This window comes from Castor canadensis, chromosome 14 (assembly GCF_047511655.1).
Source record: "Castor canadensis chromosome 14, mCasCan1.hap1v2, whole genome shotgun sequence".
NCBI classification, from domain to species: domain Eukaryota; kingdom Metazoa; phylum Chordata; class Mammalia; order Rodentia; family Castoridae; genus Castor; species Castor canadensis.
In genome coordinates, this window is record NC_133399.1 from 40793234 (window position 1) to 40915129 (window position 121896).

Here is a 121896-nt window from a genome sequence, read left to right on the forward strand (position 1 = left end):
TAACAGCTTCACTCGCAGGACACAGCTCCTTCTCCGGGTGACACCAGGTCACACCGCCTGCACAGCGCGGATTTGCCGCTCCGGACATCTCACTCGCCAGTGGATCCTGTGGACACAGAGAGGATGGCGGCTGCATCCTGTCCCCACAGTGCGGCTCGTCCCGCGGGGGACGCAGATGTCAAACGCTGTCCAAAGAAATGACCCAGACCGTGCCACATGGCAATGCATGCCGCAGTAAATGACCAGGAGATAAAGTGTGTGCGGGGCAAGGCCTGTGCCCATCACGGCGGGGTGACACCATCGCGGGGAGAAAGCTTAAGGAGAAACAGGGCAGTCGCGGAGTCTCCAAGAAACTGTCAAGATATTTGTTCATTCAGAAAAGATAGAGGTAAGTCTCCCAGAGAAAGCTGACTGAGCACCCGGTCACGGGATCAAGGTTAATGTCACTGCAGAGACACAGTGACGCCGTGTGCTGCTGATTTGATGCTGTGACAGTCAGAGAGCTTCGTCCCCGTGGGATCAGCAGGGACACGGAGCTTCCAGATGGTCTCCACAGCAGTGAGGGGTGCCCTTCAGAAGGGTCAAGGTGGCCGGGCACGGCAGCACACGCCTGTAATCCCAGCTACTCGGGAGAACCTCAGTTCAAATCAAGCCCAGGCAAATAGTTCACGAGACCCTAATCTCAAAAATCCCATCACAGAAAAGGGCTGGCGGGGTGGCTTAAGTAGTAGAGCACCTGCCTAGTAAGCGTGAGGCTCTGAGTTCAAACCCCAGTGCCTCCCCGCTCCAAAAAACAATATATATATATATATATATATATGTAAAACCTGACGAGTCTCAGTGTGACTTTGATCATTCTTGGTTATGTAAGATGTTAACTTTAGGGGCGGCTGGGGGGAGGGTACATGGGAGCTCTGCGCTATTTCTGTCATTTTTCTATAAGTTTAAAATAATTTCAAAACAAAACATTTTAAAAAACCCCAGATCCTTAAGGCACTAAAAAAAAAATCTTTAAGGCACTAGGAAAAACTAAGTCTGGGACAGAGGGAGGAGGTGGGCAGGGACGCCCCCCACATGGGGCAGGACCGGAGATCCTGGTGCAAGAACAGCCTGGGCAAAGGTCCTGTGGCCAGAGGACCTGTGGGGACTGAGGAAGCGGTGGGGACAGTGTGACCGGCAGAGAGTGAGGAGTGAGGAGGAAACGGGGCTGGTGACAGGGCTATGTGAGACCTTGATGGGTGTCTGTGCCACCTGGAGCCTGGCCTGTTTGTGTCCCCACGTTTGGGGACCCGTGGTGTGCGTAGGAGACAGTCCTAGCAGGGCTGGGGGAGAGAGGAAGCGGGTTTGTGGAGGAGCAGGCACTGCTGTGGTGGCCAGGGACGGCCTCCGAGGCGAGGCGCTGCGGGGAGCACTGGGAGCGGTGTGTGACAGCCCCTGCCCACAGGAGGTCAGCCAGCAACACTTGGGGAGCGCAGCCATCAGCAGCAGGGACCCCCAGAGCTGATGGCCAAACCCACCAGGGCAAAAGGCGACAGGACTCCGGGTCCCCACGCCAGCCTCTTTCCAAGTGCTGCGCGGCCACGTGAGGCGGGGGCGTTGGGTGGCACCCGTCTAGAACATCCCGGAAAGTTCTAACGACAGTCCCATGGCAGAGATGTTAGTGAGACCCTGCGACAGCCCCGCCAGACGGCTCCTCGCGAGGTGAGGGCGGCTGACACAGGCGTCCAGGCGGGAGGCGATGGAGGCTAGGACTGGTGCAGTAGCAGGTGGGGAGGGGCAAAGCCACTGAAGTCCTGACCACGGGGAGGGGACGGGATGTGACAGGTGAGAGGCCAAGGGCAGACCTGAGGACTGGGGTCCACGGGTGTCCTGGCCCCGGGCCCAGCTGGACGTAAGCTGTGGGCAGAAGCTGAGTCCCTGTCCCCAGGCTCGGGGACACAGCTTTGCCCAAGCGCTGCCATGCGCACGCGTGCGTGTGTGCGGGTTTAATTCGGGAATGAGTGTAGTTCCAATTCCGCCGACTTGGGGATGGAAGCAGCTGTCTAACGAGTTAACAGGAGGCTTTAAATAGCCGACATCTGTTTGCTGTCTGAGCCAGAGCCCGCCTGCCGGGCCGCTCCCAGCCGCGGGGCTCACAGTTGGAGGTGTCCTGGTGGCAGCTCTGGGGACTTTGTGAAATATGACAGTGGCAGTCCCGAGACTCCAACCACCAAGGAATTTGGCCGCAAGTAACTTATTTTTCATGGTAAGGGCTTGGTATGCAGTCGGTGCTCAATAATTGCTCACAGAAACTCAGACAAGAACCAAAACTCAGGTGTCATTTCTTCAACACCCAGAGCCTGCTGTGGCTCCCTCTTGCCCGGGGATGGAAGCAGCTGTGACTTGAGAGCAGAGGACGTGTTCTAAGGCAGGACTTTCCCAAACGAAGACGGCTAGGGTGTCACTAGGCTGCGCGAGCTTATGGGGCCACCAGCAACTGAAATGTCACCGGGCAGCGCGTGACTGTAAGATGCAGCTGTAAACACATGTCCTCCCGAGCAGCACGGTGGTCACGTGTGCGAAAGGCGTGCTGCCAGCACTGAAAGCGTGGCTGATGACTGATCTGTGCTCACTCGTCACCCTATACGACCTTGGGAGGTGGCAGGGTCTCATCACACTGCCCGGGCTTGGCCTTGAACTCCTGGGCTCAGCCCATCTTCCTGCCTCAGTCTCCCCAGCACCAGGATGGCAGGCGCCTGCCACTGCGCTCAGCAGTGTGCAAGCCAAATGCGGCAGCTGCCGCCTGTAATCCCAGCTACTCAGGAGGCAGAGATCAGGAGGATCGTGGTTTGAGGCCAGTCCAGGCAAATAGTTTTATGAGACCCGATCTCAAAAAAACCATCATAAAAAGGGCTGGTGGAGTGGCTCAAGGTGAAGGTCCTGAGTTCAAACCCCAGTACTGGGAAAAAAAAAAAAAAAAGGACTCCAGAAAAAGTTCAGCGATCTAGAGGCCTCTTCTGACTGCCTCCGGGGAAACTGAGGCCATAGGACCAGGGAGCACCTGCTCCAACACTTGCCATGGCGCCCCATGGCCTTAGAGCAAAATGGAAGGTGCTCGCTGCCCACCGTGGGCCTCAGTTTCCCCAGAGGCCCACCCTCTTCCCAAACCACCGCCTATCTATGCTCATGAATTTTGGGGGCGGCCATGACACCACGGGCCGGGATTGGGATGTGGTCACATTGGAGCAGTGCCTCCCAGGCTTCATGCAGGGCTGGTGGCGGCTGGGACAGGGTCCTGGCGGGTGTGCGAGCTACGGTCTCCTGGGCGCTCCAGATGGGGACGGAGCCAGGTGGCCAAAACCCAGGATGACACCTGGGGCCACAGGACCCCGGCAGAGGCGGGAAGGACCCTCCGAGGGCCCTGGAGGGGCACAGCCCTGGGGACCCCAAAACTGTGAGGGGGACGTCAGCTAACAGAGGATGTTCAAGGTCACACAGGTAACAGGGGTCACCGTGGGGTCCTCACAGAGGCAGGGGGGGATGCTGAGGAGGGAGGACGGGCCGGGCCGTGAGCTGAGGGACACGGGAACGCCTCTGTCCCAAAACCTTTCAAATGGATCATTTTGTGCTATGTGAATTTCATCTCAATTAAAAAATCAGAAACTGAAAGAAAACAGACGCCCTCCAGCACTCCTGTCCCTGATGGGCGTGGATGCTCTGTCTGCCCAGCTCCTGTCCCCTCCTGCCCACGCACACGTTCTGGAGCCGAGTCCTCGCCTGTCCCACACCTGTCCTCACCTGCACGAGGTCCCACCCCTGGTGACAGCTGGGCCTCCCGGGGCCTCCGGGTCTCTGTAGTCCACCCTGAAGCAGAGGCACAGGACAGAGGCTGACTTTGGTTTATTCTGATTTCCAACAAAATCCTGAAGACAATTCCCAATGTCCCAGTGGGTGTTAGGATGCCCACTCCGAGTCCCTGTCCCCTTGTCACCCCCCTGGCTCCCCCTGCTCCAGCCACACGGCCTCCTTTCTGCTCCTCCATCATGCCGAGCTCAGCTTGCCCCAGGGCCTTTGCACCTCCCCATTCTCAAACCCCAGTTCCAATGTCACTAATAGTCACTCTATGCTCGGGAAAGGGAGGAAGAGGGGCCGGGGTGACAGGCAGGATGTGCGTGGGGCTGTCCCGGGGGACAGCAGGGCTTGCAGGTATGGACATGGCCAGGTCGCGGATGGGCCCCAGGGGTGCCGAGCTCCCTCCCACCCCTCCAGTCGCCCTTGGCTCTGGCACATCAGCACTCTCCAGAAATGCGGGAAATATTTTCTCTGCGGCTGACACTTTTTGCAAAATACAGTTCCTCCGGCTTTTCTCCCTGCAAAAAACACGTCCATCAAAATGTCCCCGCGGGGCCTGCCGAGGGAGAGGCCGCTGGATCCTGTCCACCCGCGGATGGCAGGAAGCCTCCCCACCTCTCAGTCCCACCCTGTCTGCCCTGGGAGGGTGGCGTCAGCCCGCTGAGAATGACAGCCAGAGAGGGCAGCGGCAGGACCCTCCGCTCCGCGTGCCGCTCCCTGTGCCTGCGCCACTCCACCAGAACCCCGTCCATTTTCAGGTGAGGAAGCAGAGCTCAGAGAGGGAAAGACATTTCCCCAAGGTCACACAGCACAGCAAGCACCTAAGTTCAGATCGGGTCAGACTCGTCCCCCTGGAGCAAGCAGCGGGATGGGGAGTGGGGTGGGAGAGGAAAAAGAGCAGGTGCCCAGGGATCAGAATGTGCGAGGGTTTCCAGCAGGCTCTATTGGACCCTCCAGGGGTGGCCGGCAGCCCTGAGTTAAATGCGCCTGTGACTGCTTCTTCTCCAGCGGCCCTCCAGACACCCCGTGTAGGCTCACGTCCAAACTCCACCTCACCCTGGGGTGAAACCGGCCTTGCCATCTCACCTCTCTGAGCCTTGAGGGGTACAGCGTAGACGCCAGACACTAAAAGGTGCCAGCAAGCTGAGGTGAAGAATGTGGGATGTGTGCTTAATAGACCAGGTTCAAATTCCAGCTCTGCCACTTCCTCGCTGTGCAACCTTCAGCAAGTTACTTGACCTCTCTGTGCTCCTTTTGCTCTTAGTAAGAGGGCCGTAACAATCACTCCTGTGACGACGACGGCGAGACACACACAGTAGGTGGTGGGGTCAGGTGCGTGACTCCTGAGCAGAGCGGCCTGGGACAGGGCGATGGCTCTGGTCCCAGAGCGTCCCTGGTGAGGCATTGACTTTTCTAGCTGGCGCCGCCTCCCAGCTTCCCTGGCTCTGCACAGCCGCATAAATCCTGCTTTGCGGCTGATATTGACGGGCGCAGGGAACGCGGCCCCAGCCAGCCCCGATTAATCTCCCCGCTGGCATCTGTGTGCGGGTGACCGAGCTCCCGGAGGGCGGGGGCCGCGCCAGCGGGGACGGGCCAGGCTGAGAACAAGGTCGTGGTTGTAGGTACCATGCCTGAGCACTATTCAGGAAGTCCGGGGTCCTGGAGCCTAGCAACAAACTGAGTGGGGAACGGGGTTTCTGATTTAAAATCGGGACGAGGATGAGTGTGACCCAGAGCAAAGGCACAGAGGAGGTGTGGCGTGGGACAGGGCTGGCAGAGGCTCAGCCTGTGCAAAGGCCCTGGGGCAGGACGAGCCTGGGTGATGGAGGAGCAGCGAGGGGCCGTGTGGCTGGAGCAGAGGGAGCGAGGGGGACGGAGGGAGCAGGAGGCAGGGAGGGGACAGGCAGGTCGTGCAGGGCCCTGTGGGCTGCAGGGAGGACTTGGGCTTTGAGCCTGAGGGAGGCGGGAGCCATGGAGGGCTGTGGGGGGGGGGGGGGGGCTGGCTCATGGGCGCCCCCTGGTGGCTGCTGTGGGGAGGACAGTTGGGGACTCAGAGCGAGTTGAGCCTGCCCGTGCCTGCTCAGGCCTGGCTGCTGTTTATTTTGTTTTATTTTGTATTTTTGGTAGCACTGGGGTTTGAACTCAGGCCCTTGGGCTGGCTAAGCAGGCACTCTTACTGCTTGAGCCACTCCTCCAGCTGGCTGCTGTTTAAACGGAAACTGGCTCCTGTCAGTGGCGCCCTGGTCCATGCAGGAGCTCCTGCAGCCTGTGACATCCCGGCACTTCAGAGCACAACTGTGACTAGAACTGGCAGACTTTATTTAACTTTTAAAATCGTGTTGACCTACATGTAAAATTTCCCATCTTAGCTGGGCACAGTGGTGCACAGCTGTAGTCCCAGCTACCTGGCAGGCTGAGGCAGTTTGAGGCCAATACTGAAACCCTGTCCTTTTCCTTTCCTTTCTTCTTTTTTTTCTTTGCTGGGAAGGAACCTAGGGCCCCACTGTGTTTCAGCGCACAGCTCAGTGGCGTTGAGCACTCCCATGGCTGTGCCACCGTCCCTCCGTCCACCTGCAGAACCTTCCATGTCCCCACACTGAAGCTCTGTCACCCACAGTGTAGACCAGCCCGGAAGGGAATGCCTCCGCGGAGTGTGTCAGCCAGCTGATGCTGCGGAACGAAGAGTCCGGACCGCACAGCTTCAACCAGCACGGCCATCAGGTCTCAGGTTCTGTGTGTCTGCAATCTGGGAAGGCCTCGACTGTGTCCCCTGCTTCAAGTTTGTCACAAAGCTGCCATTTTGGTGCCAGCTGGGGATACAGTCCCTTCAGAAGCTCAGCTGGGGAAGTTGGGTCATTGGCAGGATTCGTTTTCTTGTAGGACTGAGGAGCCAGCTCCACTGACCATCGGCTGGACTCTGCCCTCTGCCTCTGCTCATGGCCGTCCTGGGGGACCGTCCACATCATGGCCGCTTGCTGAAAAGAAAGAGTGGCAAAAATGCCAGCCAGGCACCGGTGGCTCCCGCCTATAATCCCAGCTACTCAGGAGGCAGAGATCAGGAGGAGCACAGTTCGAAGCCAGCCTGGGCAAATAGTTCACAAGACCCTGTCTCTAAAAAACCCTTCACAGAAAAGGGCTGGGGAGTGGCTCAAGTGGCAGAACACCTGCCTAGCTAGCATGAGGACCTGAGTTCAAACCCCAGTACCACCAAAAAAAAAAATTATATCAGCCCCCTGAGTGAGATGTGATCCTCTTCCTTGCTTGATACATTTGGGGAAACTGAGGCACCCCGAATGCCTCAGTGGCCAAAGCCACAAAGAGCAAGTGACTGAGCAGACTGGAATCCAGGACCAAGGGACACCCAGCCTCTTCCTCCCCCACATTTAGGGCCAGGAGGCCTCTGAGCCTTGGGACCCCCAGAAGGCTGGGCTCAGCAGAGCCCCGCATCCTCACAGGCCGCCCCCAGGGCAGGGGAGGGAGTCACCAGGCGTCCAGAGCAATCTGTGACTGCGCCCCCCCCCGCCAGCCCATTGGGAAAAAGCCAATTAAGAGCAGATCAATTAAGACAACACTGTGCAGAAGTTTGCACAAACGCACTTGAACTTGCAGAGTCAGGGACTAGGGGATCTGGACTGGGAACCCTGACGGCCAGGGGAGCCTGGGAAATTTGTACCAGATGCCCTGGGGGAGGGGGACCCCCTAACGCTGTGAGGAAGGCTTGGGGACAGCAGAGTCTGCTCTGCCCAAAGCCACTCATTGTGACCGAGTAAGTGGGGCAGTGGGAACGAAGGCTATAATTTGCTCATTTTAGGTGTCATTCAAGCCATGGAGGTTGCTGTTTCTTTGTCACATTCTATCCAAGCAATTTGATACCTGCCAGGCTCTCCTGCAGAGCTCAAAACCTGCAGCCATGTTAGGGCCTCTGCGAGGAGCAGGACACAGAGCGGAAACATGAGAGAAGGAGTTCCTGGATCAAGCCATTCCTGAAGCCCACCTGCCCCTGGAGTGTCCACTTACAACCTGGGGCTGTTTGTGTTTATGGTTTCTGCATGGGAACATCACACTCTCACCGAATATTTCTGGCCACCACTTTCTGGGATATAGAGATGAGATTAGATTAGGTTATAGTTCTGGCTGCTGCATCCCAAAGAGAGGTGGGGATGCTTGTCGTGCAGCAGCAGCTGACTGCTACACAGCAGTAAGAGGCTGCCCTTCCTGGCTCCTGTGATTGATTGGTTTGGGCGGGGCCACATGACCACTCTGACCAATGGGAAGTGACATTGCCAGCAAGAGCGCCTGGAGAACTGTGTGCAGTGGGAACCTGTGATATTCCAGACCACAGCTGCAGCATAAGCCAGGGTCCTGCAGAGAGGTGACACAGGCAGGTCCCCAAAGCAAAAGACCACAATGAATGTACAATAAAATGGGAGGAAGAAATAAGACTGTGGTGTTATTGTTAGCCTGTGAGACCCTATCTGAAAAATCACCAAAGGAAAAGGGCCTGGAGGCGTGGCTCAAGTGCTAAGAGCGCCTGCCTAGCAAGCTCAAGGCCCCAAGTTCAAACCCCAGTACTGCCAAAAAAAAAAAAAAAAAAGGGGAGGGAAACTGAGGCAGACTTGCCCAAGGTTATACAGTGGGCATGAAATTGACTTTCCTGTCCCAAGGCCTTCAGGGCCCTTTCCTGTGTTCAGCGTGTCCTGACACCCTGGTCCCCTGCCAAGCTCATCCAGAACCTGTTTGGTGAAAACCTGATCACGGCTGTGGCTGCCCGACATCGACGGAGATTAGCGCCGAGCCCTTGACTCGGGGTAATTAAGAGCATTTTGGGACGCCTTGCTTGATTAAAAGCACATCATCCGTTCGGAATGAAAATTCAGAAGGCAAATTGCTTTTGTTGCCACCACGATGCTATTTTAAACCTGCGTGGCTCACAGCTAATAAAGCCCGTCACTCGAGCTGTCAGGGCGCCAGGACGCCCCATTTGCATGGCGCCCCTACTGCCATCCCCCCTCTGCCCGCCTCGCATTCTGGAGGAGCCCTGTAGGGATCAAGCTCCACTGGCCTCACAACACCCTCATAGCCGCTCCATCTCAGGGACCCCCCCCATGTCTACCTGTCCCCAAGCTCAGATGCCAAGCAGGCCTCCTGCATGGGTCCCCGCACCCTTTTCCACCTGTCCCCACTGCCCCACCTCTGCCTGGACCCTGCCGCTCCCAGTCTCCCGAGCACCCTCTGCCTCACCGTCTGTCCCCACTGCTCCACACTCCACTGATGGTCGCCAACCCTGGTCCCCATTTTCTGACCACTGGGCTCCTCCTGAGGCCTGTGTGGCTCCCCTGCCCCCATGTTGTAACCTCCTGGTCCCATGTCTGTGTCACCCCTAGGAGCCATGGGTGGACAAGGGCCAGATCTGTCCTGGTCACTGATGTGTCCTTGAAGTGTAGCTCAGGTGAGGGCATCAAGGAGGAGAGGTGTGGACTGACATATGGACAGATGGATGGACAGAAGGACAGACGGATGGGTGGGTGGACGGATGGGTGGAAGGATGGATGGATGGATGGGAGAGTGGATGGGTGGATGGGTGGATGGGAGAGTGGATGGATGGATGGGTGGATGGATGGGTGGATGGGTGGGTGGATGGATGGGTGGGTGGGTGGATGGGTGGATGGATGGATGGATGGATGGGTGGGTGGATGGGTGGATGGATGGGTGGATGGATGGATGGATGGATGGGTGGATGGATGGGTGGGTGGGTGGGTGGGTGGATGGGTGGATGGATGGGTGGATGGATGGATGGATGGATGGGTGGATGGATGGATGGATGGTTGGATGGATGGGTGGGTGGGTGGATGGGTGGATGGCTGGGTGGATGGGTGGGTGGATGGCTGGGTGGGTGGGTGGATGGGTGGATGGGTGGGTGGGTGGGTGGGTGGATGGGTGGATGGATGGGTGGATGGATGGATGGATGGATGGGTAGATGGATGGGTGGATGGTGGGTGGATGGGTGGGTGGATGGCTGGGTGGGTGGGTGGGTGGGTGTGTGGATGGGTGGATGGGTGGGTGGATGGGTGGATGGGTGGGTGGATGGGTGGATGGATGGATGGGTGGATGGGTGGATGGGTGGGTGGATGGGTGGATGGGTGGATAGATGGGTGGGTGGGTGGGTGGGTGGATGGGTGGATGGATTGGTGGGTGGATGGATGGGTGGATGGGTAGGTGGGTAGATAGATGGTTGTATAGCTTGATGGGTGGTTTGGGAGAGGTGCCAACTCCTATTAGCACAGCAGTGGGAAGTCCCTCCTGTGTCTAACCGAAAGCTGCTATGTGTGCACATCCCATCCACCACAGGGCCTGTGAGTCACCATCTCCGTGTCCACCTTCAACGAGACTCAGAGTTAGAACTTGACACTATTGCCACTGAGGTACAAAATGAAGGGGACCCATTGACAGGGCTGATTTTTAAAATACACGTAGGGCCTGGCCTGGCAAAGTCACATCTGAGAATTCACACCACTAACATGGTGTGAAGTAGAGATTCTCCCCGCACAGTAACACTGCCCCAGAGGACAGCATTTGGGGACATGAGTGGCTGGGGCTCTTGGCATGGAGTGGGCAGAGGCCCGGCGTTGCTGCTCAGCGCCCTGCAGGGCCCAGGACGCCCCACAGGGAACGACCCAGCCCACTGTTCCCAGTGCCCTGGGGACAAGTGTCAGCTGACACTGTGAGGGCACTCCCTCCACCCCAAGGTTTTCCATTCTAACTTACTGGGTGGCCCAGAGCTGCAAGCCACGTCCCAGGCCGCCATGAGGACAAGGAATTCAGTGTCTGAGAGGCCCCAGCACACAGTAGGTGCTCAGGGAACCCAGCCGATGAGGCTGGTGCCATCGCACCCAAGCTCAGGAGGCGTCTGGATGATTGACACTGCTGGAGTCCCCTCTCAATGCACAGCCAAAGAAGCTGCTGTTGTCCTCTGGTGTCCCCACACCCTCGGGGGCAGCTGAGGGAGGGTTTGGGGTCCGGGGGCCACAGCTGAGGCTCTGCCCCCTATTGTGGGCACCACAAAGGAGCTGGTGTTGGTGTCGCCTTTGTTCCTAGAGCTTCTATGCAAAGCGACCTTCCACCTTGCGGGGGCCTCGATGCAAATCCCCTTCCTTTCTTGTCCTTCGAGGGAGGAGCGAGGTAAACACAGAGGCTGAGAGAAAGGGGCTGCTCGCGGCTTTCTCGGAAGGGGATTTCGCCTGCCACTTTGAGATACTGACAAAAGCGGACAAGGGCCAGGGCTGCATTGAGACCTTCAGAGAAACAAATTCATCGGCCGTCTTTGTGCTGCCTTGACTGGCCGATGCTCTCAGCTTGTGCCAGGGAGAGTGTCATTCATCGTGCATGGGAAGGAAGAAGCCAGGAGCAGGGAGAGGCGACCTCCCCAGGGAGAGCCTTTTTCTCACCCTTCCTTGCTGTGTGACCGTCAGGAAGTCGCCTGCCCTCTCTGTGCCTCCTGACTTATAAGCAGTCCCTTCTGTTCCCACCCAAACTCGCCTGAGCAATTCAGAGGGTCTTGGAAGTCATATAAGGGAGCGTCCTGGGGAAAGGGGACAGTGGGAGCAAACCTGGAAGGGATGGGATCAGAGGCCACATCAGCCACTTTCTGTCTTTGGGACTCTCTGTCCCCTAGTGCAATGACCAGTAATATTTAACATCCTTTCTCAGATGGGGAAACTGAGTCAGCCCAGGGTCAACTATAGCCAGGCCAAAGTCACAGGGCGAGGGTGACATGGCCTCTCCGGACTGCAGTGCAGATGCAGCAGGGCAGGCAGCTCCCTCCTGGCGGCTCCACGGAGGATCCGTGTCCCTGTCCCATAGTCCCTCGGCTCACAGCCCCGTCCTCCTCGGCAGAGCAGCAGTGCAGTTTCCCAGTCTCTGCCGCTGACCTCCTGCCTGCCCCTTGTGGGGACCCTGGATGACCCAGGGTGACACAGGGTGACCCCAGCTCAGGGTCCTCTGCTTGAGCCACACCCACAGGCTCTTTTGCTTTGGTTATTTTTCAGGTAGAGTCTCAAATTTTGCCCACGGCTGCTCTCAGACCACAGTCCTCCTACCTATGCCTCCCACATGGCTAGGATAACAGACATGCACCCAGCATGTTTGTAAGATGGGGTCTTGCAAACGTCCTCCCCCACCCCGGGCTGGCCTTGAACCATGATCCTCCTTATCTCTGCTTCCCAAGTACCCAGGATTACGCCACACCCAGCGAGTGGCCCCGTTACACCTGGGCAGAGAGATGGCCATTAGACAGCCAAGGAAATCGGTGACCCTTATGAAACAGCATAAAAGGGGTCAGGAAGGGCAGTAGGGCATAGAGCCGTGAAGGGACGACGTTGGGAAGGGTGTTCTGGAAGGTGGAATAGCACGTGCAAAGGCCCTGAGGCAGGTCAGTACTGGGGTCTCTAAGGTCCAAAGAGGAAGCAGGGGAGAAGAGACTGGGTAGAAAATGCTGAAGGATCCCAGGGAATAAAATTGGCCACAGCCTGGGCAAAAACAGGAAGGAGGGCCAGCCCAGAACAAGGGAATGGGGCAGGTCACAGTAATGGATCAGGGTGAAACTGCAGCCACCAGAAACTTGGTGTTGCCCAAGGCCTAGAGGGGTTGTGAGCTTGGGGGACCTGGAGGAGAGTGGCCAGCCTTGTGTTTTAGAGCCAGCCTAGCCAGGCACAGTTTCTAAAGTCTAGCCATGGTGGTACATGCCTGTAATCCCAGCTACTAGGGAGGCAGAGAGAGGTAGAAGGATTGAAATCCAAGACCAGCCCAAGCAAAATCACAAGACCCTACTGAAAAATAACTAAAGTAAAGATGCCTGGGGGCATGGCTCAAGTGGTAGAGCACCTGCTGAGCAAACCCACACTGCAAAAAAAAAAATAGAAGAGCCAGCCTGCCGCCCTGTGCTGTGTGATGTCAGGCAAGTAGCCTCCCCTCTCTGGGCCTCATTTCTCCATATGTAAAACCGGAATAAAGAGATTCCGACGTCACAAATGTGAGGATGAAATGGGCCAATGCAGGAAAATCAGTCTGGTGTCTACAGACCGGGCAGAAAGTCAAGTCTCTGTGACTCGGAGGCCAAACAGCTACAAAGGATCTTTATTGTCCCCAGCCCTTCCTTTCCTTTGACGACCCCTGTGCCGGTGTAAGTTGCCCTGCTCTTCCCTTGAGAAATGAGAGGCGTTCCCATCAGGGACCTGTCCTCATTTTATTTAAGAACAGAGCCTTTCCGGGCACTGATGGCTCACACCTGTAATCCCACCTACTTGGGAGGCTGAGATCGGGAGGATCATGGTTTAAGGCCAACCTGGGCAAATAGTTCTCTAGAGCCCATCTCCAAAATAACCAGAGCAAAAGAAACGGGAGGTGCAGCTCCAGCGGTAGAGCACCTGCTTTACGAGTCCAAAGCCCTGAGTTCAAACCCCAGTCCCAATGAAAAAAAAAAGGAAAGTGCAATGGGGCCCTTGCTGTTTGGCCTGGTCCAACCAAGGAAACGGCTCGGGGAAGTGGCAGTGGCTGGGCTCATTGTCCACGTGGGAGACTCCAGGTGACCTCCATGGTCTTCCTCAATCTTTGTGCTGGGCTCAGCCTTCTGGACCCACTGTGATCCACCGAGAGCTTTCCATCTTTGGGGCGCCCTGACCCCAGTGGGATGGGAATAACATGTGTTCCCCTTTCTCACTGGAGAAAACTGAGTTGGCTCAGAGTCAAGTACAGCCAGGCCAAGGTCATGGGCGAGGGAGGCAGGGAAGAAACTCATCCTGCAGACAGACGGAAGTCACTGCAGGGCTGGGGTCACCGTACCGGCCTGTCCTCTACTGCTGATAACCCAATACCTGGACGGGACAACCTTGGAAGAGAAGGGGGGAGTGGAGTCCAAGGTCAAGGTCAAGGTCAAGGGTGTGGAGGTCGCCGTGGCATCACTGGTGAAAGCCAGGAAGCACACGTGAATGTGTGCGCGTGTGCGACCAGGATGCAATGTTGGGGCTCCCCACGACCTTACTGAACCCTGGCCACCCCCCAAGGTCCCCTGCAAACACCATGGCCGATGACGTCTCCACCGTCTTCCTACCTCACGATGGGGGATGGACTCAAATTGGTCCACGGTGGTCCTGCTCCCCCACAGACGTGCAGCTCCCAGTATGCCTGTCTTCCGTAAATATTTATTGAGTACCTACTGTATGCCCGAGCCCTTGCTGGGCGCCGGGAGACACAGAGAAGACCGAGGCAGACAAAGAAAAATGCTTGGCCCAGCGTGGCGGCCCTGTGGTGAGCACACAGGAGGCCGAGGCAGGAGGATGGAGAGTTCCAGGCCAGCCCCAGAGCGAGATCCTGGCTCAGAAAAACAAATACAGAAAAAGCCGAAAGCGCCATTTATTTGAGCAGAGCCTATATAACGAATGGACACCCACACTTCGCGCCACTCAAGGTACAGCAGAGGTGAGATACATCCATCCACCGTCGGGCATAAAGTGGGCACCTACTGTGTGCTGCCAGGCACTCTTTAAGACATTGTAGACCAGGTGGAAACACACACTGAATAAATGGCAGACGGTGATCAACTGCAGTACAAAATAGAAGGGTGAAGAAATCTGGGGGCTTTCAGAAGTCGGGGAGGTCAGGCAAGGCCATCTGGAGGATGTCATATTTGAACTGAGAATTAAAAGAAGGGATGGAGTTGGCCAAGTAGAGACCTGGGGGGTGTTTAGGGCAGAGGCTCAGCCTGTGCAAAGGTCCTGGGGCAGGACGAGCCTGGGTGATGGAGGAGCAGCGAGGGGGCTGTGTGGCTGGAGCAGAAGGAGTGAGGGGGACAGAGGGAGGAGGAGGCAGGGAGGGGACAGGCAGGTCGTGCAGGGCCCTGTGGGCTGCAGGGAAGACTTGGGCTTTGAGCCTGAGGGAGGCGAGAGCCATGGAGGCCTTCTGTCCCTCTTGAGTTTCTGTGACTGTCACACTCTCCCACCTCATATGAAGAGAACCTCAGAGCAGGCCCTGGGGCTCTCTGGGAAAACAAGACATCTCACCCCTCAGTGTGGCCCTGGACAGACCTGGTGCCCCCCAACTCTTTACCAAACCCTTGCCTGTCCCAGGTGGACCCACTCACCGCTGCCCTGAGGAGCAGGACAATGGTCCTGTCTCCCCCAGATGGCCTGGCTGACCCACACTGTCCTGCCTCGCCCATCACCCACCCGTCAGGGCTGATGTGCGGGGACCCAGGAGAGAACCCACAGGCCCTGGGTCCTCTACCCAAATTATGGCCACACTTGCCCTCAAAAGCGTGAAAGGCACAGGATCTGAAATTCCAACAGTGGCTCAAGTCACATGGAACTAAGCCCCCCAGCCACCAGCCCACTCCCAGCCTCAGTTGCTACATCCATCCTCCCCTGTCCCAGACTGAAGCCCCCACTCTAGGGACCTGCCCCACGGCCCCACCCCTGCCAGCAGCAGATCCAAGGGGGCTGGGGTCTCCCCATCTTCCCCTCAGAGCCCCAGGATTGGAGCCGGGGCAGCTCCCGTGAAGGGTTTGGCCTTGGTGGCCCCAGCCTTGGAGGCCCCGCCAGGCCTCCATCTCCTGCCCAGCGGGGGCTGCATTAGCTGCTCAAAACCCATTCTGGGAAATTAGACCAGAGGCCTGAGATGATCACAGGTCATTCTGGTCTGCGTTCCCAGGCTCTCCCGCAGAGATGACAGCACAGCAGCGGGTCTGGGGGGGACACGGGGATTGGGGGATCCCAGCCGGCCGGCTGAGGTCTGAGGCTGTTTCAGAGTCAGCCAGGGAAAGAAAAATGCCATCACTGGGGAATTTAAAGGGCTCATTTCTGGGCTCCAACACCTCCCATGACTCCCACTTGATAAAGGTTTCTAAAGATAGGAGCACCAGAAGGGGAGCCACCCCTGCCAGCTCTCTAACTTTCTTCCTATAGATTTTGTGGATGTTTTTTTTTTTTTCAATATCCTGCAGCCTTCATGGGTTCATGTGGCAAGGCTGGGTTTGCATTGATTTCAGAAGTAGTGTGGACTTCAGGAATGGTGTGATCCAGCCTTTTAAATGGATCAGCAGACCTGGCATTCATAGTCTCCCCTGAGATCTGGTTCCAGCCTCTTCCCCCACACGCTGCATGTTTTTCTACCTGCAGGTTTTTGTGCACACAGGGACTACCACAGGACTGGCAGCTCCACCCCTCCAACGTCCTGTCCCCAATTCCTTGGCCTGTGTGTCATAGCGCAGTAGGGCAATCCTGGGAAGAGGGTCAGGATTTGACTGCTGTGCGCCTCTCTGGGCCTCCGTTTACCTATCTGGAAAACAACAGGATTCAAATACAGGATCCATCGAATTTCTTTCTGGATCAGTGAGTCTGGGGTCCCCAGAGAGGGTGCTGTTTGGGGATTTATCCCTTCTTGGTGGCCATTTTAGTCAACAGCCAATATTAGTGTCCACTTGCTACAAGTCCTGCCAGGTCCTTTGGGCTGGGACACCTCTGATCCTCACCCCCAGTGGGGTCCCTTTCACAGGTAAGAAAACTGAGACCCACAGGGGTCTATCCTTGTGCTCAAGGTCACACACACAGCAGTTGGTGGTAGGGCCAGGGCTTGGTCTCCAAGCCCCCACGGCACAGCATGTCCAGGCTTCCTGACCAGGATTTCTGGGTCCCCACCTTCAACTGAGGCAGCCAGAATGGAAGGTGGAAGGTCATTGTCCCACAATGTGTGCTCAGGCTTGAATGCAGCCAGGGGCTGGCGTGCAGCTCGTAGTGAGCACTTGCCTAGCATGCAGACCCTGGGTTCATCCCCAGCACAGAAGAAAGAAAAGAAAGAAGAGAGGAAAGGAAAGGAAGGAAGGAGATAGGAAGGGAGGGAAGAGGAAGAAAGAAAGAAAAAGAGATAGGGAGGGAGGGAGGAGGGCGGGAGGTAAAAGGAAGAGAGAAAGAGGAAGATTGAGGGGACTCAGTTTACCTCCTGGGAACCGCCTGCTCCTGCAAGTTCTCCCATACTGCTGCAAGCACACATCCCTCTTACAAATGTGGACACACGCTGGCTCAGATGGGGCAAGTGCGTCTGCTGACGCTGCAGGGGGCAGCGCCATGGTGTCTTACATCAGTCAGCACAGGCTGGTTCTGCTTCAGTAACAAACAGCCCCCAGGTACCAGCTTCCAAGATGGCCCAGTGAGCCTCACTTCCTGGTATTCGAGACCTTGGGAAGTCTCCCCTGGACTGAATCAGGGTTGACCCATGCACTCACCAGAACATGGTACTAGGACCGAGCATGAACCATGAGAGGCTCTGCAACTGCCTCTTCCCTCTCTCTTGATTCAGCACCTGATCCACTATGGGACAAGCTGGTCACCATATTTGAAGAACACCGAGTGGTGCTATGCAAAAACCTGCAATGCAGGGAACCGGGTCTCCTGCCCGTGGCGTGTGAATGAACTTCGAAATGACCCTCCGTCCCCAGCTGGGATTACAGGCATGAGACTCCACACCCAGCACATACAGACTTTTAAAAGCTCCCACTTGGAAAGGAGACATGTCACTTGTGTTCACATTGTGGAGTCCAGAGCAGGCCATGAGAGCACTTCTTGTCCTAAAACAGATGCCACAACAAAGTAAACTCAACTGTATTTATTTATTATTTATTTATTTATTTATGGTACTGGGGTTTGAACTCAGGACGTACACCTTGAGCCACTGCACCAGCCCTTTTTTTGTGATGGGTTTTTTTGAGATAGGGTCTCATGAACTATTTGCCCAGGTTGGCTTTGAAGCGCAATCCTCCTGATCTCTGCCTCTGAGTAGCTAGAATTACAGGTGTGAGCCACTGGCACCTGGCACAACAGATACTTTTGTACCCACAGAAGATCAAGGTATTGGCAGGGCTGTGCTCCCTCTGGATCCATGAAGAGAAAATCCATTCCAGGTCTTCCGGCTTCTGTGGGTTCCATGGCTTTTCATGGAATCGTCTCCATGAATCCTAGGATTCAGGCCTTTTTTCTTTTTATTTTTTTGCAGTACTGGAACTCAGGACCTTCACCTTGAGCCACTCCACCAGTCCTAGTTTTGTGATTGGTTTTTTTTGAGATAGGGTCTTGTGAACTATTTCCCTGGGCTGGCTTCAAAGCACAATCCCCCTGATCTCTGCCTCCTCAGTAGCTAGAATTACAGGCATGAGCCACCAGCCATCAGGACTCATGCCATTAACTTTCTCCTCTACACAGACTCTCCCCCAAATCCCCGTAAATCCCAAAAAATCAAATTAGTTTATTCCTTATCTACAACCCTCCCATTTTCTTCTCCCACCTTTGTTACTGTCTCATAGAGCAAGGGTGCAATGTCACCTCTCACCAGTAGAGGTCGCACTCACACATCGCCAATCCTCTGTTTAAATCTGCATCTGGATCTAGGCTTGCACTAGATAGGGCTTGGAACAGCAGGTAGAGCTGAGCCCCCCACAGGTGCTGCTTCCGAGCTTGTGGGTCATGTGACTTTGATGGCATTTTGTAGACTGGAAGGTTGAGAGCCTGAGTTGGAGCCCCTGGCTTCCCCGTGGGGCCCATCCTAACCCTCAGTCTCTGTTTTCACCTGCTTGATGTCTAATCCTTGAGGAAATTCTGTCTCATCTACCTTCAAAACCCATTCAGGGAGGCTGAAAGCACTCAGAGGTGAGGTCCTGGGTTCCATCTCCAGCACCAGATTCAGTGGCTCACAGCTGTAATCCTAACTACTTGGGAAGTTGGGATTGGTAAGATTGAGGTTTGAGGCCAGCTCGGGCAAATAGTTTGTGAGACCCCATCTCCAAATAACCAGAGTGAAATGGACTGGAGGTGTGGCTTACATGGTAGAGCACCTGCTTTGCAAGAGTGAACCTGAGTTCAAACCCCAGTCCTACTGAAAAAAAAAATCTGACTACTTTCCTCTCTTACTTTGCCATCACCCTGGTCTGAAACCCCCATCATCACCCACCTGTACCAGTGCAGGGGCCCTCTTCCCCTGTCCAGGGCTCCTGGGCTCCCCAACTCCTGCTCTTGACCCCCACTGCCTGTCCTTCTGGCTTCAGCCACCAGGGGGAGTGTGTGAGGCTGAGTCAGGTCCCACCCTCCTCTGCACACCCTGAGCTCAGAGTTGAATGACATGTGACCCAGCACAGGGGTCAGAGGTTATCCCCTCCCATCGAGCTGGCAGCCTCCTCCTCCTCTAGCAGAGCCTCTCTGCCTCCCTGTACCTGGCTCCCCACACATTGGAGCTGACCTGGGTGGGTTCTCCCCACCCACCTTCCTACCTAAATGCTTGGCCAGTGCCCTGGTTCCAGCAGGCAGAGGCTGTGAGCTCCATTCTCACCCACTTGTCTAGCTCAGAGACTCAGCCTCAGGTATTTTGTTACAGTAACATAAACTAACACAAGCTGTTTGTTTCTTTCTTTCTTTTAAGATGGGCCTCACTATGATGCTCAGGCTGGTCGTGAACTCCTGGGCTCATAGGAACCTCCTGCCTCCGCCTCCCAAGTGCTGGAACCATGGACAGAAGTTCCTTGGTCAGAAGTTCCTTAGCAACTTTTGCCTCAGCTCTTGTCACCCACCAGCATCACCCATGTTACCTCCTCAAGAAGCCCCCACCATGGCTAAAGGCTTTTGTTTTTTTCTCCCTTCCTGGAAAAATTCAGATGTCGACTCCCTAACCCCCACGGGAGGATTGTGGCCACAGGCTGTGGAAGATGATTACGGCTAGATGGGGTCGTGAGGGTGAGCGCCCATGGTGGCCTTCGCGCCTTAAAGAGGAAGCAGTGTGGTGCTCTCTCCTCTCTCTGGCTCTCTGGCTTTGTCTCTCTCTCTGCATCTCTGTCTCTGTCTCTGTCTTTTGTCTGCGTCTTTATGTCTGTCCCCGTGTCTGTCATTGTCTCTATATAGGTAGGTAGATAGGTAGGTAGATGGTAGCTAGCTGTCTGTCTCTCCGTGTGTCTCTCCCTCCCTCCTTGTTTTGAGGTCACAGCAGGCCAGGAGAGCCCTTCAGGACCCAGACACGCTGGGCACCTGACCGTGGACTTCCAGCCTCCAGAACTGTGGGACTAATCTCTGGTTTAGGCCCCGAGTCTGCCTCCTTCAGGAGCCCAAGCTGGTGAGCACGAACATACACTCCAAACCCCACAACCCCGAGGCCCCACTCAGCTGCTCCCCACTTTCTCCCTTGGCCACCTGTGTCCCCTTCCTGGCCACCGTACTGCTCACCATCCCCTCCACCCCCCATCCAGGAGTTGAACAGCATGAGGGATATGTGTGGTCATCATGGTGGCTGAATGACCAACAGATGGTTCTTTGTATACAGTAAGTGCTTGATATGTGTTGGCTGATGGCCAACATTGAGTCCACCTGGGACTAAAACCCAAGTCTGTCCTGTCATGGCAGCCACTGTCCCTCTGAACTTGGGATTAGCTGTGACACAAGCTCAAAAGTGAGAAGGAGGATATTGGGGTCTCCCCAACAGCCTTCTATGTCCCCCACTGGAGACATGGAGCCAGGGTCACTCTGTAGGGGCATTCTTGGCCGCTGTGCTCCATAAAAGGGGCTTTCCAGACGTGACCACCACTTCTGTCCCCAGGTGTGGTCAGATGTACCCAGGGGCAGCAAAATCACCCCTGGCTGAGGGCTCTGTGTAAGACTTCTTGTCCCCTGGTCCTCCAGGGCCTGCTGCACCCCGCAATGGGCTGCACGGCGACACAGCCAGCCTGGGTCCCCGGCAGGCCCGGGAAATTGGATTTCAGGGAGAGACCGTGGCCAAGGCTCTCTGTCAGGCCGCCTGAAGGACGGTGTATTGATTTCCACGTTGGGAAAAAATTAAATGATATCCCTTTCTGTTATTTAAAATGCTGCTTAAGCAATTCCATAATGGACAGAGCCGGCCCCGGGCCAGGAAGTCCCCGGCCAGCCGGTGGCCCCCCGGGTTGGGCGGAGGAGCAGCACTGCGGACGCGGCCCTGTCCTCCGGGTAATTGATGACACTAGACAGCACTGCATTTTGCTGGCGACAGGGGTGGCTTTGATTTATTAATCAACACACCCGAGCCCTAATTGATTTCTGGGGTGAGACAGACGGGGAGGTGTCCGCCCATCGAGGACAGGCTGAGACAGGGTAGCTGGCTGGGGAGATGGGGAGACAGTGGCTCCACTTCGGGGACATTCTTTGTCCCCTCATGAGATGTTGGGCATCTGGCCAGCCTTGCGGGAGAGAGTCAGGCCCTGGTGGACACTGTCATTTCCAAGTGACCAAGGAGGGCCCTGGCTCCCGCTGGACACACTCATGACGTCCCCAGACCTCCCTGAGCTCAGAGGCCTCATTCTTGTGCCCAGCCTGGAGTCACGTGTGCTTGTGAGTCCACCCCACGGAGGGGCAGAACCTCTGCCCCTCCAAGATTAAAGATGTGACCTTTCCTGTTGGGAAACTGAGCTTCAGACAAAGAATGCAGGAACTTTTAGGATAAGTATATCCCAGAAAGTATTTGGGATATACTTACACGAGAATGTTTTCCACGTTTACGTGAAACTCAGTGGAAATGGATGGACATGTGTATTTTATCTGATAGTCCTACTGTGACACGCGACACTCTGGACTCCCGACAGTCCCAGGAGGGATGACGCCACCCACAGATCAAGGAACTGATGCAAGAAGAGGCTCAATGCCAGGCCAAGGTCACATGGCCACTGACTTAACATCCAAACCTGGACGTAAGGAACAATAGCATCCCTTCATCTGCAGGGACAGAGCAGAGCGATTCCAGGTCATTTATAATGACGTGGGTTCAAATCGCCCCAGTTTTGTCTCTTCAGTGCTGTGTGATCTTGAAAAAATGGCTTTGCCTCTCTGGGCCTCAATCTCCAGCATGCTGAAATGCACACAATTATGGCACCTTCTGCTTGGGGTGCTCAGGAGAAGGAAATGATTTATGGGTGCCCAAAGAGGATGGCATCCTTGGGAGGATTACTGGGTCTCCCCAATACCCACCAAGAGAGAGACAATGGAGAACTAAAAACAGAGAGACAGCAGCAGAGAGAGAAGCCCTGGCTGCAAATGATGAACCCATGTGGAGCGAGGTCAGGCTGCAAAGCACAAGACTCGCCCGCCAGTGCCTGTGACAGCCCTGCCGAGCCTTTTAAGTGTCACTAAAGATAAAATAATTTGTGATTGATGTGGTAATGGCCCCAAGGAGAGAGAAGGTCAGGGGGAAGGCAATCAGCTCTTTGCGGAACAATGCATAAAAATGCCTACTGGGGAGGGGAGCCCACATCTGTCCCCAGAGCCTTGTGAGCAGGCTGGAGAGGCTTCCTGGAGGAGGTGTCTCTGAAATTGCATGTGCAAAGAGAAGGTGAGGCTGTTGGAAATGTCTCTTCCCACCCCCCGCCAACCCAAAGCCTGCAATTCACTGTTATGCTTAGCCTTCCAGGGCTCCTGGGTACCCACCTCACCTAAGGGATTCGAATCCTGGCTCTGCCTTATCAGTTGTGTGATTGTGGGTTCATCTGTATGCCTGCAAGAAAGGAAGGTAGGCACCGGGCTTGGTGGCTCACACTGTAATCCTAGCTACTCAAGAGGATGGAGGTTCAAATCAGCCCAGGCAAAAGTGAGACCCTATCTCAAAAAGACCCATCACAAAAAAGGGCTGGTAGAGTGGCTCAAGGTGTAGGCCCTGAGTTCAAACCCCTGTACCGCAAAAATAAATAGATAAAATAAAGTCTAAGTCTCTGACCATCACATCTTCCTTGTAACTGCAGGGAGTCTTGAAGAAGGGTAGAATGAAGGAGGAGCTTGCTTCAAAATCTCATTGGCTGGAACTCAGTCACACCTACCTAGCTGCAAGGGAGTCTGGGAAATGTAGTTTTTAATAAAGTGCACCCCCACCCCACACCCCTGCCCCTTAACCCAGCAGTATTTTGGGCAGTAAGGAAGAAAGGGAGGTGGGACAAAAACAATAGGAGTTTGTCATATCACTGTCTGGGGACAGAAGTCTGCTACCGCAGGCCTCACTGGCTAAAATCCAGGTGGGGCAGAGCTGGTTCCTCCTGGGGACTCCAGGGAAGCCCCGCCTCCATCTGTCCCCTGGGTTCACAGCCCCTTCCTCCCTCTTCAGAGCCGACAGGGGCTGGCCAGCCCTCTGTACGCGCCCATCTGTCTGGGTGTCCACTTCTGCCTCCCTCTCCCCTGTTTAAGGACCCCTGTGATCCTAGGGGACCCAGTAGATGAGTCCTAGGTAATCTGTCTTAACGTCAGAGGACCAGCAACCTCCATTCCACCCACAGCCTCTGCTCCCCTTTTCCGTGAAGTCAAACGTTCTTCTGGGGTTCTGGGGACCAGGATGTGGACACCTCAGGGGGACCCTTATTCTGCCTGACGTGGACCACATGCAGCCGGGATCGCCCCCACAGGGAAGGCAATAAGCAAGCCCTACGTGGGCCGCCTCACTCCTCATCCCACTGCACTGATGGGAACATCGAGGCTCCAGAAGCGGGACAAGTGACCCACGCTCCCTGTGTGCCCTGACCCTGAAGCTGCGATCCCTGGTGTGCGCTTTGCAAGCTCTAAGTCATTGGTATCCGTGTTGAGCCACTCCACCGGCCCTATTTTTTTTTTTTTTGTGAAGGGTTTTTCAAGATAGGGTCTCAGGAACTATTTGCCTGGCCTGGCTTTGAACCATGAGCCTCCTGATCTCTGCCTCCTGAGTAGCTGGGATTACAGGTGGGAGCCACTGGCGCCCAGCCTCCTGCTGACTTTTGGGAGAAGTATTGGGCATGGAGGGCCCTGGGGCTTGGAGACTGAAGGACACATCCAAGGTCACCCATATAGCCAAGTTCACCTGGGCCCTGACTGCTGTCCCCACCTTTGGGAAGAAAGCCAGGGCTTTGCTGCTCAGCAGAGGCCACCAGGGGCCCTGCTTGGGGTACCAGCGGCTTTGGGGTTCAGCAGATTCTCTGTTCAGCAGAGCCGGGGCAGGGGCTGTCCCGGGAAGCCGAGCCAAGTGCCGCGCGTGCAGAGGCCACCAGCGACGGGCAGATGATGGATCTCGCCCGGCTCTGGCTCTGCTGCCCTCTCTCCTCTGCCTCTGCGTCCTGTGTGTGTCCCACCCAGGTCCCTGTGAGCTTCCTGGAGCAAAGGATATGCCGTGCACTATCCCAAAAACATGGGAACAGCATCAGTCCAGGCTCGACCAGGCCAGGATGGGCAGCCGGGTCCCACGTGGAAAAGCTCAGAGAGGGGTGAGCCAGCTGACACCCGTGAGGTCGCATGATCAATTCATCCTTCTGGGCCTCAGTGTGCTCACCTGCAAAGTGGGTTTGAGGAGCAAAGCCCACCTCCTAGGGGTGGCGGACTGTGGTACCAGCGGAGACAAGCCCCTTGAGCCTTCCAATCTCAGCCTCCCAAGTAGCTAAGATTACAGGGGTGAGCCACCAGTGCCCAGCCTGAACCAGGTTGTAAGGAGCATGGGGAGGTGTAGACAGACTGACAGAGGAGTCCAGGCCTGGTGGGCAAAGGGCCTAGGCAAGGGGAAGGAGACAGGGACTGAGCCCTGAGAGGCCTTGAATGCCAAGTGGAGGAGCTGAAACTTCAGTACTAGAGAGCCATAGATTGTTCCTCAGCAGGAGGTGAGAGCAGCAGCACTGCAGTGACTTGGGTCTAGTCAATCACCCTCCAAGTCAGGGCCCTCTGAGCATCTTGTCCCCACTCTACATAAGCAGAAACTGAGGCACAGAGAGGCTTAGCAACCCGCCCACCATCACACAGCAAGTGCCTTGGGGACTGGGATTGGAACGCAGACCCCCATTCCTTTTTCTTTGGAAGTTTTAGCAAGGATTTTTTTCAGAATAACAGGTAACAGGATAAAGTTTAGACAAGGGCGTGGGGAGAGGAAAAAAAGAAACATCTCCTGTTCCCCACACGGGACATGGGAGCAAAGACTCTGCAGAGCCCATTCTTAACCACTCTGCTCTGAGGTCAGGACGCCAGCGGGTCAGGGGACCAGGCCCCCGGCTGTCCCCGGCCTCCATCCTCCAGGACAGACCCTGTCAATCCTGCAGCGAGGCGGCGTTGATGCCACGGTCACAAGTCTTCTGCGTGGCGCCTGCCATGCTGAGTTGACGTCCCCCAAATTCACACGCTGAGATCCCAGGACACCCCCAAATGTGACCGCAGCTGGGGACGGGGTCTTTAAAGAGGGAATGAAATTTAAACGCGGTCCTTACAGTGGCGCCAATCCAGCAGGACCGTGTCCTTGTAAAGGAGATGAGGACAAAGCACGGACGCGCAGAGGAGGACAGTATGAAGACACGGGGAGGGACACGCCACAAGGCCTGGCAGGAAGTCAGCCTGGAAGGTGGCGTGGCGGCCTCACCTGCCACCCCAGCACCTGGGCGGTGGAGACAGGAGGACAGATGTTCTGGACCAGCCTGGGTCACAGAGGGAGACCCTGCCTCAAAAGAGAGGAAGACAGGAAGGAGGGAGGTCTGAGAAACTGCTACATCCCCGAGCTGCCTGAGGAGAATGGTGACAACATGTCACACGGATCGGAATCCCGGGACAGACAGGACAGCAGGGAAAACTACAGCCACCTGAGTGTACTGCGGACTTCAGCAAATAACACCGTGACGAATCCTATTCCGCTAGCTGTGACCAATGTGCACAGCTGGCTGTCCAGCAGGGGTCGCTCCAGCACCTCTCTTCCCACTTTGAGTGTCCATCCTTCCTCACAGACCATGGACCCCAGCCCTGCTCCATGGCATGAATCCTGAGCCATTTGAACCCCTTGGCCAGTGATTGGCTTAAAAGTGGCATGGAGACAGATACATAACATATGAGACAACCCCATTCTTCTCCTGGGTGGAGTTTGTATGTACATGTGATGACTGGAGCTCTGGCAGCTATTTTGTGACTGACCATGAGACAACAGGCCGAGGATGGTGGAGGGAGAAACGGAAACACCAAAAACTTCAACAATGTTTCAAGGTGTTGAATTGACACCCTGAACCCAACCTGAGCCAGATGCCTTCTTATGTGTGATCATGACCTTTTCATTGTTTAGCTCAGCTGAGTTGGTGTTTCTGTTACTTGCAGGCAAAAGAAGTTTATGCTATGGTTTGGATGTGGCTCACATGCTGGAGACTTTGTCCTCAGTGTGGCAATGTAGTGGTGTGGTACCTTTAAGAGGTGGGGCTCCTGACTGTGGGTGTGGCTCAAGTGGTAGAGCTCCTGCCTGGCAAGCACAAGGCTCTGAGTTCAAAGCCCATGGACTTTCAGTCTCCAAAGCTGAGCTCCACAAACCTCTTTCTCATCGTAGCCTGCCTCAGGCAGTTTGTTACAGTAACAGCAAAGTGCACAGAAAAGCTTTCCTAGCTGTGTCAGGTTGGTAAGAATCCAATCGCAGTGGGCGCCGTGGCCCAGCCTGCAATCCCAGCATCTCAGGAGGCAGAGGTCAGGAGGATCGAAGTTTGAAGCCAGCCTGGGTGGATACACAAGACCCTATCTTGAAAAAAACCCTTCACAAAAAAGGGCTGGTGGAGTGGCTCGAGGTGGAGGCCCTGAGTTCAAGCTGCAGTACTGCAAAAAAAAAAAAAATCCACTCCCAGGGCTGGGCTTCCTGAGATGCAGCAGGATGGTGGCACCAGGGTCTGGGGTAGGGAGGGGGTTAGTGTTGATGGGGACAGAGCTTCAGTGTGGGGACGTGGAGGGTTCTGGAAAGAGACGATGGAGACAGCTGCATAGCCACGGGAATGTGCTTATTACCAGTGAACTGTGTGCACTGAGAAATTATTAAAATTAGGGCTGGGCATGGTGGTACTTGTCTGTAATCCCAGCTACCCAGGAAATCATAAATTGGTGGATTGAGGTACAGGCCAGCCGGGCAAAAACTTGAGACCCAACTAGTAAAGCAAAAAGGGCTCAGGTGATAGAGCACCTGCCTAGCAAGCACGAGGCTCTGAGTTCAAACCCCAGTATCACCCAACCCTCAAAAACTGGTTAAAATGGCCAACCTCATGTTGCACATATTTATCATCATATTTAGATGAGGAGGCCAGAAGGAAAGCTCTGGCCTGTGACGTCCACAGCCAGGACAGAGAAACCAAGGCCCAGAGAGTGCCCAGAATTTCCCAGCAGCCACACAACAAGAGCAGGCCTGACCTGAACTGGGTCAATCTATTATCTCAAACTCAGGGAGGGCAAAGTAGCCCCTGATCCCTCCCTGATTTTTCTCAAACTTCTCACACGGGGAAGCAACTTCTCTCGAGCCTGAGCCCTGGGACGCCCTCCCCAGGTCTGATCGGGAGATCAGGGGACTTCATTACTGTCAGCACGGCTCCAGGATGGCGATTTATGCTCACAGATGATCACCCCAGATAATCACCCCAGATGCAGGGAGCAGAGACAAGGCAGTGCCCTGGTCCCTTCCCCTCGACTGCTGGGGATGGGGCAAGGTGTCAGCATTAGGGCTGCCAGTCTGTCACTTCAGACAGAGGGACACAGGAGCCCAGAAGGGGACTAACCTGTCCAAGGTCACCAGCAAAGCAGGTGGGGGAGCAGTCATGCTTAACCTGAGTCAGGTCCCTCTCTTCCTCTGCCCACAGCCCTCCATGGCTCCCACCTTCCTCCGAGTCAAAGCCCAAGTCCTCCCAGCCACAGGGCCCTGCACGACCTGCCTTCAACCCTCTCCTTCCTCCCTCCATCCTAGATCTGCCACTCAAAACACTTAGAAATTAAAGAACACGACATCGTAGAATAAATTGGGACTTGGACACATTTGGTCATTGGCTTGGATTCCTCCCTGGGCAGGAGGCTCACTACAGCACCACTCCCGTTTAGGAAGGTTGTCCTGGGAAATGGGACACGTGGAGGGCCAGGCTGGGGTCAAACGAGGCCGACAGGATGGACGTGGACTCTGCCTCGTGGGGCTGTGGACAAGATCGCCTGCGTTTCACTGTCATCTCTCGCCTCTTCCAGCTCTGCCTGTCTGTCCCTGGGTCTCCGAGCTGCTAAAAGTCACAAAGACACAGACGCAGCCCTCAGCCCCGAAAGCAAATTGCCAGCAGGATAATTGAATCTGCGGGCGGCCAGGATGGAATCAAGCGAGGGGCGGGCGTCCCGCTGCACGAGGGGCCCTGGTCAGGGGGGCGCGCGTGGTGACACAGGCGCGGGGGACGCGGGGGCTGCAGCCAGATTTGAGCCTGTGGAGACAGCAGGAGGTCTGCACCCCTCTCCCCCAACACACCGCGCTGCCTTGTCCCCAGAGACACTGAGGGGCCAGGTGGTTGCTTCAGCGCAGTCCCTGACAGGGGTGGCCCAACTGTCACAGTGAGACTCCATCGCCCATCACCCAATTGCTCCAGCACCCCCAGTTCCACCCACACAACACCCACCTCCTCAGCAAAGGTCCATCCGGACCCCCATCCTCAGCCTTTCCCCCTGCCTCCCCTTTCCAGGCTCTCCTCCCCCCACTCCCCATATACCAACCCCCACCCCTCCTTTACCCAACCTCACACACCTGCTAGAACAATCCATGCTGCGCCACCCCCTGCACAGGCACCCCCCCCCAATGACCACATACTCCACCACGCACCATGCCCGCCATTCATCCACCCACCCTCACACCCAGGCAAGCTCAGCTCCTCACCCCAGCTCCTATCTCCTCCATCCGTCACCATCCCACGCCTCCCAGACTCCACTCACCTATAGACACATCTGTCTACCCACCCATCCACCCAGTCACCCAGTCACCCAGTCACTCACCCATCCATCCACCCACCCATCCATCCACCCACCCATCCACCCATCCACCCATCCATCCACCCACCCATCCACCCATCCACCCATCCACCCACCCATCCACCCATCCATCCACCCACCCATCCACCCACCCATCCACCCATCCACCCATCCATCCACCCACCCATCCACCCATCCATCCACCCATCCATCCACCCACCCATCCACCCATCCACCCATCCATCCACCCATCCATCCACCCACCCATCCACCCATCCATCCACCCATCCATCCACCCACCCATCCACCCATCCATCCACCCATCCACCCATCCATCCACCCATCCACCCATCCATCCATTCATCCACCCATCCATCCATCCACCCACCCATCCATCCACCCATCTGTCCACCCGTCCATCCACCTGTCCATCTACCTGTCTGTCCACCCATTCATTCAACAAGTGTTTTTGCAGTGCCAGACTCTGTTCTGGGGACTGAGAAGAATCCATGAACAAAGCAGACGGAAGTGCTCTGTCCTCAAGGAGCTGAGATGGGTAACACAGAGACGCACTATCTAATTTCAGGAAGCAGTAAGAACTGTAAACCAAGGCACGCAAGGAAGAGAACAGAAACCTGGAAATTGGAGAAGCCTCCCTGAGAAGGTGACACGTGAACTGAGGCAGTGGGAGGAAGAGTTGATCTGAACAAGAGGTCTAGGAAAAACCTCCAGGCAGAGGGTGCAGCGAGTGCAAAGGCCCTGGGGTAGGATGGATGACCCCAGTGCTTTGTGCAAGTTATGCCAACACTCACTCCTGAGCTGACTGTAGCGGGCAGAGGTGGTGTCCATGTTCCCCGAACTTCCCCCTTTGCTGCCTGCAGTCCACGTGGCGTGTTATAAATTTCCTCCTTTTCCTTGCCTCCCTCTCAGACTGTCACCTTTTTCCTTGGGGTGTGTCTGTCCCATCTCTTTCGTGAGAACATAGAGAGTGTCCAGCACGGGGCAGCCCCTCCATACAAGAGACCGATGAGCAGTCGTCTTTCCTGTCACCCTTCCCAAGTGGAGGCCATCAGAGCCTGTGGCCACTTTGGAGAGGCCCTTAAGGGGGTCAGCACTAAGAGCGAGGAGTCAGGTGGTCCCTTGATTATTGAGATTCTAATTAACTCAAGGGCCAGGAGGACTGCCCCGCTCCCAGGGCTCTACATAAATTTGCATCGGGCTCCCGCAGGGGGGCAGCGGCTCCCCCCCCACGCACCCCAGCCAGCTGGCCGGGAGGCGGGCAGAGAAGGGTCATTTGCATAGGCAGGTAATTGGTTTTGCAAATAAATCTGGTTCTTGAAATTTGTAGATTAGCAATAATACATCTCCAAATGAGAGAGAAAGGTCACGGATGAATAAAAGAACAATTAAACTTTTGGGAGGTTATTAAACTAAACAGAAGCCTGGCACAGGGCAGTCAAGAGAATGTGCAGGCCAGGCTGGGATGGTGGAGGGGCTGGGGGTTGGGACTCTGGGGGGAACTTGGAGGAGAGGGTCACCCTGCGTGTCCCTGCAGGGCTGTTCTTGGACACTCACTTCTCAGTAGAGAAAACTGAAGTCTGAGGAAGGAGACAGTCAGGCTACATCACAGGTAGAACCAACACCAAAGAAGGGAGTGGTGGTGTCCACCTGTAATCCCAGCCCTCGGGAGGCTGAGGCAGGAGGATTTCAAGTTCCAGGCCAGCCTGGGCTGCACAGCAAAACCAAAAAATCATGCAAAACCAAGGCTGCCAGTTTCCCACAGTGCCAGGTGACAATGGCCTCATCTAGGAAATAAGAAAGGGGGAGGGGCTGGTGATAGAGATGTGGGTTCAAATCCTGAACCTCCCACCTGAGTGACCAGGACAGTTAAGTCCCCTCCTGGGCCGTGCCTGGCTGGAACATTGGAACTCAGAGCATTTCAGGTGTTATTCCCAATGTGGAGATGTCATTACACTTGTGTAGCAATTTCATGTGACACAGTGGCTTATATGGGACGGCCACTGGGCCTGGCATGATGTTGGTGGCCGCTGGGTCATTCGAATCCTAAGCTGCCATCCAGCCATGCGCCCACAAAATGAGCAACCCAGGGAGCAGAAGGGAAAGTTGGCCCAGAGGAGAAGCTGGGTGCTTTCCAGGTAACAGGGACATTTTTTTTTTTGCCACCCACTAGCATGTGACCTTGGGCTAAATGTCCTTTCCCTGTGGGACCTCGGTTTCCACCTGTATAAAAGGGTAATAATCGCACCTGTTTTGTTTGTTCAGTGTTTTCATTCAAAATATTTCCTGGGTCACTGCAGAAAGCCAAGCTCTGTTCTCGGCGCCCTGGACGCCACAGGGAACAAAACAGGCACAGACATTCCCACCCGGGAGAGCTGGCGGCCAATACGTCAATGGCGCCTGTAAGCTTTTAGAGTGAGCTCAGAGCTGCAAAGAAGTTGGGGGTGAGAAGCAGCATAGAAGGATGGGAGGGCACAATTTTAGGGTGTTCGGGCAGCAGTGAGAGGGGACACTGGAGCAGAGGCTTAAAGGAGGTGAGGGACCATGGAGAGATGTGGGGGAAGAACAATAAGCAGAGGCGCAGCCGTGCAAAGGCCCTGGGGCAGGACGAGCCTGGGTGATGGAGGAGCAGCGAGGAGGCCCATGTGGCTGGAGCAGAGGGAGCGAGGGGGACAGAGGGAGGAGGCAGGGAGGGGACAGGCACAGAGAACAATTAGGCTCTGAGAGGGGAGACTCATGTCTACATCCTGGCTGGCAGAGGACATGGAGAAAGGGCCTATCACTGCTGTGGTCACCAAAATAGTGACAAATATCCACTCCTCCTCATTCAGCAGCAGAGACAATGGGTTAGTGTCCCACCTTCTCCTTCATGTGTGCAAAGGACCGTATCTCCCATCCTGCCTTGCAGCAGCGGAAGACCACTTCATGCTTTGTGAACTACAGAATGGCAGCATGCAATCTCTTGCTCTTCTTTCCCCCATGTGGATGGTGGTCAGAATGGCAGGAGCTGGGCAGCCATTTTGCACCATAAGGTGAAAATTAAGGGCTGCAGAGGTAACAGCATAGAAGGAGCATGGGTCCTGGGTGACCTGGGATCCCTGACTGCAACCTGGCAGAGGCCCAGACCTCGAAGACAGGGAGCTGAGAGCTTCCCCCTCACTTAAACTGCTCTTATGGTTTCATGATGACGCAAATCTCAAAATAATCACAGGTCTTGAGCACTGTCACTGTCCGTGGAGCAAATTCCAGACTTTCCCCGCCAGCCGGCCCTTTGCTGGAATGTGGAGAAACACATTCCAGTGGCTCCCTCCACAGGCCAGCCGAGGAAAACAGCAAGGACAGCTGCCCCGCCCCCACGAAGTCCCCAGCGCCTCCCCGGGCCCCTTCCCAGCCACCTCGCCCCGCTCTTCCCGCCACAGGTGCTCAAAGTCCCCACCTGAAAGAAGGCTGCGTTTGCCCCTCCCAGAGGGTCCCTCGCAGGTCTCCTCTCCCGAATAAAGGCCTGCTGCTTGTGAAGGTCGCAGATGCCTTCTCGGTGTCTCCCTTTTCGGCTGCTTCACTTTCCTCTCATCCTGGATTCAAAATGCCTGTCACCTCCGCCCTCTGGGCCTCCACCACTCTGACTCCGATTTTGACCTTGTCCATTTGCAGCAACCACACCTTGTGGCCAGTCTGCAAATTGTCCTTCCTCTTTTTCGGGGAAAATCCTGCCCACTCCTGGTGGTCCGTTTGTCCTGCAATGGACTTAGTTTATCCCAAAACATGGCCTTAACAACCATCCTCCCCTCAGCCTCTTCACCTTCGTGCTTCCCTCCCTGTCCCATCAAACCAGGGCTGAGCCAGACCTTTCAACCTTCAGTCCTATTTCTGTGGCTATTCAATAAGGCAGAAAAGGGACCAGAGAGGGTGAATGAGTTGACTGGGTCACACAGCCCCAGGTCATCGTCTTCCAATTGAAAGCAAAAAGAGTGACTGCCTGGCAGCTCACGCCTGTAATCCAGCTACTCAGGAGGCAGTGAAGGACAGACTGCGGGAGATCAAGGAGACACTTCTCCTCCCTAGGAAACGCATCTGAAAGGCATCTCCACCCTCAGGCAATGCAAAAATAGGCTCTAAAACCCACTCCCCACCCTGACCCAGGGATCACCCATTTTGGATCCCCCTGCGTTCCCCAATGTGGAGTCTTTCTCTTCTCTTCTCTACAACTAAATCCTCTACAAATAAAATCTTTCCGACCTCTGCTGTTAGAGTGTGTCTGTGTTTTCATCCTCAGAGCAGGCTCAAGCATCTGAAATTCCTGCGCGTGTCATCCGTGCATCAGCAGAGATCGGGAGGATCGCGGTTCGAAGCCAGCCTGGGCAAATAGTTTGTGAGACCCTATCTCAAAAACACCCATCACAAAAAAGGGCTGGCAGAGTGGCTCAAGGTGTTTGAACTCAGGGACTCTGAGCTCAAACCCACTACCAGAAAAAAAAAAAAAAAAAGTGACATTGTCAAAAGAAGGTCAGCTGCAGACAGAGGGCAGCAGGGACCCTCTGCCTGAAAGCCCCAATTACTCCCCCAGGAAAACTATCCATCCACAAACATTTATTGAGCAACTGCTGTGTGCCAAGTCCTATTGGGGAAGGCAGGACAAGGCTGGGAGGGACGGTGGTCAGAGTGTCACCCCTCCAGCTGCACCTGGCCTTGGCTGGGGATGTGAAGATGGAGGAAAGGCCTGGGGTCCAGGAGTGTGGCGGGTCCAGAGCCTCCAGGGCCGTGAAGCAGGGGAGATTAAGGAGGAGAGCCTGCAGGGCTGTGAAGGCCAAGGGCAATGGGGAGCCAAGGATGGATTGGGAGTAAGGGAGGGAGGAGCTCACATTGCCTTTGAGGGAGACCCTGGGCGGAAGAGGCCCAGGAGGTGGCAAAGCCGTCCTCGTCGGCAGGCAGCGGAGGGGGTACCTGCGGCTAATGAGCCCAGTGGCGCAGGCTATTTTTAGCCCCTGCTCCTCGGGACGCCTAATCGCTCTGGCCGGCTCCCGCCAGGCTGCCATGGAAACGCTCAGCTCCGCCCTCTGGGGCCCCGTCCCCGTCCTGGCCTGCTCACCCCAATGCCACTGGCACCACTGCTGGGAGGGGCTCTTCCCAGCCCTGTCACTGCCGTGCTGTGCAGCCCCGGGCCATCTCTGCCCCTCTCTGGGCCTTCGAGGTTGAGCAACTTATAGGACTGAACTCCAAGCCCAGTGCTGCCAGCCCCAGTGGCAGCCACTTGTGGCTTTTCTTTTTCTTTTTTTTTTTGGTGACAGTACTGGGGTTTGCACTCAGGGCGTTGCATTTGCTGGGCAGGCGCTCTACCACTTGAGGCACTTCGCCAGCTCTTTGTGCTCTAGTTGTTTTTCAGGTAGGGTCTCGATTTATCCAGGCTGGCCTGAACCACAATCCTCCTATTTACCCCTCCCCCATAAGTACACAGATTGGCGCCACCATGCCCACGGCTTACAAGCTTTCGGCCTGGGCTGGCCTTGAACTGTGATCCTCCAGATCTCGGTCTCCTCCATAGCTGGGATTACAGGTGTGAACTACAGTGCCCGGCTCCAATTCTCAGAATCTTGTCTTCTCATCTGTAAAATGGGTCCCACCTCCCAGGACAGTGTGGAGCCCTTAGTGCAGAGGAACTAATTGAGCACCTACTGTATACCACTCATTGCCCAAAGCATCTATGTTTTTTTGTTTGTTTGCTTTATTTTGTTTTTTGAGTGCTGCTCAGGCTGGTCTGGAACCTGGCATTCCCCAGGCTCGGCCTCTCGAGTGCCAGGTGACAGGCAGCAGGGCGCCGGCTCGGGGCAGAGGGCGTGCTTACCCCCATTTTCCACACCAACGCTGAAGAAAAAGCATGGCCCAGGTGTGACGATGGTGACAGTTTCATGCTTTGAAACCCAGGCAGGTGCGTTCTGTCCTCGCTGTCACCTGCCCTGCAAGATGAATGCTCATGGGGCCCAGAGCGAGCCTGGGAGCCTGGCATGGTCAGCTGTTAGGTCACAGCAATGTGTGTCACCAGCAACTCCTGCTAAGACCCCTCCTGGCTGTCCTGTCACCTGGTGTCCCCTGTCCTCCCTCTCTGAGACCTGAGGGCCCATTGGAGACAGGGACCACAGCTGTGGAGGAACGAGGCAGGAGGCCTTGGGGTCCTGCACTGCTGGCCTGGGGGGATCCCCACATCCATCCGGAGCCTGCCTGGCCATCGCCACCGTGTCCTCGGGACCTGGGGGACACTGTGCATGGGGGTGGGAGGAGCTGGACACCCACATGCGTCCCAGAGCTGGGGTCTCTGTGGGACCGGAGCCCCTCCTTTCCGTCAGGATCACCCCCAGGCCCCCCACGCCCGCCACGATTAGCTCCGATGAATTAAACATGAGCGGTGTAATTGTCCCTGGCAGCCGGCAGAGGACAGGGCTGCCGTGTGTGACACTGGGGGAGGGGACACAGCGGCTCCACTGCTGGCTCCTGGCAGGCCAGGTGTGGGCGTCTTGGGCAGGTGCCCCATGTGTGGCTGTGGACCTGGAAGCTTCCCAGACATGGGGGACAGGGTGGTCTGGGGACTTTGCAAAGACGCAGGGTGGGGTGACATTGACAGCCCCGGGAGGGGCGGGGACTCTGCGCCCCATTTTCAGCCTGCCCTGCTGGGGGACGTGACCCGTGGGTCACATCCATATCCCATCCATGACAGCGTGGGCCACCAGTCACTGTGGCTAGGGTGGCCCCCTTCCTCAATCGTGGACCCCCGCGTCCTAGTAGCCAGCCTGAGTGTCCACCACCCCGGGGACAGGGCGGAGAGGAAGGAGCCCCGGTGGAGGGGAGGGGCCTGGCTGGGAGAACTGGGAGGTCACAGTCACTGTGACAGCCAGAAACCTGAGGCCTGCTTCCCAGCCCTGTGACCTGGGACCAGGGTCGGCCACCACCCGACCTCGTGTACTTAGGTCATGCCTCCATCTTGAACCCCAGAGTAACATCTCGCAGGCCAGCAGGAAAGAAGGGAGAGAGGGGACAGGACCGGTGACAGGACACGCCCTGCCCCCACCCCGCCACATCTCCCCATTTCAGTCCCCACCACCATCGCCAGCTCTGATGGGAACCTCGGTGCCACAAGGAGCCATTCCCGGCTCCACGGCCGCCTGTGAGCAGCTGTGAGACATCAGCAGGACCATTTTGCCTCTCGCTGCCTCCGTTCCCCACCCACACCACAGGACAGGGTGGGCAGTAGACAGACCCTTCCCCTGTGTGAGCCAGGCAGGGCGCTGGCTGCCCCAGCCTCAGTTTCCTCCCTGTAATACAGGGGTTGAGAAGGTGGAGGGAGAAAGACTCAAAGGCATCCACCGACCACATTCATTTGAAACCACAGGGACGCTTTCCTCATTCTCAGACCCTCCCCCTCCCCGAACCCCAAAGCCCCCAAGAGACAGGAAACCCACCCAGGCCTGGCTCTGGGCAGTGCAGACACCCAGCCTGCACAGGTAACCAGGCCCCAGGTCACGGAACCCGGCAGGATGTCCTGGGGCTGAGTGGTCAGGCTGGGTAGAAATGGCCTGGAGCCCACTGGAAGGGGTGAGCAAAGCCTCAGATTTGGGGGTTCAGAGAGGTTTTCCTACAGATGTTTCCCCTGGTTTTGAAGACCAAAGAGCACTCACCAATAAGGTCATTCCCAGGAAGGTGGACAGACCAGGAAAACACTTATGGCACTATAGGGCAGCACAGGACAAAATCCAAAGTCAGAACCACTCTGCCCTGGCATTATAGCACACGCCTGTAATCCCAGCATGCGGGAGGCTGAGACAGGAGGATCTCGAGTTCCAGGCCAGCCTGGGCTGCACAGTGAAACCATGTCTCAAAACAACAACCAGAAAAACTCACTCCACTGCCAGACACAAAATCTCAGTCCTAGGGTTGGAGAAACTTTGCATGATGGGAGCCTCGCATCTGTATCAATAGCAGGCAGCCCCGCACACGCGCACGCACAGCTGTGTAAGGATCAAAGAGTTAGGAAGGTGTGCAAACACTTGGCACAAACTCCTTGCTCAGAGGGCTGCTGCTGTGACCATGGTGCTCCACACCGGCGTGGAGCGGTCTTGTGATCATGGATTCACTTTAGTGTCCTCCAGGTCAGCGCACTCAGAAGTGCGTTCATTTGAAGTGAATTTGTTTTGCTGGGAACGATGGGGAGGAGGAGTTGGTTCACAGAGCAAGGATGGGGCCTGGGTACCTCTGGAGAAAAGGATTATGGGCCTGTTCCCCAGCCCCATAATTAATCCTGAGGGGTTCATTAAGCCACTCCAGGGCCCCTCCCGGCCTTCCTGTCCCCGCTTAATCACCAGGAATGACAATGTCCTCCCAGGTATGCAGGACCAGGTTGAGGGGCCACCCTGTGGCTCTTTTTGTTTTTTGCGGTGCTGGGGTTTGAACTCAGGGCCTCATGGTTGCCGAGGCTTTTTTAAAATGTGGGGTTGACATCATATTTATCTTGATGGCTGTTTCACAGCGCAGTCTTATGTGTTGTGCCCTCTGCTCCAGTCACAGGGCCTCCCCCATGCTCAGCGCACCAGGCTCCGCCCTGCCCCAGGGCCTTTGCATGGACTGTGCCCTCTGCCTGCGGTGCTCTCCCTCCACCTTTCCCCATGGCTGCCTCTTTCTCCCATTGTAAGTCTCACTTCTAATGTCCCCTTCTCAGAGAGGCCCTCTTTGACCCACGTCCAACTCAAGCTTCTTCTGGTGGGGTCTCACCATTAGAAAGCATTTGACTAGCTCGTTTCCTGTGTGCCTACACCCCCAGATTATGGAGCCCAAAGGGTGGGGAATCTTATTTCCTGCTGTGTGCCATGCACCTAGGGCTGGCATGCAGTAGGGGCTCAATAAATGCACCAGTGCCTGGAAGTGTTGCATAAAAGAGCACACGTCATGCAGAGCTGATGGAGCTGCTTCCTTCTGAGTCTGTTCCAGGCTACAAAAAGTTAAAATAGTCGGGCTAGTGGCTCACGCCTGTAATCCCAGCTACTCAGGAGGCAGAGATCAGGAGGATCATGGTTCGAAGCCAGCCCGGGCAAATAGTTCTCGAGGCCCTATCTCAAAAAAAAAACCCTTCACAAAAATAGGGCTGGTGGAGTGGCTCAAATGGTAGAGCTCCGGCCTAGGAAGTGTGAGGCCCTGAGTTCAAGCCCCAGTACCACCAGAAAAAAAAAAAAAGGTCAAAATAGAGGCTGGGTGTGGTGGTGAACACCTGTAATCCCAGCTATGTGGAAGTCGTAGGTAGGGGGACTGAAGCCAGCTCTGGGCAAAAAAAAAAAAATGAGAATCTATGAGAAAAAGAGCAAAAGTGGAAAGGGCAGGGGTGTGACTCAAGTGGTAGACCAGGTAGACCACCTGGCTAGCCAGTGCAAGGGTCTGAATTTGAACCCGGTACAGCCCCCCCCCCTCAAAAAAGTTAAAACAGAATCCCATGCCTGGAGGGGCCTGTCTGGCCCTACACCCGGGATCTGGCTGAGCGTTGGGTACTTTTGGGCCCCTGAATCCTTCTATCAAAATGGACTTGTCCTGGGTGCCGTTTCCCCATCCTGAGGGGCAGATGGTGCAGTCCCTGGACCTACTTCCCACCCGGCCTCCACCTCGAAGCCCAAGGTCTTTCAAAATGCTCTCGTGAGGCTGGCAGTGCGGCTCAGTGGCACAGCGTGCGTCTGGCACGCCTGAGCCTCAGAACCCACAAGAAAAATTAAAATGAAATACAATAACCAAGCATGGCTGTGCACAGCTATAATCTCAGCACTGGGGAGCAGAAGCCAGAGGACCACAAGGCCAGCCTGGGCTACACAGTTCCCACCCCCCATCTTTTTGTGTGATGGGTTTTTTCAAGATAGGGTCTCGTGAACTATTTTGCCTGGACTGACTTTGAACCACGATCCTCCTGATCTCTGCCTCCTGAGTAGCTGGGATTACAGGCGTGAGCCACCAGTGCCCGCTGGACTGCTTCTGACTGGCCCTGAGTGTGAAAGACACCAGGGTCTCCCTATGGAGTCCAGGCTGGCCTGGAACTCACAATCCTCCTGTCTTCACTTCCTGAGTGCTGGTATTACAGGTGTGCATCACCATACCTGGCTCTCACCTGTTTCTTTTCACTTTTCCTGCAGCTATCAGACACATTTTAAGTATCTTTGTGGCTAGCAGCTGTGTCTGTGGGACAGTGCTGAGGTAACTCAGTGACATGGCCGTTTCTAAGGTACTGTGGTCTTCACACTGGCCACCAGAGAGCGCTGTACTCTTGTAGCAGCATCAAGAATCTGGAATCTGTAGGAAGAGGAAGTAGTTCAGGAGAACTGTTCGTCCTTTGTGGTTGTTGTCTAAGCTGCCATGTTTGACACTTAGCATCTCCCAACAGATGAGAAAGTTTTCTTGTTTTCCCAATGAGAGAACTGAGGCTCAGAGAGGGAAAGCGAGTTGTCTAAAGCTGCCCAGCAGAGCCACGGTTTTCTCCCCAGCTCCACGTGGCTCCAGTGCCTCCCAGACTTGTCCTCTCGGCCAACTGCCACCTCCCAGCCTCTAATAAACTCCTGAGACGCGCGGGCGGACGCAGTGCGAGGACACTCGTTATCCGTCCAGATCCGGCTGGCTAGCCAGAGCAGTCAATAATTAATCCTGAGTTCTCCCCATTTATCATGACGGCAGGAGCCAGAGTGCCGGGAATTCCAATCTGAGCCTCTGTGCCCCTGGCTGACACCAGGCGAGGGACAGTGGCTCACTGTGCTTGGAAAGGGAGGACGGTGCTCCTGGCCCCTCTCTCTCTTACACTGGGTTATTAAACACCGTGAGATCCAGCAGGGACCAAACCAGCCCCAGACAGGCTAGTAGGGAAAACATACATCGTGTGAATAATTAACACGACAAAGAAAAAGAACAGGATGTTTCAAGAATACAAAACCAGAGGAACATGGTTTGTGTGGGGACCTCCCCAAGGAAGTGACATTGCACCCGCAAAGTGAAGGATGAAAGGTTAAAGAAAGGTAGGGGAGAGGCGGCATGTGCAAAGGCCCTGTGGCAGAAACAGTCTTCCCTTTTGGTGTGTCCCCCTCCCCCACAAAAGGCCTCATCACGGTCGTGGAGCTCAGAGCAAAGTGACGTCGGGGCTGGGGTGCGTGAGGCCCCAGGTTCTGTCCCCAGCACCACAGAGAAAAGAGAAAGAAAAAGAGAAAGCTACGCCCTCTCAGTAAGGCTTTCAGCGGACAGCCAGCGGCCATGGCGGGAAGAGCAGGGCAAGTTTACTGCATGCGGCTGTCGGCTGTGGCTTTTGTCGTTTTTTATTTTTTTTCATTCGTTTCTTACAAGCGTTTTGCGTCTGGAGGATTTTCTCAAGTCTCCAAGGCACAGTCAGGATTTCTCCACCAACAAAACAGTCAAGGTCGTGCAAGCAGTTCCCACACCCTGCATACCTCCTGCTTTGGGCAGGTGGGGAAACTGAGGCCCAGGCAGGGACCTGTGAGCTCACTCGGAAGGCTTTCGGAGGGGCTCTGGTGCCCCAGGAGCAGCCCTGGCCCTGCAGCTTCCGTTCCTCCTGCTGGAAGCTGAGCGTCCTGGTCACCGCACTGTCCCCAGCATCTGCCAACTACGATGGATGGTCCCAAACTGGACTGCATGCTCACCCCTGAGCTGCCCCCCCCCGCACTCCACCCTGGCTCCCAGCAGCTTTTTTGTGTGTAGTACTGGAATTTGAACTCAGGGCCTTCACATGGAGCCACTCCACTTGCCTGATTTCTGTGAAGGGGTTTTCAGGATAGGGTCCTGTGAACTATTTCCCTGGGCTGGCTTCGAACCTCGATCCTCCTGACCTCTGCCTCCTGAGTAGCTGGGATTACAGGCGTGAGCTACAGGCGCCTGGCACCCCAGCAGGTTTTGAAGACACCCCAGAGGGAGAAGGGGGGCTATTTTGATAGGGGATTAGGAAGAAAGAGACAGACATGGAAAGAAGCAGAGAAAAAGAGACATTTGAAAGAGAGACACAGCAGATACATAGGAAAGAGAAGAAAACACAAACTGGGAAAGAAAGGGGGCAGGGCCACTTCTAAGCCTTGTCATGGCCTTTGGGGGGCCACAAAGCTCTCCCATTGCCTCATCCTGGCTGGGTGCCCTTGTGCAGTGAACACCCTGACCTGCTGTCTATGGCAGCTGAGCAGTGGGCCCAGAGGAGGACAGGAGGAGGCTGGGACGCCTCTAGATTGTCAGTGCTCTGCCTGGATTTCCTGTCCCCTGGAGAATTCCCGCACCCCTGGGTGGGCCGCTGTGGCCGCAGAGGTGGCTCCTCCCTCCCCCCTCCCCCGGGACAGGCACTTTGCCAAGTCTCTCCTGAAACTTCTCGCAGCCCAGACTTGCTCCTGGGGTGGAGCCAGGAGCCTCGAGGGCCCTGAAGGGGAAGTGGGTGGTGTCACCTTGTTTCCAGCCCGGCATGGTGGGGGGAAGGGGCTGGCTGGGACCCCAGAGAGGGAGTCAGAGAGCTTGGAAGCCATCCAAAGCCTGGAGGTGAACCAGCCAGAAGGGCCCGGGAAGTTTGAGAGATGCTCAAGCAGGACTGGACATAGGTGGGAAAGGGGGACGCAGGACACAAAAGCCACTCCAGAGTTGGAACTTGACCTGGTTTTCAGACAATCTTTTATTCAGCGCACATGCAAAACCGCCCCTCTGTGCCTAGTTCCAAGCTGGGTCACCCTGGGACTCCATGGTTGAGTTTTGCAGACTTCAGGGATCTTCAGTTTCCTGAATCAGGGCTGAGACAAAGGGAGAGAGCTGCAATGGCAGGACCCCAGAGGGAAGTGGAAAGCTTTTCTCTGGACTACATAAAAGAGAGCACTGAAGCTGGGGCTTTGAAGGATGAATAGGAGCTTGCCAAAAAGAAAAGGTGGGACACATGAAAGGAAGGCCTGTGGCAACATGGAGGAAGAGAAACTTGAGGACAGACAGCAGGGTGAGCTGGTCTGAGATCTGAGCTCAGTGAGGCTCTCACTATTCCAGCGCTCTGGGCTCTCGTCTGTAGGTCGCAGATTCTGCCCACCTAGGTCCCTGATGATACTTGGTAGGGGACACTTTCCACCATGTGGCTGGGGGACCTTGACTTCCCAACCTAGAAAATTGGCTGCCTTAAGCCACTACAGCTGTTTAAGTCTGTTTTGTGCAGGAGGGCTTTGACAAAAATGGGAGGGAGGATGCAGAAAAACGCAAGAGGACGGGAGGGAAGAAGAAAAGCTGGGAAGGGAGAGGCAGGAGGCGGGGAGGCTGTGCCCTGCCCACCCCGCCACCACCAAGGGACAGGTCCCAAATTACTGTTTCAGAACACGCTGGAGCTGTCAGGCTTAAGGAATGGGTGGCGATTTGCATGCAATTTGCATGCGATTTGCATACTGTTTGTTAAATGTCAAAATGTCCTGAAAATGCTGGCTCCCTCCCCCAACCCCAGTGGAGATGCAGGCCGCCTCCCCCTCCCCCCGCCAGGTCCCAGCCAAGGGGGACCCTGCAGTTCTGGGGTGCTGGGTCAGTAGCAGGCTGAACCCCGGTGTGATGGGTGGTGAGCACTGGGTGGCTGGGTGGTTGGTTTGGAGACGGGGATGGAGGAGACAGAGCCTAGGCCTGGCCCTGGAGCCCGGGGTTGTTAAAGGTCCCCACATCCCTGAGGGGCATCCACAGGGGTCCCCGTGTGTGAGGTGTGTGCCTATGGCTGGCTGGGGACAGAAACCCTCTGCACTGCCACGCCACTCAGGGTCCCGGGCAACCCCGAAAGCCTCAGTTTACCCACCGCAGAAGAGGAAGCAGGAAGCCCAGTGCAGAAGGAGCCCCAAAGAGCAGGCACTGGATCTCAATGCACCTGGTCCTGGCCGGGCACCGAGGACAGGAAGAACTGGCCAGGCCACACCGGGGACAGGTGACACCCGGGTCACTTGAGGGTCTACCTGCAGGAGTGAAGCTGGGGGGCTCTCTGCCTGCCCCCATCCCACCTCTGCATGGAGCTGGAGATTCCTGCATGTGCTCGCAAGGGAGGCGACGGGGAGCAGTGAGCCTGGCACAGTCCGAGCCCTGAGCAACCACGCGGTCCCCTGGGCTTCTCCTCCAGCTGCCCTGCGGCCATCGCGGCTCTTAATTAAAACCGTCTCTTCCGCTCCTCGCGCTCCTTGGACCTGTGCATCGCCAGCACCAGAGGGGGCGTGCGCTGCCCCCCCGGGGGTCTGCAGGCCTGAGGTCCAGTAGAGAGCCAGCGTCCCACCAGAGGCTCTCCTGGGGACAAGAGAGCAGACACACCCCTCCACCCAGACCCATGACAGGCTGCAGGAGTTTAGGGAACGGTGAACTCTGCCCAGGGGGTGCAAACAGGTGCATAGCCAGGAGGTATTTATAGATGGCACATCTGTGGCATTTGCAAATGGCCAGGGGGCCCTCTCTTGGTCATTTGCGATGCTCGGAGTGGCTGCACCCCTGGTCACAGCAGGGGGCCTGTGGGGCCCGAGGAGGACCAAGCAGTTCATTGGCTGCGGAGAGAATCCCAGCGGACTTCCTGGAGGAGGCTGGAGTCTTGGGTGCAGAGTGCACTCCGGGCAGGGGCACGGTGAAGCAAAGGCTGGACCTCCCATCACCTGATGCCCTCTGGATGCCCATATGGGAGCCACCCAAAGTCACACCATAGGTCCCACTGCTGACAGAGCTCCCAGGGCTGGAGACAGAGGATTTGGTACAGCTGGACAGCTCACAGGTCCTCCCTGGTGGGCTGTGGTCCCTAGCTCGGTGTCAGAAATGTCCAGGCAGTGGGCGTCAGCTGGCCACCTGGGAGCCCAGAACCTGGGCCAGCAGGCGGAGGGAAAAAGAGCATTTCAATCCAGGCCCAGGGACAGCACACCGCCAGCTCTCTGGCCAGCTGTCCTTCCTCCCCTTTCTAACAGCCCAGCATGGGCAATGACCCCTGCAGTGCCCATGTCCCTGGTACCCTCCGGGGACAGGGATGTCCTCCTGCGGCCAGCTTGATCACTTGGAGCCCCCTTGTGGCGGCTGTGGGAATTGCAGGCAAAGCACGCCATGCCTTCATAGTGAGGAAGAGCCCAGAGAGGAGGAGTGAGTTCCTCATGGTCACACAGCAAGTCTGGGGCAACACTGCTCAGGCCCACTTCCTTTCGTCCAAAGGAAGGTGAAGCTGGCCTGTCACCCCAGGGGACAGAGCTAAGGGGTAAGGAGGAGGGTAACTGTCAGCAAAGCCATGCTCTTAGCCTCTCTGGGCCTCAGTTCCCCCAGTCTCTAAGATCTCCTGACTGTTTAGTACTGGGTGGTTTACCTCGAAGAAGGTCCAGACTCCCAGGTGGCTGGGGAGGTGCTGTGCCCTGCCCCAGCCTCCTTCAGATCCCCTTGGATGGTGGCTCCGCCTCTTCCAACCCCACCTACCTGTGGAGGGGGACAGAAGACACAGGCTGAGGATACATCAGCCTCCATGTTGTCCTTCCCTGGTCAGCATCTTCCTGCACCTCCCACCTGGAGCCCCTCGCCACACCCAGGCCCCGCGAGAGCTAGATTTCCTGACCTCGACCATGTACTGTGTGCCAGGCCCTGAGTTGGATGGAGAGCAGTGAACAGGACGGACAGCAATGCCCTCGCAGGGTTTACGGTCTGCTGGGGGACATGGGGTGACAGGTGGGAGAAATAAATGGGGACGGGTGCAATTTTAAACTAAATAGAATGTGAGACCTGGAGGAGGTGCTATGGGATAAAGGCATGAAGCTGAGGAGGTGGGGAACAAGGACAAAACCCTCCATGGCTCCCACATCTCTCGAGTCAAAGCCCAAGTCCTCCCTGCAGCCCACAGGGCCCTGCACAACCTGCCTGTCCCCTCCCTCCTCCCTCTGTCCCCCTCGCTCCCTCTGCTCCAATCACATAGGCCTCCCAGCTGCTCCTCCAACATGCCCGGCTCTGTCCTGCCCCAGGGCCTTTGCACAGGCTGTGCCTCTGCCTGGAATGCCTTCTTCCACTCTTGTCCTCCCTTTAGCAGGCTCCTTTACCTCACACTTTTCCCTGGAGGCCTGCCCTGGCCCCTGTTGGCAGAGTGGTGACATTCCCTATCTCTTTTCACAGCACCCATGGCGAGCTGACATTTGGCCCTATGACTCTGGCTCTGGTCTCTCTCCCCCACTGTGCTTCCGGCTTCACGAGGGGGCAGCCCAGTCGGTGTCTCCCGGCCACTGCTGTTCAGCAGTGTTCAGCATAGGGTTGGGCAGACAGTAGGCGCCTACTGCATGTCTAGGGATCACTGTCTACTTATTTGAAGGTTGGCTGCTGCCAGACCTCCTCAAAGAAGGTGTCCTCCCAGGAACGCTGTCCCCAAATCCAGAGCCCCACCCCATCATCCCATCAGCCTCCCTCAAAAGGAAGGAGCTTTTCTGCTTCCCCAGTCTCGCAGAACAGCATGGCACCTGAGGCTCCTGCTATCTCAAACTATATCTCACCTTGGTGGACCAAGGGTCTGGGAGCCCAAAGGGCCTGACCCCCATAAAACCAGTTCACATACATGGGACCTGGTCCTCCCGTGCTCACCACCCCCAAGTGAAACCCAAGGTTGCGTGACATCCCTGCCCTTCTCCACCACCTCACTATCCACCTGCCAAATGCCAGCCACCACCCACTCACTTCTCACGGCGGCCCAGGCCTCTGCATGGCTGTCCCTATGCTCCGAGCCCTGAACAGGACAGAAGACCCTCCTCCCAGGCCACCTTGGCCAGGGGATTGCTCTGTAGAGCCCTGAAGACCAGGTCCAAGTGTGGGTACCAGGTGTCAGGATGAAACTGGTGAGGGGCAGGCAGGTGGACAGAGACAGAGTCACACAGAGTGACAGAACAGACAGAAATGGACAGAAACACAAGGAAAGAGGAGGGAGAGATGTAGAGGGAGACAGCAGAGACTGAGAGGGAAGGAAGGAAAGGGAACAGGGTTAATGAGGCCACAGCAGGAGGGGTGACACCTCCCTCACTTGGTTCTGGAGCCCCAGGCGCTGCCACAGGCACCCAGGCTGGGGAAAGACCTGTTCTGTCCCTGGTCCAGGTTCCTCAGCCCAGGCTCCCATCCCAGGTCCCCTCCAGGCCCCTGTTGCAGGTCCTCATTCCAGGTCCCCATCCCACGTCCCCTCCAAGTCCCCATCCTAGCGTCCCCTCCCGGCCCCATCCTAGGTCCCCTCCAGGCCCCTATCGCAGGTCCCCATCCCAGGTCCCCATCCCATGTCCCCTCCACGTCCCCATCCTAGGTCCCCTCCAGGCCCCCATCGCAGGTCCCCATCCCAGGTCCCCTCCAGGCCCCTGTTGCAGGTCCCCATTCCAGGTCCCCATCCCACGTCCCCTCCAGGTCCCCATCCTAGCGTCCCCTCCCGGCCCCATCCTAGATTCCCTCTAAGGTCCCATCTCAGGTCCCCTCCCGGCCCCGGCCCCCGGCCCCGGCGCGCACCTGGGGTCGCGCACGAGCAGCAGCACGGCGCCGTCCTGCAGGCGCGCGTCGCGCACGGTCTGGCTGTCGCGCAGCGGGCGCGCGTTGTAGTAGAAGGTGCGCTTCCACGAGCCCACGCCCTGGCCCACGAGCTGCGCGCGCAGGTCGCTCAGCGTGTCGCGCGGCCGCACGGTCAGCGGCAGCAGCAGCGCCTCGTCCGCCAGGTGCACCTTGATGTGGTAGCGCTTCCAGCGCCCCAGCCCGCGCCGCAGCCCCTCCATGGCGCCCGTGTCGCCCGCCCGCGCCCCGCGCCCCGCGCCCGCGCCCCGCGCCCGCCAGACCGGCCCGGCCACCCCGCCGGCTCCGCCCGCCCGCCCGGCTCCGCCCGCCGACCCGGCACGCCCGGCCCCGGGGCGGCCACCTGCGCGGGGACCAGCCAGGAACCGCGCTACTGAACAGGGTCAAGGCCATAAAACACACAAGCATGTAGGTCACAGGCCAGGAAGGGGAGGGAAAGGACTGGGGGTGGGGTGGGGGTGGATCAAGGTCAAGGGAGGTCTCTCGGTGGCGGCCTTTGAGCCCAGATCTGAAGGACTGGGCCAGCTGGGCAGAGGGTCAGGGACCAAGGACTCCCCAGGCTGTGCAAAGGCCCTGGGGCAGGACTGAGCCAGGCATGGAAGAGCAGTGAGAAGAGTCCTGTGGCTGGAGGGGGAGAGGGAGGGAAGGGGAAGGGCATGCAGTCCTCAGCAGGACTTGGGTGCCTTCCCCCAGGTCTCCTGAGGTGAACAAAGGGGTGGGACCAAGGTTACTCACTCCTGAATTCCTTTCTTTCCAACCAGCTGGCTCATCCATGTCTGGGCTGGCTGGGTGAGCCTTGTCCTCCCTCAGAATCTCCCATCTGGGCATTGGAGACTCAGAGCTGGACACAGACTCCCCTAACCCTGTGTGGAAAGGGTCTGATGGCAGGGAGACAACCCTCTGAGGATTGGCTGGAAAACCCACTAGGTGGGGAGGGTTTCCCACAGGGGTGGGCTTTGGAGCTGGGGCTTCAGCAGATGCATAAGAACTCGACATTCCCACCAAGGAAGAGCCTATAATCCCAGCTTTACAGCGCTGTAATCCCAGCTACTCAGGAGGCAGAGATCAGGAGGCTCACAGTTCAAAACCAGCCAGAGCAAATAGTTGGAGAGACCCTATCTTGAAAACACCCATCACAAAAAAGGGCTGGTGGAGTGGCTCAAAGTGTAGGCCCTGAGTTCAAACCCCAATACAGCAAAAAAAAAAAAAAAAAAAAAGTGTGTGGGAGGGGCACCTGACCATGGTCACCAACCACACAAACCAGCAAGAGCCTAGTGGGAGGGACGAAGGAGGAATCCAGGCCATGACCAGTGGGAGCCATGGGGCAGGGGAGCTTGTGAGCCAGGGAGCACCACCCCAATTCCATGCCTGTCCTCCTGACCCTTCCATTGGCTTTCTGGGGCCCCAGCAGTATCTCCAGTCACACGTACATATCCTGGTACCGGCTTCCTGAAAGCCTCCCATGATTGCTACTGTCCCCACCTGGACAGGACTGACCAGTTCTGGGTTCCCAGGACGCTGGCGTGGCCTTGGACACTCAGTCTTGACAGGCAGTTACAAGGTAGCCCATTGGGAGGTCCCCTCTCCAGCAGTGGCAGAGGGTGGCCTCTGATCCAAGCTTCTCTGGGCCTCAATCCCAGCCTGTTCCTGGGAATATTCCAGAAGGTGTTCAATTGCTAGGCAGGCGCTCTGCCACTTGAGCCGCTCCCCATCCCACTCTCATGACTTTATTATCTCCCATTTTACAGAGGAGTAAACTGGCAGAGGCAGGACTGGAACCCTGGCCACCTGGCTCCAGGCAGTACACGGACTGTCAGATTTCAGATGGGGATATCCTTTTGCTCGTGTGTTTGTCTGTTTTCAGATGGGGTCTCGCTGTGTGGCCCAGGCTGGCCCAGAACTCCTGGACTCAAGCGATCCTCATGCCTCAACTTCCCAAATAGCTGGGACCATAGGTAGAAATCACTGTGCCTGCCTTCAGATGGAGATTTTAAGATGATTTTAGCAAACCCATAAAAATCCTGATACTCTCCTCCTAAAGTCCCCCCTGAGGAAAAAACCTATAAAACTACTAGGAGGAAGCATGAGAGTGAAAAAAATCCAGTGACTCCCCCCTGCAATCCTAGCTACTCAGGAGGCAGAGATCAGGAGGATCGAGGCTCACAGTCAGCCTGGGCAAATAGTTCTGGAGACCCTATCTCAAAAACCCCATCACAAAAAAGGGCGGGAGGAGTGGATCAAGTGGTAGAAAGCCTGCCTAGCAAGTGTGAGGCCCTGAGTTCAAATCCCAGTGCCATCAAAACCAAAAGAAGAAGGGGAGTTTATTCCATCCTATGGTATGCCATGGGGCCTTCATCTACCTGCACAGTCGTTTCTAGAACAATACACATAGGAATTCACCTGTAACAGCAGCAGATGGGAAGCTTGCATGGCTACAGAGCTCACATAGCACAGGTGGGAAACCGAGGCCCAGAGAGGCCCTGGCCAGTTGGCAAGTGCTCTCCCAGGGACAGTGGGCAGGGCTGGCTCTGTCTGCGGGACCAGGGTGCCGTGGCCCTCCCACCTCCCTCGTCAGGCTAAGCTCCAGCCTCACCCATTGCACCTGGCATCCACGGGGGTCAGCGTGAGGCCCGCGACACTTGGCTCGAGCAGATGGAGGCCTCCCCGGCCATCTGAGCCTGTGCGTGTTCCATGCCAGGTCCAATTAATTGTAACTTTCTCATTAAGCCGTTAGGACTAGCCAGGTGGCTGCAGGTGGCAGGCTCTGTGCCCAAGCCTCTCCACTGGAGGTCACCATTCTGCCTCTGAGACACTGTAGGATGCCTAGGGCAATCGTGGAAGACAAGCTCCAAGGATCCCCAGGAGCCGCTGTCTCTCTCTGTTTCTCTCTCTCTGTCTCTCTGTGTGAGGAGGGTGGGAGGCTCAGAATCATGGGGTTACCAAAATTGCAGACTCCCAGAACCTGGGACTAACACAGTAGAGAACTGTGATTGAAGAATACTCAAGATGAGGAAGGCACATTTTCAGAGTCTAGCGGAGGTCAAGAAAAAACTTCCAGGACACAACAGACGAGAGACTGATTTCCTTAAAATGTAAAAAGCTTTGAGAAATCACTAAGAACCAACAATCTAATAGAAAAAGAGACAAAAGACACCAACTGTTTTTGTTTTTGTTTTTGAAAAGGCAGGGTAGGTGCTACTTGACCATTTCACCAATGAGTAACCTGAGGCCCGGGCAAGCAAAGCCTGGCAGGCCTTTGGTGCAAAGGTTTAGTGACAGCTAAATCCTGCTTGGTCAGACGCATGGACGCGCAGCCCCAGAACACGGGCGCAGGGGACCCCATGCACCCAAGAGGACTTCTTAAATGTTGCATTTCTCAACTTCTTGGGGCGGTCTGTGCAGAACAGCTGCGAAGGGGCGTGAAGATGGAGGGGTGGAGCGGAGGGGAGTTGCACAGTCCCCCTCCCCAGATACAAGAAGAGGTACACACAGTCAGAGGCACAGACGTGCAGCCTCGCCCAGGGACACACAGCAAGGAGGGCCACAGACACGGGCACCCTGGACAGACACAGCGACACGCACCCACCCACACCTGCACAGCAGACGCGCATGCCGGGCCCTGGACCTTGGCCTTACGGGCCTCGGACACCCTCAGCCTCGCAGAAGCCCCCATCTTGCCAGCCTGGACCTCCAGGGCCTCCTCTAAGGCGCAGCGGCGGTGGGGGACCCGCAGCTGGAGAGAGGGGGTCCTGGCTACCGGCAGTGCGGAGCGGAGTGCGGCTCTCTGGCGCCACCCGGTGGCCACGTGAGGCAGCCACGCAGGGTCTCTGTGGGTCTCAGAGCCCCTGTTTGTGTCCCTGTGTTTTTCTTTGCAGTACTTGAGCTTGAACTCGGCCTTTACCTTGAGCCACTCCACCAGCCCTTTTTTGTGAAAGATTTTTTTCAAGATAGGGTCTCCTTAAGTATTTGTCTTGGCTGGCTTTGAACTGCGATCCTCCTGATCTCTGCCTCCTGAGTAGTTGGGATTACAGGCGTGAGCCACCAGCGCTTGGCTCTCATCTCCTTTTTTTTTTTTCTATTTTCTTTCTTTTTCAAGACAGGGTCTTCCTATGTGGCCCAGGCTGGCTGTGAAGTCTTCTGCCTTAGCCTCCTCTGTGCTAAGGCAGGCATTACAGGCATGCCCACCATGCCTGGCTCTCTTTGTACCTCTGGCTCTCACCGTCTCTCTCTCTGCCTTTTTTCTCCCTGTCTCCCTTGTGCCTCCCCCCCATCTGCAGAGCCCAAGGTCTCTTCTGCAACAGACCAGGCACCTATGGGGACCCCAACACACACACACACACAGCCACATCCCTGGGTGCCATGCCCACGGCTGCTCAGCTTCCCGTCGCCTGGGCTGCCCTCTGTGACTCCGCAGGACAGTGGGCAACATCACTGACCCTCCCCACTTTCCCGACGCCATGTCCTGGTCTTGGAGGTGGGGACCCCGTTAGGAGGCTGCACATGGCTCCCTGCTGTGCTCTGTCCCAACAGAGACTGGTCCACGAACCCCTACTTCTCTGTCACTGACTCCCAAATGCAGGAGGTTCTCGTGACATGGGGGCAGGATTTGGACCCGAATGAGGAAGAGCCAGAGAGAGACATGGAGAGTCCCCTTTGGAGGCATGCGGAATCTCCTCTTCCTGGGCTGAGAACCTGTTAGGGCTCCCTATTGCCTGCAGGCAGTGGCTCCATCCTCCACCAGAATGTCCACGCCGCTCTGACCCCAGACCCCACACTTCTATCTGCTCGGTTCCTCCAGGGCATCCCACTCCATCCTTCCTGGGGGTTCCCTCTCCCAGAATACTGTTCCTGACCCTTTGCTCCCCACGGCTCAGGCCCTCTAAGCCACCTCCTCCAGGAAGCCAGGTGGCCCCCAGACATCAAGAACCTCCAGGACTGTCTGGGTCACAGTCATGTCCCTGGCACAGAGCTCTGAACTAAGAATTCCCTAGAAGCATTTGCCAGGGAATGATCTGGAAACAGGGCCTGGGAGGATCTCTGGAGCCTGGGTTTTTCCAGCGTATACCTGGCGGGAGGTGGGGGGTTGGTCAGATAGGCTTCCTACCTGCTCGCTCTGTGCCCCATTTTCCCAGGATTGGGGTTTTGGGGGACATTGGATGGCCTGTGAAATCTGCCCCACTGGGCTTCATTCACAGAGTGGCGGAAGCTTAGGTGTCTTACAAACCTCCCACAGGGCTGGGCAGCTGGAAACCTCCCAGCGGCTTCCCAGTTGGTTGGCACGAGATGGGCGGGAATGCAGGTCAGGGAAGCCTTAGCGCTTACACCATGCACAGCGCGTGACGCCAGAGTGGTCAAGCCAGGGCCTCTTCTTTAAAAATTGCTGATGTGCATTACGGAGTGCAGCCATGATGGAAATCAAGCTAAAGGAGTGAACAGTAACCTGGGCTGGGTGTGGCGGTGCACACGGTAATCCCAGATACTTGGCAGGTGGAGATCAGAAGGACTGGGCTTTGAGGCCAGTCCAGGCAAAATGTTTAAGACCCTGTGAGAGATTCCAAGATGGCGGCTAGAGGGAGGAAGCAGAAAGCGGGCCTCCTATAGTGAAATCTTGGAGAGACGCTGGAGACACACTTTGCAGGCATAATCACCGAGAAAAGGCATAACTTTGACTCCTCCACATCTCCAGCCGGCGCAGAGAATCTCCACTTCACGTTAAACGGAGAACCGAGGAGGCCCCCGGGCCGCCAGTGGCCGGCGCCCATACGGCTTGGGAAGACTTGGACCAGGTGAGCTTCGCGGTACCGCGGTTCCCCCACAGACAAGCCTGGGCCAGAGCAGCATAGCCCCCTGGACAGACTGACCTCCACCCGGGAAAAAAAGAGAAACTGAGTACTAAGCAATAAGAACAGTTAAGACACGCTGGAAAGAGGGTGGGGTGCCCTGAGCGCTGAAGATTGGGGGAAGGGAATCCTTCCCGGGACTGTAAATAGACGAGCCGGGCGGGCCGGAGAGGCTCTGGCGGGAGCGGGGCGCGCCAGCAACCAGGAGCGGGGACGCTTGTGAGAGGAGGGAAGACCCACTTCCCACGTGAACTGTAAATAAACACGCAGGCCTGACAACGCGGGGCAGTGTCGCCTTTCCCAGTGCTTGGAAAGGGAAAAGCCTGTAGCAGAGGCCCCCCTCCCCCGCACAGGAGAACTCTGAGCAAACAAAGCCTGTGGGACCAGGTGAGTGCTAGCTCACCCCAGAGATCTGCATAAATAACGCCACCAGCTACAGGCTGAGAGCAGCAGGCAGGCGAGCCACAGTTGCAGATACCACTCTCAGAACTGCCTCCAGACGCTTTTTTTTCTTTTTCTCCCTACCTTTGATGAGAGAACAACCGAATTACACCTGCAACCCGAAAAACTTACTGAAACTGTATTGCATTTGAACTGGGGACACTTGGTGGGGCTTTTTTTTTTTTTTCTTCTGTGTGTGTGTGAGTGTAGTTTTGTTCTACTTTATGCATCCCCTTTGATGAGACAACTACAGAACAACATCTGAGGCACCAACTCCAGGACTGGAGATTGAGACGGACATCCAAATTATTAAGACTGAAATTGCATTGCATATAAACTTGGAAGTTTTTTGGTTTTTTGGGTTTTTTTTGTTTTTTTTTAATTTTCTATTTTCCATTTTATTTTAATTCATTTTTATAAATAGATATTACTTTCATATACTTATTTTTTATTTTTTTTATCTTTGATTTTCAATCCTCTCTCTGTCTCTCTATTGTCTGTTCAGCTTACTGTCGATTAGTACACTAACACTCCCTGTTTATACCTTTGAAACTCTCTTGTCTGATACCTTGTTCTGCTTTCTCCCTCTTGTCTGTATATTTGTTTTCCCCTTTTCTTTAACTTCTTGCTTTCCATCTCAGCTCACTCTTCCATTCTCAATATTACCATTGTTATTATTACAAGCTAGAAAATACTTAATTACACACAGTACAGGGACAGTAACAACACCAAGGACAATGACAGGAAGACAGAAAAAACAAGGAAACCAGTTTCCCCACAGCAAAAAATTAGTACAGGAACCAGAGAGGAATGAAGAGAACAGAAACTCAGAGCCAGACTCCAACAAAATGAAGATAAACTATGCCAAAGGACCCAATGAAGCCTACAAGAATAATTTAAAAGAAGACATACTATAAGTACTCAATGAGAATTTTATAGAGATGATACTGGATAGGGTCAACCAAAATGTACAGGAGACACTCAAGAAATTCCAAGACAATAAAAATAGAGAATTTGAAAAAGCAAAAGAAGAAATAAAGGAAACCATAGAAGCACTGTATAAACACCAAAGTGAAAGAGAGAACACAATGAATAAATGGATAAATGAACTCAGGACAAAAAATAGACAACAATAAAGAAGAAAACAGCCAGGATATGGAAAACCTCAGAAAAAAGAACGAAACAGAACTGCAAAACAAAACGGAAGGCCAATCCAGCAGAATAGAACAAACAGAAGACAGAATCTCAGAACTTGAAGATGAAATGGTAATTAAAGGAAAAACTGAAGAACTACTAATTAAACAACTCAAGACCTGTGAAAAGAAAATGCAAGAACTCACTGACTCCATCAAAAGACCAAACTTGAGAATCATGGGCATCGAAGAAGGAGAAGAGGTGCAAGCGAAGGGAATGCGTAATATATTCAACAAAATAATAACGGAAAATTTCCCAAATCTAGAGAAAGATATTCCCATACAAATGCAAGAGGCCTCCAGGACACCAAACAGACCAGATCAAAATAGAACTACTCCACGACATATCATCATTAAAACAACAAGTTCAGAAACTAAGGAAAGAATATTGAAGGCTGCAAGAGAGAAAAAACAAGTAACATACAAAGGTAAACCCATCAAAATCACAGCAGACTTCTCAACAGAAACATTAAAAGCAAGAAGAGCGTGGGGTGAGATCTTCCGGGCACTGAATGAAAATAACTTCAACCCCAGGATACTCTACCCAGCAAAGCTATCATTCAAAATAGATGGAGCAATAAAAGTCTTCCATGATAAGCAGAAACTAAAACAATATGTGACCACAAAGCCACCATTACAAAAGATTCTGCAAGGGATCCTGCACACAGAAAGTGACACCCAACTTAACCATGAAAAGGCAGGCAGCACCAAACCACAGGATAAGAAAAAGCAAGACAGTAGAGAGTAACATCAAGTTAGGTACACACAATCAAACCTTCAAACAACTAAGATAACTAAATGGCAGGAATCACCACATACCTATCAGTACTAACACTTAATGTTAATGGACTTAATTCACCCATCAAAAGACACCGTTTGACAAAATGGATTAAAAAAGAAGATCCAACAATTTGTTGCTTACAGGAGACTCATCTCACCGACAGAAATAAGCATATGCTTAGGATGAAAGGCTGGAAGAAGATTTACCAAGCCAATGGCCCCCGAAAACAAGCAGGAGTAGCAATACTTATCTCTGACAAAGTAGACTTCAAACCTACATTGATCAAACGAGATAAAGAAGGACATTCCATACTAATAAAAGGGGAAATAGACCAAAAGGAAATAATAATCATCAATCTGTACGCACCCAATGTCAACGCACCCAATTTCATCAAACATACCCTGAAAGACCTAAAAGCATATATAAACGCCAACACAGTGGTTGTGGGAGACTTTAACACTCCATTATCATCAATAGATAGGTCATCCAAACAAAAACTCAATAAAGAAATCCAAGATCTAAAATATGCAATAGATCAAGTGGACCTAGTAGATGTCTACAGAACATTTCATCCAACCTCTACACAATATACATTCTTCTCAGCAGCCCATGGAACCTTCTCCAAAATAGATCATATCCTAGGGCACAAAGCAAGCCTCAGCAAATATAAGAAAATAGAAATAATACCATGCATACTATCTGACCACAATGCAGTAAAAGTAGAACTCAACAACAAAAGTAAAGACAAAAAACATGCAAACAGCTGGAAACTAAATAACTCATTACTTAATGAAGAATGGATCATCGATGCAATAAAAGAGGAAATTAAAAAGTTCCTAGAAGTCAATGAAAATGAAAACACAACCTACCAGAACCTATGGGACACAGCTAAGGCAGTCTTGAGAGGAAAGTTTATAGCCATGAGTGCATATATTAAAAAGATTGAAAGATCCCAAATCAATGACCTAATGATACATCTCAAACTCCTAGAAAAACAAGAACAAGCAAATCCCAAAACAAATAGAAGGAGAGAAATAATAAAAATAAGAGCTGAAATCAACGAAATAGAAACCAAAAAAACCATACAAAGAATTAATGAAACAAAAAGTTGGTTCTTTGAAAAAATAAACAAGATCGATAGACCCCTGGCAAACCTGACTAAAATGAGGAGAGAAAAAACCCAAATTAGTAGAATCAGGAATGCAAAAGGGGAGATAACAACAAACACCATGGAAGTCCAGGAAATCATCAGCGACTACTTTGAGAACCTATATTCAAATAAATTTGAAAATCTAAAAGAAATGGACAGATTTCTAGATACATATGATCATCCAAAACTGAACCAAGAGGAAATTAATCACCTGAATAGACCTATAACACAAAATGAAATTGAAGCAGCAATCAAGAGTCTCCCCAAAAAGAAAAGTCCAGGACTTGATGGATTCTCTGCTGAATTCTATCAGACCTTTAAAGAAGAACTGATACCAACCCTCCTTAAACTGTTCCATGAAATAGAAAGGGAAGGAAAACTGCCAAACACATTTTATGAAGCCACTATTACACTTATCCCAAAACCAGGCAAAGACACCTCCAAAAAGGAGAACTATAGGCCAATCTCCTTAATGAACATTGATGCAAAAATCCTCAACAAAATAATGGCAAATCGAATTCAGCAACACATCAAAAAGATTATTCACCACGACCAGGTAGGCTTCATCCCAGGGATGCAGGGGTGGTTCAACATACGAAAATCAATAAACGTAATAAACCACATTAACAGAAGCAAAGACAAAAACCACTTGATCATCTCAATAGATGCAGAAAAAGCCTTTGATAAGATCCAACATCATTTCATGATAAAAGCTCTAAGAAAACTAGGAATAGAAGGAAAGTTCCTCAACATTATAAAAGCTATATATGACAAACCTACAGCCAGCATTATACTTAATGGAGAAAAATTAAAACCATTCCCTCTAAAATCAGGAACCAGACAAGGATGCCCACTATCTCCACTCCTATTCAACATAGTACTGGAATTCCTAGCCAGAGCAATTAGGCAAGAAGAAGGAATAAAAGGAATACAAATAGGTAAAGAAACTGTCAAAATATCCCTATTTGCAGACGACATGATCCTATACCTTCAAGACCCAAAAAACTCTACTCAGAAGCTTCTAGACATCATCAATAGCTATAGCAAGGTAGCAGGATATAAAATCAACATAGAAAAATCATTAGCATTTCTATACACTAACAATGAGCAAACGGAAAAAGAATGTATGAAAACAATTCCATTTACAATAGCCTCAAAAAAAATCAAATACCTAGGTGCAAACCTAACAAAAGATGTGAACGACCTCTACAAGGAAAACTATACACTTCTGAAGAAAGAGATTGAGGAAGACTATAGAAAGTGGAGAGATCTCCCATGCTCATGGATTGGTAGAATCAACATAGTAAAAATGTCTATACTCCCAAAAGTAATCTACATGTTTAATGCAATTCCCATCAAAATTCCAATGACATTCATCAAAGAGATTGAAAAATCTACTGTTAAATTTATATGGAAACACAAGAGGCCACGAATAGCCAAGGCAATACTCAGTCAAAAGAACAATGCAGGAGGTATCACAATACCTGACTTCAAACTATATTACAAAGCAATAATAATAAAAACAGCATGGTACTGGCACAAAAACAGACATGAAGACCAGTGGAACAGAATAGAGGATCCAGATATGAAGCCACACAACTATAAGCAACTTATCTTTGACAAAGGAGCTAAAAATATACGATGGAGAAATAGCAGCCTCTTCAACAAAAACTGCTGGGAAAACTGGTTAGCAGTCTGCAAAAAACTGAAACTAGATCCATGTATATCACCCTATACCAAGATTAACTCAAAATGGATCAAGGATCTTAATATCAGACCCCAAACTCTTAAATTGATACAAGAAAGAGTAGGAAATACTCTGGAGTTAGTAGGTATAGGTAAGAACTTTCTCAATGAAACCCCAGCAGCACAGCAACAAAGAGATAGCATAGATAAATGGGACCTCATAAAACTAAAAAGCTTCTGTTCATCAAAAGAAATGGTCTCTAAACTGAAGAGAACACCCACAGAGTGGGAGAAAATATTTGCCAACTATACATCAGACAAAGGACTGATAACCAGAATATACAGGGAACTTAAAAAACTAAATTCTCCCAAAACTAATGAACCAATAAAGAAATGGGCAGGTGAACTAAACAGAACTTTCTCAAAAGAAGAAATTCAAATGGCCAGAAAACACATGAAAAAATGCTCACCATCTCTAGCAATAAAGGAAATGCAAATTAAAACCACACTAAGATTCCACCTCACCCCTGTTAGAATAGCCATCATCAGCAACACCACCAACAACAGGTGTTGGCGAGGATGCGGGGAAAAAGGAACCCTCTTACACTGTTGGTGGGAATGTAGACTAGTACAACCACTCTGGAAAAAAATTTGGAGGCTACTTAAAAAGCTGGACATCGATCTACCATTTGATCCAGCAATACCACTCTTGGGGATATACCCAAAAGACTGTTACTCCAGAGGCACCTGCACACCCATGTTTATTGCGGCACTATTCACAATAGCCAAGTTATGGAAACAGCCAAGATGCCCCAGCACTGACGAATGGATTAAGAAAATGTGGTATCTATACACAATGGAATTTTATGCAGCCATGAAGAAGAACGAAATGTTATCATTCGCTGGTAAATGGATGGAATTGGAGAACATCATTCTGAGTGAGGTTAGCCTGGCTCAAAAGACCAAAAATCGTATGTTCTCCCTCATATGTGGACATTAGATCAAGGGCAAACACAACAAGGGGATTGGACTATGAGCACATGATAAAAGCGAGAGCACACAAGGGAGGGGTGAGGATAGGTAAGACACCTAAAAAACTAGCTAGCATTTGTTGCCCTTAATGCAGAGAAACTAAAGCAGATACCTTAAAGCAACTGAGGCCAATAGGAAAAGGGGACCAGGAACTAGAGAAAAGGTTAGATTAAAAAGAATTAACCTAGAAGGTAACACCCACACACAGGAAATCAATGTGAGTCAATGCCCTGTATAGCTATCCTTATCTCAACCAGCAAAACCCCTTGTTCCTTCCTATTATTGCTTATACTCTCTCTACAACAAAATTAGAGATAAGGGCAAAATAGTTTCTGCTGGGTATTGAGGGGGGGAGCGGGAGGGGGTGGAGTGGGTGGTAAGGGAGGGGGTGGGGGCAGGGGGGAGAAATAAACCAAGCCTTGTATGCACATATGAATAATAAAAGAAAAATGAAAAAAAAAAAAAAAAAAAAAATGTTCGAGACCCTGTGAGGAAATATAGGCCCCAAAGTGACCACGTGGAGAGGAGTGATCTGGCCAAGAGATTCTTTATTGCCGGGTGGGAGAGGGAGAAAGCAGAGTGGTGGTGTGTGTGTGGGGGGGGCAGGGGCTTAAATACCCCTCAGTGAGACTCGGCATGATCTGATTGGTTAGGATCTTATGGTTCATGCTGATTGGAGGTTGGGGGCAGAAGGAGGGTTCAAGCTAGACTTGAGGCAGAATGGTAACCCTGGAAAACAGAAGCTTAAGGGTGCAGTAAGAACTGAAACCTATTGGCGCCATTATTGCCAACAGACCCCATCTCAACCTGTGTAGCTACACAGAAGCATAAATAGGAGAACTGTGGTCCAGGTCAGCCTGGGCACAAACATGAGACCCTATTAGAAAAACAACTAAAGGAAAAAGAACTGCAGCTGTGGCTCAGGGGTGCCTAGAGTGCATGAGGCCCTGGGTTCATCCCCAGCAGTGCAAAAGAACAAAACAGGAGGGTGACTTCTGAGCATAAGTAATACTGGCAGCTGGGTGCCAGTGGCTCATGCCTGAAATCCTAGCTACTCAGGAGGCAGAAATCAGGAGGATCTTGGTTTGAGGCCAGCCCAGGCAAATAGTTCACAAGACCCTATCTCAAACAAATCCATCACAAAAAAAGGCTGGAGGAGTGGCTCAAGTTAGAGCCTAACAAGCCTGAGGCCCCACCTTCAAACCCCAGTGCTGCCAAAAATACCAAAGTAATACTGGCACAGAGTAGGCGCTTAGCACAAGATGTAGTTTCTGTTTTTCTTTTCTCCTCTGTGATGCTGGGGTTAGAACCCAGGGCCTCGTGCACTCTAGGCAGCGCTCACGGCTGAGCTGCACCCCAGCTCTGTTTTCTGGTTTTTGATGCTCTGACATGTGGTCCCTCTGGAACGAGCTAATTTCTAGAGTACCTGTCGTACACAAACTACTTCCCCCAGAGTCCTTACCTTCACCCGCCTCCTCCATCAGCCCTCTCTGTGGAACCCCTTCTACCTGCCTGTTGCCCCAGGGCCAGACAACAAAGGATACCCTGTGCCCTCAGCCACAGAAATGGTTCAAAGTAGCTGATGTTGGTCCTTCTGCCCCAGCCATGTGTGGCCTCTGCCTCTCGCTATCTGAGGACAACAGAAGACTTTTCCATGGCAGGCCATGTGATCTGTCAACCTCTTCAAGACAGGGCACTGGTGGCTCATGACTGTAATCCTAGTAATTTGGGAGGCATCGATTAGGAGGATCGCTGTTCAAGGTCAACCTGGGCAAATAGTTCAGGAGATCCCATCTCCAAAATAACCAGAGCAAAATGGACCGGAGGAGTGGTTCAAGCTGTAGAGCGCCTGCTTTGCAAGTGCCAAGCCCTGAGTTCAAACCCCAGTCCCATACAAAAGATAAAACATCAGGTACTGGGAAGCCAGCCAATAAGAGAGCTAGGACTGCCTGTTCCCAGTGATGGGGACGTTGACCTGGAGAGTGAGGACAGTCAACAATTTAACACTTTAGCACCTGGCCTGTGCCCAGTGGACAGGTGGGGGACACAGTGGCAGGCAGAGGGCAATGGCTTTCCACTGAGTGGGCGGGAGGTCCCCAGGAGGAGGTGGGCTGTGAAGGGGGTGAGGCCAGGATGGAGGGGCTAGCTGTGCCATTGGTCTTGGGAGGATCCCGGTGGGGCCACACTGCTCTGCACATGACTTGCCAGTCTCTGGGTCCCAACTTGCCTAGAAGTTCCCTGTGGGGTAGCATGGACGGGGGTGTGGGGTCCCCTGAGTGCTCTGTCTGTGCAGAAGGTGGCAGGGTGTCAATATTTACCACTGGAGGCAAACACAGCAGGGCTGCATCGCACGTGGACTTGAAGGTGACTGCGGAGTGTTTTGGGGGCAGCTTCCAGCTCAGCAAATGTCTGTCCCTGACAGCATCCGGGGACATATGACGTTAAGTGTGCACGGAAATGAATACAGACAGTGGTGTATGCACTTGCCCACGCCACCTGGCCCTTTCCACATGACCTCAGGGCGTGGCTCCTGTGGCCTGGGGTGGCTTACAACAGGGACCAACTGTGGGGTGAGTCTCCGCCTCTCACTAATACTTTATCTAGCTTGCAACTCCCCAGGGACTGGCTCTGGTGTCCCCAGGAGCTGTAGCTGGGTGTCAGTGTGGCACAATATGACACCCCTGTGACTGCTCTGACCCCAGGGACTGGGAATGCCTCACTGCTTGCCACATCTGGCACTTCTCAGTGACTTGTCGCACCCACTATGACAGGTAAAATACGACCCCCCTCCCCTTCTCAAGATGAAAGTTCGAGGCCTATGGCAAAGGGGCTTGAGCCCGGACAGAGGTTCAGGACATTGGGACGGATGGCCGTCCAGGATCATGTCAGTCCCTGAGGCTAAGCACTGTTCCCAAGTGTGGCCAGAGGGAGGGGGGTTGGGGACCAAGGGATGAGAGACATGGATCCTCCCTGAAGCTGCTAGCAGAGAGCAGCCCTGCTCTACCTAGACCGCAGTCCAGGGAGACTGAGTCAGATTCCTGATTGCAGAGCTGGAAGGTTTTTAAAATTTCTTTTGGCAGCATTGGGGTTTGAACTCAGGACCTCACCCTTGCTAGACAGGTGCTTTACCACTTGAGCCATGTTCCCAGCCTCAGAAGTATGAGGGTTTATTTTGTTTGTTTTTGCACATGGTCTCCGTATACAGTTCAGCTGGCCGTGAACTCATGATCCTCCTGCCACAGCCTCTCAGGTGCTGGAATTACAGGCATGGGCCACCATACCCAGCCAGAGCGATGCAGCAGCACAAGCAGCCTTGGCCACCCAAGCATCTCTCAAAGCGCTGTCTTCTGGTGAGGCAGGGACTTGGCGCACACAAGGCTGGGCTCCACATGGTCACTGTGAAGGCACATGCTTGTCATCCCAGCTGCATGGGAGACTTAGGTAGGAGATTGCAGTCCAAGGCTGGCCTGGGCAAAAATGCCACACTACCTGAAAAATAGCTAAAGCAAAAAGGGTTGGCAGCATTGCTCAAGTCAGAGAGTACCTGCCAAGCAATCATGAAGCCCCGATTCAAACCCTAGTACTGCCAAAAAATAAGAAGTAAAAAAAATAAGACTCCATCAGATGCACACACTCCTGGGATGGGACGGAGCAGATGACACCAGAGGACCTTGCTGGAGCCAGAGTCTGGGCAGATGGCCATACTTGCAGAAGGACAATGACAGCAGAGAAGCAGGGTAGCTGCAGAAGGAACTTACTAAGATGGGGTGGTGTGGGTCCCAGACCAGAGCCCACAGGACTGGCCACCACCAGATGCTGCGGAGGGGCTGGGGCGGGATTCTTCTCACAGCCTCAGAAGGAAGCAGCTTTGGTCGGAGGACCTGCAAGGCAAGGAGACCTGGGGCCAGCCTGTGGTGGTTTGTGGCACTGGCAAACACTTTGTGTCTGTCCAAGACCTCATGTGGGAAAAGTGGTCCTTCGGGCCTGACACCTTGACATGACCGTCGCTGTTTTGGGGCAGGGGCAGCCAGCCCAACAAGAGTCCAGAGACCCTAGCCCAAAGCGGAGACAACACACAATCTGTGTATCAAAGCGACAAGATGACTGCTAGGCATAGGGACATTTCTCCCTAGAACTGGGCCTGCGCACTGAGGCTCTGAAAGTGACCCAGAGCAAAACTCATTCCCCAAGCCATCTGGGTATGTCTGAGCCGTTCTGCACGCCATCAGCGCCACGTAATAGGGACCTGGGAATCCACATTCACGCAGCACCTCTCCAAGAAGAGGGTCTTTGGCATCCTGTGGGATGTCCAGTGTGGATACCACAGGAGCCTGGCTGCCTCTCCTGGGTGCCAGGCTGTCCCCTACCCCCAGTGAGAGCCACAAGGACAAGGTCTAGAAACATGGTCCCTCAGCCCCCGCTATTCTCTCCGCCAAGGCTGAGCCTGGGTTTTACTGTCCAACAGGGAAATTTCTGAGCCTAATTCCCAGACTCTAGTTCGTGGAGGGCAGGGAAAGGACTCCACGCAGAGGGCAACTGCTGCCCAGGCCCTGCACGCAACCTGTGGGCTGGGTGCTGTCAACCTCTAAAAGCCAGAGTTGTGGGAGTTGTTCCAGGGTTATTTGAAGTGTGTAGCTCAGCCAGGATGCAGAGGGCTGGGGCGGCTCTGCCCTCCATGCTGGCTTTGCATGAGCTGGGGAGGCACCAGGCTGCTGTGACAGCTAAATACTCAGCGAGAACGCAGGGGCCGGCAGGTATAGGCGCTGCCGCTGCCCTACATACAGAGGGGCGAGGGCAAGGGCGGGGGGAGCCTAGGACTGCGGGCAGACTAACGCTTCCCACAGCGCCCTGGACTCATCACTGATGGCGGCCACCTAGGCCCTCCATCCTCACAGGTCTAGGCGGACTTCTTTCACCCAAGCTAGGCTTGGTGCTCACCCTCCCGGCACCCTCTAAATTGCAAGGGTGCTATGCCTTGCAGGAGCTGTGGCCCCCAAGACAGTGGTATGCCTTGCCAGTCTCTGCTCATGTTGTACGTTTTGTTTTGCAGAACTTCAGAGACAACAATGAAATCACAATGGACCCTATTCACAGGGCTCATGTTCTCAAAAGCCCACACCTGGCCACAGTGACTGGGCTGGGTCTGCGGGAGGACGAAGGGTGGGGGGCACTGGAGAGCCAGGCACACAGCCCCCCGCCAGACATCAGGCACTGTACCTCTGTCATACGCCCCTCAGCTCCGGCATCACAGATGGAGACAGGCCTGTGCACACCTACAGCGCACTCCCTTCCCATGACCAGTTCCCCGTCCTGTCCTAGCTCTGCCACCAGGAGATCGCAACCTGGAGCAAATATCCCAACTAGTAAGGATCAGTTTCCTCATCTGCACACTTCATAGGGCAGTTCTGAGAATACAGACAACACAAGGGAGATGACTGGCGCAGGGCAGAGCCAGCAGCCAGCATGGGACACGGGACAAGGCTAGCAAGGGGCCGGCGTTGCTGTCTGCTGGGCAGCGGTAGGCACGCACGCACGCCTGAGTGCGAACTGTAAACTTTTATTAATGGGAAATGGAATGCCTCATTAACAGAAACCTCATCTTAAAAAAACAGAACAGGAACACATTTATTAAGAATAAAACACAGAAGTGAGTTCACACTGTATTGAGCTACAAAGCGGTGGCAGAATTTGCTTGTGTTTAAAGACTGCACAAGTTTAAGATCACTCGCTAACAGACTCAGCAGCACCTCTGCCTACCTGAAAGCGCAGTGTGGAGTTAGTAGCGTCGAGTGAAGTGAGGATATGGGTGGGGGTGGGGGTGGGGGTGGGGGTGGGGGACTCTGCTGCCCCGATCCTGGCTGGCCACTCCGCCACCTTCCGGTCCACCACCAGGCAACACGTGGCCCTGGGAATGTCCACCTTGTGCAAAGCCGCCTCGCCTAGGAACAAAGGCAGACGGTTGTCCCCCGAGGTACACTGCATGCCCACGTGACACGGTCAGCGCAGGATCCACAGCCTTGAGCCCATGTCTAGCGGCTGTTGTTGCAGGTGGGACAAATCCCAAGGACACAGCACATTCCAGGCAGCTGATAGATGAGCACTATTTGCGTAAGCTGCCAGGAGCCGCTTCAGGGTTTGTTTTACAAACATCCAGCCCAGCAAGTTGATCAAACATGCAAACAAAGGGAAGGAAGTGAAGAGCAGCGAGCCAGTGAGCTCCCGGGCGCCTTACCCGGCCACACCACCCCGACTCGCAGCTGCGTGCCCCTGCCCCGGCCCTGCGGGCCCAGACAGGCCCCGCTCAGCGCCTGCAAGAGAAGGCAGGCTATGCAGACACCCTGGACGGCCGCCATCCCAGGTCCTGGGTGCTGGCCCCCTCCATTCCTCTGCTCCCCTCCCCTATCCGCTGGGTACCTTGCCACCTTGTGTGCTCCCGGCCCACTGCACCCGCCTCCATGGTGCCCTGCCAGGCACGGACCTGGTGCTCCTCCAGCCGTGGACTGTGCTCCATCCAGTCTCGTCCACCCCTTTGCCAAAACGAGAAAGACACACAACTGTGCTGATATGCCTCCACAGGCACACAAGGGGGACACAAGCCCTGCACCGCAGGCTCCAGGGAGAATGGGCAGATGACCAGGTGTGATGCTGCCTGGAGATACACACAGAGGGAAGCGCCACGTGAAGCACTAGGCTCAAATCAAACCGCGCTGAGATGGCATATTGCACATGCTGCGATGCTGGAATGGACGCACACGAGAGCCGGCGACGGTGGGGAGAAGGGGAACCCTTGCGTGATGCACGTGGCATGGCCTGTGGTGCCCAGACATCCCAGCACCAACGTGAGCCAGCCAGTCCACTGCCTGCTGTCCACTGGAGGGAAGCCAGGTGCACCAACAGCACATGGAAGCCCAGGCTCCTAGCAGGATCCACAGCAGCCAAAGGGCGGAGACGACCTGAGCGTCGTCTGTTTATAGTGAATAGTGTTAATAGTAATGAATAAGCAAAACGTGGCAGAGAACCATGCAGCATGAACAGGATGTGGCTCTGACCTGTCGCAACTGGAGGGGACCTGAGGACATGGAGCTCAGGGAAAGAGGCACTCCAAAACAGGAGAATTCACAGGCAGGAAATGGACTGGTAGGGGCTGGGGCTGGGGGAATGAAGGTTTTTTGGGGGTGATGGAAATGTTCTAGAATTAATTCTAATAATGGCTGTCAACTGTGAATATACTAAAAGCCAGTGTGGTAGCCACACACGTCATCCCAGAACTCAGGAGGCTGAGGCAGAGGGATCTGGAGTTCCAAGCCAGTCTAGGCAACACAGCAAGTCCCTACTTTAAAAAAAAAAAAAAAAGAGGAAGAAAGAAAAAAATTTCAGCTAAGTGGCAGCAGTGGTCACATGTGGCCTAGAGACAAGTGTGAGCGCATGGCTGCCATGGTGGGAGGCCGAAAGCCACACAGCCAGCCGCCTAGCAGGATAGCCCGCTGCTCACCACAGCGCAGCCTCTGTTGAGACGGCATCTTCCCCTTCAAGCTCCATGGGCACTTGGTGAATGAAGTGACAGTAGGCGAGGTCAAGTGTGGAGTGGTGGCTCAGAAAAAAACATGCTCTGAGAGCCCATCAGACTGAGACTGTGAGCCACACTGCTCAGGGTTGCACAGACACCACGGGGCCAGGGCCGCTCAGGAGACAAAGAAGCCAGTAGAGGCGGGGGAGCCAAAGGCTGCCTTGCTGTGCCCAGTGAGGGCCCTCCAGCCTGGAGCTACACACGCTGCAAACACACGCTGCAAACACACGCTGCACGAAAGGAAGAGCAGCGACAGCACTGGCAGAAGACAGGCCACATCAGGCACTGCCATGGGCAGCCCAGTAAGCACTAGTTGGCCAGGAGACAGAAGTGTGTGGGCCCACACACGGCAGGAAGCATGACAGGCACAGGGCCCCCTGGACACTGGGTCTGGCCCTTTCACCCTGTCTGGTAGAGGCATCCAGGTCTTCAGGAGGGAGTCTGCCAGGAACCAGGGCTGAGTAGGGCTATGAAGACAGTCCTGGGCAGGATGGGCTTCCATATGCACTGGAAAGCTGCACCCCAAGTCTGCTCCCTGCATGAGTTGGGGTTGCAAGTCACAGCCTGTCAAGCAACCCACTCACCTAGGGGGTGGGGGCGGCCCTCGGCCTTCGCTCATTCTCTTGTCAGAGCTGTAGCTCCCCCAGCCATCCCGGGAGTCCCGACCATGGCGCTCTGGTCCGCTGTGGCTGTGGCGCTCATCTGAGTAGTGCTGTAAAATACAGAAGGGCATCGCTGTAGTCATGGCACTCCACCTGCCAGCCTGTACACTTGTAGGCTGTATCTGACCCTCCTGAGAAGGAGCCACTGTGCCCTCTGGAGGAGGCTTGACCGCCCAGGAGCACAGGAACTACTGGAAGCTATGCAAGCCACCCCCCTCCCTGATGGCAGAGGCCCTGCGCCAAGTGCCAGCCAACCTGTGCACTCTGACCCCAGGCAGATGCTACCTACACACTGCCCTCCTCTGCACCCCAGACCCAGCAGACCTGGGAGTAGGAAAAGGAGGCCAACTGAGCTCAGGAAGCACCTTGTTTCAGAAAAGCATCCTCCTGAGGCCTGGCCTCAGCTGTCCTTCTTGAGCTCCTATCCTGCCACCTGTCCATCCTGGGGTACACATGCCACCAAACACTCAAGTACCACCACTGTGGTCTCATCCCTAGCCCTAGCACAGCACTTGAAACAGAGGGGCCCTGCTCCCCAAATGTGGGCAGCACAATTTCCTACTAGGCCTGGAAGCTGCCATGTGGGGCACCCCATGGAATGGGGGATCCAGATCACTAGCAAGCAGGCAGTGGAGCTGCCTGCACTGCTTGCTCCTTGCAGGTAAAGTCTGGGTCTAGAGCGAGCCCCAATGGCTGCTGTCCACCTGCATGAACCAGCAAGTTAGAACAGCCAAATCCCACTGTCTCCTAACTGCTGGCCAGAGCTCCTGCTCCCACCCCACTCACCTGCCCGTCGTGCTCGCCCATCACCAGCCTCGCCCCATCTCTCCTGCAAAAGTAACAGCGTTGCTCAAGCAGCTGCAGGCAGCACTGCTGCTCCTGCAGCCAGCCTGAGGACTGTCTCTCCGGGCCATCAGTCCTGTCACAGCACGGAGGCACTATCGCTGACTGCTAGGGAAAAGCAGGAACAGAAGCTCTGCTCTCTGAGATAGGAAGGAGGTCAGATCCCAGGAAGGCAGGAATAAAGACTTCCTCAACTGAAGTCCCTTGCAGAGGTCTCAAAAGCAGATGCTCACACGTGGCCTAAGTGATCCCCAACCTGTCCTCGCCTGTTGACCATCAGTGAGTCAGCTTGAGGCCAGGGTGTGCAAGGAGTAGCCCAAACACAGGAGCCCATGCTTGAAGAACCACGTGATCCCCAATGACAAGAGAAGCCCGCCAAAAAAAAACAAACAAGCGGGGGCTCTGACTAAACCCCCTTCAGCTCAGCAGCCCCGAGGAGGCCTCAGGAGCACCGAGGGCTCGGGCTGGTGCCTGGAGGGTGCTGTCCTGCAGTCCTGTGCCTGACTGCAGGCCCGTGTCTGTCATCTATGAAGACTCTTGGCTGACCCAAGAGTCGCTACAGGACCACCTTTCTGCAGCCTGTTGGAGCTCCGAAAGTAACAGGACTCCAGGCCACAGGAGCACCCATGCCACACAGGGACAAGATCATGAGCGCTGTGGCAGGAGGCGGGCCCTGACCTGTCGGCAGTGTGGTCCTCGTACTGGCCCCGGTCACAATGGTCGAAGTCGTGGAAGCGGTGATCTGGCCTTGAGAAGCCGGCGTGGTACCTGTCTTCCATGGCCATGCGTTTTCCTTCCCGCCAATAGGCGTCATCTCTTCTGGTTTTGTTTTAGAAGGATGCAGGTTTTATTAGGAAAGTGAAGAAAGGAAGGAGGAAAGGGTGGAGGTGGGAAGCTCTCTCTCGCCCTAGTATCATTTAACATGTCCTGCAGGGCTAATACCTAAACATTCCACCATCATCGCTTTGACTTGATAAATTAAAAGCCCCGAACTGCCAAGAGGCACACTGGGGCTCTCCTCTACCGACTTCCAGGAAGACTGCTGAGAGCGAATTGTGTCACGAGGCCATTGATGCACCGACAACTATCTGGTGCTTCTGGAATAATGGTATTTAGTAGCCAGTCTTCCCCATTTTGTCTGAGAACCCGTGCCTCCCTCTGGGGATGGTTTTTGCAAAGGCAAAGAGAATGAGACCAGGCGGCAGTAGACTACATTCGGCTGGGGAAGGCATCCAATTATTTTCCTCCAGGCTTTTCCCAGAAAACTAGGCTCTGTGGGAGACCATTAGGTATCCAATTTAGTGGCTTCTAGAGGTTGGAGACCACTGACCCTACTTTCTGAAGCGGATGGCAGGCGGCTCCCTTTGTGTCGTAGTCCCATCCCTGCCACCCCCCACCCCCGCAGCCCAAACAAGGCCTCAGTCACGCTCACCGCGCATCCAGATCGCAGGGCCTCCGCAGCGCACGGCGCTCCTGCTCGGCAGCACGCAGTTGTTCCTGCTGACGCCGCAGCTCCTCCCGCTCGCGGTGGATGCGCTCCTGCTCCTTGCGGCGCTCCCGCTCCACGCGCATGCGCTCGCGCTCCAGCCGCTCGCGCTCCATGCGCTCCCGCTCCAGCCGCTGCCGCTGGCACTCCAGCTGTAACCGCTCCCGCTGCAGCCGTGCCTTCTCCTTGCGCTCGTGGAAGGCCTCCAGCCGCTGCTCGCGCTCCCGCTGCTCCCGCTCCCTGCGACACAGGGCAGCAGTCAGGCGGCCTCACCCATCCCTCTCCAGCATCAGGCACCGGGCATGGCCACAATGCGGGGACCCAGCAGACCAGATCATGGCTACCATGAGGGTGTCCTGCACATGTAGCACCCCAAGTCCTCCCAAGAGTGGAACTCTGGGTGTGCTGACCCTAGCTGTCTCCTGCAGTCTCTGCTGGTGCAGACAGGCCCAAAGGCCTGGGGCTGGGTGGCTGTCCAAAGCACATAGAGGGACCTCTACATGGTGGTCTCCAGCGTCCTCCTTACTGAGCAGTGCTTGAGAAGTGATGGGAACTCTGGACAGCTCAACACGAAGTGACAAAAGGTCAAGGCGGAGGCGACACAGACCATCTTGAGGCAAAGGGTGAGAGCAGCCAGGAGCTTGGCAGGGCCGTTGCCACCTCAGTCGCTTCTCCTTGGAGGCTGCTGCTGTGGGCAGCACCTTGGAGCCACCCGCCCTGGCCCTGGGGCAGTGACCATGGCTTTCCCTCAAGAGCATGCATAGGGAGCTCTCCACAGAGGCCGAGGGCCCATTGCACCCAGGGGAAATAGCACAGGGCAAAATGAGCTGTGATGCCCTCCATGCCATGGGCCTGAGACTCAGAGAAACACAACAGCAGGCCGGGTGCTGGCTCTCGAGCCACACAGGTCACTTGCTGCTCCTGTAGCTGGGGAGAAGGGACAGCCACCCCCAAAGGTCCTAGTCCTGTGCGCATGCTCACTCACCGCCGCCTCTCTGTTTCCCGGATCTCTCGCTCCCTTTGCCGCTGCCGCTCTCTCTCCCTCTGCTCTTTGATTTTGTCAAATGAGAGGATGTCTCTCTTCTCTTTGCTTTCTGATTTTCGATCCTGACTCTTCGAGCTCTGTTCCCCAAAACAGGTTTATTACAGTTACAACAGTGACCTCAAGACTGCATGATGACTAGAACGTCCTCTACACGTCAAAATGCTGAAGGTTGTTTTCTTTTGTTCAAGCCAGGGCCTTGCTACGGAGCCAGGTTGATCTCAAACTCATAACCCTACAGCCTCCTTCAGTGCTGGGAGGATTTCCAAATTACTGATAGCGATAGCTGGGTGTCAGTGACTCACACCTATAATCCTAGCTACTTAGGAGGCTGAAACTAGGAGAATCGAGGTTCAAGGACAGCCCAGGCAAACAGTTCACAAGATCCCATCTCCAACATAACCAGAGCAAAATAGACTGGAGGTGTAGCTCAAGCAGTAGAGGGCCAGCTTTGTAAGTGTGAAGCCCTGAGTTCAAACCCCAGTCCCCATAAAAAAAGAACGATAAATGTGGAGACAGATGTGTTTAACCTGCTTAAACATTTTACAGTGTGGATTCCAGCACTCAGGAGGCCGAGGCAGGAGAATCCTAAGTTCCAGGACAGCTTGGCTCAAATAACCTACAGACTCAGGCTCTCAGGGGCAGGGGACTCGGGAGACAGCATTTTACAGAAGCTCCTCGCCGATTTCCTTAATTAGCATACCTGGGGGATAGCATAAAAAAAATGACACAGTGACCCCAAAGAAAGATGGGTAAAAGTGAAGGCCAGATGTTTTATCAATTAAAAAGATTAAGAAGTATGGAAGGAAGATGGTCACCCGAAACACAAGGAACGACAGGTCACCTGAAACTTGGGACACTCTTGGCCTGAGATGGGCAAATGGTTCAGGTGATCACATCACCTGGGCCACGGTGGAGCAGCATGGCACTGGTGCCTGAAGCCATTGTTGCCGCTGCACCTGCAGCACCTCCATAACCTGCTAGAGGGCATCTGAAAAGGTTCAACAACATGTCTCGGTATACAAAGCCCTCCCAGGCACAGTCCACAAGAAAGGAAGGTGTGTGACCTGCCATGTCCAGCACTGCCCTCAGAGCATGCTCCTAGGGAATACACATGACACCCTTTGATGGTGGGGGTTCTGGGAGGGCAGCCCACACAGAGGCTTCAGTGCCTACATCCTGACAGCTCTAAGCCACATGCAGCTCACTGCTTGCTTTCACATCAGTGATTTGAGTGGCAAGGTTACAGATCTTTTCTGGTTTGTTTTCTTTTCTAGGTTTCTGTTTTATGATTTTCAGGCAGGTTTGTGACAAGTGGCATTAGCAAGTGTTAGGAATTGCTGCTTTATGGCATCTCAACGCTCACTGCTCTTTCACTTTCTATGGTGCTGGGGAAGGAACCCAAGAGACCACACACATTAAGCATGTGTATACTACTGGGCCAGACTCCAGCTCACATTCATGTTAGAGCTCAGCCTTCTCCCTCCCCGCCCCAGGAGCAGAATGAGTAGCTGCTGTCCTGTCCAGCTGTCTAACACAAGGTTAGAAAACCAACCGAAAAGTTAATAAACTAATATTAGATTAACCAAGCTAGGTGCTTCTCTGTGAAAGGCTGAGCCAGCCTGTCCTGCCATGGTGGGCCACTGTCTGCAGGTCCCTTCCCTCCTGATAGGAAGCAACCAGAGCAAACCGGGGAAGCATCCGATGGTCTCAGCCTTTAGCCGCGCATCTGTCACACAACCCAGCACTTAATGGGACCTTGAGAGTACCTGGATAAGCCTAGAAGTTTCACAGGAGATGCATGGCAACTTGTGGCACCGTGTGCAACCTGAGGGCAGAGGCAGTACTTACTCTCTCTTTTGATCTGCTGGTGGTTTTCACGCTGATGACGGGCTCGCCTTTTGATCTGTCCATCACGACTGTCCGCTCTGCTCCTCGGGTTCCTGCAGGAAAAAGCACAGCCATTTGTGAGTACAAGGTGCCACAGGTCCCAGCAGCAGGCCTTGGCTGAAGGACCTGCTACCCAGAGGCCTCAGTTTCTCCCTTTCCAGGCAGGGAGCACGGGAATGGAGTGGCCAGTGCCCCGTCAGGTCTTGGCACATCACAGGAAACAAGCTGTGTGCCCACTTCACATCAGTGTACTTTCCATGACAGGCATAGAGTTCCTTGCACTAAATCCTAGTGGCACCAGAGTGGATCAGTGTTTTCCTCCTCCCACAGGCTCCACAGAATCCTGCGGACCCTCTCAGGGAATGCTTGGTCAGGCGAACAGCCTGCATGTCCCTTGCCCTGGCCACAGGCTCAGATGGCTGGAACGATCTGTAGACTCCTCTTTGGGGAATTTACAATACCAAGGAACACCTTCAAACACTCCTTATGAAACTGCTGGAAAGTCACTCTCCTGGAAGTCTAACTGGTGATGTGCTGTCCACACTGCAAGGTCCAGCTGGTCCAGCTTTGTTTCTGTTTTTCTTGGGGGGTGGTACGAGGTTTATTTTTTGCCACCTAACATCCTGACAGACTCATTCAATAGTGCAGAGTGGAATAAACTTATGAAATGGCAAAAAAATGGTGTGGTACAACTGTAACCACTTCTGAGCTTGTAGATTTCCTTATGTCTTTGAGATGGAGCGCTCAAGCAGTCCTTTCCCTCAGCCTCCTGGCTACTACTCTTTCTACGTTATTTACTATGCCTGGCTTTGACACAGACTCAAGAAAGATGAGCTTACATGTGCAGAATTGCATCACAGTAGAGGCAAGTACCCAGACCACCAAGTGCTCCAGCACACAAAACCCACGGCCACTCTTGGCCCTCTTTTTTGCTGGGGTATGGACACTTCTGTAAGCCACCTCTTCACCTGAGGCTCTTTCGGCAGACCTTGAACTCAGGGCCTCATTCTTGTTAGGCAGGCACTCTACCACTTGAGCCACTCTGACAGCCCTTTATTTGTGATGGGTTTTATTGGAGTTAGGGTCTTGCGAACTACTTGCCTGGGGCTGGCTTCCAACCATGAGCTCCTGATCTCTGCCTGCGGAGTAGCTATGATTATAGGCGTGAGCCACCAGCACCCAGCCATGGCTCTTGCTTCTTAATAGCTCCCTATACAGAACAAAACTCACCAAAAAGTTTGCTGTACTCCTGGTACCTCAAACCCCACTCGCCCGCGAATCTTGCTAGGCTGTCTGTCCCCCTTTCTCAACACTTTTTTTATTCCAGTCACCTGATTTGGTGACTTTAGATGGAGTTGTAGGTCCTGGTTTCAGCTCATCTTGATCGTTTTCTTCCTTTTTAATGTCTTCAGGCTTCTTTTCCTCCTTTTTCTCCATCTTCTCTTCCTTCTTGATCATGGTTCTATTTAAAAACACAGTTATCAGAATTCAGTTCTCGAGGCTCTCACAGGAGCAGTCCCATTGAGCTTCAGTCACACACTCGGGTCAGGTGGCGACATGAGAGCCATCCAGACATAAGGAAGTGAGAATAAGCTAAACACCAAAGAAAAGACAATATTCCTCCTTCTGCACCGCTCTCACTCCCACTTAAGTTCTCTGCCAAGTCCTGAAGTATGCAGAACAAAACTAGAGACCCAGGGGGATGTTGTTCCAAAAGACCACATGCGTGCTCAAATTACCTGAGAACACTTCTTTTATTGTTTGTTTTTTTGAAATAGGATCTTACTATGTAGTGTAGGCTGACCTCAAACTTTCAATTCTGTCTCAGGCTTCCAAGTGCTGGGATTGCAGGTGGGTACCACCATGCCAGGCTAAAATTATTTTTCTTTAAAAAAAAAAAAAAAAAAGACTTTATTTTTTCCTGAGTGTGATGGCACATGCCTGTAACCCAAGCATTCTGTAACCCAAGAACTGAACTGGGGATTCAGTTCAAGGCCAGCCTGGACTACACAGTAAGACCTTGTCTCAAAAGAAATAAAGCATGCACGTTGGACATACACCAAAAAAATGTAGTAGCATTCTGCTTGATGCGTGTTTTCCAAATCTGATAACAAAATCACTCCTCAAGGACCAGCTGCCTCTTTGCAAAGCCTCTCCCACTAACAGATCTAGAAGTTCTTAAAGTGAAAGGAAGGTTACTGAAGGAGTGTATGTGAGGAAAAACAAGGCAGAAATAAACTTCAATGCATGTGTGGAAATATCACAATGAAACCCAGAGGCATGGCTCAGGCAGTGAAGTGTCTGTCACAGAAGCATTAAACCCTGAGTTCAAACCCCTGTGCTGCCAAAACAAAAAAGAAAATTCCCCAGCACTCCACCCAGGACACTACTGGAAGACAGCTTGATTTTGAAAATCTGAAATTCGTCACCCTAGAAGAACAGCTGAGGCCAACCAAGGGCTGGCTGGGTGGGGTGTCCTCAGGCTCGGCGTTCCAGTGAGCCTGCTTTCTCCCCTATCTGGGGCAGTGCCTCCCAGGCTGGCTATCTTCACTTTGTGCCCAGGAACACCTAGCACTCGTGCATGAGAAAGTCAACGAATACCATCAACAACTACAGGCCCTGAGACCATGTGACAGTCCACGTACATCCTGCCAGTTCAGATCTGTCTCAGCTGCAAGAAGCTGCTGACAAATAAGGGACTCAGTTCCACGCACACAAGGCTGTGACACTTGCCACCCAGGGGCCAACCAATCAAGGCAGTCATGATGATCACCAGAAGTCACACTTTTAAAAACCCTGACAATGACTAGACAGGCTTGCAAATTTCCCGAAATAAAAAGCAAAGCAAACCAAAGGGCTCATGGAGGGGCTCAAGTGACTCAAGTGGCTTCAAGCAAGAAGCCTAAGTTCAAACCCCAGTGCCACCAAAAAAGATAAAAAGCAACAGTGAGCCGGACTTAGGATGCAGGTGACAGGCTGTCAGGGAAGGGCTGCGTGCACTTCAAGTAGAGTTGGCAGCGGAAGCCCATCACAGCACAAAGTCAGCTTTGTGAGACACAGCCACCACCATCCACACCACAGCCCTCCGCTCACACAACAGCTTGAGACAGGAGCAGGAACGGGACCCGGCCAGGCCTAAGATGGGAGCTCTGTACCCACTCCTACTTGTGCCGAAGACAGAAATCACAAGCCTGTAGAAAATGGGAGCACAGGTTCTGGGCTCCTAATCCACTATGCTAAAGTACCCAGGCCACCACAGGAAACTCACAGCACGCCCTGGGCATTTTTAAATTTTGACGTCAATGTGGCAATTCCTGACATCTGTCAGACACGGTGCTAAATGCTAGCTCAAGATTACTCACTGCAGCATGAGATGAGGCTACATACCCACAGAGGCCGTTTTATCTGTGAATAGTGGGGTGTCTGACAGCTTCTACAGTTAAAAAGCAGGAAGGGATGAAAGTCACAGCCATGAGGGGACTTAAGGTGTGAAGGCCCGGGACGTTAGGAGTGAAAGAAAGCAGCAGACTATCACTGTGTGCTGCTGTGCTCAGGAAAGCTGTGAGAAAACAAGAACACACACTGACTGTGATCCCTGTTGTCCACCTTACAGTGACAGGCAGACTGCTGAGTGTGAAGGGATAGCAAGATGCAGGCACAAGCTGAGATGGAAAGGCACAGGTGACACCTGCATCGTGAGGGCCATGGGCCACCCCATCCTTCTCCCACAAAGCTGAGGTAGGGTTCAGAAATTGCCGTACTTCTCCACTTTGATCTCCACGGGGTGATGCCTATCGGCACTCAGTAACTTTTCCTTCTTCACTTCACACTCCTTTCTGTCTGACAGCTTCTTCCCAGCAGGTTCGTTCTTGGCCTAGAACATGACACAGACTAGTGACATGGGGCAGAGCTCCTGGTTGGCAAGTGACCACCCACAGAACGTGCCTCACCTTCTCCACAGAGATCATCCGTCCGTGCAGCTCGGTTCTGTGCAGGTGGTTGATACACTTGGTCGCCTCATCAGATGTCGCCATGGTGACAAACCCGTAACACCGAGCCCCAGGACTGCGGGCATTGGTCACCACCTTGGCCCCGACAACCTTCAAGAAGAAGGGCACTCCTTTTCTCTTGTCCAAATAACCACACTGCTTGTTAGAACCCTGAGCAATTCAGCTCAGCTTGGGGCTGAAATAACTAAACCCTAGAGGAACACCACACTGGACATCAGACTACACAGGACAGTGGCTTTGAGGGACTCTGATTGTCTCTGCTTCCTGGCTGGAGGTTCCAGGCCATCGGCAGGGAGCGAGGGGAAACTGGGACAGGTTCCAAGTAAGGCAGGAAAACAGCTGACATTCTAAGGGAAGGCTGAGGGGAAGCAGACCTAGAAGAGAGCCAAAGAAGATCCCCAGCGGTGCCCGAGTGAGGAGCAGAGCAGGAGGCACTTCCACCTTCGCTCAGGCTGCAAACGGCTCACACTTCCCCGAGGCCAAAGAGCTTGTCATTCATGGGGCATGAGGCAGTGTTCAGGACACTCTGTGTCCTCAACTGTGACACAAAATCACACAAATGAAGACTGCTGGGGGCCCTGACTTACAAACCAAAAAAAGTCAGTCGTGCCCGAGGATCTTGTGCCCTGGACAGAAGCTCAAAAGTTCACAGCAACAGAACAAACAGCAACCCAGATGGGAAAATCCAAACCCTCTAATCAAAAGTCACTTGGAGGGCTGGGGTGTGGATAAAGTGATAAGAGTACCCACTTAGCAAGCTCAAAGTCCTGAGTTCAAACCCAGCACTGGCAGGGAACTCCAAGTCCCGGTGAAGAAAAACCTGGATATCAGCAACAGGCTCTGACACAAGCCAATGAGCGCGCAAGTGAACAGGACTGAAAACATCTACCTTAGCTGTGCTCTGCATGCTGGAGAAGGGAGAGAAATGGAGAGTCAGCCTTGAAAGAACTCGAGAGCTTGAAGACACAGTGAGAGAAACTACTAAAATGAAACAGGAGACAAAAGACAGAAGACAAAACTGGAAAGATAATCCAAACCATCACTCAAGAAGCGGATGCAGGAGGAGGGAGAGCTGAAGGCCATCCATGGCTGCAGAGTGAGACCGTGTCTCAAAAAAGGGTAAAAACCAAAACCAGAATACCAGTTGCCAAAGGCAAGGGAGCAGGAAGACCAAAGCATATCACCAGGAAAATGCTCCAAACTGCAGAGGCAAAGTCCAGAAAGCTGCCAGGGGAGGCACGCTGGACACTTGAAGAGCCAACACAAGATCAGCCCAGAATTTCACACTGGTACCTGTGCAAATGCATAGGACATGAAGGTCCCTCAGCTCTGCAAAAGCCTTGGATTCCCGAGGCCACCATGCACTACCATCCTCCTCGGCTGGGAGTGAAGAGGAGTGAGGGGCACCTGGCACAGTCAGCATGGCTTTTATTTATAAACCTCTGTAAAAAGTAACTGTTTAAGCAAAGAGGTCAACCCATAACAAACACAGTGATATGTGATGTGTACCCCGTCACATCCCAAAGCCTGGAGAGATGGCAGGAGACTGCAAAAAGGCCCTAGACTCCTTAAAGTAGCATAAGGTCGCCTGGAGATACGACACGTGCACTGTAAGTCCCCAAAGGAGACCCTGAAACAGCAAGAATGAATCTCAGCAAATTAGCCAAGGTCACCCGAAAGATTGAGTGCAGAAGGTGGCGGATAAGCAAGAAAAACAGATCAAAGAAACAGAAAGAGAAGGAAGAGCAGCACTGAGTGTGCACATCCCCTCTGGGTGGTGGACACTTGGGAGAGAAAGGGAGGAGCCTTACCCGCCCCCATCAGTCACACTTCCTCTCTTGACCTGGGCAAGGGTAATGGAACAGTGACACAGAGCCCTGGTGCCTGGGTTCTCAGTACCACCAGCTCTTCAGCATGGGGAGCTAGGCCAACGTGCGTTCATCTACTGCTCTGTCATATTAATCGTTCTCGCAGGGGCATCACTTCTGATGACATCAGAAGCCACGAGCAGCTCCCATGTCCGTTTCCCCGCCATGCCTCTGGCACAAAGCTCCTCACAGCATCCTTTGATTCTCTCCAAGGACAAGCCTCGTCTGATCACCAGGCCTTCCTTTGTCCTGAGCATCCCAGGCAAGGCCACCCACTCACTCGAGCCTTGCTCAAGAGTCATGTCCTCAACCAGGTCTGCCAAAGCCACTTCCCACATCCCCGGTTTGGGCTCATCCCTGATGCTGGCATGTTCTCATTGATGTGTTTATTCCTTACTGCTCCCGGTCTACTACTGGACGTGTGGGGACAGTGACCACACTACATGTTTCTTCTCTCCTGACAGTGCCCGAGTCCAGGAAGAAGTGAGCAGAGTGTGAGTGATTATCTGTGGTTGTGACAGTTTTCTGAGCCCTCCTTAAGGCCAGTGACTGTTAAGAAAAGCTCAGCATGATGAACGCCTTTTCTGGGTTCTGCCTGCTGAAGTCACTAGAATGCTAACAAAGTCTGAGCAGGTGACACAGATCTGGACACCTTTCCGACCTGGAGCCTCCTCCATGCAGGGTGAGTGCCCCCAGCACCCGGAGGACAAGAGCAGTCCCAGGGCTTGTCATTTGGCTCTGCTAACTCCTGGACGCTGTGGTCACTGTTCCAGCTCCTGTGCAAGGCTTCTCTTGCCTTCACTAGCAGCACGTTAGTGATCTACTGTGAAGCACGAGCATACCACGCACTGAAGATGCTAGAAAACAGAAAAGCCGGCCATTCGCTGTGACATTTAAAGAAACACACTTGGCACACCAGCTTTAGGTTGTATGGGCCAGGAGACTTCTGGTCCTCATAGGTCAGAGATGCAGAAAAAGCATGGACGGCTGCTGGCCACACGTGCTCTGAAGCACAAATGAGGCACACAGCAAAAGTCAGGGGAAGGGAAGGGCTGCCTGCTTGACTTTCTTCTTTAAAACCAGAAAGGAGAACCCAGAAGAAATAAACTCAAGGTTATTTTCTACCCAACCAAAGTTGTGTGGGCTGAGGTGAGCAGTGCATACCTTCCCGTACTTGCTGAAAAGGTTCTTCAGGTCCGTGGCACGTGTAGTAGAGGACAGCCCGCTGACCCACAGGTTCCTTCCAGAACTGCTGCCGGCACGGCCTAGAGCAAAAGGAAGGTGATGGTGTCTTAGCTGAGGTAGAAGCATGACCTCTCTTTCAAACTGAAGCCCCCTCTAAGGCCCTGAGTCTAGCCACTTTCGCCCCTCAGCCTCACTTGAGAATTCACTGGCCACTAGCACACAGGGTCGGGAATAGAAAATGTGCATGGCACAAATGGTGAGCCTTTTTTTTTTTTGCTTGCAGGGTTGAGGATGTAGCCAGGGCCTGGCATGTATCAGGCAGTCCTCCCCACTAAGCTGCACTCCAGCCCCTCAAGACTACTCAAGGAGTGACCACGGGGTATTCACTTGTAACTGAAAGGCTTTTGGATGCCCAGCTCTCAACCAAGACAGCAGGCTCTGGAATGCTTGTCACATGCTCCTCAAGGGCTAGAAACACTGCTGCCTTGGAACAGCTTTCACTGCTCCACAAACAGCCATGTGGATCCCCAACCAGGGAGAGCTCAACTCCCTCAGAGCCATGTGGCAGTCAACCCAGCAAGGCAATAGGTGCCGAGAGCACTGACGCACAGTGCGGCCATCCAAGGCCCCGCCTCCCAATGGACCACGAGTCAAGTCATACCTTTTTCATCTTTAATCACTGGCTTTATATCTTTTTCTTCCTTAAAAGAACTAGAAACAAAAGTTAATGTTATTCGTACACAAAAAAAAAAACCAAAAGAAATCTAAATTAAAATTATGATAATGCACTAAAACTGAATACCTACCAGAAAATTAGTCTGAAATAAAATTTTGACAGACAACTTTGGAAATTTATATTGGAAAATCTGACCCCAAAAATACAATGTCAGATTCGTAAACATCAATTCGATTAAGCTGAAGATAACAATTAATTTAAAAACACAACCATAGTAGGTTGAGAAAAAGGAATCGAATCACCCATTAAAAATGCACAGGGAAATAAAACATCGTTGGGAAGTAAGCTAGAATTTCAGCAGTCTGGCTGGCCAATTGCAGATAAAACAGCTAGGTGTGTCATTAATGACCAATGGAAAAAGGAGATAGCGTCTGGTCTAAAACTGAGAAACAACAAACCTCATTTTCTGATCAGCGCCCTCACTGGTTGAGGACTCTTTAGGAGCCGGAGGGACTTCATTACAAGCTTCAAACTCAAACTTCTTCACGTCTTCTTTGCTATCTCTGGGCTCGGGGCTCGGGGCTTCCGTGGGCGCTTCCGCCAGCTCCTGGCTACAGGCCTCCGCCAGCTCGGGGGCCGCGCTACTCTGCTCAACTGGCTTCTCTAGCCCTACAGGCTCGCGGTCCGTCCTCGCGCCTTCGCCTGTCTGCTCCACGGGCTCCCTTTTCACTACCGCTAACAGGGTGTCTGCCTCGCTCCACTGAGCGCGCGGTGACTCGCTGGCCACAGCTAAATCTCCCTCCTCCTCCTCCTCCTCCTCCTGCTCTTCCTCCTCCTCCTCCTCTTCCGGATGGGCGCTGCCAAAAAGGTCCTCTTCCTCCGCCAGCTTTCTGTCTGGCCCCACGCTACTTGTATCCTGTGCAAATGGCTGCTCCAGCTCGGAACCTTCTTCTTTTACTGGCTCAGATTTACAAGTTTCCCCCAAAATGTCGAGTATTTTCTCATTTTCTACGGATTTAACAGGAATAGAATGGCACAAGGTTTAATTACCAGGGAAATAAAGCAATCACAAATGCGGAACGGGCACGGCTGCCACACTAACACCGAGAGAACTGCTAGCTACACAGAGATTGGAAAACCCGAGGTACACACAGTGACACTGTACACTACCTGCGCTCATGCCACCGGCTACTACGGAAGCCTCTACGCTATGGGGAGAGAAAAGCCCCCCAGATTTCAACACCTACAAGCGCGGGGCTGCTTCTCGACAGTCTCTTCAAGGTTTGCTCAAGCCTGTGTTCCATTCCTTCCCAATGTCCAAGGAGCTGAGGCAGATGTGGATGCAGATGCGGATGTGGATACGGATCCCTGAGCAGCTAGGCTTGCAAGTTCTTCTTTTGATGGCAGTCAGATGACAGTCCCAGTGAAAGCAAGCAGCTCTTCTGTCAGCAGGAGATAAACTCAGTCCAGAGGGAAATGGTCCATGGAAGCTTCCACGAGGAGCCTCGGCCTCTTCTTCTGGATTGAGTCCCTTGTGATTCTGAGCCCTGACGCCAGCCTAGCCTGCCTCAACTGCCTCAACGAAAACCACCGCAGCGCAGTATCACAAGATCTGTTTCAGGGGTGGCCGCACACGAGGTGTCTGGGAACTTAAATGCCACACTACACAGTGGGAGAGTCAAGCCATCGGCATATCTCACCCAATACGCTTGGCCTCAGGAGGCCAGAGCGGCACTTCCACAGATCTGGTGATACGCGTGGGTTTCCAATCTCTGGTCCTTGTCGGATGTGGACTGTCCACCGCTAGCGGCTCACGACAGCACAGCACAGCTTAGATAAGACAGGGCAGCGGGAAGACTGCCCGACCCCACTGCCGCGTGTCCCGGGTCAGTACCTGGCTCCAAAAGGGGCTCTTCAGCATCCTGTTCAAATGAGAAAAGAGGAAAGCGGAGCCACAGGTCACTGTGAACTACATAGACACAACTGTCAGTGTCTATGACTAGTGGCCCTTCAGAGCCTGTCAGTCCTGCATCACTGGGGCAAGCAGTGGGCAGAGGTCCTCAGGCCTGGCTACCATCATCTGTCCCCCCATTCCCAGTAAGCAGCCTTTATGGTTACGCAGCTGGCACAGACGCCCAGGCCAAAGCAGAGGTCCATGGCCACCATCCGTCACAGCTGGCTTTAGAAAAACATTTTCCCAGCACAAACTGCTCATCATAAGTGGAACTTGGTACCACTAAAAAGCCCGTCTCTCTGTCCTGCTGCGAAACCTGACATCCCACTCATTCATGGCCTCTCTGCAGCCCTAAGGCAAGCTGCTTGTCCCTGCGCCACCAACACTCCATCACACCTGGGTCACGTCTGACTTCCTCTGAGAATCCTCCAGTTGCTGCAAGTTCGGCCCCCAGCACACCCCATTCAGCATCAATGCTCAGCTCATCACTTTTCCATAAATGCTGTTATGCCTGGGATCTAAAGTGTCCCCCAAAGGCTGGTCCCCAATGCAGTGTTCAGAGGCGGGGCTTTTGGGAAGTGACTAGGTGATGGAGACTTCCCTAACTGAAAAGACTGTTGGAAGGTGGGACCTGAGTGGACGAAGTGTGTTCCCGGGGCAGGACTTTGATAGTCCACCTTGCTGCAGGCCCAAAGCAATGCACACAACCAACCATGATCTGAAACCTCTGAAACCATGGTCTAAAATCAATCTTTCCTGCATTACACGACTTCGCTCAGTGTTTGTCACAAGGAGAAGCCAATGCCTACACACTGTGCACTCATCTGTTTCCAGTGCAGCAGAACCAGATGGCAAAGCCACTCACCGGAGTTACTGTCCAGTCCGAGGGTGCCTCCAAGGTGCTCCGGAAGCCTTCCCTGTCCACCTGAGAAAGGAAACAGCATCAGTTGTGGACACCACAGCTGTGACCACCAAGGCCAACACCTTGCCACTTCCTAAGCAACCTTCACAGGGCCCTCACCACCTGCAGGTCGCTCCTTGGCACCCTGTACCCCCATGCTACCGCAGCAGCTCGCCTGATAGCAGCCACAGACTGCAGCAGCTCTGCTCTGCTGGGTCGGCTGAGTGTGAGAAGCTGCTGTCCTGTGTGGTTTCTAGGTACAGGGATTTCCATATCCACACCTTCCGCAGAGGAGCTCATGGCCATAAATACTTTACTGCTAAAATAAAGACTTTTAGCTTAAGACACACACTGAACTTAATCTCTCTCTTTTTACTATTCACCAGACAAAAGGAAAACATATCACCACAAAGTTCTCTAAATATGAAGGCCTTCACTTTTTTTTTGGCTTTTGCTGTGCTGGGAAATGGACCCTGGAGCTTCAGCCACGCTGGGAAGCACTCACCATGGAGACAGCCCCAGCCCTTGGTTTCTGGAGATAGAATCTTGCTCTGTAGCCCATATGCTGGCATGGAACTTGACACCTTTCTGCTTCCAGTGTGCTGGGGTCACAGGCAGGTGCCACTGTGCCCAGCTTCAAGGTCTTTTTTCTGTTTAAGTGAACTAGATTTCAACCTAGAACGGGTGCCTCCACTGCTCTGACAGCACTACACTGAGAGGAGGGCAAAGCAGGTGCTTCAGGCCAAGGTGCTGTCCTGACCTCTGACCACCTGACTGCAGGGTATAAATTGGTCCTCTGTAGCAGTTCTCCCCCAGATTGACAACTCTTAACGTCTTACTGAATGAACACCCAGGCGGATTCACATGACACCAGCACAAAGACCAAAGTGCCCACACAGCCTGCATGGGAGGAGATGCCTGCCCACCTCTGCACAGGGCACCAGCCTCACTGGAACAGGGTGCCGGCCACCTGACCCCTCTGTGCGAGCTGTCCACAGATTTAAGGAGAACCCGCCTTCATAAACCATATCAGCCGTCTAACTTATGACATCCACCCTGTTAAGAAGAGCCCCAGCCGAACACCCTGGCAACACTCACTGTGCTACTGAAAAGCTATCTGCACTTAACACCTGACCTGCATGGAGCTTAGACAGTGTTTAACAGTCCAGGTCTAGACATGACCGCGGGCTCACGGGGACCTAGCTGGGCTCCCCCGCATCAGCAGCCCTGGCCGGCAGGGGAGCCTCGGGGCTGCTCGCACACCCCACGTGGCTCCAAGTTACCTACAGCATGATCCGCGAGCTGAGCTGGAAGCTGTCCCAGCTGCGCAGCCACGTACTCTTTACTGTCACAGAAGGAATCGAGGATGCTGTCTTTGGCACTGTCCTCCCCAACGTCGGGAGCACTGCTGTCCTCAGCTTCAGGTCTGTCTAACACGCTCACGCCCACCACGTCCATGTCCTGGAAGCTCTGCACACTTGCATCCCTGTCCTCCTGGGGAGGAGTCAGAGGCATAAGTGACCTGAGGGCCTGTGTGCAGAGCTGCTGCAACTGCAGCCTTCCCTCTGCCCCACCTACCTGCCCATCTCTGGAATCTTCTTCCAGGCCGTTATCTTCAGTGTCTTCCTCCTCCGTCTTCTGTCCTAATTACAGAGTAATTGCTGAGTCAGGTCACTCTCAGGTGCCAGTCTCAGAATGTTTGCCCAGGACCACAGATTTCACCCTTACTCAGAGCATGGAAGAACAAGGAAGGCCAAAAGTGGTATTGTATTCTTCTGCTGTATGTCATTTTGTTAACTGGTGCTATGAATAGGCCCTCCGCTAGGACAGGACACACCAAATCCAGTGCTGCAGAGCAGCCACAGGCTTCCAGAGACATCAGAATCCCCAGACCAGACAAACATCCCCAATGAGAAAAGACCGCAGGAGAGACAGGCATTTGCTGGTCAAAGACTGCACCAGATGCTAACACAGCAGGTGGGACGTGGCTCACTAGAGCATGTTCCTAGTGTGCTGAGACCCTGGGTGCCAGCCCCAGCGCTGCAGGCCAGCATGCCTCTCCAAACGGACAATTCCTGAACTTCAAATCTCAGCAAGACTTGAAAGGAGGGAAATCTCTGGGCAGTGGTGTTTCAAATCCTTTCAACTGCACACAGCCTTTGTTTCCAGAACTCCGCTTTTGGACACTCACTAAAATATCTAAGGAAATCAAAATTCACGTAGTAACTCTATCTAAAGAGTGGATACAGGGGCTGGGCATGGTGGCTGACACCTGTAATCCCAGCTCCATGAGAAACAGAGATTGGGAGGATGGATGGAGGATTAAAGCGAGGGTAGGACAAAAAGTTAGGGAGAACCCATTTTAACAAGTTGTACATTGTGGTTCCCTTCCACAATCCCAGCTCTCAAGGCGTAAATAGGAGGATCAAGTGCAGGACCCTACCAGAATAACTAAAATGAACATACCCAGGGAGGGGCTCAAGTGGTAGAGCACCTGCCTAGCAAGCCTGAGGCCCTGAGTTCAGCCCCTCCCCCCAAAAAAGGAAACCAAATTGAGCGCATTTGCATTCATGCATGGCACACCAGTATGTGTGTGGGGGTAAAGTGTGAGGTATTTCTTGTCACAACTGTGTAACTGTAGGGTGGTAAGTGGCACCTGGTGGCCAGCGATGCTGCTCTGTCACACAGCACTGCTCAGTCCACACCATCAGCAGTGCCCCTGCTGTGCCTTGTAACCTTCAAAACAATGGTGATTTCAGAGAACATCTAAGGCCTGGCACCGGTGGCTCACACCTGTAATCCTAATTACTTGGGAGGTTGAAATTGGGAGAATTAAGGGTCAGGGCCAGCCCAGACTCCATCTCTAAAATAACCAGAGTGAGGGCTGGCAGAGTGGCTCAAGTAAGAGCGCCTGCCTAGCAAGCGTGAGACCCTGAGTTCAAACTCCATTGCTGCCAAAAAATAAAATAATTAGAGCAAAATGGGCTGGAGGTGTGGCTCAAATGGTAGAGCACACTTTACAAGCAAGAAGCTTAGAGTTCAAACCCTAGTTCCAACAAAGAATAATATCTAAATACACAGGAAAACCCAGAAATCAAAAGACAGCATGTGCAAAGCCAAGCGTGGTGGGGCACACCTGTAACCCCCATACTAAGGAAGCTGAGGCAGGAGGTCTGTAATTTGGGGATCAGCCTGGGCTATGCAGTGAGACCCTGTCACCAAGGGCCAGCTTTTCAGGGTTCCATCCTGAGGGAGGAGAGACATCTCAAGAATGTAAACATATAGAAACCTCAATTTTTGATGATACAAACTGCAACTTCTGTATTTTAATGTGGGTAGTTCTATCACCCATCAGATCCCATGAGTTTCACATTTTATCATTTGTGCCTGTCAACAATGCTGTCAGGTTTTATTTATTATGTGCACTTGTCAGAGAATAATTCAGCTCCATGTCATTCAGCTGACAACTCAACTGTCTCCCTCCCCCACCCGTCCCCCCCCAATTTTAGCCAACCCAGCCTCTACGTTTCAAATCCACCATCCACAACATGTGTTGATTGTACCAACTCCTGGCCCGCAGAGTGACACAGGGTGTGAACAGCACATGCACGCCAAGAGCTTCCTACACACTAGCAGGACAGAGAGACCACAGCTTCGCAGACAGGCAGCACTGATGCTAAGCGCTCGAATGCATACACAAAAAACCTGAGCTTCGGTGCCACACCCAGTGCAATTCCAGCCCATCATCGGCATAGCTCAGATCCCACCAACTAGCTTCCAGAAATCTTGCCTGCCCGCTTTTTCCTGTGGTGATGGTATGAAGGGCCTGCGATGACATGCAAGCCACGTTCCAACTTCGCTGCATGGAAGCGGCGAGAGAAGAGCCTTGTTTCGAGCTACATGGGGTGCAGCTCTCACAACCTCTGGTGACACTGTACTCTTAGAGGAGGCAGTTTTAAATTCCTGAAATTCGTTCAACTTTGTTGCAGAGTTGGAAAACAGGGGTTGGGGATTTAGCTCAGTGGAAGAGCACTTGCCTGGCAAGTGCAAGGCCCTGAGTTCGGTCCCATGGGAAACATGTAACTCTCCTGAGCAAACACTTTGTCAGCATTCACAAGAACCTATTTCAACCTGGAAGCCAGTGTAGTCCACACTTCACACCGTGAACCAGGCACCCAAACACCTGGGAGACCATGGCCGCATAGACTGAGCTCTAAGAACCCGCCCCCCTCTTTGGGCTTGGTTACCTGTTGGAAGCAGAGAGGACAAGAACCCTTCTCATCAGACAAAGGTTCCAAGCAGCAACAGTGCGCTCTACACCAACCCTTCAGCTAGGGCTGCTCTAATAGCCCCAGTGCCCCTCACAGGAGCCAAGGAAATTTTGAGTAGCATGTCAAAGCTCACAGCTTTATTTATTTTATTATTATTTTTTTTATTCATATGTACATACAATGTTTGGGTCATTTCTCCCCCTAGGCTCACAGCTTTAAATGAGCGCCTACATTCAAAAGTTTTAGTTGAGGGTTTGGGTGAGTGGCTCAAGCAGCAGAGTGCCTGCCTTGCAAGCATGAGAGCCTGAGTTTAAACCCTGACACTGCAAAAAAAAAAAAAAAATTTTAGCCAGTAACTGGTGGTTCACACCTGAATTTCTAGCTACTTGGGAGGCAGAGATTGGGAGGATGGAGGTTTGAGGCCAGCCTGGACAACTCGTTCTCAAGATCCCATCTCCAAAATAACCAGAGTAAAATGGAGTGAAAAGAGTAAAAAGGAGGTGTAGCTCAAGCAGTAGAGAGACTGCTTTGCAAGTGCTAAGTCCTGAGCTCAAACTCCAGCCCCACCAATAGTTTTAAACTACATGGCCAAATTGTTCCCACAACTATTTAAAAGCATACTTTTTAGGGCTGGGGGCGTGGCTTGAGTGGCAAGGTGCTTGGCTGACATGCGCAAGGCCCTGGGTTCAAATGGCAGTGCAGAACAGGAAAGGGATAGGACGAGAAGAATACAAAGAAAACCCCACTTCAAATGGTGAAGAGCTTACCATCTAAGCAGAGGAGGGGTGGATATGTTTGCTACCTGGCCCACCCATCACTACCTGTTCAGTGAGTATGTTCCTAGCTGGAACACAGGCACTTTCCAAAACGACAAAAACACATCAATGTCTTAAAATTAAATTTTAACTCAAACTACTTACGCAACCTAACTAAAAAATTTAATCTTTCAAAACATGTGCACAAGCTTCAAACAGATGTGTCAGGGAAAAGTTGCTCATCCAAGAAAAGCTGCTAAAAACACACAGAAATTGTTGAAAATGATACAAAAAAAAAATTTTTTTTTTCTAAGCACAGCTGTCCTTCACAATTCAGCACTTCTTCAGATGAATGGGATTTTACATGGCACCTTTTTTTTTTTTTTTTTTTTGTGGTATTGTGGGTTTGAACTCAGGGCCTACAACTTGAGACATTCCACCATCTCTTTTTTGTGATGGGTTTTACTTTCAAGACAGGATCTCCTGGAACTATGTACCCAGGCTGGTTTCAAACTTCGATCCTCCCGATGTCTGCCTCCTGAATAGCTAGGATTAGAGGTGTGAGACACCGGCACCTGGCACACAGCCCCTTTCAAGAGAATGAGCTGGGGGTGCAGCTCAGTGGTAGAACACATCCACTTAGCATGTGGGAGGCCATAGGTTTCATCCCCACAGCACAGAAAGCAAAACCACCTTGCTCACCACCCAGGAATCTCAAATAGTGCCATCCTTGTTGCTAGAAAACCTAACAGCGAGGGCAGCAGCCAATTAGGACAGTCAAGGTTTCAAGTTTTATGAAATTCAATTCCTCCAAAAATAACTGGGATCTGGGATTGAAGGAATGAGGTCCTGACACAGGTTCCAACAACGATGAGCCTTGGAAACATCAGCTCAGTGAAAGCAAATGGCCCAGACTGGGCAAGTCTCCACGAGCAGAGGTGGTGACTGCCAGAGGGGATAGCTGTGACTGCTGGTGGACATGGGGTTTACTTTTGGGGGATGAGAATATTCCAGAACTGACACAGTAGTGGTGTTGCCTAGCCTTGTAAAGATACAAAACAGCACTGAACTGTCCATCTGAAAGAATTTACAGGATTGTGAATTATATAGTGATTTTTTTTAAATGCAGGCGGTGTGCAGATACCCCAAGGGATATCTTGTCTAGTGGGGTTCTGCTGGGTCTCAGGTTGGCGTCATTTTTCTTGGCTGAAGACCTCATTTTTGAGCAAGGAAGGCAGGAAGTAGGGGCAACATTTCATCCCAGAGCAGCTGGGGAAGGAGAAGGGTGGGCCTGGGCCGGTTCTGTTCTAAGCCTGACAGAATCAGCTGGAGCGTTTCCCAAAGGCATCCTACTTTACCCTAGCACCTCCCCTCATTAGGTGGCAAAAAGCGAGGCTACTTCTCAGACCTGAGCCACTGAGGCCAGCACTGGGATGGCACTCAGGACGCAGGCCTGGGCAGCAGTGTCCCAGCAGGTACCTTTGGCACATCTCTTTGCAGTCCTCTTGCTTGTTGTTTCCAAGTCGATGCCACCTTCCCCAGGATCCTGCCATTCCTCCTGAACTGCCTGTTAGGAGAGGATGGATAGTTAGGAAGAGTGGGCTTGCATACGCTATTCTTTCTTTTTATGTGGCACTGAGCTTTGAACCCAGGGCCTACACTTTGAGTCACTCCACCAGCTCTTTTTTATGATGGGTTTTTTTCAAGATAGGGTCTCATGAACTATTTGCCTGGACTGGCCTCAAACCATGATCCTCCTGATCTCTGCCTCCTGAGTAGCTAGGATTACAGGCGTGAGCCAATGGCGACCGGCTCCTGCTGTTCTAAGTAAGGACTTCCCAACACATTAAAGTAAAGGAGATCTTGACGACAGCAACTCTACTTCTGCTATTTGGGCTGCAGATCCAAAAAGTACAGGATGAATCCAGCACAACCTGGCCCTTGACAGGTCCAAAAGATAAAGAACAGGGAGGCTATCAGCCCAGGCTGCAGAATCAGGGTCAATGACCAGTCCCCTAAATGACCAGCCCCCTCCCATAGCCAAGGCTTGTCCTGGAAAGTTATACGAGGGGACAAGTACTGACAGAGAGACTGCAATAAGCCCAGCCAGGGCAGAGGGCTGAGTGGGGGGGGGGTCCACCGGGAGAAGTGGTTATTTTGCTCCACAGGTGCGTGCCACCTGCTCGGTGCAGGACTGAGACATCACCAGGTCCCTACCCTCCTCCAGCTGTCCCACATGCCCAAGTTTGTGCTAAGTTTTGCAAAGAGGAGCACAAACACGGGGCGATAAGATAAGCAGGGGCAGGGTGGTGACATCTCAGGCAGACCCGGAACAACAGACTCCACCCTGGTAACCAGAATGGAGTACGTGGTTGGTGCAAAGGCCCAGGGGTAGCACCTGTCGCACTCTCCTCCAGCGGAAGAAGCCGAGGTGCAGCAGAGAAGGGAAAACACCTAGCCAAGGTCACGGAGCCAAGTCTCCAACCTGAGCCGGGGGGACGGGTCCCAGGCCACCCTGATCCCCAACAACCCCGGGTTACATGCACTTGGGACATCTGACTGGAAAGCGAGGCTCGAGAGAGGGGCAAGTGACGGGCTAAGGTCGCATAGCCGGGTCCCCTGGTGCGGTGGCGCCCCGAGTCGGGGATCGCGGTGACAGCCCGCCTCACCTTCCTGAGCCGCTCCATCAGGACGCTCTTGTTGCCGCCCGTGTCCAGGTTCCGCTTCTTCAGCTCCGCCCGCAGGTCAATCACCCGCAGGTCGCAGAGTCGCCGCGTCCCGGTGTCCGAGGCGCCAGACCCGAGAGCAGTCGTACCACAGCTCGAGTCGCCCGACCCTGCCAGAGTCTCCGCCATCCTCGCTTCCCCGGGCCCGCCACAGACTCAGTCCTACACCGCCAGCGGCTGTAGCGGCTCTGAGCACAAAATGGCGATGCCTAAGAGGAAAACGCACTCGCTTCCTCCCGCCCCGCTTTACGGCCGCGCATGCGCGCCGGTCCTACGCGCGTTCTCAGCAGCCGAAGCGCTCGCTCGCTGACAGACGCTATGTCCCCTGCCTCAGTGCGCAGGCGCCGTAACTGCAGCACGCATGCGTCACTGCCTCAGGCAAAGGGAGGCCGACAAGGCTCAGCGCGTCTGCGCACCCCTCCCTCAGGTTCCCAACGCGCATGTGCAGAGGCGACCGGCAGCGTCGACCTCGCGCCGGGTGCGCCTGCGCAGAAGTGAGGCGCGCCGGGGAGGCTGGAGCGGTTCCCTCTCAGGCGGCGCCATTTTGTGCTAGGAGCCGAGATAAAACCGGCCCGGTTGTGTGTGAAGTGGACGGCGGAGCCAGGGTCCCTGGAATGGCGGAGACTCTGTCGGGTTTAGGAGATTCGGGTGCGGCGGGCGCAGCGGCTCTGAGCTCCGCTTCGTCGGAGACCGGGACGCGGCGGCTCAGCGACCTGCGGGTGATTGACCTGCGGGCGGAGCTGAGGAAACGGAATCTGGACTCGAGCGGCAACAAGAGCTTTTTGATGGAGCGGCTGAAAAAGGTAGGGCCGGGGCCCCGGGGGTGGGTTAGGAGCCCCGCACCGCCGCGGTGGCCCCGGGTCCGCCCCCGGGTCGACCCCGCGGCCTATGTCCGGCCCGGCGCCTGCGGCTCCCGGCTGCTTCCAGGCCCCGCGGGAGCTGCGAGGCCGGCCGTGCCCGAGTTCAAATCCCAGCGCCGCGCTGGGGCGAGGAAAAGGAGGGAGGATGCGGAACCCGGACTGGAGCAGCGGTCCTCGGCCGCCGTCTCTTCCCGCACCGGTGTGGGGAGCTGCGAAGTCCTCTCCTGGGGGTCGGGACGAGGGACAAGGCTAAGGTCACACTGCGGGACTTGAAGCCAGGCCCGGGTTCGGGGGAGAGGCTCCCGGACTCGCTGGGGGCCGCAGCCCGAGAACATGCCCCGGATGAGGGGAATGGCGAAAGGAAAACCTTGCGATAGCCTCGTACAGTGACGGGGGAAGGGACGTGGCAGGCAGAAGGAGCCATTGTCGGCGGTCAGAAATGACACGTTCGGTTCGGTTGGACTTTTCCAAAATATCCTCAACTCCCCCAGAGGCGGGCAGAGTGGGTGTCCGAGGATCATCTGCCCGCACTGGGGACCCTGCCAGGCCCCAGTGGCCTGATCGTGGGTGAGGAAGACTTGAACCCCTTGTGAATCTTTTCTTTTTCCAGAAAGGAAGAGAAAGAGAGAAGGGGAAAGAAAAAGGAAAATGGTATTGCGTTTGCTTTCGGGCTAGATGAGGTCACGTGGACCAGCTTGGCCTGTTGCCTGGCACATGTAAACAAATTTGACTCTCTGTGCCACCTTTTGTTGTTCGTAGCTGGGGACTCCAACCTCTCCTTTGGGGTATTCTGAGGACTCCCTTTGCAGTAACACAGTTAAATGTCCTGCCCTTGTTGGCCCTTGTGTTTTCCTCATCACTTGGGTTGCATTTCCACTCTCCTGTCTCCCTGCTGAGGTCTTGGGATCTCAGCACCATTCTCTGCCAGGCATAGATCAGACATTTTGTGTTTGTTGACACTTGTTATTAAGAAACCTGGGAAGACCACCTGCTTGGCTAATGAAGACTTAGTCTCAGAAGTGGGTACTTGATGTGCCCAGAAGTGATGGGGCCTTTTCAGGACTCCATCTCCTGTTTCTTTCTCCATGGATACCAAGGCTTTACTGGGCAGGAAGTTTGCTGGCCAAGATTTATCTGGGGAAACTGCTAGGAAGGCAGAGGGAGCAGCTGGGAGATGTGCTCCCCGTTCTTAGCCAGCAGGGCCTCCCCTCAACCCAGCCCACTGGGGAGGGTTGTCCTTGCCTGCACAGCTGCTTCCTTGTCATTAAGCTTCCCTGTCAGGCTGGTGGCGGACAGCAGCGTGACTTCAAGAATCCTAATCCAGCCAGTTGCTGGTGGCTCACGACTGTAATCTTAGCTACTCAAGTATAGACCAGGAGGATCAGGGTTCAAAGCCAGCCCCAGGCAAATCGTTTCTCAGACCCTATCTCAAAAAAAAACCACAAAAGGGCTGGTAGCGTGGCTCAAGGTGTAGACTCTGAGTTCAAATCCCAGTACTACAAAAAAAAAAAGAAAGAAAGAAAAAAATATGAACCTGTCCAGGTTTCCTTCTCCCTCCTTTCAGTTTTTGAGAGGAGTAGTCTCAGTACAGACAGAAATACCACCCTTCCAATAGCTAGGTGCTGCCCTGCCTGAGCAAGTCTGTAGTCACTGCTTTTCTCACCACATCTGTTGCCAGGTGGTAGTCCTCTTACTTTTCCAGGAAGGGCAAAGGAGCAATTGGTGGAGGGATTTGCTAAGGCTTGCAAGGATGGCTTGGTGTGTAGTTCCCAAGGGATGACCTTAGAGCCCTGTGCCCAGTAGTTCCCAAGAGATGACCTTAGAGCCCTGTGCCCAGGGGTAGAATGGGACACCTCCTGCCTTGTGCAGTTCTGATCTGGTGATGCTTCAGGATTGACTATCCCCAGCAGGCGGGCAAGGGACCATTCCCTATTCCTGACATCTGGAGAAGAAGAAGGTTTGCTTTGCTGCTGGGACAGATTAGGTGTGCAAGCCCATGCCTTGTTCTGAATTCGTACATCAAGCTGACAAGCTTTTAAGAACCTTTGAGACTGCTGGGCCTGCACAGTGTTTCAAGAGGGCTTAAGTGAGACTTGGGGGTTAGGGGTGCAGCTGCCTATTATGTTTGAGGCCTTTGCTGGGACTGATCCTTAGTATCACAAAAACAAATGGGAACAGGAGCTCGCAGTAGAACAGTGCAGCAGGGGAAGGTCATCGCTGAGGGCTAGTGTTGCCATCACACTATCAGTGTCACGATCAGTGCTGATTTGCCAAGTGCCGGCCACTGTGTGGGATTGGGGGTGCACTAGTCCTCTGAATGGCAAATTTTTGGGGTGAGAGGCAGGGCTTGCAAAGAAATCCTTTCAATTATGTGTCCTGTGAAGCAGGGCCACTGAGTGAGAGCATGCTTTTACAGAGCAGCCGTGGGTAGGTGGGTGGGATTGGGATTAGGGGAAGCAATGCGTAGTGTGTGTGACCCATGCTTAGTCCACAGAAGGAGCTCAGAGAGTGTGAGCATTTTGTTGTCTCCAGATAGGCCCAGGGACGGGCATGGTGTAGAGGGGGCTGTAGCACTGCATTATTACACAGCACAGTGCTAGGTAAAGCCAGAGGAAAATTCGTGCTATCGCTTGAGTTCTTCGGGGCCTGGGAATACCATGAGTGCACGAGCTCTTTGTTTGTTGATTGTTTGCTTTATGTGGATAATAGAGTCCTTGCAACAGCTTGCAGAATCAAAATACTGTTATTTGCCCCATGTTCTAGAAAGAGAACTCAGAGTGATTAAGTAAACCTGCCTAAGCCCACACAGCTAAGAACTCTCCGAATCCTCTGCCTCCACAGTCCTTGTTCTGTGGAGAGCCAAGGAGCAAGTGATTAGGCAGGACAGATGCTCGGTGGGATGACAGTGTCCTCAGTTCTCCTAACTGGGTTCCTGGCTCACCTGAAGGTGCTGTGAGAGTGAGTCTGCATTGTGATCTTTTGTTCTGAGGTGGGGCTACCCAGGCTGGTCTTGAACTTGTGAATTCAGGTTGTCCTCTTGTCTCCTAAGTAGCTAGGATGTGCTCATCTCTGCCTGGCTGGGTGCTGACTTCCTTAGTCATCTTTTCTTTTTCCCCTTCTTTAGGCAATTGAAGATGAAGGTGGGAACCCTGATGAAATTGAAATTACTTCTGAGGGAAACAAGAAAGCGTCAAAGCGATCCAGCAAAGGTATTGAGGATTTGATAATTGTGTGTGCAGGCCTCCTTTGTGTTTGGGCCCTGTGGCGGCCACCTGTGAATTGAGCCTTCTGGGAAGTTCTTCTTTCTCTCAAGGTCTCTCCCCTGTGTTCTGTCATCATGGGGCTGGGATTTCTGGCCAGGGGTGGCAGGGATGCCTGTATCTTTATCTGTTGGCCCTGTAGAGTGGTCGACGTCTTGTGCTTTTCCAGACCTGTCAGCTTGAAATAGATAATGTTAGGACCTCCTGACTCTGCTATTGCTCAGACCAGCAGAAAATTATTTCCTCTTACGTAGCATGTGACCAACACAGAATTGTCATATTTTTTTCAAAAACTGCTGCCAGAAGAAAAGCCACATGGCATATGACATGATTGATCTGAGCCATCTGACCCAGCCCCCGCCCTACCCCCCACTTCTTGCTGCTCATCCTCTTGGCTCTCTGTGCCCTAGCTCCTGGGCTCTGCCCACCTCTCTTTCCTATCTGTCTGTATTCAGGCATGCACAATTCAGAGAAAGGCAGCTTCTGAGACCGTGAGTAGCAAGTTGCTCTCCTCAGGTTCTTTGCATTCTCAGGGCCTAGCTCCTAGAACCTTGATGTGATGCTTCTGTCCTCCTGTTTTGTGTGGGGACTGGGTTCTTGAGGGTGGGACTGTGTCTTGTCTTTCCTCTCTGCTCAATAACTTGTATGAATTAACTTGAGGCGGGTGTTGGGACCATTCCAAAAGTTCTTTTGATAATTGAAGGCCTTGTTGCTCAGACCCCAAAAGTGCAAAAAATACTGCTGTTCCCTGGCCATAGCAGGGATGGGGTCAAAGTGGTGACCCAGTGTCAGCCATGCTGTTTGGGGTAGGCACTGGCAGAACAGCCCCAGTGACCACTGTTTCTCCTTTGCCAGAGTAAATGTCTGTGTTAAGGGAAAAAGTACTGGAAACTCAACAGAAAGACAACTTGCTGGGGAAGGATAGTGCTGGGCATCTCCTTTTTTTGCTTTCTATCCCCTTTTCTTTTGGTAAAAACAAACACCTGCACTGAAGTTTTGTCAGGTATGTATGTGCATTGAGGTAGAAAAGAGAGGCTCCTGCCCTGTCAGGAGGCAACTCTCTAGTAGAAGTTGTAACATGCTCTCCAGACTGCATCTAGTCATTTAAAAGTCAGTATATGCTGGGCGCTGGTGACTCACACCTGTAATCCCAGTCACTCAGGAGGCAGAGGTCAGGAGGGTGGTGGTTTGAAGCCAGCCCAGGCAAATAGATTGTGAGACCCTATCTCGAAAATGCCCAACACAAAAGAGGGCTGGCAGGGTGGCTCAGGTGGTAGAGCGCCTGCCTAGCAAGCGTGAGGCCCTAAATTCAAACGTCAGTGCCACCAAAAAACAAAGTCAGTATATAAATATGCACACACCCTCTTATGCATGTAGTTTTTTTTTCCTTAAAAGAAAAGTTAGGGTTTGGACATGATGAATCACATGTTTAATCCCGACTACTTTGGAGGCAGTGATTGGGAGGATTGTGGTTTGAGGCCACCCCAGGCAAAAAGTTGGCTAGAGGGCTGGTGGTTGTCTATAAAGTGGGAGAGTGCTTGTCAGTCAAGTGTAACACCCTGAGTTCAAACCCCAGTGCTGTCAAAAGAAAAAAAGCTGGTCCTGCTATACAAAATCTTCTGTAATTTGCTGTTTACCAGTCAGCGTGGTGGCAATGTTTTTACATGGTGCTACAAATAAAATAAGTAGGCCTACCTCCTTGAGCAGCCAGACAGCAGCTCCTCGGTATGAAAATAGTGACACTTGTCAGGCTCCTCATTACTAGTGTCTTTTGAGGGTTTTTTTCCCCTGTTATCATTTGCTGTGAACCAGAATTTTTTCTTAAAGTTAATATGTTTGTTCTTTGGGTTTTGTTTTTGTTTTCTAGCCTGGGTTTCACTATGCCATTCATGCTGGTCATAAACTTCTGGGATCACGTGAACCTCCTGTCTCAACTTCCTGAGTAGTTGGGATGACAGATTAATGGACCTGGAAAAGAAATATAAAGAATTTATTTTTGGTGGGACTGGGGTTTGAACTCTCTCAGGACTTGGTGCTTGAAAAGCAGGTGCTCAACTACTTGAGCTACACCTCTTACCTGGAATATATGTGTATCTGTCTGTATATATACTCTTTTTTTTTTTTAAGTTAGTAATAGAATTTAGGGATCAGACGATACAACATTCTATTTTAAAATAGCTACCAACAAATACCTCTCCAATAGGCTGTACTGGTTAACATCTTTACCAACAGTGTGGTGGTGTGTCTAGCTCTTTAAACTCTCACTTAATGCTGAGTGCTGTTTTCAGAGTTGCCTGTTAGAAGAAAAGTGTTTCAGTTGTGCTCATCTCTATTTCTCTTCTGGGAGGCTCTCGTTAGAATTTCTTCACAAGTTAGACAGTTTCTGGCAGTTGGCTGCTCATATTTTCTGAACTGCCTTTTCCTGCCCTTTGCCTATTTTCCTACTGGATTGTGTGCCCCTTGAGTTACAAGGACTGTCTCCATAGAAAATATTGGGTCTGTTTTTACCCCAACTGTCAATTGACTTGCTCTGTGTGTTTCAGTCTTGAAAGTCTTAATCTTTGGTATGGGCAGTGCTGCCAACCTATTTCACTTGGCTGCTGGATTGTATGATGTACTTTCAAAGGCTTTTCCTCTCCCCTTCAGCCCCCTACTTCTCTCTCTCCTTCACAGCTTGTTGATAAGCAGCAAGGCATGAGCCCCTTTGCCTGCATGCTACAGTGTTTCCTGAAAGCAAGGACGTTGTTTAACCATAATCTTCAAAACCAAATTAACATTGAGGCTGCCGAATGCTTGCTTCAGCATTTGTGAGGACCTGTGTTCCATCCCAGCACCAATAAATGAATCAGTGAATGAAAAGAAAGAAAGAGAAGGGGGGAGGGAAGGAAAATTAACATTGGTTGCGGTACTGTTGCCTGATCTTAGACCTTATTTACATTCAGGCAGTTGTTCCAGTATTGCTGTGTATAGCTCAGAAGAGAAAAAAAAAAACCTAGCGTCATGCATTGCATTCTGTTGATGTGTTTCTATTTTCTTTTAATCTGCCACTTCCTTAGACTTTGTTTTTGTGACAGCGTCTTTTTGTTGTTTTTAACAGTACTGGGGTTGAAGCTCATGGCCTCATATGCTGTACCACTTGAGCCATTTTTGAGGACTACAGATCAGTTGTTTTGTAGCCTGTTTTCAGTTTGAGTTTTATTGCTTTGTTTTTTTTCCCCTCATGATTGCAATCAAGCTAGACGGTTTTGTCAAAAATACCACCAAGTAGGTGTGGCGTACAACCCAGTGGCAGTGTGCTTTCCTAGCATGTGCAAGGCCCTGGGTTCCATCCCTAGCACTGCAGAAAACAAATTAATAAAAGCAGCAGCCAGGAGCTGGTGGCTCAGCCTGTAACCCTAGCTACTTAGGAGGCAAAGATCAGGAGGATCGAGCTTTAAAGCCAGCCTGGGAAAATAGTTTTTGAGACCTCCCATCTTGAAAAACCCATCACAAAAAAGGGCTGGTGGAGTGGCTCAAGTGGTAGAATGTCTGCCTAGCAAGCGTGAGGCCCTGAGTTCAAACCCCAGTACTGCCAAAAAAAAAAATCGGTTATTAATGTAGACTAGGTATTGAAGTAATACCTAGTTTCCTTATAATTGAAACAACACTTAGTAGACTTATGAAGTTGGCTTTCCCATTGGGAAAGGGGTTTTCTAGAGTCACGGCTTCAGCTTCCCCCAGACCATTCAGGAGGCTGAGCAGTGCACTGTACCTTGGGCAGTGTCACCAAAACAGAGCCCCATGCCCACGCTTCGCTTTTGAGACATTGTCTTCCAGAGCCATGTTTTACATACGTCATACCCTGACTATTATTCACATTAGAAGCTCTCACTTTAGTTTAAGCAAGCCTGAACATTTTCCTTCTTGCCATCTCAATTAGTGATTTCCATTTTTGCTTCAGTTTTATTACTTCTCATATCCTTACTTAGAGTTTTGCATTTGTTACTCTGAAAGTGCACACCTGCCATGAACCACCAGCTCCAGACAGATTTTGAATGTTAGAAAATGAATGATGGACTAGTGAAGAAACTTGGGAAGTTGGGCAAGGGGAATGGGGCAGATGACTTTTCCAAACACTTTTAAGCTGCCTAAAAAAGTGTCTCTAGCTTTTTAATGTCTTAAAATTTTTTTAACCTTAAGTCACTAACTTCTTTAAACAGAGTCTTGAAGTGAAGTCATTCCTTCCAGTGCCTCTTTGCTTCCTTTTCTTGTGGCTAATTTTGGTTCTTTGTATTTAGAAGAAACAGTGTCGTGGCACATCAGTACAACTAGAGCAAGCAACAGATGAGTAGAAGAGAGCAGAGTCCATAGACCCAGACATGCAGGAATATGACATCAAGGCAAAGCACGGTTGCAAATCACTTTACATCAGCACAACACTAGCAGTCGATGCTAAGATGAAAGCCCCAAAAGAACTCAGTGTAGGGAGTGTTGTGTAGACTTAGTGCGGAGGAGTGCGTGTAAGCATAAAGGGGAAACCCATAGCTTCAGTTGCTGGAGAGTGGGATTTACTGAACACCCATGAAGAAAGCTAAAAGCCTAGTGAAGACATGTCGGAGGGGCTGTGCCTTATACCATGTGACAGGAATGGACCAGAAGCTTTAACATGGGGAAAGGACATACACGAGAAATTCTTGGGAGTCCAGATGTAAGAAAATCCAACCTAAGTAGTCATGAGACCCACTTGGGTAAGGACCGGCATTCCTTTCTTGCCTCAAAAACATTGGGGAGGATTGCACTTTAGTTCAGTGCTGCTGAGCCATGGGCATCAGAGCAGCCTTCCTCTGGGGCATCTCACAGGAAATATGTCCTAAGATGACATCTAGCTGTGTGCATAAAAAGAATGAGCAGGGCTGTTAGTAGCTAAGCATTCGTTCTCTAGTTTCCAGCTGTGGTTATGGATAAGGCAGCACTGGGCCAATGCCGTGGTGTTAGGAATATTGAATGATGTTCAGTGTTTGATGGACGTGAAGCATGCACAGAGCAGTGGTGGTTATGTCCACTGGGGAAGGACAGCGACTCCAGGCGCTGGCTCCTTCGTTTCTTTTGCTGCTCTGTGTTCTGCTTTATAGCAGCATTTCTGCAGGGAACCCTGTGTATGACTGAAACCATGCATTTGTGTCAGGTGCTTTTCTCTCTGCCAACATCGTCACCCTCCTGAGAGCCCTTCTGGGGACTGTGGGGATGCTACTGGGGTAGGCTGCGCACCGAGAGATCTCTGACTTGGGAAGTGACACAGGCAGTTGAGGGGTCCATATCTGTGGTACTCAGGGCCTGTACAGTTTTCCTGGCTGCTTCCAGGAAGCGCAGAGCACTGATGTCCTACCTCAATGATTGTCTTGTCAGGGCGGAAAGCAGAGGAAGAGGGCGTGGAAGATAACGGGCTGGAGGAGAACTCGGGGGATGGCCAGGTAGGTGCAACCTAGTTAGCAGATGAGCAAGGGGGTGAGCCAGTAGCGGCACCTGATGCTTTCCGTTCATATTGTCGCAGGAGGATGTGGAGACCAGCTTGGAGAACTTGCAGGACATTGATATGATGGACATCAGTGTTCTGGATGAAGCTGAGATTGACAATGGCAGCGTGGCGGACTGCGTGGAGGAGGAGGATGCGGACAACCTCCCGGAGTCCCTGTCTGACAGCAGAGAGCTCGAGGGGGAGATGAAAGAGCTTCCGGAGCAGCTTCAAGAACATGGTGTAGGTAACTTGGCAGGGTCTCTGGAGCCACCCTGAGTGTGTCATCCTCCAGTGTCCTGGGAGGTGACAAGCTTTACCGTGCACGTGGTACATCTAGGAGAAGCTGAAAACGCACTGTACTTGGCTGAAACTGACATCTTATAAGTGCACACAGATCAGATCTGCTGTCCATTTGCATGGTACAGCATGGGACATTGGGGACAGCTGTACATACCCTTCCTTGCGTGACATGTTGGTCTGTGGTGTGAGGGCTCGGGTGCCTTGAAAATTCTGAAAGGGAGAGGTGGGAAGCTAACCATTACTTGCTAGGAAACCTTAGATGCCCTGCATAGTCAGCCTCTGATACTAACCTTCACATTGTTTTCACAGCCTTCACTGTCTTTATGCTAGAAATGTACCAAGCTATAATAAGGTTGTTATAATGACTCTTACTGAACTCTACCTGCCAGGTATTAAGTGTTAGATATCCTATAATCCTTCTAACAGTATGAGGTACCGAGACTTGTGCCCATTTCAGAGGTGAGGAAATTGAGGAGTAAAGAGGTAAGAAGTGTCTCCAGGAAACACGCAGCTCATGACAGAGCTAGGCTAAAAGCATGGTTCAGTGGTAAAGTGCCTGCCTAGCAAGCACGTGGCCCTGAGTTCAAACCCCAGTACTGCGCCCCCCCCCCCCCGCCAAAAAAAAAAAAAGATGAGGCCAGTGGAGTCCCTGTGCCTGATTCATTCTACCTTGTCTCAGTGCCATTGACTTTATCAAAGCATATCATTATGTGAGGATTGGCCTTCACACGACACAGCCAAGGCAGTGGGAATGCCAAGCTGAGAGGCATCTGTGGTTATTTTGTGGGGCTCAGCCTCAGGGACCCCAGCTCTGTAGTGAAAACTTGTTCTGTGCTTGTCCATGGTCTTGGTCTCCACAGTGTTCGTGGAGTCCTCTTTGAACTGACTCAGAGTGGCTTTGGAGATAGCAAATTGTCTTTGGGGGATTTGATTTGAGAACTGGCTGAGAGCTATTCTGATACAAATGGGGGTGAAATTGTTTTGTCTTTTGGTGCAGCTCATTCACCAGCTTCCTTCACATGAGTAGCAGGAGCACTTGTGCAGTGGCCCCAGCATACGCCATGTCTCCTGGCTACATATCCTTAAGGCTGCATTCTGCTCTCCTGATAACAAGATAATAGAGTCTGTCACAAGAAATTTGAAACGTCCCTAAATGTCTTCCAATAATGGTTAAATAATTAAGACTTCATAGAAGCAGTGTAGTTAAAAGAGTTGAGAGCATTTTCTCTAAAGGTCGGTCACTTGCTGTATAACTTTGGGCAAGTTCCTTATCCTCTCTGGGCTTCCATTGCAAAAGAAATAGCATTGAGGAGGTTTAAATGATTGGGTGCTAAGTCCAGAAGCCACCAAAGTGGCCGTCTGCCTGTTTTTCTAAATACAATGTGATTGGAACACAGCATGTCTGTTTATTGTGTTGATGGCTTGCTTCTTTGCACTATAGTGGCAGAGATCAGGAGTTGTGACAGACCTTCAGCCTGACACAGTATTTCCTAGGTGGTCCTAATAGGAAGCATTTGTTGATCCCTGCCCTAAAACAGTGCCTAGCATAGAGCAAGTCTCAGGAGCCCTTATGAGATGTACTGCCTTGTGCAGCTGTTCTGTTGCCCAGCCACCACAGCTACACTAAAATTGTCCCTAGGAGGGAGGGTTTGGAATACCATGCCATCTCACCCACAGGTAGCATGGGGGTGGTCTGTGGTATGCACGGCCTACACTTGGGCTGACCCTTGCCTTGTGAGGAGATGGTTTTCAATGTGTATGCTCCTGGTCCAGCCCAGGCTTTTATCCTGAGTGGTAAAGACGAGGAAGATACCTGCTCGCTGTGAAGTTCTCAGAAACATCTACCCCAAAAACAGACCTGCCTTCAGGGCACCTAACAGCCAAAATTATTTTGAGTCAGAAAGCATCTGAATCTCCTTTCCTTATTGGAGAATCCCTCACCATAGCAGGCACAGCCTGTGCAGGTGGAGTGTAGATGAGCTGCTTGGGCTTTTCCAGCCCTGTGCTCCTGTCCCCACAGGCAGGCCAAGAAGCCCTAGGAGGCAGGGCTGGCCAGGGTGCCCTGGGGCAGCTGTCCTGGCATCAGTAGCATCTGTGTGGCCAAAGGCCCCACACAGCATTCTGGTTGTAGATACTGCTTCTGGCAGAACATCCTGGTGCCCTGGTCCCCTGGAGAGTCTGTGTCTTGCCTGCGCTCTGTCTCTCTTGTGCTCCTCTCACACGGCGATCTTGGTGCTGTGCCAGCAGCCTTTTGTATGCACAGTATGCACCGTTTTGACCATTTCCTCCTCAGTGGTCTTCAGGGCTGCACAGCTATTGATGTGATACGTTGTACTCTGCCTTTGTTTCGCAGGTAGATGACAAGGAAACCATTAACAATGTAGACTCTCCATCATCTGACCTCACTATATTGCAGGTAAATTGTGTGTCTCAGATTTAGATCAGATTTAGAGCAGTTTCTGGAAACCACTGCACATATTGCCTGGTAATCCCAGCTAGCATTCATTTTGAGGTTTGTTTACTTGTCAGCACTGGGTGGGGGGGGTGGAGTCTGCTTTCCCCCAAGTAGAGTGTGCTTGGAGCCAGGGACGTCCCCCTTGGTTCCACTTCACACGCATGTCGGCACTGTTCTGTTGCAGCCTTATGAGTCCTTATCCGAAGTGCTTGAGGTCTGAAGTGTTTCAAGAGGCTCGGGGTTTTTTTATTCTTGTGTTTTGCTTCTTTTGGATTTTGAAATGTTGACATAGGTAGTGAGATATCTTGGGGATGGGAGTCTCAACACAAACTCCACGATACATATGCACATCTTCTGCAGCTGAAGGTCATTTTCTGCATGGTTTTCAGTGCACCTGCCTTTTAACTGCAGCCTACCCTGGGACGTCAGCTGTGGGATTTGCTTGCTGTGCCTCAACAGTACACACAAAGTTTTGGGTTTGGAGCACTTCTGGTTAGGGATGCTCACCCTGTAATATCATTCATTACTGGGGAAGAGAATCTGGATGGCGGTAGGCCTTTCTGTGGAAACTGCCCAGCTTGCTTTCTTTTCATAACTTCTTTTGGCTGTTTGACCATTTTGTGGAGATGTGAAACTTTACAATAAATCAGAGAGAACTCACATTTTGGTCAGCCTACCAAGGTGCAAGGTGCAAGGTACTTAGGTGACTGGCTGCCTGGCTTTCACTAGGATGATTTGTGAGGAAGTCAACGTGTGGTCAGCTATTGCCTGTTCTTCCTGTCACCTGTGCTGTTGGGTAGAAATCATTTTTCTGACTCCATCTCTGCTTCTGCCAAACCCAGCAAGGGAGCTGGTGGGATTGGAGGCAAGGCTCCAACCTCTAGGAGGGGCAGACCTTTTGGAGTTCATGTCGCTCCAGCTGTGGAGAAACAAAGCCACTCCTGACTCCAAAAGCAGAGGAGGAGCCAGATCTTGTCTGTGGTATCTTTCTAGACGAGGACTCCATGTAAAAATAGTGTGCCTTTCCTCCCAGGACAAAATAGGACAAGTTTGCTTCTCTCTAGAGCTGTTAAGGAGGGGGAGCAGAGGTGTGCAGCGGGAGTGGGCAGGGCCTGCTGACAAAGTTAAAGTTAAGGAGGGCACTGTTTTGCTGAGACAGATGGTTTGCTCCAGTCCTAGTCTCTGCCTTCCTCCACTATACAGATTAAAAGTAAGTGAGCTGGGCACTTGTGGCTCACACCTGTAATCCTAGCTTCTTGGGGAGGCTGAGATTGGGAGGATCGAGGTTCAAGGCCCATCTGGGCAAGTAGTTTGTGAACCTCCATATCCGTAATAACCAGCAAAATGGACTGGAGGTGTGGCTCAAGCAGTAGAGTCCCTGCTTTGCCAGTGGCAAAGCCTGGAGTTCAAACTCCTAGTCCCACCAAAAAAAAAAAGTAGGTGAAAACATGAGGACAATGGTGTCCAAAGTAGCACAGTGGGCTGCAGGAGGCACCTTCAGGGTGTTAGGTGCCTTTGGCCAGCAGGGCAGAAACATGAGTCAAAAGTGAGACCTGGCCCTGTCTTGCCCCTTTGCAGTGCACAAGGCACTCTTGTGCCTCTTAGGAAGAGGCCTGGCCTGGGGTGGGATGTGCAGATTCACAATCCATCTGCTGCCCGCCTGCTGTGTATCCTTTCTAGTTACTCAGTCACTCTGATCACTGTGTTGGGATGGATGGTGCCAAAGGCACCAACCACCAAAACTAGTCATCCCTGTGCCCCTGAGGCACTGGCAGTCATGCTCAGAGTTGACTGCCGCTCCACAGTACTGCACCACCTGTGCCTAGCAGATGTGGGCCCTTGGTGGACAGTAGGCCAAATGAGAGAGGGAGCCATTAGGGAAGCTCTCGAGGAGATACCCTGAGCTCAGTGTGCAAAGCAGTACAGAGCAACTGCAGGATGAAGGCCTGAGGCCCCGGAGCTCACTCAAGCCCAGGGCAGGCACACGAGTAGGGTGCTGAATGCAGACACTACTGGAGGCAAGGCACAGATACAGCCTGACTAGACAGGACTTTCTGGGAAAAGCTGAGATGGTATCCAGTGCCAGCCTGCTGGGTCCATTGATAAGAGGATTGAGGAGAGGAATAAGCACTGGAGGGGCTCAAGTGCCCCAGGGACAGGGCTGGCAGGAAAATAGGAACAGGAGTGAAGTCACTTGGACCCATTATCCTTCAGTCTTGAATTTGCAGAAATTTGGCTTGAGATTGGCAAATGCTGCAAGGACCCATAAGGGTGTGTTGGCCATTCTGTCCGACACGGTAGGGAAAACGCAGTTGTCTTTGAATTTGAGAGTTCAGTCCAAAGAGACAGATGGGTATGGGAGTCCTTAGTCCCCTGGATGGTGGGGCATTCAGGCCAGGAACCATAAAGGGGGACCATCCTCTTAGCAGCGGCCTGGCTTTGAGCAGGCAAGCCCTCTGTCTGCTCAATGTGTTGTGAGTTGCCTAGTCTGTTGTCACCCTACCATAGTCCTAGTGTCTGTTTTACTAAAGTGCAGGTGTTGTCCACCTGGCACTGTCTGATTTGCGTTTTCTGTTGCAGGAATTGGAAGAGCCATCTCTGGAGCCAGGTACTGTTCAATGCAAACCTTAGCAGCGGGGGTTTGGAACATTCTAGTTTCCCACCATCTCTAGTTGGAATTCTTTAGTTTTAACAAGTTACCATACTGTGGTGTCCATTGTTCTAAAGGTTTGCAGTCCAGAACATACCAGGATCATAGAGATTGGAAACCCAGCCGTATCACCAGATCTGTGACAGTGGCTAGTTTATCGTTGTGCAAAATGTGTTGGCAAGGTGCAGCCCTCTCTGCCTTCTTACACAGAAATGGCATTGAAAGTGGAAAAGCTTGCGGGCCCTTGAGCTTGTGCCTCTGCCCCACGAAACAGATCTTGTGATATCGGCAGTATCTTGATGATGTGATGTGTGACTCAGGCAGTGCAGGCAGTGGTAGGGAGATCCGTGTAACCCACTGGGACGTGACTGGATTTCGGAAGAGAAAAGAGCTCCTTCGTGAGAATTCAAACAAACACCGTCCCCTTCTGGACTGCAAATCTCTTGGCGCCGACAGAAGACATTCTGGTTTTCATGTTGGACCGCTGCTCTGTTAAACGCAATTCAAAGAAATTTGGAAATGGAGCTGTTCAGTGAATGGTGACACATTCAGTTAAGCACCTTGGACTTCGGAAGCTAAATTTGGAAGAGCCATACATACATACACAGCAACAGAATGAAGACTGTCAAGAATCAGACAGAAGGTTTTGGGGGTTAAATCTCTGGGATCCTTTTCTCTCCCCATAGCGTAGAGGCTTCCGTAGTAGCCGGTGGCATGAGCGCAGGTAGTGTACAGTGTCACTGTGTGTACCTCGGGTTTTCCAATCTCTGTGTAGCTAGCAGTTCTCTCGGTGTTAGTGTGGCAGCCGTGCCCGTTCCGCATTTGTGATTGCTTTATTTCCCTGGTAATTAAACCTTGTGCCATTCTATTCCTGTTAAATCCGTAGAAAATGAGAAAATACTCGACATTTTGGGGGAAACTTGTAAATCTGAGCCAGTAAAAGAAGAAGGTTCCGAGCTGGAGCAGCCATTTGCACAGGATACAAGTAGCGTGGGGCCAGACAGAAAGCTGGCGGAGGAAGAGGACCTTTTTGGCAGCGCCCATCCGGAAGAGGAGGAGGAGGAGGAAGAGCAGGAGGAGGAGGAGGAGGAGGAGGGAGATTTAGCTGTGGCCAGCGAGTCACCGCGCGCTCAGTGGAGCGAGGCAGACACCCTGTTAGCGGTAGTGAAAAGGGAGCCCGTGGAGCAGACAGGCGAAGGCGCGAGGACGGACCGCGAGCCTGTAGGGCTAGAGAAGCCAGTTGAGCAGAGTAGCGCGGCCCCCGAGCTGGCGGAGGCCTGTAGCCAGGAGCTGGCGGAAGCGCCCACGGAAGCCCCGAGCCCCGAGCCCAGAGATAGCAAAGAAGACGTGAAGAAGTTTGAGTTTGAAGCTTGTAATGAAGTCCCTCCGGCTCCTAAAGAGTCCTCAACCAGTGAGGGCGCTGATCAGAAAATGAGGTTTGTTGTTTCTCAGTTTTAGACCAGACGCTATCTCCTTTTTCCATTGGTCATTAATGACACACCTAGCTGTTTTATCTGCAATTGGCCAGCCAGACTGCTGAAATTCTAGCTTACTTCCCAACGATGTTTTATTTCTCTTTGTTTATTTTTACACTGATTACATAATCTTTTTTCTTTTCTCAACCTATCATGGTTGTTTTCTTTAATTCTTCCTAATTATCTTTAGCCCAGCAGAATTAATTAACTCCTGTGGGTCTGAAATCTTATGGTTAGGTCAGATTTCCAAAACAAGTTTGTCCGGGGTGTCATTTTTGAAAGCTAAATTGCGGGTAGGTATGCAACCTCAGCACGCGCTTCAGACTTTGAGTTTGTTTCCTCCATGCTGCTTCACCCTGAGTGACGCTGTCTTTTGTCTCTAGTTCTGTCGAAGATGACTCGGACACAAAAAGACTTTCCCGAGAGGAGAAGGGTAGGTCACCATGGCACACCCATTCCCTGGAGCACTATGGGCCTCGATGGAGGCCGTTTTTGCTTCTTGTGCATGCGTTCTAAGTCCCCCAGCCCTGTCTGAGCCTCTCAGGAGGTCTTCTCACTTCTCTCCTGGTGGCTCTGCAGGTACTGGAATGTGGGAAAATCTTCTTAAGAGTGAATGACTGCCCTCATATAGACGCAGGCTTTTCAGGGGTTCGAGGTCATTAATGCTTTGACCTGCCATTTAAAGCCCATGCGTTGGGAAGGGATTGCACTGAATCCAAATTTTCTCTTCATCAGTGTAAAAGTACTGGGGGAGGGGTGCACACACAGCACATGCTGTGACAGGAAGAGAACGGAAAGGAGTGTCTTAGGCGGACATTGGCTGCTTCATGTCAGAAGCCATCTTGAGCTGCAGGGTGTGGCTGAGCACTTGGCTACTGTGTGCCAGGCCCTGGGTTCCACCCTAGCCCCACCAGAAAAAAAGCCATCCTTCTCTGTGGCATAGTCATTCCTCAGTAACTTTCTCAGGAAGGCTCTGGGATTCTGTCTTCCTGTGTGGTCAGTGTTTGTGGCATTGTATTTGGCCTGGTACACGGCTGCCTGGTTTGTGTGGGGACAGTGGGGCGGGTCCCAACCACAGCAGGCTTTTGCATGTGGGGACGACGGGTGGTTTCTAATGACTTTCTGGAAGACTCAGGATCTCTGGGTATCATTTTTGACCAGAACTTTCTTTTGCATAGGTCGTAGCAGTTGTGGTAGAAATTTCTGGGTTAGTGGACTTTCTTCTACTACCAGAGCTACAGATTTGAAGAATCTTTTCAGCAAATATGGGAAGGTAAGAGCCCAGGGTTTCTGGAGCAGGAGGCACACTTTTATTTATTTATTTATTTTGGGACAGAACTGTGGTTTGAACTCAGGGCCTCACATTCGGTAGGCAAGTGTTATATCACTTAAGCCATGCCCCCAGCCCTTTTTTTTTCTTTAGTTTTTTTCCAGGTAGGGTGTTATGTTTTGCCTAGGGCTGGCTGGACCTCATTTCTCCTACCTGCACTCACGTAGCTGGGATGGCTGTCGTACACCCCCATACTCGGCTTAAAGAATTAGATGAGGTCTTCCTAACATTTTGTCTGGGCTGGCCTCAAACCACAGTCCTCCTGAGTAGTTGATATTACAGGTACAGCCACTGCTCCTGGCCACGGGAGGCACTGTTAAGCGAGTGTCATGCAGCTGTCTGTGTCAGTCACTCTCCCTTTCTGGGAGCACTCAGGCTTCTTGAAACTCCCCAAGACCAAAGGCTGAGTGGGAGGTGCTAGTTAGCAAGCATGAATGACACCTGTGACATGGGTGTGTCACCCGCTGCTCTCAGACTCACGTCCACACTGACAGCTCTCAAAAGTTGCTGCCCACACTTATGATTCAGGCAGTTCTGGGCCCTTCTCTGTAGCACCCTTGCCCCGTAGGTAGGTGGCTACTGACACAGGCCTGTCTTGGCTTTCCTCACCTCCCAGTAGACTTGGGCAGGCAGGGATCCTGGTGCCTGCCGTACCAACTTGTAGTTGAGTCCCTTGTCTGTATTAAGAGCTTAGCGTAGCATGACAGCAAAACCAGCCACATTCATCCTGGTGATTGAAGTCCAGAGCCAACAAGAACGTGATTTCCATAATAGCTGTGGAGACTCCCAGCAGTTCCCAGGGCATTGTGCCCTCTCCTGAACCTGCTGTGTCTTGGGGACATTGTCAGTTAAGAAGAAGACAAATCAAACATATCCAGGAAAAAAAAAAAAAGAAGAAGACAAATCAACTAAAACTTAGTTTTGGGGCCAAGATTCCACATGGCACTGTGAATATGAATGCTGGCTGTGGCCACTGGCCCCATAGGGCTTTCTGGAGCTTAGATGCCTCTGCTAGAAAAGGGAAGCCTCCCCTGAGTTTTTGGAGGTGTTGAGAAGACATGTTTGCAGTGTCCTCATCAGATCATTGAAACAGCACTGCTGGTGGTCACATGGAGTCCCAAAGTGCTGTTCACCAGCTTGCCTCTGTCCATCTTTCTGAGACATGTTCTTGCTCTGTTGCCTGAGTAGCTCCCATGCATGACTTTACTTAGAGCGCTTCCTCCTTTGGTGTAAAACATGGTGACAGAGCGCAGGAAGAAGCTTGTCCTCTGTCTGCTTCCTCTTCCCCGTCCGTGGCTGCCACTTCAGTTGGACACCTGGTGACCTGGTTTCCCTGTGCATTGGCAGCGGTGGCCTTGGGAACTGTATATGCAGCCTCTGCATGCAAACTGTGTGGCTTTCCTTTAGGTGGTGGGTGCCAAGGTGGTGACGAATGCCCGGAGTCCTGGGGCTCGCTGTTACGGCTTCGTCACTATGTCCACCGCGGAAGAGGCCACCAAATGCATCAATCACTTGCACAAGACGGAGCTCCACGGGAAGATGATCTCTGTGGAGAAGGTGAGTGGCCGCCATAACCCATGCTACAGCCAGTGCTGGAAAGTGGGGTGCCACTTGCACTGGATTCTCTTCCTCAGGCCAAAAATGAACCTGCTGGCAAGAAGACCTCTGACAAGAGAGACGGGGAGGGGAAGAAGGAAAAGTCAAGCACTGGTGACAGGTAGTCCTCCCTGACCAAAATGGAGGGCAGGGATGCAGCCTTGGACCCCTTGCCCACATCCATCTTTAATTGCCTTCTTCCCCTCACACTGAGCTTGCCAGAGGCTCCATGCAGTACTCCCCTGTGTGCTCAGACACCTGCTTTAACACTGGCTGTCACTTACAGGTCTACAAACCTGAAGAGGGATGAGAAAGCTGACAGAAAAGATGAAGCCAAAAAGGGGGAAGAAGGAAGTGCAGAGAAGAGTAAAGACCCAGATGAGCAGAAACCTGGCCCCTCTGAACGGTCGCGAGCCACAAAATCAGGTAGCCAGTGGGGCCATACAGAGTTCTCTGGCCTGTGTGCTCTGTTAATGTGCTGTGGCTTTGCCATCTGGCAAAACAAACCAGATTGCTTTTGCACAGTGTTTAGAGCGTTTTCTTAACTGTACATTGCTTTGCACCTTACCCTTCTCATTTGTCCCTGTAGGAAGCCGAGGCACCGAGCGCACCGTGGTGATGGACAAATCTAAAGGTGTGCCTGTCATTAGCGTGAAGACATCAGGATCCAAAGAGAGAGTGAGTGCCATCTTCTAAACCGAACCAGGGCACACAGCTTGTACAGTTCTGCTTTTGCATATGTGTTAGGGGATTCTTGGGCTTTAGTGGAAAAAGTTTCCTACCTTCCAAAAAAAAGAAGTCTTGCACTTAAAAAAGGAGAGGAGGAACCAGGTACTGTGACTCAACGCCTGTAATTGGAGCTACCTGTGAGGCTGAGATTGGGAGCATTCAAAACCAGCTCAGACTAAACCTCCTCAAGACCCCGTGTCAACCACTGGGGACAGTGGCGCAAGTCTGTCATCCTAGCATAAAATAGGCTGCCCTGGACAAAAAGTGAGACCCTACCTCAAAAATAACCAATGTGAAAAGAGCTGGTAGACTGGCTCAAGTAGTAGAGTGCCTGCCTAGCAAGTGTGAGGCCCTAAGTTTAAACCCCAGTTCTGACAAATTAAAAAAAAAAACAACACAACAATGGAGGGCTGGGGTGCAGCTCCACAGTAAGCGCTTACCCAGCATGCATGAGACTCTGGGTTCTATCCCCAGCACCACAAAAGTTTAAATTCTTTCTTTCTACTTAATTTTGCTCTGATATGAGTTGTTGCTTTGCTTTTTTATTTTATTTCTTAAAGCTAACTTTAAAAATGAAACATGGGGATCTGGCTCAGTAGTAGAGTACTTAACCCAGCATGCCCTAGGCTCTGGATTCCATCACCAACAGAGCCAAAAAAGAAAAAGGAAAGCTATGGGAGGGGCTGGTTCTCCAAGTTCTAGCAGCTTGTGGGCATTCCTAGGCTTCGCACTCAGAAGCTGCCTCTGCAGCCACCTCCAGGCTCCATCCCATCCCCCACCCCCTGCCTCCTACAGCCTGTGACACACAAGTCAGGCCACGGTTTCTGTCCTTGGTGCTCTTTTGCTAGGATATGGGCAGCAGCTGGTGTTTACAATGTCTTAGGTTGGAAGAGCCCAACAGCTTTGATAGGTACAGGTTGGGGTCTCCAAGATCAGCTCACGTGTATCAATTCCCTAGGGGGACCCCTGGATTTAATATGGACTCATACTGCTGAAATTGACTAAGCAGCAGGGCGAGGGTGCCTGGCCAACTCATGAACAGAGATGGAGGGAACCTGTGCAGGTGACCTTGTCATTCCCTACACAGGGCTTACATGAAACAGTGAAATGTGTCAACATTCAGGACACAGTTCTGCCCAAGGAGGCCCACTGGGGCCCAGGTTTTTATTGGGGTGGTCAAGTGGGCCACCTGGCATGAACCAACAGTCCCCACTCCCTGAAGGACAGCAGGTGCTAGGTATAAACCATTGCTTGCACAGTGAGTTGCCCATACCAGTTGATAGTTAGGCACACTGAAAGCCAAGTTCCCAGCTGCCAGCCAAGAGAGTGGCCCTGGCGCATGAAGTCAGCCTGGGGCCCTAAAGAGCAGTGCTTGGGCTGTGAAGTGGTGGGGCTCAGGTGCAAGTTAGCCTCAGCTACAGAAGCTCTCTATCCTTGGTTGCTGTGCACAGATTCCATATGTTGTAGCCTTCTACCCTTACGTCACAAAAGTAGGATTGGAGAAGAGGTTTTTATACATACAAGAAGTAGCCGCGTTTCAGAACTCGAGATACGTAAAGGAAAAGGACAAAACTCAGAATTTACTTATTTATTTATTTATTTATTTTACAGTTTTGTTTTTTTTTTTAATTTCTTTTATTCATATGTGCATACAATGTTTGGGTCATTTCTCCCCCCCTTTTAGAATGTACTTTGAATGCAAAAGACAAAGTACAAAATACTTATTTTGGTGTTAAGAAAACCTTTTGGGGAAATGGTAATTTCTTTTTTCTGGCAGCACTGGGGAAATAGTCCCCACTATTCAAGCCCACTATGCAGGTGCTCTACCACTTGAACCACTTCACCAGCCCTGGGGAAATAGTCATTTCCATTTTGAATCTGTTGATATCTTTGAAAGATCATGTTTTAGCATTAAGTATTGGTGAAAGTCTGTGGCTTTCACAGACTCTGGTTTTCTCTAAAGAAACATGGGGTTTCTTTAGCGAGCACTTCATTCTCTAATGATTTCACTGGAACGAGTCATCAGCCAGATGTGGTGGCACCCACCAGTGATCCAGCACTTGGGAGGCTGAGGCAGGAGGATCTCAAGTTCCAGGCCAGTCTGGACTACATGTGAGACCCTGACTTACAAAGAAAAAACAGTCCTGTAGATGCTCCACATTCAGTGCTTGGAAGCAGACAGGCCTGATCCTGCCTGCCCCTTGTCATGTCTATTTAACTTTTTGTGCTCTGTGGTGGCCTAGGTCTCTAAAAGCCAGGACCGCAAGTCAGCCAGCCGAGAGAAGCGGTCTGTCGTGTCCTTTGATAAGGTCAAAGAGCCTCGCAAGTCCAGAGACTCTGAGTCCCGGAGGTGAGTGGGGATGTAGGGGAGGTGGCTGGCTCCAGTGTGGCCCCAGGCTGGGGCTGTGCTGTGCCTCGGATCTCAGGTGGACTACGCCCTCCTGTGTGTCCCATTCTTCCCACCCCCCCCCTTCCTACTAGCTCTCTTCTGTGACTTCTGTCCTTCAGCTTCTTCCAGAGACTTTTCTGCAGATGGGGCCATCTCTTCCCAAAGACCATGGGGGGCATCACAGAGCAGGAGCGGAAGGGCTTCCTGGTGTGGTGGTACTGGTAAAGCATCAGCACACTGGGAACAGGCCCCCAGAGAGCCCTAAGAGGGCCTTGTCCTTGAGAGATCTGAGGGAAGGGATGGTGGGGCCTTTGATAAGCTGTAGAAAATGGTAGTGGTCATCTTGGCTTACTGCCAAGAAGCATTTTTTTTTTGGCAGCAGTTTATGAACTCATGGCCACATACTCATTAGGCAGGTGTTTTACTCTTGAGCCACTCCTCCAGCCCTAGAAGCAGTTTTTAACTGTAGTGAAAAAAAAAATAAGGACTGTTAGTTTCTTTAGGGAAAAAATATTGGCTAGCAGAGTGCAAGTGTGAGGGGAAGGGGGGGCTCTGGAGCAGGGGAGGTTCTGGAATGCCCATATAGGACTTTTATCCTAAAAGGGAAGAATAATGGCCAACAAAGGAAGCGGAATCCACCCAGGAACTTCTCACATGGAAGAAGGATGGGCTCCTCCAAACAGGGCTCTAGGCCATTTGGCCACGTGAGTGGAGCCTCCTCCACATCACTGACGAAGAAACCTGGACTGATAGCTAGACACGGAGATACAGCCCGCAAACTAGCCATCCATTGTGATCCTAGATGAGTTTATGAACTTGAGGCTTGCAAGGCCTTTAAGAGTCATACAAAGGAGTTAACTCAGTTAAAATTACAGTCTGTACTGTGCAAAAAAGGTAGGAACAGTCAAAAGATGGGAGAAAAGTAATGAGAGATGAACTGAGTAAGTCAGTAAGAAAAGGGCCCAATAGAAAAATGGACTACAGCTGTGAAGGTTGGCAGGGCCGTGAAACGACAAGTTGTGCAGCCCGTAGGGAGCCATGAAGTGGGCATTTGCCCCTTGCCTGCAACAGGTTAGGGTGTGAATAGATTGCTGTTTCCACTGGGGAAACTGTGAGTGGGCCACCTGGAGGGACAGGTCCCAGTAACACAGAGTTCACTTCTCCATGGGGGCTCATTTGGGGTTTCTGGGATCTAGTCTCCCTTCCAAGTTCTGTGTAAGAGACTGCAGCCTGGTCAGACCCTGGCTCCTTTCTGAAAGCACCAGAGATAGGCAGAGGGGTTCAGGGGGCTCGACCAAGACCACGGACATTTAAAACAGATGCAGAATGAGGCAGGGTGATACTTTCCTGCTGGTGTAGATGGGACAACCATCCTGGGGTGTGGCTCAGTGGTGACTAACTGTGACTGAAACTGTGGGTTCATCCCCAGCGCCAGAAGAAAAAGACAGCGGGTACTTCTCTTGTTGTAGGCACAGGACTAAAGGGAGGTGCACTAACACATTAGCTATGTCACTGTCACAGCATGTAACTGGGATACCCCCACAGGGGCAGGGCATTCTGGGTTGGTTTGGGCCTAGCCTGGTACCTCACAACAAACATAGTTATAAGACACTGGTTGTAGTGTGCCAGCCCCATTTCACAATGACTGCCTGAGGCTGGTGGTTTGTGGGAGGCAGAGGTCTTCGTCTCCACCGGCACACTATAGAAAGTACATTCTACTGCTTGGTTCCAACTGCTGCTGGGTGTGGCGCTCCAGAAAGTCTGAAGAGCCCACTTCACAGTGCTGCTGGTCTTCTCACCCACTCCTCTGCTCCTTGTCACCTGGCTGGGCAAGATGGGGCTACCCAAGAGCCTGCTCCTGGCCTGTTCCCCAGCAGCCGTGGGCCCCTTGCCCTTCCTCCCTGTCCCAACAAGTAGTGCTGTAGCATCGGGGAGTGGGGGCGGGGGGGGTCCACCTAGGAGTCTGTGCTCTCCTGGGTAGGAGCCATTGCTCTGTCCCCAACCTTCAGTGTGCCCTGGAGCCTGGTCAGGGTGCCATGCACTCCAGCACTGCTGTCCTGCCACAGGGAGCGCGAGCGCAGTGAGCGGGAGCAGCGCCTGCAGGCGCAGTGGGAACGTGAGGAACGGGAGCGACTGGAGATAGCCCGCGAGCGGCTGGCCTTTCACCGGCACCGCCTGGAGCGGGAGCGCATGGAGCGGGAGCGGCTGGAGCGGGAGCGCATGCATGTGGAACAGGAGCGCCGGCGTGAACAGGAGCGCATCCACCGTGAGCGTGAGGAGCTACGGCGCCAGCAGGAGCTGCGCTATGAGCAGGAGCGCCGGCCTGCGGTGCGGCGGCCCTATGACGTGGACGGCCGGTGAGGTTTGCTGTTCACACCCCAGGATCCTTTAAGAGGAAGCCTGGGCCATGTTCGTGCCACTTTGTGTCCCAGCTTTGGCAGTGATGCCAAAGTGGGGTTGGTTGAAGTGGTTCCAGTTGAGTCCTTGGGTTCAAGTCCCAATGCAGGCTCTGAGCAGGAGCTCAGAGCAGCTGTGACCTGACAGGAAGCACTTCTTGGGTCTGCACTGGGCTTCTCTTTCCACCATGGGAGAGGAAGGGAGACCTCTAACATACAGGGCAACTTTACCAAGGGCCTCTCAGCTGTGTTAGAATTTGGGGCACTTTGCACAGACTGCCAGTGCTGGAGCTTACTTTCCTATCATGGTGTGAAGTGACACCTTCCCATGTATCTGCCAGGGCCATGCTTGCACAATAAGAAGTCAGTGTCAGTCTGGCGCTGGTGGCTCTCTTCTTTAATCCTAGTTACTTGGGAGGCTGAGATCAGGAGGATCATGATCTGAGGCCAGCCCACACAAATAGTTCTTGAGAAACTCCCCTCTCCAATCTCCAAAATAACCACAGCAAAATGGACTGGAGGTGTGCCTCAAGTGGTTTGTAAGCACAAAGCTCTTGAGTTCAAACCCAAGTCCCACCATACAGAAAAGTCAGTTTCAGAGTAGAAGGGGAAGATACCCTCACAGGCTCTAGAGGGTGGAGGCTTCTGCTGTGCTAATGGAGGTGGACTTGGGGAGTTCCTGGAAGCCCCTGCAGTGCACCCAAGTGGCTGTTCACACACCTGGTCACTCCCTGGTGGAAAGACCAGCACCCTCTGCGTCAGGAAGGCAGGGCATGTGGGACAGAACAGAGCAGTTCACTCTAGGGTCAGACCTGGCCTCTGCTCACAGGTAGAACGTGCCCTGGTGAGGTCACCTCTCACTCTGGGACATGACGGGGGCAGGAACAGTGTGGACTGTGGTTGGCAGCACAAGGGGGAACAATGCCTGCATCTCTGCTTTGAATCCATTTACAGGCGGGATGATGCCTATTGGCCAGAAGCCAAGAGGGCTGCTCTGGATGAGCGCTACCACTCTGACTTCAGCCGCCAGGACCGCTTCCATGACTTTGATCACAGAGACCGAGGCCGCTACCCAAACCACTCTGTGGACAGGTCAGTCAGCCCTGCTGCCCCACTTGTTGGGTACACATGCTCTCTGCTTCCTTCTTGTGTTCCTGGCCCTGGGAGCCCACTCAGGGCCACCTGCGTGCAGCCTGGGAAATATTGCTCTCCCTGTGGAGTTTTAGGCCTCTCTGTCTTTGTGGTCTGATCGGAATTACCTTTTGCAGGAGAGAAGGTTCACGCTCAATGATGGGAGAAAGAGAAGGACAGGTAAGCAGAAGCTGCAGCTCTAGCAGAGTCAGCTCCCTTTCCTGTGTGCCCTCCCCCTTCTGTTTGCATGCAAAGAAAAGGCGATCCAGTGTCTAATGTCTGAGGGACGCAAACAGAATGTAGGCAGTTTGTGCTTGCTCCTGATCCTATCAGAAAGTGTTGCAAGAGCTGGGCACCCACCTATAATCCCAGCTACTCAGGAGGCAGAGATCAGGAGGATGGAGATTCGAGGCCAGCCTGGGCAAATAGTTCACAAGACCCTATTTCAACAAAAATATCACAAAAAAAAGTATTGCCGGGTTCTCTGCCCTTCAGGGGCCTGGTGAGGCTAGGCACACTGCATCTACTCTTGGAACCTCCCCGCTGGGGCAGAGGCATGGAGAGCAGGGCACACGTGGCCAGCGTGTGCCATCTCAGCTTGAGAACTAGAAGTCTCTGGTCCCCATGTGCCCCCAGTGCAGGATTAGCAATTTAGAAAACAAGGCTCTTAAGCTGAGGCACAGTGGTGTGCAGCTGTCGTCCAGCTATGGGAGATGCTGAGATCAGAGTTTCCAGGCTAGTGTGGGCAAAAAATTTCTCATCTCGGCAGAAAAAGCTGGGTGTGTTGACGCATGCCTGTCATCCCAGCAACTGCAGGGGGGAACCCGGCTGTGTCTCCCAGCTTCCTTTTTCTTGGTTCCTGGGTGTGATTTGCCTGCAGCCATGCAAGACCTGGTCCTGTGGCTCGTCTTTGGTGTCTTAAGTGTCTAGGCTCAGCATCGGGACTGGGGTTTTATCCTGGCCACCACTTTGTGCCCAGCCTGTTTACCCAGCTGTGGTGGGTGAGGAGTCGTTCCTGCCCCATCAGGTGGGGGACTCCATGGGGGTGGAGCCACATCTGTTTATGGCAGACCCAGTTCCTTGCACCTGCCAGTGGCCTCTTTCTGTATAAACTTTATGTCCTGTTCTCCTGAAGCTGAAAAACAGTTAATTCCGCTGTTGAATGCTGACATGTAACTTCAAGAAAAGAAGTCACAGGAAGAGAAAATGAGCACAGAGCTCCCGGGTCTTGTTGGACCCTTGTCTGGGTTATATTTGAAAATTGTAGGGAGAGGTGGAAACAGCTGAGCAGTTGGAGAGCAAGGGCTGGCTAGGTCTACCTTCCTGCCTTGTCAGTGCAGTTGTGTGCCTTGCAGCTTGGGCATGGACTGCTCCTACATGCTTTGAGCAGCAGGTCTGGAGGAGCGTGGGAGCTCCCCCCAGCCCTTGGACCCCCAGCAGCAGCTGTGCTGACCTGCGGCCATAGCAGTGGCCAGCATCCTGTGCTTTGTCCACCTGTACTGGTGGCCATTCTTCTTGGGTAGAGGGCAGGGACAGTACAGGTGTGGTGCTGCACCGTGTGCACGCTTCAGTGAGGGCCTGTGGGGCGCTGCTGAGTGGGTAGGGCACTGTTGGATGGTCACCAGATTTAGCAAACAAACTAGATGGGTAGGGGAAGAGCATCACTTCTTTGGCTGTGGTTGAAAGAAATTTGTAAAATAAAGATTTACCATGGCTGGCAATGGGAGTAAGGTTTATGAACTTGACCTTTCAAAAAAGATGTGAAATGAGAGGACACAATTTGCCCTTGGCCACTTAGGACCAATGCTGTGAGCATTGTCTTCAGTGAATGTCTGAATCCTCTGCCCTATTCTCCCCAGGTCACATACCCCAGCCACTGACCTGCAGGTTCCAAGCCCACAGTGTGTGTGGACTCACATGGTCTGTGGACACCTTAGGCTGCCAGCTTTTCTGTCTGGGTTATTGTCAATTGCCATTATTAACCTGTTGCCTGGAAGGCCTTGGAATCGACACTGAAGCTCTGTGTCCACTCTTGTCCAGCATTACCCTGAACGCCATGGTGGACCAGAGCGCCATGGCCGGGATTCCCGCGATGGCTGGGGCTATGGCTCTGACAAGAGGATGAGTGAAGGCCGGGGGCTGCCACCTCCCCCCAGGTTTGTGTCCCATGCCCCGCAGTGCCTGCCCCAGCCTCAGATCACAGGGATGCCAGACTCTAGGAGTGAGCAGGGCCACCCGGCCCACCATGAGAGCCCCCTGCCCTGAGGGCTGGTGAGGCAGGGTGCAGAGCCTACCCCCACCCTCCACCATGCTTGCTCCAGCAGAAGCTGGGGGTGGGGCAGTGCACATCAGAGATGTCTTCTTCCAAGGGGCAGACGTGACTGGGGGGAACATGGCCGAAGACTGGAGGACGACCGGGCATGGCAAGGTGCTGCTGACGGGGGCATGATAGACCGGGACCACAAGCGGTGGCAAGGTAAGGTCGCCCTTGTTGATAGGGGCCACACTATCTTGGTTGAGAAGTAACTGAAAAGGAGACTACCCACAGACACAGTGAGGACGGGGCTGAGGCAGCCACTGGGGTCTGCTAGTTTTTAATGGAGCAGGTGCCTCAAGAAAGGGAGTGGAGGCCAGGCTGCAGGCCTGCGCATGCTAGGCCTAAAGAACCAAAGGGAAGGGAGCTGACTAGGACCCGTGGAGAGCTGCGTGAGTGAAAGTGAGCCTTGTCTTCCCACGCAGGCGGTGAGAGGAGCATGTCTGGTCACTCGGGGCCCGGGCACATGATGAACCGGGGAGGCATGTCAGGGTAAGGAAGGCGCTGCCTCTGCACAGCCTCTGCATGCTGGCTTCTGGGGCAGGGTGGACTTTGTGGCCTCCCATGAACAGAATGCTCCACACTGGAGTGACGGGAAAGTGGGGAAGGGGACCTGCCTGGGGAGATTGGCTGACCCCATGACTACGCGGAGCTTGAGACAGCCAGAGGACTGAGGCTCCAGGAGCAAAGGCACTTAAACTTATTCCCAGGCGCGGCAGCTTTGCACCTGGCGGTGCCTCCCGGGGCCATGTGATCCCACGTGGAGGGATGCAGGGCGGCTTCGGGGGACAGAGCCGGGGAAGCAGACCCAGTGATGCCCGCTTCACCCGCCGCTACTGAGCCCTTCTCCCCCCACCCCACCCCCCCCCTGTGTCCCAGTCCTGTGACCTGAGTATGTTCAATTAGTTCTCTTCAACCACCGTGTACAAAGAATTTTTTTTATCTGCTGCCATATTGTAGCTCAATACAATGTGAAATTGTTTTTGTTCTGTTTTATTTTGTAATAAAGGTGTTTCTGTTCACATACCCTTTATTCAGTGTGTCATCTCCTTTTTTCTGCCAATGAAAGGAAGTCGTGTTCCACGCTAAGCCCAGCTTCTTGTTCAGGGATGGAGCTTGAGGTGGCGGACAGGGGCTGCTGTGGAGTTCCCAGAAGTGCTTGTTCACAGTGCCCAGGGCTGTTTGTGGCTGCACTTGGTTTCCCTAACCAGGCTTCTCACCCGCTGAAGGGCAGTAAGGCACAAGGTCTTCCCCAGTCAGGGCCTGCTTTCCTTCCAGAACAGATGTGAAGGCTTCAGATAGTGCCATGGGCCTCAGAGATGGCTACTGCTTACAGAAAGGTGTGGCCACCTGGCTGCTGTGTGGCAGCCCAAGCCTGCTGTGAGATGTGCAGCCACCAGATGGGCTGGCAAAGGCACATCTTGAGTCCAACACAGTGGCTGAATGCAACTGTCCCCCAGGTGTCATTTCGGAACTGGAGAGGCCACATGTCATAGCTTTGTTTCACCATGAACTGCGTGCATCACTGGGGTTCTTGGTGACTTGCAGTTGTCTGTCCTGACACCATTTGTGTCTGAATGTGTACAGACACATGGATGTCAGGAAGCCTCCAAAAGGCCCAGTGTTCCTACGTAAATACGACCATGCGATATTTATCTGTGTCTGCCCTCACGTGCACTTACTTGGCTGCTCCTTTTGCCAAGCTTTCCCAGGTGTGCTGGCTCAGCAGCACTGTGCACAGGGTACATGGTAGGGGACCAGTGCCCTGCCAAGCCTGCTGAGATTGACAGCTGCCACTCTACACACTTCCTTGCCAACACACTTAGTTGTGATCGCGTGGACATCTTCATGTGACCTTTGTACTTTGAGACGAAACACGAGAGGTGTGTGTGTGTTGGAAAGCAGAGGGGCAGCCAGTGGTTGTGCATGCCCAGCACTGTGCCTCTGCAGGACCGGCCTGAGGACACAGGCTGCTCCCAGCACCTGCCCCACTCCAGGAAGCCAGGCAGGCCAGGGGCAGGACACTCCTGAACTGCTGTGAGAGCCTTCCCCCTTCCCAGGCCTGGTCCTGTGGTGCCGGAGGGTGAGGCTGGCAACCGTGGAGGCCCACCTTGCTCTAGGGCCCAGATTTGGGTCCCAGGGCATCCCCAAGGACAACCAGCTCTTGGTTTCAGCATAAGGTACACAAGTGTGCCTACTCCTGCCTGGGTGTCAGCCAGCCAGAGAACATTCATGTTCAGCTGTCCCTCCACTGGAGCCAGCTTCAAGCCTCTCTGCCACCTGGTCTATACTGCAAGACTCTTCGCCAGGATAGACCAGTGCTTTGTGGGTTTGGGCCAAACCAGAGTCCTTGTACATTCATCCCCCCAGCATCAATCCGTCCACTCACCCACCCACCCATCAAGCAGGTGTGCATCCGCCCATCCAGCAGCCCTTCCCCACCAGGCTCTGTGCTGAATTCCAGAACTCTGGGAATTTGGATGTAACTTGGGGTCCTTTCCCTGGGGCAGCCTGCATGCTGGGCTATCACATAGAAAGCTGTGGCATACAGGAAGGAAAAGCACCAATGAGTCCCCAAGAAGTGACAACTCTGCATGTGGACCTTTGTGGCAGGATCAAGAGGGGCAAAGGACCTGAGCCTTTCCTGGTGACCAGGGGCCTGAGGCTGACAAGACAGCTGGACATCACCTTCAGTGCTGAACTGTGCTCAGCTTTGAAACAGGCTGCTTAACACGAGTAAGAGCCACTGTGGGCTTGTTCCCGCCCCCCAACCCCCAGCTGCCCCATTCTACAGGGCCCCAGAGCCCTCCACATGCTTGCTCAGCATGATCCCTGCTGAAATAAACCATTCTGGGCGGGGAAGGCTGGCAACAGCTGTGGGCTGCTTGGTGTCCTTGTCAGAGCTCAGCCCTCCACCCATGCTCTCAGCCCAGCGCCCCCTGGTCTGTGCCTTTGGAGGTTCTCAGAGTTAGTGATGCTCCTGGTTACCTCTGCTTCTGCTGCCCAGTCATTGCTCCCTCCCTGGATGGGTGGAGCAGAGTGTCGCTGCCATGAACAGCTGGGAAGGGGCAGCCATGATTACAGGTGGCCACTGGGTGTCCCTGGTCATGACACCTGGTCATACAGGCAGCATTACCTATTCTCTGCTCCCATCCCTCATGGCCTGGCTAGTCAAAGCTGTGCAGAGTCCATCCCTGACTTGCTCTAACAGGTACCTGCCTCAGTTTCCTCATTTGTAAGTGTCTGTCCCTACGTAGTCTGTGCAGCTGAGCATAGCCTGATGTGGGCATGGCCCGGTGTTCCCCTACCCATCCTGCAAGGGCCACCTCTGCCCTTCTGGCCCCAGTTCTAAGGTCCCTCACCCCGTCCCCCGCTACATGCTGCTCCCACGTTCAGGCTGGCAGACAAGTCAGACTCATGGCCCA

General features: G+C 53.0%; 3 protein-coding genes across 13 annotated transcripts; 1 reads left to right on the plus strand and 2 right to left on the minus strand.

Annotated features, from left to right (window-relative positions):
• Positions 1-41244: 41244 nt before the first annotated feature.
• On the minus strand, positions 41245-46372 carry Tincr (TINCR ubiquitin domain containing). Of its 2 annotated transcripts, XM_074054412.1 has the most exons (4): positions 46077-46372; positions 44170-44255; positions 43927-44033; positions 41245-43439 (listed from the first exon to the last, which is right to left on the minus strand). In XM_074054412.1, exons 1-2 carry the CDS (start codon positions 46334-46336, stop codon positions 44249-44251), a joined length of 267 nt encoding a protein of 88 aa, XP_073910513.1. In that variant the 5' UTR covers positions 46337-46372; the 3' UTR covers positions 41245-43439; positions 43927-44033; positions 44170-44248. The 2 variants fall into 2 exon arrangements, with proteins under 2 accessions (XP_073910513.1, XP_073910514.1); XM_074054413.1 differs by lacking the exon at positions 44170-44255.
• On the minus strand, positions 41245-90364 carry Safb2 (scaffold attachment factor B2). 8 transcript variants are annotated; one of them, XM_074054394.1, is made up of 24 exons: positions 90036-90362; positions 88846-88933; positions 83919-83983; positions 83628-83834; positions 82305-82364; positions 81380-81407; positions 79944-80493; positions 79471-79520; positions 78789-78889; positions 75697-75846; positions 75508-75620; positions 73078-73208; positions 71708-71799; positions 69800-69936; positions 68761-69054; positions 68007-68147; positions 67272-67314; positions 66408-66535; positions 64671-64783; positions 64489-64564; positions 64014-64195; positions 62015-63598; positions 43927-44033; positions 41245-43439 (listed from the first exon to the last, which is right to left on the minus strand). In XM_074054394.1, the coding sequence occupies exons 1-21, from the start codon at positions 90219-90221 to the stop codon at positions 64033-64035; spliced, it is 2916 nt and encodes a 971-aa protein (XP_073910495.1). In that variant the 5' UTR covers positions 90222-90362; the 3' UTR covers positions 41245-43439; positions 43927-44033; positions 62015-63598; positions 64014-64032. The 8 variants fall into 8 exon arrangements, with proteins under 8 accessions (XP_073910495.1, XP_073910496.1, XP_073910499.1 ...); XM_074054395.1 differs by having other exon boundaries at positions 41245-41383; positions 42560-43439; positions 62015-64195; XM_074054398.1 differs by having other exon boundaries at positions 62015-64195; positions 68007-68144; positions 83628-83831; positions 90036-90364.
• A 192-nt stretch (positions 90365-90556) lies between these two features.
• Safb (scaffold attachment factor B) lies at positions 90557-119504 on the plus strand. Of its 3 annotated transcripts, none has more exons than XM_020166514.2 (21): positions 90558-90895; positions 94077-94161; positions 99598-99662; positions 99743-99946; positions 102360-102422; positions 105042-105069; positions 105998-106547; positions 106970-107019; positions 107765-107859; positions 109324-109473; positions 109551-109633; positions 109799-109938; positions 110102-110190; positions 112485-112591; positions 114697-114987; positions 115981-116118; positions 116295-116337; positions 118198-118313; positions 118527-118633; positions 118897-118963; positions 119182-119504. In XM_020166514.2, the coding sequence occupies exons 1-21, from the start codon at positions 90707-90709 to the stop codon at positions 119309-119311; spliced, it is 2790 nt and encodes a 929-aa protein (XP_020022103.1). In that variant the 5' UTR covers positions 90558-90706; the 3' UTR covers positions 119312-119504. The 3 variants fall into 3 exon arrangements, with proteins under 3 accessions (XP_073910493.1, XP_020022103.1, XP_020022104.1); XM_020166515.2 differs by having other exon boundaries at positions 90559-90895; positions 118533-118633; XM_074054392.1 differs by lacking the exon at positions 102360-102422 and having other exon boundaries at positions 90557-90895.
• The last annotated feature ends 2392 nt before the right edge of the window (positions 119505-121896 follow it).

Excerpts from the sequence above, each read along its gene's own strand:
- Tincr (XM_074054412.1), bottom strand. The coding sequence starts at position 46,336 with ATGGAGGGGCTGCGGCGCGGGCTGGGGCGCTGGAAGCGCTACCACATC.
- Safb2 (XM_074054394.1), bottom strand. The coding sequence starts at position 90,221 with ATGGCGGAGACTCTGGCAGGGTCGGGCGACTCGAGCTGTGGTACGACT. Across the intron at positions 75,847-78,788 it reads TTTTCAGCAAGTACGGGAAG|GTTGTCGGGGCCAAGGTGGT; the intron begins GTATGCACTGCT and ends TTCTTCTTGAAG. Across the intron at positions 64,565-64,670 it reads GGAGCACACAAGGTGGCAAG|GCGCTGAGCGGGGCCTGTCT; the intron begins GTACCCAGCGGA and ends CTTCTCTTGCAG.
- Safb (XM_020166514.2), top strand. The coding sequence starts at position 90,707 with ATGGCGGAGACTCTGTCGGGTTTAGGAGATTCGGGTGCGGCGGGCGCA. Across the intron at positions 99,947-102,359 it reads AGCAGCTTCAAGAACATGGT|GTAGATGACAAGGAAACCAT; the intron begins GTAGGTAACTTG and ends TTTGTTTCGCAG. Across the intron at positions 109,634-109,798 it reads AAGTCAAGCACTGGTGACAG|GTCTACAAACCTGAAGAGGG; the intron begins GTAGTCCTCCCT and ends TGTCACTTACAG.